The sequence below is a fragment of the Buteo buteo genome, chromosome 9, assembly GCF_964188355.1.
Source record: "Buteo buteo chromosome 9, bButBut1.hap1.1, whole genome shotgun sequence".
NCBI classification, from domain to species: Eukaryota; Metazoa; Chordata; class Aves; order Accipitriformes; family Accipitridae; genus Buteo; species Buteo buteo.
The window spans coordinates 26,228,213-26,372,391 of NC_134179.1; the positions used below are offsets into that span (position 1 = coordinate 26,228,213).

Below are 144,179 nucleotides of genomic sequence, written 5' to 3' on the forward strand. Positions count from 1 at the left end.
TCTAAACAAAATCCTTTCCCCGCCTCCCTACCAAATGACATCCTACTCTTCTTTTCCCTTTCCACTTCCCTCTCATGTGGCATTTGCAAATGTGCATTAAGAAGCAATGCAGTTTAGGAGACACTCCTATTTGCAAATCTTTGTTTGTCTGTTCCTGCCCCTTTTTCCCCATTTAAAAAGAGTGATTCGGCTGCTTTTTCTCTTCCTCTTCTTAGTACACATGCTGCAGCTCAATTAAGAAACTGTCTAATGGAGCTTTCTATTAATGGGGATCCACTCTGAAGTTTTCATTTCATCAGGAGAGGTGCAGGATGGTTAGTGCATAGTAGTTATTTTATGCAAAACACAAGTTATGCATCTCAATTAATTAACTTTTATTTTCCTGCAGCAGTACTGTAAATGCCTGCTAGGCATTTTTTCCTTTGTAAATGCCCTCACCTACTTCGAGCCTAATTGCATTAGCATAGAAAAAAGGAAACAAAATAAATCAAACCTGAACTCATATGTTACATCGTGTCTCTAGATGTAAATACTATTCCAGTAGACAGTGGCATAGATGTCATGAAAATTAGGGAAGATGCAAAGTCAAGTTGGTATTAAAGGCTTAAATAAGCAAAGTCAAGGACACTATTCTTCTCTGACAGCTTGTTAACTAGAAAAAAACAGCAGAAAGTTGCTGTTGCCCCACAACGCTCAGGGCTGACACGAAGCACACACCCATCAGTACTAAGGGACATGAGAAGCAGCATCACTACAGCAGAAAGCAAATTTCAGCAGCTCTACTGTATTAGCACTTCTTCCCTGTGAAATGCAGATTTCAGCCACTCCGCACTAGCTTTTCTTCTGTCTAATGGGGGAGACAGATATTTTTGCCATACTAGCCAGATTTCTTCCACCTACAGTAAAACCTGCAGTCATCACCTGGCTGAGAAATGAAGCCACTGTTCTTACAATATATTCTTTGCCTGAGTGTTGCAATGAAAAGCTTCTGGAAGTCAGTCTGCCACGCTCAGGCAGCAAGGGATCTGCTCAGGGAAGCAGTCCCAGCTCTCCCGGCTGAAACACCCCCTTCCAGCTTCCCAGTCCCCAAAGTACCCTCATCCAGGATCTTAAGGCGGGTGTGCTTATTTGTCCAGAAATACTTTGTTTGAGGGAAAGGCAGATGTAATCAGACCCACATGTTCTAGCACAACTCCAAAAGCCCCCCCCAAAAAAAACAGAAACTGGGAGCGTGCAGTAAAAATATTACACTGGCAATGCCAGATACGGAAGCAGCTCAGCAAGTTACAACAGAGGCACAATTATCCCCTGGTTTAGGCCCCAGTGCAATAGAGAGGTATACAGAGGAAACGGCATTTTTTTCTGCCTGCAAACCCACATCAGGCCATTTTAAGCTGTAGGTTGGGAGGCATCCTAATAGCCACATTGCCTTGGCCAGGCAAGGTTAAATTAAGGTGCTCTCTTCCCTCCGGAGGGCCAGGGGAAGACCATTTTACTATTGTCCGGGTGTGGTTCTGCATAGGACGCCCTGCATGAAGGTTTCCACGCTCGCCATCCGACCAGCAAGGCCAGCGGCACAGGGAGGGGGAGCTGCCCAGTGCCAGGCAAGGCTGCGGGCTCTGCAGCCTGCAGAGAGCCGAGAGAAAGCAAACTGAAGAGGGGACCTGCGGCCCGCTGGCTCTCTTACTTTGGCTGTAAAATAACTTTCGAAAACCAAGACACCAACGCCCTGGCTTCTCGGTGCCGTGGCGCTAGAAGAGATCGCTCTGAAGCGGCCTAGACCCGTACTTCTTGGCTGGTCGAAGCCCCGAAACAGCACGGGTGCTGGTTCTGCAGGCGAAGCTCCGTCCCGGCCAGCAGCTGCTCCGCAGCAGCGGGGGGCGGGCGGCTCGTGGCGCCGGCACCCGCCGCCCCCGGGCCCGCCGGAGGGCTCCCGGCTTACCATAGTCCATGAGGGAAAGGCAGCTCCAGTTGAGGTCCTCCTCGCCCCGCGTGCAGCTCTCCCATAACGACGCTTGCTGCACGTAGGGCTCCGACTCCGACTCCAGCCAGCCCCTGCCCGCCAGGGCGATGATGCCCATGATGATGGCCAGGCCCAGCAGCAGGGGCAGGAGCCACCTGCACCTCCAGCAGGCGAGGCCGCACACCACCATCCTGCCCGGCCGGCGGCAGAAGCGGCGGCCACCGAGCGAGAGAGAGAGAGAGCGAGCGGAGAGAGCCCGAGCGCCGCGGGCGGGGTACGGCGGGGACGCTCCGCCGGGACGGGAGACGGCGTGCGTGTCGGTCCGAGCGGGCTCTTAAGGCGCCGGGGGAGGAGGGAGTCCCACCCACATTCCTCTGACTAAGCCTGGCGGCGGCCCCGACCGGTGGGGCCGGCGGAGAGGAGGGAGAGCAGAGCAGAGCAGAGCAGAGCAGAGCAGAGCAGAGCAGAGCAGAGCAGAGCAGAGCAGAGGAGCAGAGCAGGGGAGGGAGCGCCGGGCCGGGCCGGGCCGGGCCGGGCCGCGCTCCCGGCTCTGCCCCCGCTCCCGGCTCTGCCCCCGCTCCCCGCCAGCCCCGCGAACCCCCGTCAGCCCCGCGAACCCCCGTCCCCGCACTCGTCCTCCCCGGACTCAGGCGTGCGCTTAACCCCTCGGGGCTGCCACCCTCCCGCGTCCGGACCCGCTCCCCCGTCGCGGCCCCGCCGCCGCAAAACGTAACCCCGGCAAAAACTTTGGGCTCGCCCTGGGTGTCCCGAGCCCTGCCCTCCTCCCGGGTGTTGAAGCTCATCTTTCTGTTCGCTAGCTAGACGGACCGGCAGAACCCAGCGTTGATAATACTAATGACTTTAGCCACTTCAGGTACCAAAAGCTTGCAATAAGTTGCTTTGCAGTTGAAATGGTCAGCTGCTTGCCCTGTTTTTGGACAATTTTAATGTAAACGAGGAGAAGAAAGGTGTTATATGAGGATGGGAATGCCACATTATTCACAAGGAAGCCATTCCTTTTCTGGTGCCAATCTCAGCATTAAACAAATACATGTTTCCTAATGGCCACCAACGAGCGTGTGATTGCAGTTATGCTCTGGCTTCCAACCAGGCTGCGCCAGCCGCAGTCCAGCAGTGGTACTCAGGACCCATACGCCCCAATCTTTCCCCCTCCCGTGCCTGGAAATGCACCCCCAAGATGACCAAAACGAAGGCTTCCCCATCACATGGCATGAATGAACACCTAAAATTTTGGTCATGGGAGAAACACTTCTCCACAATCAGACCTACACACATCCCATCACATCATCCCATTGGCCAGCACCAGTGCAAACTGTCATCATGTGAGCAGACGCGTGCCTGTCACAGGATAGGGGTGCATGCGTTTTGGGCACGTAACTCACGCGTTTGGTCGAGTCTTGGAGCAGCTTCAAGGCCTCAGCAAAGAGGTCAGTAGGAGGACAGACCTTTGAGGTCTGAAGGGCTGAAAGAGAACAGCGGGTGGGGGGGATTACATGGGTTTCATGGAGGATAGGGGTCTATGAGTTCTTATTGGACTCTATCAAATGGGATTTTGTCACAGCCATGTCAAACATGATCAAACTGTGCCCAATGTCAATTCCTCAAAAGATACTCAGGGAAGGTGTCTTGTGAGGAGGGGTGGTCAACGTCATTTGAGTACCGATTGCTGGCAAATGCTAGTGGATGGATTGTGATGCTAAATCAGAACAATAAAATGATAGCACCATAGGCAAGTTGCAAAAATCTCCAGCAGGTTACCTCAAACCACAGAGTTTCGCCAGCCCTCTCAACACCCTCCTCAAAGCTCCCACCAGAAAATTCTAGAAAGATGCTATATGTATCTAGAAAGTATGTACTTGTATATACTTGTTAATACAATAAGTGAAAAAAAGGGATTGTGAGAAGTATTAATTCTGTCAATAATAATTAATGTATACAATTTATATTAAAAAGTAGCTTTAAAAGCTTATTTGCATATTCTTTGCATAGCATGTGGCTTTTCAAAGAGTGCAAAAGAAAAGCTATAGCTATGACATATTGTAACATTTCCTGAAAACTGAAAAAAAGGGTATTTTTAAGTTGGTGCTTTTAAGAATTTCCATTTTTGAATACTGTTGAGGGACTACTTGCCATTTAACCGTCTCAAAGACTTTTACTGGCAAGTGCATATTGACTGGCAAAATAATGAAGGGCTGGTTTTAAGATCTAATGTAGCTTTAAATCACCTATCTGGAAAAATTAATGGCCTGCATATTCCTGCATAGTAAGTTGTATTGTGACAATGTATCAATTTACTGTTTAATTATACACACACACACACACATGCATATACTTTTACACACAAATACTTCTTATTCATAAGTCCTCTTCCACTCCTCAGTTCTTTCTACTGTTTCCTTACAATATCAATTCAAATCTTATCTACATTTGTATTATTCTTGAAGCCTTGATTGCCACAACTTTGTCCTCAAATCCAACCAAATCATGAGTACCACAGTACAACCAAAATAATCTTCCTCCTTTACTCCTGATGGTCATTCCCACTGTTCAGATTTCCTTCCAAATTCATAATAAAATAGAGCTGTAAATAAATTTTGCCCGAGCTACTTGCAAGCATAATTCATCAACACGCATTTTTTGCATAGAGGAGAAGTAAGGGCAGAACTGGGCACCGTGGTCATCTCTTTTTGTCACTATAGCAGAATTTTTTTTGTGCAGTGCCAAGAGGTGATTTTCCAGCAGTCTCACTGTCAGCACTCAAGTCACCTCAGAAGGAGATGCAGGTGGTATTTTCTTCAGCAGAAAAAGTGAGAGCTGTTGGAAGAGGAGGAAGGTTAAATTCAATCCATTTGCAAGAAACAGAGTAGGAATGGACTTCTCAGGGAAATGCTCGCTTCGTTACAGAAGCTAGAGTTTTCCCCCAGTTCAGACAGGTGTGTAGAGGTGGCTGCCATTTTTAGTAGTTGCATTAACTGGTTTCCCAAGGCTGTGCCTGCACCTGGAGTGCCTCAGTGCCCGGATGCTGCGGTGGCTGGGGGGGGGCATGACAAAAAGCACCAAGGGCAGCCTCCAAGCCCATCTCTGGCATTAGTGGCTTTCGTGGCCTACCCTGCTGCTCCTGGTGACCCCATGAAGAGAGAATTGTCATCTTCTCCTTTCTTTTTAAGCATCTGGCTTTTAAACAAGCGGGAAACCTAGCTGAAGTTAAAAGATAATATACCAAAGAATTCATTCTGTGTGACTGAGGACCTACAACATGGTCAATGAAGTTACCTGCCTTCAGTCCCTATGTTGCTTGGATTTAGTAGTGAGGAAATCTAGCAAACCAATAAACCAGTGCCTCCTGCAGCAAAATAGGCAGCTCTAGCAGCATATGTAGTTTTTCTCACCTCCAGGCTGTGTAGCCCTCATCTTCAGAGACCAGATGGTAGGAGTCAGCTCTGTGGGGTGGCAACGACACATGCATGAAAAACACGTAGTGCTATGATCATGAGGAAAAGATGCCTTAATACAGAACAAAATAAACTGGAGGTTTGCTTTACTAAACTATCAAAAATGTCTGAATCTATCTGGGCATTCTGGACCAAGCTGCTCTGTCAAAAGTATGTTATCTTTGTCTACGAACACAACTATGAGTTCTGTAGTAATCATGAAAATCTAGACCCTTTTCCCAAATTTTTGTTTTACCATGGAAAAAAGGAATCATAAGCTTCTTTCACCACTACTATCCTTACCTTTAATTATTTATTATGTAAATAATCACATAATTTCATAATCTTTGGGGCTCTATAGCAATGATTTTTCTCTGCAGCGTAACAAAGGATATGCCCCTCGAGTAGAAGGTGCTTTACATGGAGTAAATCATTTACCACTGCTGGCAATCATTCACCCAGCTATCGGAGAAAACCAAGCGGTGCTGAGTGAAGGTCAGGGATCAGCTCCAGCCCAGACGGCACGGCTGGGCTCTCACAGGGACAGCTTTGAAATGGGTCGGTGGGAATCTGCAGGCTGGTTCCCAAGATTGCATCTGGGCGGGGGGACATGGGGGATAACACCGTGCCAAGGGCAGCCCTCTGCCCTGCAGTGGGCAGCCATGGGGCAAGGCAGGGGGGTCTCCTCAGGGCTGGGGTACCTTTCCTTTTTCCATTTTACCTGAATATGTTTTTCTAGCCTGTTTACCTCTTAGCTAAAACGATTAGGAAAAAAGCAATGTCCGCAGACTGAATACCATTGTAAATCCAATTATTTTATAATTCATGGGTGTTGTCCTTCAGCAGCGTCTTATGCTCACTTTCCTCCACGTCCAAGTGCCCTAATTCTACTTAATCTCTCTTCAGGCATCACTGTCATAATACCTAATTAGCATCACCAAAACAAGGTAGTCATTCAACCCATAAAACCGGATAGGGATGGGAGGTACTTGGTGTAACCCACAACAACTGCTCCAGCAGTATTTCCAGATCAAACTTCCATTTCCTCACATGTGCTGAAAAGCTGCCATTATCTGAATTTAAAAGAAAGCAGTTTTTTCTGACTAGCCTTTGTCAGTAGCCCTTGGTTGAATTCAGCTTACTTTAGAGACTCATCTGGGGATGGCACAGCTGAAATAAGCTGGCTCTGTGCACTTGATGTGCTGTTGAGGCCGCTTCAAAAGCCTTGTGAAAATACTAGGACATCGGCGTGGCCCGCAGAGGTGTGACTAACCCTTTCTCATTCCAGCAACAGACACTTTATGTGCCTCCATCGGCCTGAGATGACCTAAAATCTTAGAAATAAAAGGATGATAAAGAGCCCTACTCCTTCTGTGCACGCTGTGCCTATGATTGCCATACAGATAGTCGTAAAGATGCGTGCAAGCTCACTAACTCCAGTTTTCTACACTTAGGTTGTGCAGAGGCCTCTCCATTGCCCTGAGTCGCACTGGATGAGATCCCATCTCTATTAAAGGAGATGGCAGAGTCTCTGCTGGCTGGGATTTTCCCCCAGACCTCTCTAGAGGCCTCACGCTCACTTAGATCATGCCTACACAATATCCAGGGTCTTCAGACTATCAGGGTCTATGGACTTGATGCTGCAACTTTTCTTCCTGTACCTCACTCTCATATCTGCATTTTCAAAATGTAAAAAAGGAAAACTTCAAATAAAGAACTGTGTCATCCTCAACCTCCATATTAATTTTGGTTTTGTCCATAAGTCCTTTTCCAAAGCTGCAAAGTGATCATCTTCGTGTGTGATGTTAAAGAGTTGTAACAACATGCTAGCAATTGCCTAGCTAACGCTGAAATTATTCCTGCAGGAATGGGAGCTTGGTGCAGCATGTGAACATTATTTCCTAGAGTTGCTAATATTTCTTTTCTGAACCACCCCTCCAAGAAAACCCCGGGTATTGTGTATACTTAAGCACGAGGGTCTGGAGGTTTTCACTGGTTTTTGGCTCTGATTTCTTTTAACATAAACTTCTATTGACTCAGAAGTACAGGGAGGACTCACTAATTCTTGCAGAGCGGCGTGCTTGTATTTATGCTGAATTGTGTATTCACATCAAATAAGTTGAGAGAAGATGTGTTTTGGAAAGTATCATATTTGTGCAACATCAGATATGAAGCTGGAAATGCAATGACTGTAACTCTGCCCTGCAGGGCTACTGTCAGTTTTCCACACCATTCCGAGTAGTACAGGCATCGGATTTGAAACTCTGCTTGAGACCGGAGATTTCTGCTATGATTACACTATTTTTGAAAGACCGCGATGCATATATACTCACTTCCATGTTTGCTGCTTACACAGCAGGTAGCGCGGCGGGATGGGGGTCCACAGGGCAGGTTTTGGGGTGCAGCGGCGGGGGGGGGGGGGCGCAAGCCCTCACCGCCGGGGGCGGGAAGCCCTGCCGAGCGGCTGGGGGGGTCACCTGGGCGGGCTGGGGGGCCACCTGCCAAAACCCCCTTCCTGCAAAGGGGCTTTCCGTGTCCCGGGACCCTCAGCCTGGCCCTGCGGAGCCTCCTCGGCGGCTTGGCCAGGCCGGGCAGGGCCCTCTCATGGGCGCAAAGTCAGCTTATTCCTGCTCCCGTAGCAACGAGACATTTTGGTGCTTCACTGCCCTGAAACCGCAGGCCAGGAACCCCAAGTGGAATTCCTCTCACTCGGCTCTTTTAGACTGAGGGTGAAGTGAAAAGAAATGTCTGGTTGTCTCCCCGCTGATGATGGAGAGTCAGCCCGTCTGTGAGGTTAGCTCCCATCCACCCTCCCGCACCACAGAGGTGCGCAAGGTAGAGCCTACTGCCTTTGTGCCTCCAGTGGGAGTTCAGTACTGCCTTCCATTTGTGGATACGACTTCGTTTAGGGAGCTGGAAGCTGCTGTCCTGCTGTCCGTTCTTAGCACTGAGGGGTTTTTTTTATATATATATATATATATGTTTCACTCAATATTTTTGAAGAAAGAGTCCAATCTAGAAAGACTTTTTCATTCAAATGTCTTGAGGAAAAGATATTTGGCTTGACAGATTTACAGAAGCTTTCCTTTCCACCGATATTTGCATTTGCTTGCATTAATCTGTATTTCCTGCCTCAGTTCCTCCTTCCCCTCTGTAAAGCCATGCACATCTTAAACCTGCCCACACAGAACTGTAAAGACCTTTGTTGTTCTTTCCAGCCTCAGCACAGGCAGCTCTTCTAAAATGACGTCTTGGTTCCCAGCAGCAGCATCACGAGCTTTTGGGATAAATCTAATCTCCATGTGCACATCCAGAAGCAGGCAGGGTACATTTCATTGCACAGCTCCACATTAAAGACCCTGTTTAGCTTTTATAAATGACTCGCCCAATAGCTCAGTCCACCAAGGCCTGATTTCTAAGAGACTGTCTGGTCTTTAAGCACATGCTCGAATGAGGGATCATAACACCAAATTAGCAGCATCTGTGGACATGACACTGGATTCATGCAGCATGCACGAACGTCAATACTTTGAGTCATTATTTTCAGGGGCAAATGGGGGGTGCTGCTTTTTACACAATCTCTCCCAAGCCTTGTTACAGCAGGAGCTGCCTCTGTGTTCCTCCCTGGCAATGACCCACTTTGCTCTATTATTATGAAAAGCAATAGTCATAAATAGTTATAATGCTGAGTCTTCTCTCCCATAGTGCTGGACAGATAGGAGAAATTTTCATCTATTTGTCCTGCTGCAAAAGACTCACCTTCTTCAAATCAGCTTGATCACACTTACAGGGTTAACTTCCCCTTGCAGAAACAGTACCGCACCTCTAATTTTAAAAGCATGTCTTTCTTGAGCACCTTGCTGTGATAGACAGAGCTGAGTGCACAAGATGAAAGAGGACTTTGCAGAAGATAGTGTCTGTAAATGCCTAAAAGAAATGGGAGAAAAAGTAATTTTAAAACTACACACACAGGCAGAGTTAACACAACCATGCAGGACCAAAAGTAAGTGTTGGGAGCAGTAGGAAAGGGCTGGGAGATGGGGGAGGGACAACAGGGAAACACTGTGCTTGGGGGGAGAGGTTTCCATTTTGGTAAGGGTGCTGCAGGGAAGTGTTGCTTCAGCTCATGAAGTGTGACAGTATCTACCCATTTGTCTCAAGTGTTGGTGAGCTTGTTCTGTAAATACCTTTGTGCTTTACAGTAGTAAACACTGAGATGGAAGCATTGGATTTGTGTAGAAAAGAGTGTTGATGAGGGATTTAGTTTAAATGCTGTCACCGATAACAAGTAAGCACTGAAGATATGTGCTTACACAGAAAGAGAGGAATGGTAGGCAGGGGAAAAATATCCTCATCTTTTTGCTCCTCTCTTTCTAGTTTACACATCATACAGTAGATAGTGATTAAATTGAAATATAACCTGTGGTATAGTGTGATCAGTTGGAAAAGTGAGACCACGAGAGACTTCAATTGATCACACAATAACAGATGGGGTAATAAAACCTGGGACAATAAGGAATATTTGCGGAACAAATGAAAGATCAACTTCCCTTCTGTTGCAAAGGCAAGAAAATAGGCAAGTGTTGAAGAACAATCTAAAAGGCAAATTGATGAGGGAAAGAACATATGGCAAAGATGGAAACTGTTAAATACACACAGAGGAAAATGTATGTTTTTAAACAGTCTTTACAGCATGCCTATTCCTAGCCTTTGCATGCTTTTTTTTTTGCCACCATTTGTGAAGAAACAATTCCTTGGATCTCTGTAGTACAAAGCATGAAGGAACTAGGTCCAAAATATAGGTTCAGCAAAATTTTAAAGAAAAGCACAATAGGCAGAGGAAAGAGAAAATGAGGCTTTATCACAGCTGATCTGAATAAAAATGCTACCAAGACCTTCTTTCCCACACATACTGTTGTAAAGGCAATTACGCCATGTTTACAAAGTGAATGCAATTAGAAACGAGATGGGCATCGGCTCTGTCTAGGGAATCGCTGTACTTTTCAGTGCAGTATCCAAACATTGCCCAGTTTATTCCATCCTCCATTCCACTGGGAAAAGAAGAAACACAATAAACATGGGAAGCATCCATAAACCACTGAAATACTGGAATCTCTTGCAACTACTCAGAGTCTGTCGGCACAGTCTGCTGCAGGGCTAGAGTAGCCCAGTGGGTGAGATGAGGTGCCCGTGCAGAGATCCAGCCTACAAGGGCAGCTCCAGACACAGCCAGAGCTTGCTCGGTCTCTGTGGGACATTCAGGACCTCACACATCTGGCACCTCAGCAGCCCCAAATGGTCTTCAGCTTCTGGCCCAGGCCAATGTGAGGAGGAGAGGTACCCAGATCAGCGCTCACTGCCATCCCCAGTTTGGAGCGTTCAGAGCAGCGTGAATGCTGCCAGTCGTTCTCATCCAGCAGTGACCGCTCCAGGGCTCGTCTGTAAGAAGTTCACAGCAGACTCAGCACCGAGCAGCCCAGCTCCTAGCATGGGCAGGAAGGCTACCTTTAAGCATGTGCTGGAACTGCAGATTTCAGTGAGAACACCAGGCCCTCTTGTTCCCTCACTCTGTGCCCAGCTCTTAGCTAGGAAGGTCCCACAGAGTTCACTGGGACTGTGCTGTATTTAAAAGAAAGACCTGCCAGCTATCTGCCAGTTGCAGGGGGGACAGAGGGTAACAGGTCTGTGGTTCACACATGGACACTGCCCACTCGTGTAGTGGGATAAGCAGCAGAGATGTATAAACCCTCCCTGGGCATAGCTGGATCTAGCCTTATGCAATTCTTTGCAAGATCAAAAGCACAGTTGAACAGAATTGAGGTCAAAACCCTGGACTTACAAGTAATGTGCTTTTTTCCTACATTTCTGTTTGTTCTAAACAAGTAGTTATTTTTCTTTATGCTACATTTCCTCTTTCTTATGGTAGTATGAAAAAGACAAATATAAGAAAATGAAAAGGAGAAGTCCCTACCTATCCCAACCTACAGCCCCATTTGAATAAATCATAGTGAATCTTGTCATTCATGGTAATATGAGACCGACAACATGGAGACAACAGCAACACTGATGCTTATCACCTGGGCTACGCTGCAGAGCAGTGAGCTGTATTCTCAGCAGAGCTTTTTCTGGGTTATGACTCATGCAGAGCACTGTTTTTCTGCTCCTCTCCCACCTACTCTGACAAACAAGAGAGTTACAGGTAAATAAATAAATAACCAGCTATTATTGTCAACTAGAATTTAATATACTGCTGCACCTCCTGCATGCAGGTACATCTGGATCCTGAATCCAACACCACACTTGTGCAATCACCTGTGCCTTGCCCCCTTCTACTCTGAAGCCTCAGTTGAAGCTGTCCTGTTTCAGGCCACCTTCTCATTTAGTCATTTACCTGTAGCAGTAGGCCAGTGAAGAAGGGAGATTTCTGAGGACTCTACAGCCAGGGAAGAGTAGGTGGAGAGGCTGAGAGGAAGAGATGAAAAGGCCAGAGGATGCAAGCAGTAGGGTAATGCAGAAGCAAGTCTGGGCAGTAGGTGAGAGCTTGCTGACAGCAGCTCTGTCACTCTGTTTAAGATTTTTCCAATGATGTAGGTAGGGTTTGGGGTGGTAAAGGTTTCACTTTTCTCTTTTTTAAGGATGAGTTTGTCTATGTGTCTCAGCACAGTTGAAGGTAACCAGATGGAAGTTACAAGAGTGAGCCAGTGTTTTTCTGATGTTGGTGGAGAGTCCTGTTCACCTTACCCACAGTAGCAAAGTCGGGTCTACAGAGATTTCAGAAGCTGAACTTGTGTGCCCAGTAATCTTGTACAATCTGGTTAACTTTGATGAAGTAAATTAACATAGGAGGCATCCACACATCTGGATGGGAGAGGATATGAGTCTGCTTTGTCTACGCTGCATTTGATCTTTTTGACGGCTTAACGAAGGGGCAAAATCTTGACATAATCATAAACTCCTGACTACCTGAAAGGAGGGACTGCCTTTATAAAGCTCACCAAAAAAAAACCAACCTCAGTGTCTGTTTCATATAGCTAGGCACAACCAGAATTTAAACGATAATATTAACACAAGTGTTCATGTAGGACACATTAGCATACAATCAGGATGCACAGCCAAGTGACTTAATCTTCTATGAAGATACTTTTATTGGGAGCCTGTTAAAAAGCTGCTATAAAATTGTTCTTTTGGCTGAACTGGCATAAGCACCTCAAAACATAGCAACAGATTTCCAGTTTCTTCAGTGTTAGGCTTTTGGGCTCATCTTTCTGAAACACTTAGTGGTTTCCTCTCCTCCAGTCATTTTCTGTTATATCTTTTTTTTTTTGGGTGGGGGGGGAAGGGGAGATAATTTTTGGTGTGCTAGTACTGCAACAGTGAACCTCTTCCCTCAGGCTGGTTTTATTTTGTGGACATCTGAAGCATTTGGGATCAGATTACATACTGGCAAGTAGGACAATGGCATTGCTATAATGAGCTGGAGGCTAATTTATAGGCTTTGCAGATGTGAATGCATTAGCATGCAAATCATGAGCAGCCCCTGCCTATAAATAAAAGAACTTACCTTGCCAAGAGATGGCTGTCCCAAAAATATAATGAGTATTATAAATTATAGGCAGGTGTCAGATTTCAGCTTCCTTTGTATTCTTGTTTGTGCTTCTCTAAGGGAGCATTTAAAGATAAAATGTGTAATACAATGCATGGCACAGGCAGTTATGATCTTTGCTGTCCAGTGCTATTATTACTTTCTGCCAACTGCCACTCCTTCATCTGTTAGAAAAAGAGCTATTCAGACTTGTCAGCAACTTTGAATATGTTACTACATGGTAGTACTCTGAAAAGGAAGGATGAACTGTGGTGAATGCACTGAACCGTGGCTCAGGAGTTTCCTGTTCACAGCTCTGCCTCAGACATAGCTCTTCCTCAGACTTTGTGTGTGGCCTTCAGCAAATCATTTAAGCAGTCCATGCCATCATTTCTTTAGCTAAGAAATAAGCAAAATTAAAGTTTGTTTCACCTGTGTTTTCTGTTTAGATAGTGTTTTGGGATAAAGCCTGTCTTTACTGTCTATATATGTTGGCACTGGCTGGACACTCCTGACAGCAGAAATAACAGCAGAAATAGCTTTTGAAGTTACAACTTCAGAAGATTTTTAGGAATTAGCTCAAATCCTATGGGAGCAAAAATCTAAGGGTTTTTTTCCTTTGGAACTTGATGAGAAGAAGTTAATGAGACTGCACTTACTGATGTGATTGGCTTTATCAAGCCATGAACACGTGCAGGGCTGACATTTTTATGACTTTGCCAGCTTCCTGCCACTGCCCACTTCCCCAAAACACCTTTTAGTGACAGAAGAGCAGAAGCAGCAAAACTGAGGAACTCCTACAAATTTCCTCAAAACACATTGCCTTGTGGAGGAGAGAAGCCCAAAGTACCACCTTCCTCCCCTAAAGCAGAAGCTCTACAGTGAGCTCAGGGAGAACCTCAGAACTGTTAACTTTTGCTGCTCATAGAGCTATGTGTTTCTTCCTAAAGTAATATTTTTTTGCAGTTCATTCCAGTGGAAGAAAAATCCTCCTGAAAGTGAAATAGGCCTGCTGGATAGAAGGCTCACTGACAGCTTTGCTTATTTTATGGACATGTTACATCAGGCTAAGCCTTTGCCATCTGCTCTGCCCCCGATTGTAAATGGAAAAAAACCTCCAACCAAACAAAAAGAACAAATTACAAGAGCATCAAGGAGATAAAAGTGATTTAACTGCCTGTATATGCTCCGCCAACAATGCAGCTTGCACTGAAGATGTTCTTTCTCATGATTCAGACACAAATCATGAGGAAAACAGTTCACACACGACACAGTAAATTTCCTGCTAAGCTGGATTTTTCTTGAACCAAACCTGACTCCACAAGAGGGTTCAACTGTACTTATATGAAATTATGTGAGCTTTATGTAAAGACTGTCCTTAAATATTTTTATATTGTTTGCAGTTCAGGCAGTAAGGCACAGTGGGGTATGAATTATTTAAGGAATAATGCCCATATTGGAGGAATGCATGAGGCAATAAATGGCTTTTGTAGGTAACTGAACACCACAGCAAGGCTGTGAGATATCTGTGAAGCACACAAGGCATTCATTGAAAATATGTCCCAGTGTAATGTTCAACAAGGAAAAAGTTAAACAAACACAAATGTGAAGATTGTGATTTTCTGGCCATGTGAGAATTTGGGAAGATTAGTTTGCTAGAGAACAACCATCAGAAAGCATTGAGGTGAATAGATTAATGGGACAAATAATTAGGAGGAGGAAAAAAGTTATGAGATTGAGCACATGCAGGTGTCAATAAAGATGCATCATCTGTGGGAAGCTTACACTTTGCACTCAGTGATACATCCTCGCATCAGCATGCAGCTTGTTATATGGTATTCTTGCTGCATTGTTAAGCACAAAGACAAAACACATGAACCATCCATACAACATATCATAAATCACCTTAAATGCCCATTTAAGGGTTTTCCCTTAAGAAATGAAATTATAATCTAATGTGTTGTATTCATCTGTGGACTGCAAATTCCTGTAGAATCGGATTCATTGTGAGCATAATGGGGAAAGATCATTAATGAAAAGATTAACAAGCAGTATATCTATTCCTTGAATTTCTCTTTAGGTTAATTAAGTTAATAAAATTTAATTAGCATCCAGACATTGGATCTTCTCTTCAGTTTATGAAACTAGCGACTCTAAATTGTGGTATATATGTATAAGCTTCAGCATAAAAAAATGCAGGCCTACCTCTTCTGCTGGTATAACTCTACTGGATCATCTTCTGTGCCATTGAAGGACCTGTGTCAGCTCACAGTCTTGCAAATACCTACAGTGTCTAACCTCTACAGTAACCGCCTTTGAGAATGAAGGCAGAGAATACAGGAATTGCTGCTGCCTTCCTCAGAGGGTAGAGTGCATGCACATACACTGAAGCATCTGGCAACTGCATCAAATATATGAGGTATGTTAACTTGTGTTATTGGGAAGGACCGTGGTAGCTACAGGACTTGCTTCCACTTCTGAGAAGAAATCCTATAACAGTGATTGACCTTGCTGCAGGAAGGTGTGTCTTCATTCAGTGGCCAATAACAGTAAATTAGTTTACAACATTTTACACAAGGCTGATGGAAACAAATGGAACTTCAGAGCTTAATGAAAAAAACAAAAAGAGACAACAATTTATATTTCATGTACTTTGTATTTATATATCCTTAGACAACAAGACTAAATCCTCTTATTCTGTTATCTACATCACTTTTCGTTAATGAGTCAATTGTGCTCTGTTCTTCTGCACCATAAAGATCAGCTTACCCTTGACATGGGCAACTATTGGACTAATTTGTTGCCAAATGAAGAATTTATTCAAGTTAGACTCTTGGTATTTAAGAAGATAATGTTTTCATCTTCCACACTGATCAGAAAAGGCACAGTAAATTAAATTAACAGTATTCTCATTACTAATGACATGTGACTGCATGAAATAAATATTGTATCTGTAATATATATGTCATTTATAAAGTTGGCTGGCATTATAGGTGAGCCTACCTTAAGGTTACCTGGCAAAAGCCACAGTACAATCTCATTTTCACTCACTTTGCCAAATACTAACTGGGGCTGAAATCTTCCATCTGGATGGGAGCAGGGGTGATTGCTTTGCATTTCAATCAGATTAGTTTCACTATCTATAGACAAAAGAGAGAAGATAATGTTTTGGCAATGTTAATACAATCTGATAACCTTTCTTTGAGAAGACATACTGTCCCTGTTTGTTGTCATGAAGAATTAAAACAAAATATGTGAGTGGCTTATGTATCAGGGTTATGCTTTTTGCTGCCTTGTCAAAAACTTGTCCAAATCTGTCCAAATTTCAGAAAAACAGTTTGCACATGTTCAGTAAGGTCCCTAGTTTTTATCAGCTAAAATCTCCATAGAGATTTTTTATGGTCATACACTAATACTCTACACTGTAAGGGACTAAACACAGGCTTTCCTGTACTTGTAGACCTGCACACCTGTAGGCGGTCGTTGGCGTGTGATGCAGGAGCTGAGAGCAACCAGACTTGCTTATCTTGTACTATAACAGTGTCCATGTAACCCAGCAGTGCCCAACCTAGACATAAATTGGTTACTTGTGTCCTAAACAGAGAACACTGCAGTAACACATAGCTCAATCCAAGTTACTCTAACTTAATCCAGGCTAGAACTGTCCCACATACAGGAATATGCCATCTAACTCTAAAGATCTATGAAGGGATAGATTTTAGGTTTTTTGAAGAAAAAAGCAATAGACAGAAGGACTTACGACATTGGCAAGGGGCAAGGCAGGCTGATACTTCTACAAGGCAGACTAGCCTGGCAAAAACTATGGGACAGAAAGGCAATTAGAACAGCTGAAAGCACCTGCAGAAAGAGAGGAGGTGTGATGGAAGGGCAGAACTGGGCAGAGTGAACAAGGAGGCTGGGACCATGAAGAGGCATGAAGCTGGATGAGCATTTAACCCTAACACTAAGGCCCTAACCCTAACTCTAACCCTAACCCTAACACTAACCCTAACCCCTAAACCTAACCCTAACCCTAAGGCCCAAACCATAACCGTAACCCTAAGGCTAAGGCCCTAACCATAACCCCAAACTGTAACCATAACCCTACCCGTAACACTAACCCACTAACCCTAACCCTAACCCTCACCCCTAACCCCTAACCCTAACCCTAAGGCACTAACCCTAATCCTAAATCTAAACCCATAACCCTAAACCTAAGCCTAACCCGAATCCTAACCCCAAGGTGCTAAACCTAACCCTAGACCCTAACCATACCCCCTAACCCTAAAACTAAACCCTTAATCCTAAACCTAGCCCTAACCATAACGCTAACTGCTAAACCAAAACTTAAACCTAACCCTAACCCTAACCCTAAACTTAAGGCCCTAACACTAATGCTAAACCTAACCCTAACCCTAACCCTAACCCCCTAACCCTAACCCTAAATTAAGGCCCTAACCCTAATCCTAAATGATAACCCTAACCCTAAGGCCCTAACCCTAAACCCTAACCCTAACCCTAAGGACCTAACCCTAACTGTAACCCTAAGCGTAAGGGCCTAACCCTAACCATAACCCTAAACCCTAACCCTAACCCTAACCCTAACCCTAACCTTAACCCTATCCCTAAACCTAAACCTAACCCTAACCCTAATCCCTAACCCTAACCCTATCCCTAACCCTAACCTCCTAACCCTAACCCTAACCCTAACCCTAAGGCAATAACCCTAACCCTATCCCTAACCCTAACCCCTAACCCCATAACCCTAAACCTAATGCCTAACACTAACCCTAACCCTAAGGCACTAACACTAACCCTAACGCTAAGGACCTAACCCTAACCCCTAACCCTAAGGCCCTAAGCCCTAACACTAACACTAACACCTACCCTAACCCTAACCCTAACCCTAACGATAAACCTAAGCCTAACCCTAAACCTAACCCTAACCCTAACCCCAAACACTAACCTTAAACCTACGACTAACACTATGACCCTAACCCTAACCCTAACCTTAAGACCCTAACCCTAATCCTAAACTTAACCTAACCCGTAACCTTAACCCTAACCCCTTAACAATGACCCTAACCCTAACACTAATCCTAACCCTAACCCTAAACATAATCATAAGGCGTTAACCCGAACCCTAATCCTAACCCTAACCCTACCCACTAATCCTAACCCTAACCCCTTAATCCTTACCCTAGCCCTAACTGTAACCCTAAAACTAACCGCTAACCCTAAAGTTAACCCTAACCCTAATCCTAACTCTACTCCTAACCCCCTAACCCTAACCCTGACCCTAACCGCTAAAATTAACCCTAACCCCTTAACACTAACCCTAACCCCTAACCCCTAACCCTAACTCTAACCCTAAGCCCCTAACCCTAACCCTAAGGCACTAACACTAACGCCTAACCCTAACCCTAACCCCCTAACCCTAACAGTAAACCTAAAACTAAATCCTAACACTAACTCTAACTCTAACCCTAACCCTAAGGAACTAACCCTAACCCTAACACTAACCCTAACCTTAACCCTATGGCACTAACCCTAAAGCCCTAACCACAACCCTAACCCTAAAGCCAAACATAACTCCCAACCCTATCCATAACACTAACCCTAAACCCTAACCCTAAAACTAGCCCTAACCGTAACCCAAAGCCTAACCCTATCCCCTAACCCTAACCCTAGCCCTAACCGTAACCCTAACCCTAACCACAAACCCTAAACTTAACCCTAACCACTAATGGCTAACTGGAACCCTAAGCGTAACCCTAACCCTAACCCCCTAACCCTAAGCGCTAACCCTAACCCCCTAACCCCTAACCCTAAAACTAACCCAAACACCCAAACCCTAACCCTAACCACCTAACCATAATCCTAAACCTAACCACCGAACCCTAACCCTAACCCTAACCCTAAGGCACTAACACTAACCCTAACCCCTAACACTAAGGCTAACCCTAACCCCCTAAGCCTAACACTAAAACTAACCCTAAACCATAACACTAGCCCTAACCCTAACTCTAACCCCCTAACCCTAATCCTAACCCTAACCACTAAACCTTAACCGTAACCCTAACCCAAAGGCATTAACCCTCACCCTAACCCTAAGGCCCTAACACCTAACCCTAACCATAACCCCTACCGTAAACCTAACCCTAAGCCTAAGCCTAAGCCTAAGCCTAACCCTAAACCTAACCCTAAACCTGACCCCTAACACTAACCCTAACCCTACCACTAACCCTAAGGCGCTAAACCTAACCCCCTAACCCCTTAACCCTAACCCTAATACTAAGGCACTAACACTAACCCTAAACTTAACCCTAACCCCTTAACTCTAACCCTAACACTAACCCTAACCCTAACCCCCTAACCCTAACCCTAACACTAAACCTAACCCTAACCCTAAAACTAAACCTAACCCCCTAACCCTAACCCAAAACCTAACCACCGAACCTTAGGCCTAAACCTACACCTAACCCTAACCCTAACCATAAGGCACTAACCCTAACCCTACCCCCTAACCCTAACCTTAACCCCTTAAACCTTACCCTAGAGCTAACTGTAACCCTAACACTAACCGCTAACCCTAAACTTAACCCTAACCCTAACCCCCTAACCCTAATCCCTAACCTTAACCCTAACACCTTAACACTAACCCTAACCCTAACCCTGAACCTAACACTAACCCAAACCCTAACCCCTAACCCTAACCCTAACCACCAAACCCTAACCCTAACCCTAACACTAAACCAAACCCTAACCCCTAACCCTAACGCTAACCCCCTAACCCTAATCCTAACCCTAACTACCTAACCCTAACCCTAAGGCACTAACCCTAACCCTAACCCTAAGCACCTAACCCGTAACCCTAAGGCCCTAACCCCTACCCTAAACCTAAACCTAAGCCTAACCCTAACCCTGACCCCTAACACTAACCCTGACCCTACCACTAACCCTAAGGCCCTAACCCTAACCCCCTAACCCTAACCCTAAGGCCTTAACCCTAACACCCTAACCCTAACCCTGAACCTAAGCCTAAGCCTAAGCCTAACCCCTAACCCTAACCTCTAACCCTAACCACAATGCACAGCCTGCACCTTGATGTTCTTGTAATAGCTGTGCTTTTGTGTGTACATTCTAACTAAATATGAGAATATATGAAAGAGAATAGCAAAGATAGATGAAAAAGAAAAGAGGATAGAGTCATCACCTCTTGTAAACTAGCTGTCAGGAAATCATAGCAATATTAATTCAGAGCATCTTCAATTCAAGCTAAATGTCAAATGTTATTGTACATTTCTGAACATTCATTGGTGTTTAAATTTTACACAGAAGAACTTCTGTGTTAAGATCTAATGTCTTTTTGTAAAATATGCCATATACACAAAATTATTCTGAGAAATTAAGTACCTGAAAAAGCAAAAGATACCTTATCCTCCAATAAAAGAACAACCCTCTTCAGTCCAGTGATCTGGCTTGTTATTATTCCTATCTCCCTATTCTTTACAGGCCCAGAAGAAAAAAACATTGGGCAAACAAGTGCAGCTACTGTGCAGCAACCTAAGCTCTTACAAATCAAAGGAGGGAGAGAGCACATTGCAAAATTAAAAGACTATAGTAGAAAAGCCCCTCTGTTTTCTTATCAGTTAGACCTCAAATCAGACAGTTCTGCTGGTTGCAGCTGTGGCAATGAAACATGAGGGAAAAGAGTTGCATAGATCCAATCATGTACCACTGAAATCAGTGAGGCTTACAGTAGTACTGAAAGCAAGATTGCTGCTAGGTACGTTTAAGATGAAGCCAATGAAATAAGTTCACACTATATCCCTATAAATAGTCATTGTTCTTTAAAGGACCATCATTTTAATAATCTCCCAAACATTTTCATCTTTTTTTCTTTCTGCTTACCCTATAGTATACTGTAGATAGCAAGGAATCAAATAGTTTGACTACTAAAAACCAGATGAATCTATAGCCTTGGTTATTAGATCCCTTTTTCTCCAAGGTTTTTCATTTAAAGGCTGAGTATATATGATCTGGAAGCTACTGAAATCCAAACGCAGAACTCTGCAATGCCATTCTTTGAAATCCCCTTTCAAAATACATGTTGGGAAACGCTGCATCTTTATGCTAGATTTTCCATGTAATGTAAGAGTAATTTCTAAAAGCCTTAAAAAAGATACATTGGGATAATGGTGCTCTCCCTCAAGCCTACAAGGCTGTGTGCTTGTGTGACTATTGCTGTAGTAAAGGCTTTTGTGTAGTTCAATATCCACTTAGCATTGGATTTTCAGATCATGACTTAGAGGCAATTACTGTCTGCCCTTAGCAAGTTGAAAGCTGAATGCTATATTCCCTCTGATTATGTCTCCAGAAAGTACATGTCAATAACATTCTGAGCATTGGTTTCACATTGATTAATACTAGTAGTGATATATAAAAGGGCATCACTCAATGTGCAAGTTCATCGGTCAGTTTATAGCAAACTGCTCTCTTGAAGAACATTCCAACAAAGCCTCCAAGCATGTGACTATACCACAGGTCTACTCACAGGTCAACTTTCCTGTTAACTTGCAAATTAAGTGTCAAATTCAGGAACTCGGTCCTGTGCGCAGTCAGATGGCAGAGAGAGATGTAGAAGTAATTTATAGTTTCCTAATTCATGTTGGAAATATTGAACATGCTCTACCTTTGACATGATGAGAAATTGTGTCTGCAGGGACAAGAGCATATGGGGAATAACGGCTCCTTACACCCCTTGGAAGAGCTTTTAGAGTCCAGGGCTTACCTTCCTTGAAATAAGTTCCCACTTATTATTGTGAAGAAAAAAGCATACTAAATAGGAACCAAACTGTGTTCTGGAGCTAACTTGCTCTCTTAATTCAGAACATTTTATCTTTTAAATCTTCTAAGTTGGTCTTTCAAGTTGGCAAAATAAGCACCATTGACTAACAGAGTCAAACCACATCTCAGAGAGTTTGGGAGCAGCATGGAGAAGAAAAGGGAGAAATTTTCACATTTAGTGTTTATATGTGCATGTTGTATGAATGCATAAAAAGAAGGCTCTGACTTGAATTTTGCCACTATTGCATTGCAAAACTGACAACATTCCCCTGAAAACAGGGCATTAATTTCAGATTAACCTATCTGTGGCAGAACAGAATCTGCAAATTGGTGCTATTAAATAAACTTCTATTTAACCTGTCCGTTTGTGCTTCTCTTTACTTTGCACTATACTTAACAAATTTAGGGATTTGTCATAGAGGAGCCATACGTTAAAACTTGAAATAGTAGCATGAAAATCTATTTATTTATTTCAAAAAGAGCATATTAGGTTGAAAACTTAGACAATTTCAGCTTTTCTAAGAGAATTTCTAGTACTTCAACCCATTTATTTATATGCTTAACACTAAACAGGGTATGCAAATCACAAGCCATTTGCTGGCCAGCAGAGATGTATTTAGTTAGGTCTTGCTGACCTTTCTTGACTTTGCATCACAAGCATCTGACAGCTGTAGATGCCATGATGTCCTTGTTTCCTCATAATGAGAGACATCGTTTTCTCAGTCAAAGGCCACAACAGATTTCGAAGCCATTTATGGACCCAAATATGTATAATGCATTTGTAACTTTGAGTGACCTACTTTTCAAACAGCTGTATGACAAGTTACCAGTTCAGTTCTTTCTAGACAGCTTCAGAAAGTTTGGGTTTGCGCATTTTGCATATGCTAAATATATGATGGCCGGATGGTACAATCGTGACTTTTGTATTCAGCCCTTGAATGTACTGCTGTTACACTTTTAAGTTCTCTTTCCATAGATTAAGATATAGGAATCCTCTGGATTACAGGGAGAAAAGTGGGACACAAGGAGTCCTCCGAAGTTTAGCTTTCTAGTCAGCTTAGAACTCTTAATTAAGCTGTCCTGGTTTTGGTTGGGATAGAGTTAATTTTCTTTCTAGTAGCTAGTATAGTGTTATGTTTTGGGTTCAGTATGAGAACAATGTTGATAACACGCTGATGTTTTCAGTTGTTGCTAAGTAGTGTTTAGACTAACCCCAGAATGCTGGCTGGGGTTAAACCATGACAGTAGCTTAACTCCACAGTTACTTGTGATTTCCTTTCCCCTTGAAGCCTTTTCAGTAGAGTCTGATGGAAGAAAGAGAGCTTTTATAGTTCAAATCTTCATGTTGCCTTTTCCCATGTATTCACTCTTCTTCCCAAACTCTTGTATTTCAGGGTAGAGCAGAACTGGAATTGGTGCAGAGAAGGGCAATCAGTATGACCAAAGATCATATAAGGAGAATGATTAAATAGAATAGTCCATGGTAGACTGGAATAAAAACAGCTGAGGGAGGACACGCTCAATGCATAAGGAATCATGAGTGGTGGGGAGAAAATAGGGAATGCTTATGCAGTGTTTCTCACAGTACAAAAAGTAGGTAGCATCAAAAACCTAATCAAAAAGAAGCTAAAACAGTACAAAAAAGTGTTTTGTTTTGTTTGTGTGCAACTCAGCTGTGGAACTTGCTGCCATAGGATGGTTGTGAAGGTCAAAAGCATACAAAGGTTCAAAAAGAATTAGATACACTCACAGAAGAAAAATCTGTCAGGTATTACTGAATACTTAAGGATAAAACCACTGTCTCAGGAAGTACCTAGTCTGCAAATTAATAGAAACTGGGGGAGTTTACCAGAGGAAGGGGCACTATACTCTTTCTGCCCGTTCTTTAAGAATCCCCAACTAACTTCTGTCAGAAATAAGCTACTGGGTTAAAAGGACCTTGATCTGACCCAGAATACCTGTTCCACATTCCTGGTACCCTCTTCAATTGCCTTTGCAATTCTGCAGGGAGATGAGAAGATTATGGTAGATTGAAAGCAGTTAAGGGGATTTTTGCTTTTCATCTGTCTTTGCAGAAAGTGCGTCTCAGCAAAGCCAAAGAGTCTTGTCTCCTATTTCTATCCTGGCATGGATCTCAAGACTTTACTTTCGCTTCAACTGTTCTTTACAGAATAAATGATGTAAGGTTATGTTGAACAGACGGGGCTGAATATATGCTAGCTTTATTCACAGCTCCCACTCCAGAGGGCTTTTCTCCCTAACTCTGTAATCCCTGCACTCAGCAGCACCCATCGTCATTGTGCTTTGCAGTGCTTTGCCTTTGTTCAGCAAGGTCGTGCAGGGGAGGCTGCAGAAAGGAGCACCTGCTCAGGAACGACTTCACTGAGCACTCTGCTAGCCTCTGGTAACTCACTGTGTAATCAGGCTAAAAATGACAGATGCCACCCTATCATCAATGATGTGGTTACAGTCTAGACAACCAAAACTGAAAACAAACCCTGACAAGGGCCTTGCTTGTCCGTCTTGTTGCCCTCTGGGAGAGGGAAGGAAGGGCACCTTCCTCTGGTATCAGGTGTCAAAAAGGTGCTGGTGAGCCCATGTCTCAGCTATAGCCCCCTTCACGTCAAGTTTTTTGAGCAATTTGTCCTACATAAGGGTAGTCACATGTTGTCCTGGTTTAGGCTGGGTTAGAGTTAATTTTCTTTCTAGTAGCTGGTATAGTGTTATGTTTTGGGTTCAGCATGAGAAGAATGTTGATAACACACTGATGTTTTCAGTTGTTGCTAAGTAGAGGTTAGACTAAGTCAAGGATTTTTCAGCTTCTGATGCCCAGCCCGCGAGAAGGCCGGAGGGGCACAAGAAGTTGGGAGGGGACACAGCCAGGACACCTGACCCAAACTGGCCAAAGGGATATTCCATACCATGTGATGTCATGACCAGTATATAAACTGGGGGGAGTTGGCCTGGGTGGATCGCTGCTCAGGAACTAACTGGGCATTGGTCAGCGAGTGGTAAGCAATTGCATTGTGCATCACTTGTTTTGTATATTCCAATCCTTTTATTATTGCTATTGTCATTTTAATATTGTTATTATTATCATTATTAGTTTCTTTCTTTCTGTTCTATTAATCTGTTCTTATCCCAACCCACAAGTTTTACCTTTTTCCTTCCAATTCCCTCCCCCATCCCACTGGGTGTGGGGGTGTAGTGAGTGAGTGAGTGGCTGCATGGCGCTTAGCTGCTGGCTGGGGTTAAACCCTGACACATGTACAGACCTTCCTGAGGAAAACCAAGCCCAAGCTTCTTTTGCAAGTCTGGTCAGTCCAGCCATGGGGGTGCTTCTGGGAAAAGAGTAGTTTTGAAAAATCTGGCTAAGCACCATTTTTGAACCATGGAACCAGGTGTTTTTCCTGTCATTAGAAGGTATTCCTTAGTATTTTGTAATTTATCTTGAAGTTCTCAGGGACACAGCCCACCTCTTTGCTCCACACTGTCCAGCATCTGCAGCATACAATGAGATCTTAACCAAGCATATTGTTAAAATGGCCAAAGCACAGGTAATACATGAGTGATAATGACTAAAAGCAAATACATGGGATTATCTCACAGTCGAACATGCCTTTGTCTCATACTTTTCCACTGTACATTTGGTTCTTTTTTAGGATCTCAAAGACTAGAGTGACAGGGCAAGTGTGCACATGGGCAATATAGCTATATGCTATGGGAAGAGATTTAAACTAGCACCACATTGCCTTCCTTAGCTACTGGGAGGAGCAGAGCCATAGTAACATGGAGATCTCTGAAGGCAAGAATATGCTGCTCCTTAACTCTGCTTACTAGCCTAGACAGAGAATTGTACTAATACAACTCTATTACTTTGGGTATCTTGAGTAGCTTGGCTTTGATTACCCACTTCACGGCTGCGTTCAGAGCTGTGGATATATCCTGGGATATAATCTGCATTCACGTAATGCAAAAGGTCAGTAGCACTGCCAGGTAAGAGTCACAAAAGCACGCTGCATATCTGCCACTGCATCTTATATAACCACTGCATCCTGCAGATACCAGATCTGCATAGGATCCTTCTCACTTCCAGCTGGAAAAGGCTTGAGCTGTGCAGGGGATCATCAGAGCTGAGTCCTAGGTAGCCTCTACCAGCTTAGAAGGCTGCTGGCTTTCAAAAGCCAGGACATGGCAAGGACTTATGAGCTGTAAGCGTGACCATAGAAAGCTTAGTTTCCTCTTCGTGGCAGAAGATAGGAGGTTTCTTCACCATAACCCCTACTCTGTACCTGGACTTCCAGATCTTCTGACATTCTAGGCCACTTGCCTTGCAGGGGAGCTCAAAGTGTATGATTAAATGCGACCTCCTCCCTGCGCAAAGCGCATTCAGTGACTGACTTCCAGCAGGACATGGTTACTGTGTATTATGTGCTTACTACAGACAACAGAGACAAGAATTGATGGACTCTTCTTCATTTGGAGATGGAGGGCCTCACATGAAAAGTGTCAGCAAGCTGACTCATGGTACTCTGACATACATTTGCTGAGGAAGATTCATCATGGCTTACTTGTTTTTCCATCTGCATAATCTTACAGGAAGACCTTAAGATGCTCTAGAGAGCCTGAATATGACCTTTGTTTCTCTCACTCTGCTGACATAAGTACTGGGAAAAAGTGTTTAGCAGCACAGAATCCATTTTGCTTGAAGACATTGGACAGCAAGTGAAACACAAATAAATGCAAATCTTGATTCAGTGACATCAGCATCTATGAAAACACTGTAGCTCTGATGAAGATTTCAGCTGCAAAGGGCTTCCTGTAGAGACCACAGAGAAATTAACTAGTGAGTTGATGATGCATATAGCTAGAAAATAATCTAAAATTAAAAATTAATTCAGTTTCATCAGTGGCTTCCTGAAAATAAGCAATTAATTATTTACTATGAATAGATATATATTCATCTTTTAGCATTCCACAGGTCCACATGATCTCTGGTACATTGTTTCTACATTAAAAATACCTCAAACACCATCACACTCCTTCTTGTTGTCTTCCTCCCCAGGAAAAAGAAATCAAAGACTTGAATAGACAGAAACTGACCCCCCTGCTCATTTCCACTAAGCACATCACAGAATTAAGAGGAAGCACGTAGGTGGGGAACAATTCATCATCACTTCATTTTGAGCCTTGACTTAACAGCATCATCATTCACTGACAACCCTGGCCACTAGCTATTACCAGTTTTTCATTCCAAGGAAGGTGACAGAGCATGGTCAGAGATAAGAAACTTTGGGAAACTACTTCCAGTTTCTTAGAGGTTGGTGTATGCCCTGGAATATGGAGATTAATGGTCTTTCTGTTAGAGCTTTTTTTTTTTTCCCCTTAATCCTTAGTATTGTAGCTCTAGGCATTCCCTATCCATCTCCAGACCTTTCTGGCATTCTAAATCCTTTTCTTCAGACACGAGTTTTACACTCTGGCCTTAAAATGCAACTATGGATTATGCATTCATTATACTTCCAAACACAAGCAGAATCAGCCCTTGTAAGCATTTGGAAAAAGGACAGCCTTTGAAAGCCCAATATCCTATGGGAAATGCTATGGCTGATTCACCAGGTGCCAATATTCTGTCTGGTAATTCGCAAGTGGCACACTTCCAATTAGCGGTAGGAGACATAACCACTAATACTGCCAGCTGCTACCTGGACTGCCTTTCTTATCTGTCATCTTTTTCTTTTCCTAGCCTGTTTGTCCTCTTGTATCTTTTGAGAGAGATTCTGCAACAAGACAAGGGCTTTAAAACACTCAATTAACATTAACTGATGCAGTCACAAAAAGGGCAAGCAGCATATCCTAGAGATAAGGCAGGGAGACAACAGAAGGTGGCAGGAGTTTTGCTGGGTAGAAGCATTCGGTCCGAGCTAGCGGAGTGGCTCTTCTCTTGTCCCAGGGGGCTGGCTTGTTTGGGGGGACACAGCGGTGTGTGTTCTTCTGAAGGCACAGGTGAGTATGTTGAGTCGTGACCTTCTGCACCCGCCAGCTGGGGAGAAAGGTGTAGGTCCTGCAGGGCTCGCAGCCATTTCTTTGATGCCACCGATTCGAGAGGGTGACCAGCGCCTGCACACGCGTTGGCATGCAGGCCTCGTTCCCCGCGTCCCTCCCCGCGTGGCTCCGCAGGACGCTGCGGGGGAGAGGGGCTGCCCTGCGGCAGGGCTGCAGGGAGAGGCGGGCCGGGCTGGCGGAGCTGGGGAGCAGCAATCCAGCCCTGCAGGCCCAGGCCGCGCTCAGCAGCGGGGCGGGGGAGAGGCGCTGGCCGGGCGGGCCCAGGAGCGGGCCCCCGCCTCGGCCCCGCAAAGCCCAGGCAGCGTCTCCCCACCCCGGACGCGGGCGCGCCGCCCGACCCCGCGAGTCCACCGGCTGGAACCGCTGAGCCTAAACCGCCGGCGGACACCAAGCCCGCCCCTCCCGCTTTCTAGGGGCAGGCAGGGGCTGCCGGCGTCCCCCGCCCGGCGGCCGGGCCGCCGGTCGCCATGGCAGCCGGCCAGGCCGCAGCCCGCCCGCCGCCTGCCCGCGCCGTGTTCCTCCCGCGGGGGCGGCCGCGGTCGCCGCCGTCGCCGCAGGGTTCAGGTCCGGCGGCGCCGTCCCCCGCTCCGCTCCCCGGGCCCTCCGCGGCCGGTGGCAGCCGCCGCCGCCGCCTCCTCCTCTCCTCCCGGCGGCGGGAAGGGACTCCCCGCGCTCCCGGGGAGGGGGGAGGTCGCCGCCGCCGCCGCCGGGCTGCGCCCGCGACGGGCAGAGCCAAGCCCGGCCCCTGCCCGGCTGCGCCACCGGGGCCTGCCCGGGGTGGGAGAGAAGGAGGAGGAGGAGGAGGAGGGACTCCGCCGCGGCAACAACTGACGTGTCCCCGCCATGGAGCTCGGCGTGATTCATCAGCGGCGGCGGGGCGGCAGCGGGGCGCCGCGCACCGTCCCCGCGTAGGCACGGCCGCGGCGGGGGCAGCCCCGGCACCGCTCTGCCGCCCGCACCGCCCTCCTCCTCTTCCTCCTCCTCCTCCTCCTCCTCCTCCTCCTCCTCCTCGCCGCCTGCTTCTCTGCCCCCGCGGCTACGCCAGGATCCCGGGGGAGGCAAGATGGAAGAAATCCTGCGAAAGCTGCAGAAGGAGGCGTCGGGGAGCAAGCACAGGGCCATCAAGGAGAGCTGCACCTGGGCTATCGGTGAGGGGCGGGGGGCGCGGGCAGCGGCGCCAGGCTGACCCCGCCGCGGGGGAGCGGAGCGGAGCGGGGCACGGCGCGGCCCTGGCTGTAGGAGCCTCCGATGGAGAGGTTTTGTAACGGCGGGGGCAGGGAGGCCCCAACAAACTTGTTCGGCGCTGGCCGCCGAGCCTCTGGCGGGTGCGGAGGGACCGGAGCGCCTCGGGCGGTTCAAAATGCCCGGGAGCTCCGCGCTGCTGGAAGGGGCTGTGGCACCTGCTGGCGGTCCCGGAGAGCATCCGCATCCCTCGTCGTCGTCCCCCCCGCCACCTGGCTCTGCTTCGTGGGTCTTGCGAGGCAGATACGGGTCTCGGTAGCTGTCGGTTTCTGTGTATGTGGAGGGGAAGGGGGGTGTGTGTCTTTTCTCTAAAAGCTCCCCCCACCCCCTCCCCCTTCCTAAATCATCGTAAAAAACCCCTCCGGTACAGTTTTCACTGCTGGCTTATGTTCGGGATCTATTTTAAAAGCTGGATTTTTTTTTTTTTTACTGGATTCCATGAGCTCTTTTATCCTTGCTGTATAATGGAAATAACGTTCAATAGAATGAGTTCTTCTTTTAAGGGAATATGAGCTTAGGTACATTTCAGCATCCACCCATTTTCAGAGACTGGCTGTGACTTGAAGTGCTTTTGACACTAACTACCTGGAACACTAGTCAGCAAGACCCTTAACTTACATCAGCATATCTGTGATACTTATAATTGCTTTAAATTTTTATTTTTCATCCATGCATAGCTACCACAATATGTGGTGGTTCATACCTGTTGCTATCTTATTACTGGCCTTTCAGCTTGATGTTCCATGGGTTACTTTGTTAATTGTGTGTTAGCCTTGCACAGCAGCCATGCTAATATCCTCTATACTGTTCCAGTTTTAGTATATGTGCTGCTGAAGTGCTGGTATGTGAGAGGGAGCTCACTGAGGAAAAGAGGGTACTCGACGCCTTCTCATTGGGCACCCAGTGTCCTGACAAATTGATGCAAAGCTGTGGTGACTTGGAGCAGCAGTGATTGTTGTTCTGTCAGCTGGAGTAGGCGTAAACTTTAGGATCGTTGGTTCAGAGGCTGTAGCCAGATGTATTACTATGGTTGAACTCAAAAGTTTCTTTTAAAAGCCCTATTGTTTCTTTTGGTTATACAGAAACCTTGGATTCTCCTGATGCTGCTATCAAGATACCTCCATATCAGCTAAGGTAAGAACATTTAATGATGAATCTTGTGGAGCTGTGAGTATTTGTAAAATGGAAGTAAAAATTTGAATTAAAAGAGAAGTAGACAGAGGAGGGGGTTGAATCTGTGTGATTTTTTTTTTAGTTTGTAGATGTAGATATCTAGGCTGGTAGTAGTGGATAATTTGCTGATGGGCCGTTGGCCTCTAACCATGAGTGAAATGCAAGGAAAGGTGTTAAAATGGGCATGTGTATGTATAATGGTGAGACTTGGTTAGAAAGGAGGGCTGTCTTATGGTCTAAAGAGTTTTCCTTCTAAATTACAGCCTTCAATATAAGTGATGATGCTTATCAGTCTTCTCAGTGTGTTTGTTTTCTTTTAAATCTAGATCAGTTTTTGTTTACTGAAAATAAATATTCTAGAAACTGAAAGGTTATATCATCATATAGCTAGGACACTGGGTAGGAACTAAAATAATATAGTTTCTATGCCTATTTCCTTTAGCCTGCTAGATTATCTCAAGTAAGCCTTCTCTCTTCTTCCTGTCTCCATTTGTACATCTATAAAATGGGGGAGCTGGCACTGCCCTCATTTGTAGAGCTATTTAAGATCTCATGTTGGAAATCTGATTGCTATGGAGAAAGTAAATAGGCAAAATTATTCACTGTCCCTTCTTGACAGAACCATTAGGAAGCATCAAAAGAAACTAACAAGTGCACTATTCAAAACAGGAGGACACTGTTTCACACAGCTTGTAGCTGAGATGTAAAATGCTTAGGCTTGCCTTATTAGAGAATGCAATGGATGCTAAAAGTTTGCATGGGTTCAGAAAGCACCTCAACAAACCATGGAAGAAATTGTTTTGAAGCCTGTCAGACACAAAGGTACCCCTTCTGATTCAGAACTACTTTAGTCAGAGATGATTGAGTTTATTTGTAGCGGTGCTGCTATAAATTTGGCCTGTGCTGTAGTCCTAGATACCCGCTATGAGCTGCTGACAGAGGTGACGCTTTTTTATCTCCACATTACTCTCCTGGGAATATTTTTATCACCTCATTACTCCCCACTGCTCTTTTCAGATATGCTCAGTGCAGCTTTGTGCAAGGAAAATTAGGGATTGAAGAGCTAGTTATTCCAGAGCAGTCACCAAACAGGGAAGAAATAAGAGCAGTTCTTTTGCTGCTCTAAAACCCTGTCAGCTGCAGTCCACAAGGGGCCTCACATCAATGGGGAATGGATGTAGCACAGGTCTGATGTGACCAGTGCCAGACACATGCATTTCCAACACAGGTTGGGCAGCTGAGAACAGCTGGATAAGTAATTCCCAGTAGCTCCGTTAGAATTAGATTATGTTTACTTGGCACTGTGGTTGGAGAAAACTTGGCTCTTTTATCTTCCCATTTATCACCCTTTGTCTTTAATGCAGTGAATGGTCTCTCTGTTTTCAAGTACTATTCTCATTCCCTGTGAATTAGTTAGCTGTTACTACATTTCTTCTTTTTTCACTTGCCTACTGCCTTTTTACAGATACGCCTGCCTTTTTCTCTTCTTCCTCCAATGTTCTTAATGTTGCATTTGTTTAGTTGTTTGGTTTTTTTCCACTGTAAATCCTAATCTTTTTAAATAAAGCTAATACCTTCACAGGTGTAGCTATGATGAAGTAAGCTCTTAACGTTAGACTTGTCAGTAACAATACAGTAAATATTACTGTACTCTGAGCTTACTCTTCATTCTCTGCTAACAAGCTACTGCCAGGCTCCAGATCAGTACATTGGGCTACATCTTGGGCTGGAGATCACCAGCATGATGTGCAAATTAGATAAAAGTTCATCTTTGCTTGTAACTTGTTAAAGAACAGCACTGTGATGGCTTTGTTCCTGACACTGTAAAAGAATAGACTTGAAAATAGAGCAAGGCAATGACCAGAAATACAGCAAAGATAGGTGCAGAATGGAGACATCCCGACCATGCCCCTTTCCTGTTTTCATCTTTATCAGGTGCAGATTGTATCACCTGCTGTACCACAGATCAGTCCCTGGCTGCTCATCTGCTTTGAATCTGCCATTCACCTTTTCTGCTATAATATTTTTGAGTGTAGTAGCAGAGCCTGGTGATATGTTCTGGAATATTCCATCATACTAGAGTTAGAGTGAAGATACATATAATCTTTCCACCAAGTAACCCTAGTCCAGAACTCAGATCTGAGATCCATAGCGGCAACATACTGAAAGTGTTAAAGGTAGTGTGGCAAATAGTTCAGGAGAAAAATATGTATTTGTGAGGTCTCTTAAAAAAACAGCAGCCGAGTGAGTATTTTGAGTACTGCATGTGCAGGGAGGACGTTCCAGTTTGTTTAGTAGGAAAATTTGGTGTGCCCTTAGAATATACTGGATACAAGGAAGGGACATCAGCACTTCTCTACAGTATTTTTGGGGAAGTTCATGATGTAGAGCACAACTATACGGCATAAGAATGGGAGACAGAGATTCATGAGCTTCCACATCCAGTTGAGATAGATGGTGGCTCGGTTTCAGAAATAGCAAATCTAGTAAGTACCCCGATCAGTATTGTTTCTGTTTCTCTGCAGAGCAGCGTCTGGCTTCCACTAGTCAGTTGTGCTAGTGTTACGGCCATTTAACAGGTTGTCCATGCCCTTAAGTTCTTTTCCTTCTGGAACTGAAGAATGAAGTCTGCTCATGAGAATGAGAACGTGTAAACTGTATACTCCCTTTTTTTTGACTTATAAAATAAAAGGCCATTTGCTGCTTTTGACACCACAGTTCTAGATGAGTAGAGGATCTTCATAATGTTTTCTTTTAAAATGGTAGTCCTAGTGTGAGAATGGGGAGGACAAGATATCTCTTTGCATTTCCTTGAGATTATGACTAGTTGAGTTCAAGGGGGTTTTCACATGTATTATATCAGCTACATACTTATCTCCATGATACTCTTGGGGTAGATTAACTTCCATGTTCTGGCTTGTTCCTGACCTATCCATAGCTTCCTCTCTTGTGTTGGGCCTCTGTTAACTGGGCAGGCCACATTATAGTTCCCTGAAGTCTGTGCAATTAGTTAGGGGATTCAGCTGTAGCACTTGTATGGGAGCTGTGACCAGCACTTGTCTGGTAGCAGTTTAGATAGCACGTCTGCTATGTTTGGGAGCACCTGGGGTACTTTTGCCCCAAGGGAGTGCAGTAGACTGGACATTCATCCTGGAATGTTATTCTTCAATTAGTTTGACAGAGATCTTTTGGGTGTATCTACAGGGAGCTAAATGATACTTTTGCTGTTCAGCTTCCTTTGATGTTAATTGGACTTTGAATCCAAATCCCAGTTAATGACCTTGCATATTAATTCTAGTGAGGGGCATTATTTAAATGTGTCACTTCGTAAAGAAATACAAATCTCCAATGAATACAGTTTCCCACAGAGTCCTTTCAGCTCTGCCTTGAGATAGGAATATGTGCGTGCTCTTTCAGGACTTTAACTTTTGATCAGAGTATTCAGCAAGGGTATCAAATAGTGAATATTAAAGTGGACCAGGATGGAAATGACCTTAAGTCAGTTCAAGTCTTTGCCGTAGACATCCTGTGACTTCTTGAGAAGGGAGAGTCACGTAACCCACTGGTAACTAGTCTGTTGTTGCCTGCCTAATACAATGGTGTTTGTCTCTGATGAACAGGTGTTGTGAAGATTGGATATATACTAAGTGCTTAAGGAGGTTGGATGAATGACTTATAAATAATGAATTAGATGAAAGGAATGGATGTGCTGGTGTTTTAATTGGTGAACTGATCACATGGAAAGTAGCTTAAGAGACATTAATGTTGTCTGCCAGCAAATAACTGTTCGCCACTAAGTTGGGCTGCATTCACTTCAGTATTTTCAAGCTGACAAATTCTGCCCTAAGGCCAACAACCTACACTGAACAAGTCTCTCTTCTTGGCTAATTCCTGGCCAGTTTCTCCACTGTGATTTTAGAGGCTGAAATATGATCCATAAAAAGTAACTGCACAGACACAAGAAAATGAGCCTTGAAAAAGAATGTTTGATCGGAGCAGTTTAATACTCGTGAGGACTATCTACATACCAGAGAATAAAATAAGAGACTAGACAGCACTTGCCAGTCACATACCACTTTGAAAAAACTTGAGTTTGCCAGAGTTTCTTGGAATGCTTTATGTAATTAAGTTATGCCTTATAGGCTATGTAAAACTTAATGGCTTTCTGTCAGCACGGACTTGGTGCTGCAAAGAGGAGGTTGGTTGGGACTTCTGAGGAAGGCTATGGCTTGGTGGGTAGTTCAGGTGTTGTGGTTTGGTGTTGCTGTCCTCCCTGGAACCTGGAGTCTTATATACAGAAATTCTTACCATGTCCCTGCCATTCTTCATTAGGAATTTTTTTTATTATCCTAAAGAGATGTTTCTCATAGTTCTAAGACATTTCCTGTAATTTCCAGGTCTTACTACTATCCTGTCATTACTTTTCTTCTGACCAGAACAATGGCAAAATTTATTTTTTTTCCCCTTTTGTCAGTGTAGTAGAAGCATCACTACCGACTTGAGTTTGAGCTGTTCTGTGGAGCTTGTGTGGCTGTTGTCTCTTTACTTCCAGATAGATGTGGCTGAGTGCAAAAGAAGATGCATAGGCAAGAGTCTCAATAGTATAAATTGCTGTTCATGCTAGTTTAAAGTTTTCCCTGTGGACTTCAAAGTAATGGCCATGAGACCTGTTGATGAGTGTGGCGCTCTGGCATAGTAACTGATGTAATTTGCATTCTTTCAAAGAAGAACCAGAAAGGCTCTTCAGCATATCTGTATACTGCACGTCTCTGTACCTAAAAGTTGCACAAAGTAATTGAAATCGAATGGGGATACAGGCTCAAACCTTCAGGGCACCAATTCCGAGTGCCTAATTGGAGAGATACAGGTTCTGGCTTTCAGGGGTGCTGAGCATTTCCAAGTCCTGTTTGTGTTGGTAGCAGTTCCTATGTTCATTACTGCAAAAGCTTGCACCCCTCTGGTATTTCATATTGGCCTTTCAAAAATGGCCAGTATTTCTGGAGACTACAACTGGAAGGTCAGAAGTCAGTGGTAAGCAGGGTCCTCTTTAATAACCAGCTTATGTCCAGTTCTGTCTCTCCTGTTTGTGTCCCAGTCCTATTCATCTTGGTGCTACTTTTTGAGTGCAATTTGTGAACTTCGGGAAGCCAGTGCAATGAAGAGCAGTCAGGAATGGAAGTAAGCCTTAAAATTAGCTGAACTCTGAAATATCTATCCTCCTTGCATTTTTTTTTTCTATAGTCATGGGAATTTGGGGATGAAATGGGTAGTTCTACTCTGTCATTTATTTTTGTGTCTCTAGCTTTGCATCTGACATACTTCTTGAAGTAGCTGCAGCTTACAAACTCTTAAATAAAACAACATGCTCACTCATTTTAGCTTACATGTGCTCAACAAATAATAAAAGCGGTAAGTGTGGTGTGATCATCACCAAACATCCAATGCTGTAGAGACTTCCAATGCACTTAGCTTTGCAGATAATTCATCCACTTAAAGAATCTTGAGGCTTGGGATACGTTTTGGCTTCTCCATTGTGAAGAAATATTTGTGATTTCATCATTTCATTCTTCTCCTGTCAACTTTTGTTCATAATTTCTGTTTGTTTCTTTCTACTGGGAGAGAGTGGTTAGGGAAGCTGATATATATAGCAGATCCCCTGACCAGAAGAAAGGAGAGGGGAAGGAGGAATGACTGTCACAGGTTTTTTTTGGGGGGTGCTTTTAGCATATCTCTTTCTATTTTACTCTTTCTCATTTTTAAAACACTTTGCTTCCTGCTCTTGCTGCCACAACCACCTGGCATTAAGTGCTCCTGTTCTTTCCTCCTGAACATGACTGCTGGATATGTGACTCATGCTGCTCAACCATTACATGGTCGCTATCTGGCATTCAGCAAGTGGATGATGAGTTCCCTGGCAGACACGTGGCCAAGAAGAGATTCTAGTGGCAGTGTGGATTGCTGAGCTGCATCGCTTGTGTTGTCAGTTTACAGGCTGGGTCCAGGCTTTGGGGCACATTTATGTAGCCCATTTGGTGTTTTGAATGGTGTATATATGCTCTGGTCTTGATTTAAAATGTTGTATTCCTAGTTTTAATGTTGAGGGGTGAGTGAGGAGAGGAGATTCTTGTTTAGAAAGGCGGTGTGGCACTGTCTGATATGGTATTTGAATCAATCTGCACGTTTAATCTGGGATATGTAACTGGCCTTATTTCTTGTCTGGTGGGCAGGTACAGCATCTGTTCTGGGACCCCAAAAGACAGCAGTGTTGGAGAGGAAAGGGCTGTATAGGGTCAGTTTCCATCATGCATGTCTGAACTCTTGCTGTCAAGACAAGATTCCAAAAGTGTTGGAAGGCCTCTAGATCTAGGAGTCCCTAAAAACCTGTCAGCCAGGGTTATGGCTCTTGAAGGTATCAAAGAAGGTTTGGTATTATCATGGGAAAAGGTGCATGGTTTCTGAAAGATTATTTCTGTTGCTCTTATGTGTGGGTTTGTGTTGGTTGTTTTTGTTGTTTGTTTGTTTTAAAGGGCAGTGCTTGCTGTTTCTGAAACTAACTTTCTGCCCTTCCCATTGTTTTTTGTAGTAGTGAACCTTAATATTCACCACTGCTTTGGGTCTTTGTTTCTTTTATGGATTCTTCTGAAAGGTCATTCTAGATCTGTGACAAAAGCCCACAGTGTACTGGTTTGGGCTGGGCTAGAGTTGATTTTCTTTATAGGAGCTGGTAGGGTGGGAGTGCAGAGCAGCTGGATGGGGCTGAGCTGCCTATTGGGCTTAACCCCCAACATTCAGATACTGTGGGATGTACATAATTCATTCAGTACAGGAATAGCACCAATAAAAGATGAGAACACTCATAGTTTTGAGTGTTTGTCTAACTTCTAACAACAAATGCAACTGAAATACTGCCCTAAGGGTCTAAGGATGGTAATGGGATAGCAGTGTGTGTGTTTGTTTTAAACATCTGATCACTTTTAGTGATTGCAAAGGAGAAGAATGTGAGAACATCAGGACGCTGTTGATAATTGCCTTAGAGAATGAAATACGGTTGGGGGGACGGGAGAACTAGGGGATGGAAGAAGAGAAGTGGCACTGAACCTGAGAGGACTGTTTTCCTACTAAATGAGGCTTGACTCTTCTGTGGTCTTTGTGTGATGCTGTCTGTGCAAGTCATGACTTTTCTTAGTTTTGAAAATGAAGGGGTGAACGGGAATAATAAAAGTCTTTTCTCACAGTTCTTTTATTTACATTCCATGAAAAGTACAAAGCAGCAGGAAATATACTACCTTTGGTTTCCTTGAATGTTTGTTTGCTTAAGAAATTGACTATGCTAAGGTGCAATGAGTATAAAATAACATAATGCATTGCAAATGTGGGGATATTTTTAACAACTATCCCTTAGGTCTGTCAAGATTTAGTATTGCACTGCTGTGAAAGTTGAATGGAATTGCAGATTGCAGCATTAACCTTCAAAGTGTAACTAGTAATGACCAGAAATATAGCTCATCCTCCCATTTTTTCATCAGACTTTTGTAACTAACTCTACGCCATCCAGCTGTAATGGAGAAAATAAGGTCGTTTGCAAGATGTCTGTGCTGTAGCACCTCTGTGTCTCTTTTCTGTTCCCTCAGTCCTACCCAGTCCTAGCATTGTAAAACTTCTCCTGATAGAATTTTAATTCTCATAAAATGCTTTATTTTTTGCTTTCATTGTACTGAAATTTTGAAATAAAAATGTTTTCACTGGAAAAATCCTTAGCTTCCCTTCCAGGCTCACCAAATACAGGGAAGAGAGGTTTCATGGAATAGCTTGATAAGCTTTCAAAATTGCAGGCTGAGCAAGCCCAGTGTGTGCTCTACCTAAGGCCAGGAGGTATACACTAAGCATGGATGCTCTGCTCTTCACCTCATCTTCATGCTGTACTTCAAGTGATAAACAATAAAATCATCTAAAGGATACAGATTGCTTTATAATGAAGACCTTATGAGGTTTACGTATGTCATCAAATTCCTTAAGATCAGAATTAGTGACTGTCATACTTTGTGCATGAAGGGCAAAAATCTACTGGGGTGGATGTTCCAGGGAGAGTGATGATAACATATCACAGAGAGATTACAATACAGCTTTGGAGACCGGAAGCATCCTGATTATTATTTTGGCCTTGTCCACTTTAATATTGTGTAGAATCTTTTGTTGTATCTCTTTTTCTCCTCTCAAGCAAAGGTACATCACATGCTTGTTTTTTGTTTTGTTCTGTTCTGTTTTGGTTTCATCTTGACAACAGTGTCAGGCTCCTATCTAGGAACTTTGTGTTTGTGTTGAAATCAAGATGTTATTAGCAAGTATAGCAAGGAAGCAAATGACCTTAGAAATGCTCTCCAGCTGAGTGACTGTGCTGAGCTATTTAATTATGATTGTATGAATTCTGTGGTCTCGGCTGCATTAGGCTAGATGGAAGATTAAATTGTTCATGTTTGCCTTTCCCATGAGTAGAGCTATGCTTCTGCTGTTATGGAAAATCCATTTCTCTTGGAAAGTATGTAAATAACAAAAATTAGAAATGCCACTGTGTCACTTTTTAATACCAAGCAGTACTAAATTGAAATCTCATTCAACATTCCAGGTTGAAAAATTGTTAAACTTCTAGCTAACAAACTGTATGAAGTTATATTTAGGCATTATTCCTCACTTCTTTTTCCCTGTGTCATTAAGCATCCTCTGCTAAGCAACTCATACGCTTCCCTCCAGGGGCAGGTTCATTTAAGTGTTGGGTGAAATGGTTACTTTGTGTCTTGGTTTGAAAAGCAAAAGGATTGAAGGGAAGAGGGAATACATGAAGCAAAGTGGAAGAAAAAAATGAAATACTGAGCTGGAGGAGAGACCCAGAGGGAACTCCAAGAGAGAGCTGATGTCAGCAGCTGAGGTGAGAGAGGATCAGATACGGAAGGAAAAGGAAAGTTAAACTTCAAGTCAGTCAAGAAGCCTTTCCATTGTAACTGAATAAAAATGAAGAGTTTTGTACTGTGTGGGAGAAAAAGAATGAGTTTTTTTTAAAAAAGAAGCTGCAAGTGGTAAGGAAGAAAAATGAAAATGCTTTCAGCCAGAAATTATAAAGTTATTGGTAAAGGTGGAACCTCAACTGGTTATGTGATAGTCAAATCTCTTGACATGGGAAACATGCACACAAGTGTCTCTACACTTGTGAGTAACTGGAGTAAAATCCAGGCCCTGCTGAAGCAAGTCAGAATTTCTATCAACTTAGTATGAGAGCAGTCTCTCAACTAGTTTTCTTCAGGACCTGGAAGCTGCAACACTGACTGCCTGTTCATTCTTATGTAGCACTGTAACACCACAGTTGTCTAACAGTGCATGATTGTCTTATAGTGGTATAGCATCATAAAGATAATTTATTGTTGTTTTCTTTTTTCTTGGAAAGGAGGGTTCTAACTGGAAGGCTTCAGATTTTGTCTTCTGTCCTATTGCTTGAAAAGGTGTCTAAGTACAGTCAACAAACTTGTATTTGCATAGAGATACAAATTTTAGTGCTGGAGGGGTCTGTTGTAGTCATCTGGTCTGACTTTCTGCATTATGGAGGCATGAGAGCTTGCCCTGTATTTATACACTGAAAACTCCACACTTCGTCTGAGCTGGACTGTAATACTCTTTGTAAGTAGGACAGTCATATTTCTGCTGTAGATAAAACTGATCATTTCTCTAGAATGTGAGCAAGGACTTAAAATCTTCTTTCTTCTTGAAGAGCTGTTGCTTGAAAAAAGATTTATTTATTTCCTGTTCCTGCTCCAGGTTTTCAGTACTTCCATTATGAACCATGAAGTTGTTGTTGGTGTTCTATCATCATTCTCTAAGCTAGCACAGGAAAAGAAGAGTTATGGATATTTCTACTTTTATATGTACATGTGTTCATATATATACTGCTGGAATTTGTTTTACACAAATTAAGTTGTCCCCTTTTGTGTAGGGACAGTATTTGCTTCTGTTTGGTTTATTTAAGGGTAACAGCTGGAAGTACCTCCAGAATTTCGAGAATTTATCTTTACCATTTATTTTCTACGGTGGGCCAACTTTTCTGCTTGAGTAAGTGAGGCTAATGGAGTTACAGGCTGTGATACTTTGTTCATTAAGCAGCCAAGGCTGAGAACCTCAACTGTCAGTGTTACTCTGACTGAAAAATGTCAGACTCTGGCTATGACTGTTATCCTGCCTAACAAACAGCATATCAGAAAATGGCAACAGCCGTGAATCAAATTCTTATCTGTTCTTTGACTGAGCTATGAATTATGCTATGGAATGCAAATTACATGCTGATAAGGCCCTGAGGTTCTGAATTTTGCTTCTCCTATGTAATTTTCAGGGGGAAGGTAATACAGAGAGATGTCTTATTTTTAATCTTTATTTTTAATGCCATTTTTGAAAATTAATGTGGTTATCACCATTTGCATGAAGGGAAATAACTCTTACGGTGGTGACAAATACTTCATTTATACTGCCCCCTTCCCTAAGTCAGTATGGTGGAGGTGAAGGTAGGCCATGAGACTGTGTTCCAGGCACTAACCAGAAGTTAAGACTGGGCCATTTCCTATCTGCATTACAGTTTTCATCATGAGAGTGAATTAATGAGCCATTATTCTCTTCTCTTCTCACTGAAGGCTTTTTCCACTACAATGAGGATAGAAAGATTTTTATGATCTCTCTGCTTACAATAGTGATCTGTCTTGCTCTGACCTTTTTGGCAGTCTGTTTTGACTGACCTGTCTTAGCATCCCTTGTGACAGACCTGCAGGGAAAGAGGTAGGTTGATGAGCCACAGCAGACTCAGACAACTAGAAAGGTCATTGTAACCCAGTGTGCTGAATATAAAGGCTATTTACATTCTCGTGACTCATTCTGCAGTTTGAGAAGCTGACAGTCGTGGAGCTGGGGTAGCTCAGGAAGGACAGCCTGTGCTCCTGGAGATACTGGTCCTGGATTACGCACATGGCTCTGTCTCTGACCTTTCTGCTTGACCCTGGGCAGGTCGCTTGGGATTCGGTCCAGATACCATGGAGGTCTAGTGGCAAAACTGCGGGTAGCCTCAGTAGGAACAGGACTGAGCCTTTGTCCTTGGCACCCTCTGCTTACTCTGTTTTGCACATAACAAGGTCCCCACTTACCAAATGCTGTTTTCTCTAATGGAGTGCCCGTTAGTGCAAATGGCTAATGGCTTCTAGTGACCTTAGACTATATATTATATATATTTTATTTTATTTTTTTAATTGGTCTTCTGGGTCAGGACAGGAGGGTGCTTGGCAGTCTTTGTTTTGAAGGGAGGGGACTGCCATCACATTATACTCATTTGTTCAGTGTTTATGCATTATACCAGATTTAAATAGAAACATTGTGATTAGGAAAGCTGTTTCATGTCTCTGCAATTACTTTCTGTGCTGTAAAATCATTCTTCCAGACTGTTGTTCTGTAGTGGCTCTCACCATGTCCTTTGCACAGGTGACCTTAGACAACAGCAGCAGGTAAAGAGTGATCCCTGTCTTCTCTTCTGCTCAGGGAAAGAACACTACAGCCAGGATCTGTTATTACTGCCTCTCTCTTCTCCCCCCCCCCCCCCTTTTCTTTTTGGGGGCGTGTGTGTTTGTTTTGTTTTGTTTTTTTAACCTGAGCTGTCTTTTGACAGCACTGCTGGGTGGACATATCCTGAAGCTTTTGGTAGCTTCCCCTTCTCCAGTGCTCCCTTCCTTTCATGCCCCCCTCGGTGTTGTACTGGACTCGTCTCATTCAGGGTTAAGTTGGTATTTCTGCTTAAAACTGTTATGTGTATCTATGTCCACACCTGCATGCATCTGCATGGAAACTTAGGAGTTCCAGTGTGAAACTAATTTCTGTACATAAATGGGAAACATTCTTAAATGTGTTTTGAAGTATACTGATGTGCACTAGTTTATTCTGAGAACTTCACGTGTGTAAAACGTCTTGCATGTGTAGCACTGCAAAACCTGAATGAATTGTCACTTGACAGTATAGAACTGCAGACAGTGGAGTAAGCAATGAGATCCCGTGGTGTAGGACCACTCAAAACAGGGTAGAATTATAAAAGGACTGTAAGGAATAAGAGGAAACCTCAATCACTTTCTTCATTGCACTCTGAGACCAAATTCTGGTCTGCATTATCTCTTGTGCAGCGTAATGGAACTTAGTTCTTAAGTGGTAGACCTTAGTAGGGACTGACTGTGTTAATTTACATCACTCTCTCCCATTCTGCTTGAGGATTATCTGCTGTGTCCTTCTGTGTTCTCATACTAGCAGATGATGCATTTAAATGACAGGTTGAACTGAAGTGTGGAAGATGCTTAAGCTAATCCAACATTGTGAGGTATCTCTGCAGGTGTTTTATAGCTGTAGCATGGAAATGCTAAAGATTTAATTGACTGAATGTGTAACAAGAACAGGAAATGACACAATGGCAGTTCATTTTCTCCAAGAATACAGTGGGAACACAGGCTGCAGCAACCTTAATTAGATTTTCAGCTAAACATTTTTTAGCAAGGATGGGAAGTTCAGCTAATTGAATCTGTTCTCATTTCCATCCTCCTGTTCGTCATTTTGTGCTCTTCATTTTGGGAGATATCTCAAGAAACAGCTCATTGTTCTCTGCGTATGTGATGACAGATGGTAGGCAACATGCTGATGTGCAGGGTAGCTACACACAAGCCAGAAGAGCTCCCACCTGTCTTCATTATAATGAAACTGAACTGGATCCACTCCAGTGACTTATGACTGCCTTCCTTTTCCCCTCTCCTCCCAGTTTCCAGCCACTTTAATATGAGAATAAGTTTGTTGTGTGTTAATAATGCCCCAAATGCTTATATGCTGTGGCAGTGAACTGTAGAAAGTCTAAAAGAAATGTGGTGTTCTGCCCTGAAAAGGTGCAGGCCTAAATAATCATCAGTTTGTAGCATTCCTGCAGTTAGTACTATATACTAGTGTGATTTTTTTTTTTTTTTTTTTTTTTTTCCCTCCACCTTTTTTTTCCTGTGTGTGTCTGGCTGATTGAGTACCAGTTAATGCACAGGTATCTTGTTTTGGCACCTGTTGATCTACTAATTTCAAATGTGAGTTCTCCCCCCGAGGGTGACAGTGAAAACTTCTTTTAAAAGAAAGAGGATGTCAAAGTCACAATGTGAAAGTTAGCACTTAAAGGTGCTTTGTGGGTTAGAGATGTATTGCTGTGGCACCTCTCTAAACTAGAAAGTCCTGTCACATTTTACCTGCATGCTGCATATGTTCCCAGGTCCAGGCAAAGCTGATGGTAGATACATAGGCGGTAGCCAGGTCTGTACTGGCTGGAGGATTACTGTCTGAACCTTGGAGTAAATGTTTTGGCAGTTTCTGTAGATCTGGATGATATGACACTCTGAGGGAATATTTCCTAGGTGTTCTGTAGTTCAAGCTGTTTTGGATGCTAAACTCACCAGTTTTAAGAGTCCTTCTAGTTAAATTGATTCTAGAAACACTCAAGAAAGGACCTTCTGAGAAAATTGGGCTTTCTGCCTGCCTGTTTCTCAGAATATCTTAAATGAAGCAAATGGTTAGCTTTTAGTTAGAAACTTATTTTAAGATACACATGTAGTCTGCTTCACGTTCTTTAGAAATCTGCATAATTCATGGTTTTTTGAAAAAGCTTCTTGTGGTGTTATGCCAAATGACCTTTTACAAATTCCCATAACCTGGGAAGAAGGTACAAATATGAAAAGATCTGCAGATTCCCAAGAGGTCTTTGCCAAGTACAGAAGCTTGCTAGATTGCTTAACTGAGCCATGCTTGTGACTCTCAAGTCTTTAATTTATCATTAAAGGAAGGGGTTGCATTCAAAGAGCAAATAGCAGATTTGTGCCCCTTAGGGTAGTTTGTGATTTGTGCTTTTTTGGGAAAGGTGGAGAGAAAGGAATACCAGCTGAACACACCCAAAGTAGAGTAGACTTTTCAAAGTGGACATTCAGTCCCCTCTGCAAGCAGGATCCACTGAAGGAGTTACAAGCTGGGATCCCCAAAGCTGAGATGGCCAGTGTTTAGTAATCTCCATTTAAGTTTTTTAAAAAGCAAGTTCAGGTTGTAGACTGCCAGTGTCAGAGGGAGGTTTGTAGGTTATGGGCAAACTGTGGCAAAGCATGACTTTAGGTAGCTTTGACAATATATCTGAAACTCTGGTAATCACTGTTGCTCAAACCTAGGGCTTCTCCTTAGTTATGAAGGGAGGATTTGCAAGAGGAGCAGAATATGCATGCTAGTCTACTGCATATGTTTCATTCATGTCAGAACTTGAACCTTTAGAATTGTAGGGGAGTTAGTCAATACTTTTATTTTTATATACTTTTGAGCAAATAAACTATTTATCATTGGGTCAACTGAAACTAAGTGAATTCAGGTCAAAGGCAGCTCACAGGAGCAAGAGAGGGAAAACTCTTAATTTTGGTATTTTTAGAAATTAAACATCTTTGACTCTGCTTTGAAAAGACAGGGGTTTTGGGTGTGTGTTTGAATGCATTAGAACTTGACAAAGAAGAACACTCCAAATGGAACAAGTCAGTGCTTTTTGGTTTCCAGTTGGGTAAGAAAAGACTCAGGTATTTGTTTTCTGTTCCTTTTTACCTTGCACATGTTTGTCTCTATGAGAGGAAGTTAGTGTAATTCCAAAAGGGCTCCTTCGGGTGCAATGTAGACAGTTGGAGAACTAAGACTCTTAAGATCTGGCACAACATGTTTTGCCATAAGCAAGTATGTCTACACAAATGCAAAACCAGACTCTGTAGGTACAGGTAAGTGCCTCATCATATGTGACCTAATGAAGTGTTGCAAACCTTCAGGGAGCCTGCAGTTGGACATGGGCTGAGTATCTCTGATCAGGAATGAGTTTCCTGATAACTAGCAGGATTTACTTAAAGGGCTTGTGGTTACTAGGTGTTCATTAGATGCTGCAGCCCTTCTCTGATAAGGAGTAAAGAGAGAAGTCACAGCTCCAGGCACTGTTTGGTTTGGTCACCAAATAAAAAAAAAAAAATCAGTATCCGAGCACTGAGTCAAAAGCATCTAAAATACTATCCTAATTAGTGATTTATTTTAATATTAAAAAAAGTGGTGTTATTCTGTAATCAAAGTACAGCTTAGTCATAGTTCTAGCACATGCTAATTCAGGTGTAAACGAAACTCGTTGGTGTACATTTGCTTTTGTCTACACCAGTTATAGTTGGAGGGAGCTAACATGACAGGGCACACTGTACTGTGGAGGAGTCCACAGACCAAAACTTGACTAACAGAAAGTGGATTATGAAACCACTTTTCTGGCAACTTGAATATTAAACAGAAGGTAAGTGACTGAAGTGTAATGCTTATCATGCTGAGTTGAAGGACCACTAGTGATCTGTGAATCCCATCTTTATGCTTTTCACATTCATGCATGCACACAGAGGGCTAACAGTTGGGAAGTATTTTGTGAAATTTCAATTAAAAGGCCATTCTTAACAGTATGTGAAAAAATATGCCAGCTTTCTTTAGAGAGTAAAAGTGCTTCACAGAGTTGTGAAATGCTCCTTGATTACTGTATGCAAGTGTTATCTTACTGAAAGTGATACAACCCTTCTGGAACGTTACTCCTTTGAATACCAATTTTGGTTCCATTGTTCCCTCTCACTTTTTATTTTTTTTAATTTTCCTCAGGGAGAAGTGTCTCCTTCCTCTCCAACTGGCTCTGGAATCGAAGAGCATGAAGCTGGCCCAACAGGCTCTAGCAGGGATGCAGGTATGCCTTTAGAGTGGGTGTGTGTTAGTAGGCAGTGGATGCCAAGGAAATCTATGCTTTTCTTTTGAAAAATACTACAGAAAAAGTGTCTGTCCTTGGGTGGACTTAAAAATAATGTTCATGTTTCTGTAATAGTGTTCAGAAGTTAGGATGCAAGTAAAGGCTGGTGATTCTGTAGAAGCTAAAAATGTTCTGCAGATAGGTGGGAGTTCCCAGCTTTAAATGTTGAAATGGAGATATACTCTTTCTTGTGTATCCCTGGGCTACTTTTACTAAGCCTTGCCACTGCTAAGCATCTTAGAAAGTAAACTGAGTCAAGCCTTGCTTTTTTCTTTGATTAGAAGAGAGGACTGCAGTGCTTGAAAGATAGAGAGGTTAATAAAGGATCTGGGAGCTGCATTCTCTATGTATGGGCACTTTCACTTGTACACTGAAAACAGTAGGAGTAGCATCTGATTTGGAAGTTTATGAAATTGCAAAAGAAAACAACAGAGTAGCACAAGCAACAAAAAGACTCTCTTGGGTTTGACAGTATAAAAACTAAAGCAGTTTACCCTTCTTTTAATTGGACAAATGAGTACATATCAGTAAATACTTATCACTAGGGGGATGCTAGTTGTGGAAAAGGCTCACACACTGCTGGGGCGTAAAATGCATGCCACCATTTTCCGAAAAGAAATTTCTCCCTCAAAGGCCAAGCCTGAAGTTGTTTTGGGAGTATAAGGATGTAAGTGGATAATTCAAATTCACTTAATTCAGTATGTGAGGTGTCAGGCATTTGGTCAGAGAGAGCCCAATATTGGGGCACAACATGGAGGCTCTGGCTAAGGAAAAAAGGTACTTTCTGAAGGGTTCCTGTAACTATTGGGCTCTGTCAGAAGACACGTATCACCTTCTTGCAGCGTAGTACTCTGGTCCCACTCTGAGATCCTGTGCCCTGTGTTTCAGATATATGAGAGGTGGCAGGGGGGTTGCTTTTAAAGTGAAAGCAGCAGTAGACAGTGGGACTTGAACATACGTCTGCTCTTCTACTGGTGCAGGTATGCCAGTTAGAAGAACACTGTAGAGTGATGATCAACCAAGAATAGTGGAGGAATTATGAATGGCCCACTCTCCAGTGTATTATAACTTCCTTGGGAACACTCAGTGAAGATAAATTTTATCTTTTTACTCTTCTAACTTGCTGCACGTACACTTGAGTTCTGCAAGAAATGGAATTGCAAAGTTGCAGATTTGCAGCCTGCTATGTTAAATAAGAGTGTTACCTCCTATCTAGAAGCCTAAAAAGGTAATCCAGGCAACAATACAGTCCTTCATCTGCATTTATAATATGTGAAATTTTATGAAGGACAAAAAGGAAACCACACAACTGGTGCTATGGAAGTAGGTTAAAAAATAGGAAAAAGTAAAAAATGAGATGAAGTACAACTTGAATTTACTAAAAGTAGGTCACAGGATCGCATGATGGTGGAGGTTAGCAGGTACCTCTGGAAGTCGTCTGGTCCAACCCCGCTACTCAGGTAGGGTCACCTATAGCAGGTTGCCCAGGACCATGTCCAGATGGCTTTTGAATATCTCCAGGGATGGAGACTCCACAACCTCCCTTGGCAGCCTGTGCCAGTGCTCAGTCACCCTCACAGTAAAGTGTTCCTGATGTTCAGAGAAAACCTCCTGTGTTTCAGTTTGTGCCCATTGCTTCTTGTCCTGTCACTGGGCAATGCCGAAAAGAGCCTGGCTCTGTTCACTTTGCACCCTCCCTTCAAGTACTTATGTACATTGATGAGATCCCCCCCTAAGTGTTCTCTTCTCCAGGCTTAACAGTCCCAGCTCTGTCAGCCTTTCCGCTGAGAGATGCTCCAGTCCCTTCATCATCTTAGTGGCCCTTCCCTGGATTCTCTCCAGTAACTCCATATCTCTCATACCAAACTAAACATTCTCCTTTATATAGAAAAACATATTTTCCTTGTACATTGAGTTAAATCTCATCAGGCTGTACAGTGCTAAAACACTTGATACACTACTATGCGGGAAATCCTTTAAAACGTTGTTGCGGGTTAACCCTGGCCGGCAGCTCAGCTCTACCCAGCCACTCAGTCCCTCTCAGTGGGATGCAGGAGAGAATCAGAAGGGTAAAAATGAAAAAACTCATGGGCTAAGACAAAGCTTAATAGGGAAGGCAAAGCTGCGTGCGCAAGCAAAAGAATATAAGGAATTCATTCACTACTTCGCATTGGCAGGCAGGTGTTTAGCCATCTCCAGGAAAGCAGGGCACCATCATGTGTAATGGTTACTTCGGAAGACAAATGCCTTAACTCTAAATGTCCCCGTCCTTCCCCTTCTTCCTTCTTTCCCCAGCTTTTGTTGCTGAGCACGGTGTCATATGGTATGGGATATCCCTTTGGTCAGTTGGGGTAAGCCATCCCAGCTTTCTCCCCTGCCAATCTCTTGTGCACCCCTAGCCTACTTGCTGGGGGGCCAGTGTAAGAAATGGAAGGCCTTGATGCTGTGTAAGCTCTGCTCAGCAATAGCCAAAACATGAGTGTGTTATCAATGCTGTTTTGGTCACAAATCCAAAATACAGCACCCTATGAGCTCCTATGAAGAAAGTTAACTGTGTCCCAGCCAAAACCAGTACAAGTGTACAAAATAAGAAGTAGGAATGAACCAGTGAAATGTGCTACAGAGCTGAAGCTGGGAAGGAACATCAGTACAGAAGCAGAATGTACAGGGTGAAGTGGGCTGCTCAATGTCTGCACTGGGACAGAGCAAGGTTGTGTTCCTGGGAACTAAGACAAGGTAGTTTTGCTCTGTCATGGGAGGTTCTAAGAAGACTGGAGCTGGGAGAAGACTTGAGTGGGTACATCTATTGCAGGATGCCTGCCACTAATAAGAGGCACCCATGAGGGTGGTTATAGACTAAATGGAAGAAGCATTTCTAGCAGAACTCTGAGGAAATAGTGCCACTGGCAATGTTGGGAGGTACTGGCTCAAATACTGGCTTTTTCCAGGCAAAGGAAATCTGTTCAGTCTAAAACATTCAGTCTGAAGTTCAGTCAATTTGTATTGAAGTACTCCTATATATGCTTGTGGTCCTCATGCCAGTCACTTGCTAACAGTACTCTGCCTTCTGAGGACTTGCTTGCATCCATTATTAGTCAGCTTCTGAATGACACAAAACACATCTTGTCAGTGATCAGAAGTGCCACCTCCACAGTGCTTGTGCTCTGTGCCTTATTGGAGTGAGTGGGATGATGGCTGACTCTGTCTCCTGCTGTGCAGGGTATCCGATAGCACTAGTTTGAGGCCAGGATACTAGCCTGAGTTGTTGGTGGGGGGGTGGGGTGTTGGTGCTGTTTTTTGGGTTGGGGTGATGTGAGGGTTCCACCCTCTCCCTGCTTCTAAAACCTTGATAGGTGTTGCTGAGGGCATTACTTGGAGTGGTTTATGATCTCTTGCATCAATTACTGATGTCTGCTTTCTTCTGGACACTGGAGAAGTGGGGTGGGGAGAGAAGATACTGGAATGGCACCTGATTCAAAAGGTATTAACTGTCCCCTCATTGTGGCACAGATCTTCCAGTTTTGCTGTATTTTCATATTTTATATTATTGGATCAATTTGAAATTTGTACATAGAAAACCTAGTCATCGTAGTACCAAACTAAAAGGTTTAGGTGTAGTAGTTTACAGCAGAATTGGGCAGAGGCAGTTTTGTCTCAACCTGTACATAACCGTTTTCTCTCTGCAGAAGCTGCTGTCTGATGAGAGGTTTGTATCCGTGGAAACAGACTCAGATGAGAAACAGTTGCTTAATCAGATGCTGAATGCTGTCAAAGTGACTCCTTCGCTCAATGAAGACCTGCAGGTTGAAGTGATGAAGGTTAGTGTTTCACACACGTCAGTGCTTGCAACGGAGGCTGCATGACTGAATGCTGGGGTTAGCAAACAAATTAGCTGTTGCCTTGGAAATCTTGACCTTAAGACAGTATTTGATTCCCTCCTTCCTGCTGGCAGATGTCAGTTGTTTTCCTTTCTACTTGGTTTGTGTTGCCCTGGGTTAAATAGGAGATAGTTTATATTAAGAGTCAGTGCACTGGTGGTCCCAGTTGTAGCAACCTGAAACAGGACAATCAGTTCACTCCATGGAAGTTCACAGATAAAAATGATTTGTAGATTTGGAAGTTTGTGTTTGATATTAAGCATTAGTGCTCGTGACATGGGCTGTGCAGGTTTGTAATTTTGAATTGTGTGTGCATAGGTGCTTTCTAGTTTGTTAGCTATATGTTGTCTTTGTAAAATGCTAATGATGGAACATGATTTGTTTAGGCACCAAAATGTTCCTGGGCTAGTGCATAAGGGAAATTATTGTTTTGTCTACTCAGTGAAAACTTCCATTTCTAGAAATGCTTTAGCATTCTCCTGTGTGTGTAAGGAGGCTCAGCTGCCGGGAAGTGCTATCAAATTTCCTTGCCCTGTCACTGTGTTGGTTGTATGACTTGCCAGTACTGCCATAAAAAAGTGACTTCTAATACCTGTATTATTTGTGTGAAGCAACATGGTAGTGGATAGTTCTCAGATGTTTGGGTGTAAACTTTGTACTACAGGGTTTGTTGTGCTATAGCTGATCATTGGTCGAAACTATTTTGGAACAAACCTGGTGGTCTTTTTTGCATGTTCACTATACCTAGTAGTACTGATTGGTATATTTGCATCTAGTACTTGACTGTCCTTTACTTCTAAGTGCATGGATTAGGTATTGTATTTCTTACATGTGACATCCTTGTTCTAATGCATGTATGTTATCCACTCTGAAACTGCTCTGTACTAGCTGTACTCTTTGCCACTGATAATGACTACCTGGGTGCAATATGTAGTCAGTGTCAGAACGTGCAGGAGGGTAAGCCTAGCAACAGAAAAAAGGGAGGAGTATTTGTGTGTACTGTTACCTGTTTTATGGGAGCAGGCTTCTGCCCACATACAGGCTTAACTGGTGACATCCAGGTCTGCATTCCTAACCCAGAATGCCTCTTTCCTGCCTCTTTTGTCTTTGCAATGGGAAGGAAGAAGAGTTAAGTAACACTACTGAACCAGCAGGGCTCTCTTGGTATGCAGTAATTTTCTGCAAGTCACTTTTCTACCTTCTTGGGTGTTGCAGATTCAGAATCTGCATGCGCACTGTTTCTTTGAAAGCTGTAACATGCATCTGTGATGCATTGTCCCCAACTGAGAAGAATGTGAGCACTGTATTTTACTACAGTTATGAGTGAATGTCTTCTCACGTAGTCTTGATACATGAGAAGCAAAAAAAACCCAACCCCAGAACACCAAACCACATAAAACCCAAGCCAAAACCTAAGATTTTATGTATGTACACTTAAAAAAAAAAAAAAAAAAAAAAAAAGATGTTCAGTCCCAGTTTAAGCACAAAAGAGAAAGGGGAACATCGTCTTCGTTCATTCCACTGAGTGAAATTTTGATGCACAAATCCTTTTCTGGCTAAAAGCACAGCAAAATGCATGTATGGTAAAATTCAGGCTACATCTTTACATCCTGAGAACAAAGCAAAACTTCTATTTTGATTTAAATATTTCAATAGACTAGAGGACCAAAGCATGCTGTAATCAGGGCAGTTAAAACTCAGAGGGATTAAATCTGTGCCTTGCTTAAAAGTCAAATCAAGTAGAGATCTTTTTACATTGTAACTTGAAGGTTACAGATGCCATTGCAACACTTGAAAACGTTGTAGCTAACCCAGGCCTGACTGAATGGCTAAAGCCTTCAGGGGTTTTTCAAGCAGCTGGTCTCAGCAATGTGTTTACATCCCTGGATCTGCTAAAATGTGTCCTCAAGGCAGCATATGATTGTACATTAGACTGTGTTATATCATCCAGAGGAGATTAAATACATCTTTATCCAGTGCAGATATTAGACGTTCCTGAGAGTGAGCAGGTTTGCATGAAACTGGGTCAGCAGTGATACTGGACTGGTTCTTTGTGACTTGCTGCACAGTTGCACTAGTCTCGCAGGTATTAAGAATGCAACCATCAAAGATTACACAAAAGCTTTTAGTCATGTAAAACAGATGTCAAAATAGAGGTGCAGGAGTACAGACTTCACTGTAAGTTGCAGGCATGTAAACTCCTAAATCACTTAAATGTGTTTGATTTGTTTTGTTTAAATCCTATCCAGCATATCTCCTGTTGTTCCCAATAAGTGTACACCAGAAATTCACACTTCACATATTATCCAAAACAAATGTTTTGAATATTTATTTTGATGTTTGTTGTCATCCACCTGTATTGCAGATGCAAGTGTGAAGGGATTTGATTAGCTGAGAAGAGCATTCTGTAAAGCTTTTTATGCTCAGGTGCCTGCAAGTTGGAGTTGGCACTGAAAGGAAGAACACAGGAGAGTGTCATAAGTGCAGTTTATGCAAGTGCCTTGCTTGATATGCCTTTGGAACCTGTCAATATTATTGTGAAGGGACAGCATTAGACAGGAATGGAGTAGAGTAACTGTAATGGTTGCTGTAAAAAAAATGGAGAGGAGTGCTAGCTGGACCTCTTCTGGCACTGAATAAAACCAAGCAGTTGGGGCCACTATTATAAAAGTGGAACAGCACTCACTAATTTATGGCTGGGTACCAAATCCTCCTTATTTTTAAGGGTGGTTGTTGTGGCATGCTCTACAGATTCCCAGGTTGGACCAGCATAAAAACAGCATGCTGACAGTGTTCAGACTTAAGGGCCAGGGCTGGGGACTGTGCTGGAGCGCATCCTCGCAGCCGGGGAAGATTTATACTGCCCAAATGCAGCTGTAAAGATGAACTCAAAGCCTTCCTCTCTCACAATACCTCTCTCCTCTGTGCTAGGTGAGGTACCTCTTATCCTTTTCATAAACTTTGATTTAAAGTGGAATTTTACTTGTTGTAATAAGCAAATATTAAACTAAACTCCAGGCTAGGGATTGCTGCCAGTATCTCTAGTTCTTCTGAATAGTTGTGGATTACACCTTTCTCTTAGATGTTTCATGTAGAGCGATTATGTGGGGAAATTCCTCCCTTGAGTTTCCAGAGTAGACTCTGAAGTCCTTGTTTATCTTTTTGCAGGACACCCTTTTTATTACTAAGCACTGGGTAATTCTTATGTCAACAGCAGTTTCGTGACCAAAAGGCAGTGGACTTTTCAGTGAGGAAGGGGAAAAGACTGTGGTTTCTCTGTGACCTGAATGGGCACCTATAACAAACACTGGTGTACTAACATTTGATTTCCCACATAGTAGAGCAAGCTGTCTGCGGTGTATAAATTTTGCATTCAGTCTTGCATGTTATTTAACTGCTGAGCCTAGTATTTCTTTAGAATATCTCAATGATTGTGCTGTCTGTTTATTCTCTGTACCTCTGATACATTTTATGACAGAGGTTTATTAGTATTTTCACACTGGGGACAGAACTGAGGTTATTTAGGTACTTTAAATCATATTAAAAGATACTGAGAAACCAGGTAATCCAGAAAGTGTGACTAGAGGGAGAAGTGTATCTGACACAAGGCCACTTTAGCATTCACCTTTGCTGTTGCCATGATACTTTGCTATCACACTGAAAAGCCTTCTAATACATATATTATCACTTTGTGGTTTTCCTATGCTCAGTTGGCTGTATCAAGGAAATGGAAAATCACACAATCATATAGTGCCTTAATTGTCAATCTTCTTGTAATACACCAATAGCTTAATTGCCATTTCAAATGAAATAATCTAAATATTTTTACTTGTATATTTTCTTTACAATGTTCATGTGAGTTGGGAAGGAAGAGCTATATTGATCACTAATCAAATTCAGTGCTTTATCAGTGAGGCACCAAAGTGACTCACTGCTCTATTTATACAGTTGCAGATGCATAGAAAAAATAGGGGGGCAGTAATTCAACACTTACCTTAGATGAACACAGTCATGCAATATGGCTCGCCCAGAAGTGGGAAGAATTTTGCTGTGTGACATGGGGCCATGTTATAACTGAATGAAATGCAAGGGTGTATCTCATGTTGAGGAGTAGGGACATTTTGTTGACATTAAGCACTAGACTAACAAGCAAATAGATAATCTGCAGCAGAAAGGGGACATGTTCTGGATTGAAGATGAGTATCAGGGGTTTGGGTTTGGTTGTGGAGTAGGGGGATCCTGCTTTTTCTTTTTTCTTTTTTCTTGGTTTGATGCTTTTAAATTCTGGCTTCAGATGTTTTTAAAATGGCTGAAATACTTCTGCTTCATGCAATTAGACCTTTGCTTGCAGGAACACATATAGTATTAACAAAAGCACTATCAGATATGGTCATATCAGCAGTGGAAAAGGAAGCTAATCTGTAGCTGAGCCTCTGGATTGAGGTCCCTTCCAGCCTCAATGATTTTTTTTTTTTTCTTTCTGTCTTTGATTTTTTGCTAATTTTTCATCTGTAACCTTGACCCTAAAATCCAGTTCCTCCAGGAAAGGCTCCTGGAAGAACTGGAATTCAGCTTTGAACATAACAGTGGTGTCAAAGCAGGTGAAACCAAATACAAAGGAAGTGGGTAGGGTGGAAAGAATCCAAAACAGCAAGATTAGTTTGTTTTGGTTTTGTTCTGTTTTGTTTTGGTTTTTTCCTTTCTTCTCACTAATGTTATGGTGACTTTCATTTATAAGTTGACAACCTTCTTAATAATATAGTACCTCTCTATCTAACTGTGATAACATTATTCTCAAATTTAAAAAAAAGGGGGGGGTGTTAATGAATAATTGCAAATTACTAGATGAGTCCTCACTCAGAAGTAAGCTCTCCAGATAAACTGGATACACTGTAGTGTAATGGGTACTGACAGTAAACAAGTTGTTTTTAAAAGGCATGATTCATCATTTAAAATTTCCCTTTTTACTGCCCTCTTTTGTTTTCTTCAGTCACAGATAAAGCAGTCATGTAATCCAGTGCATGTCAGTTCAGTCTGTGCCCAGATTTCCCAAGAAATTTACAGCTAGCAAGACATAAATTTTCAAGCAAGAATGAGAATAATTACCTTTTATGAAGGAAACTCAGTTTTCTGATTTGATATCTTTTTAAATATTTGGTCTTTATTTCACTATTCTAATTAATGGTGCTATGATATGCTGGACATGTTACGAATATGTATTTTGTTTCTGTCAGTCGAGCTTCCAAGCTTTGTTTCTTATTACCTCTGAGAAGACTTCACACAGTATTTATGGCTACTATACTTGTGTTTTTTGAAATAGACTTGAGCAGTTTCTGGAACTAAAAAATAGTCTTCCAAAGTGGCTTGAGAGAAAGAAGACTTCTAATTCCTATTGTCCATGGTGAACAGCTATTTCATTTAGGAAAGATTAGTTTATTCCCAGTGACTCCAATTTGCATTTGTTAGTGGATTAGGTGTACTGCTTGCTGATGGGCAAAATTTTTATCGTTTTCTTCTGTAGGCTTTCAGTGAGGAGTCAGCCAGAATTCTTTTTAATCTGTGAATGAGGTTTAATGAACCCTTGCGAAATCTGCTGTGTGAAGGCAATCTTTTCTCTTTGTCTCTTCATCTCTTCACTGATCCATTAATACAGCATTTGGGAACTCTCCAGTAATAATACTAGCCAGCTCTTTTTGTGATTTTGGTTCTCATTTTGGATATATTCAGAACTGAACTCTGAATTAGATTTTTGTGGTAAAACTTAGCTTGTGTAAGGACAGGCAGAATGGAACAAATAGCTCTGCCTCTGAAACGCTGTCTTTAGATTGGGTATTTGTAAATGTTCTTTTCAAGATTGCTACCATAATGGTTTAAAGATGCAAAGTGATTCTTCAAGTACTAAGAGCCATCTCCTAGTCTTTATTAATTTTTTTTCTGTAATAACTGATTTAATTGATAGGTCCCCAGTTACGGTGTCAAATTAGTCAAATTGAGAAGGTCACTATTGAAGACCTACAAAGAGTAGTAGAAAGTTTGGGGACAAATTTTTCTTTGTTCTTAGTTTTTTAACAATCATAGTTCATCTGTTTTAGGTTCTACATAATCATGTTGTTATAGGTTCAGGGAGATAGTCCTGATCTAATGCACATACTGGATTAAGCTGGATTGTGCTTGAGCAACTGAACAAAACTTATTGCTAACTTTTCCAAAAAACTTGGCAGGAACTTTGACACCATTGAACAGGAAGCCTAACTTTTTTCTTTTTCTGAGACGTGGAGGGTTTGATGGAGAGCTAGTTATTTTTTTTTCTTTGGCCCTCCATGACAGATGACAAATTATATTATGTATTTGAAAAGTAGTTCTAAACTGTTTGATCCAAAATGTTGGCAGAACACAACTGTAAAATCCCAGCCGCCATGGATGATTATATACTGCACCTTTTTCTTGAATACCAGTAAATGAGCTGATCACTGTAATATATACTCACAAATATGTATATATAGCTTCTCGTTGTTTCAAGATTAAAGTTTATGAAATGTATCTTTCCATATACAACTTTGTTATGCTTAATAGAATATAATTTGCAACTGTTCCGCTTTGTCTCGAACTGTAAAGTTAAATGGCGGAGGAAGCTGGACTGAAACAACTTGGATTTAAAGGTATATGTAAACTATGTTATTCCCTGTGCTGCCTCTTTGAGGCAAGGCATGTGTAATAGTTTTGTATAAGAGTAAAAAGAGTGATTTCACTGCCTATTAAAAATAAGAATTCATTGGTGCAACAGTAAAATTGTAACTGGTAAATGGAGATGGAGAAGAGAGACTGCCATTATCAGGGTGAGAATCAGCAACCCAATTGCTGATACTTGCTGTTAATCTACATATTTTAATTAATATATCATTTTGGAATAAGAGAATTTTTTTCCCCTGAATATATTTTAGGCACTGCATTATTGCAAACATTTTTCAACATCACTTGCAATATAAATTGAAGTCCAGTCTCTTTCTGAAGGATTACGTTTCAAATAAAGTGAAAAATAAAACCATTATCCAACTTTATTTGCATGCTTTAATCCAGAACTGGTTTAAAATTTATATTAATAAAAAAAAGTTAATGAAATGCTCAAAATTCGTAGAAGAAAGTTTCACCTGAATGTGTTCATTAATGCTTGTAGCAGTGGTCCCTGATGTGAGCTGTCTTAAGCAATAACTGATTTTTGTCCAGTCCATAATTCAGAGATGTGTTAGCAGTCTGCAGTGTTAAAGAGGGGAGTCTGTAAAGACTTGCACAATGTCATGCAAATAAGATTCTTTTCTAAGATCAGTCCTGCCCAGGAATGCTAGCTAGAGTTCTTAGCACTTCCTCTGCTTAGCCTTTTCATAAGTTAAATTGTTGTAATGTAGGCCAACTACAAATCCAGACTCTCTTGGGTTTACTTTTCTCTCTTTTTTTTTTTCTTTTTTTTTTCCTGGTTACTTTTTAAAGTCATTTTATTTGTGTGCTTAGTTATAACTAATCAGGTTAATTCCAGTGGATTGAGTGACCTACCTTGCATGTTTTAAGATAAGCTCATTCTTGCCCAAGTTAATTAGAACTATGGTAAATGCCTAGCACTAATAATTAAGATTGTGATTAAAGAACTCCCCTGGTTCTTAGGTGCCTGGCCATTGTAGCAGAAATGGCAGTCTTGAATTAAATACCTGAGCTTTCTCCTTAATGGGTACAAAAGAATGAGAATGGTAATGGCCTGAGTATGGCCAAATGGATACTGGATGGGAGCTGCCTAAACCAGTCAGTAGTGAATGCAATATCTCAAAATTCCAGCCTCTTTCCAGGGTGTGTGGCTCTTCCTCAGTACCTTTCTGTGCTTGAATTCATAGCCCTGAACCAACCTCTGTGGGTCTGGGCAGCTGTCTAGCTTTAAAAATCTAAGCAGAGGGTTTGTTCTGTCTCTTAAAAGGTTTGCAGGATTGAAAAGTAGGCTTAGTTTCTTGCCTGGAGTAATTCTACTGGAAAAATTTTAGCTTTGTCAGTGCTCCCTCAGCTGTGAGGTTATGAAGGTGTTTTCGGACAGAGAATGGTTTTTTTCTGTCATGTTGGAACTGCCCCGCTTGGTGTGAGACAATCATGGGAAGGGTAAGGGGGCAGGATTCCTGTCTTCTGTCCTCAGTGGTCATTCCTGCTGCAATCATGGATGCATGGGTGGATGACAGAAGGGTTTCTTATGCCAGGTTAACTCAGCAGTGGGTTTCTTCCCAGGTTTCCTGATGAATGACTGGTCTGTGAGGAGGAAAAAAAAAATAAAATTTACCTGTGATACCTTGTGATCAAATGTTGTCTTACAGTATACATGCTCAGGAGTAGAGTTAATAGTGCACATATTTTGCTGTTTATTTAGGGTTTTTTGTTATTTTGGAGTGCTTGTGACTGGCATTCTTTTTTGCAACAGTCAGATTTTGCAGAAATGAAGAAACATAAGCAGTGTTGGAGTTTTATCACTGAGCTGTTCTGTGCTGTGCAGCATATGGAAGCAGTGAGTCATTGGGTCATACCTGTAGGTTTTCCAGTGCCAATGTGGAAAGAAGAAAGTCCCTATCTCTGGAAAGTGTATTTTAACACCTGTCTAGTGTGGAAGTACAAGTTCTTACAGACTTTCTTTAGTCTTAGACACATACCAAGAACCTGAAGATTGCTTAACCATGAAGAAAGTAAATTGGAAAGACGTTGTATGATCACAAAATCAAATACAGAAACCCTTTAACTTTCATATATTGCCATTTAATCTTTTCCCTGCTGCCAGACATTATTGCTTACTGGAGGTGACAGTGCCAAGTTCTGCCAGCCAACTTGGCATGGAAGGGTCACTTGCTATAGCTTTTACACACAATTATACACATACTCCAGATGTGCCACAGATGATACACACCCAGCTTAGACCTTCTCTGCTTATGAGCTTCCCATGATGATGGCTGCTGCCATCATAGCTGTTAATACCATTTGGTCCTGGGGACAGCTGAGGAGAGAACTTGTTTCCCAATAAGCTGTTCTGACATTGCCAGCCAGCTCCTGGGGGTCCTCTTCCCTAGAGCTCCTCATGTATCTCTTGTGAGGGAGGAAAAAGATATGGAAGCTTCATGTGGTGTACTGGTAGATGTTGCAACCACAAAACCAGCTTATCTGGCTTTTTAGTATCTCTTTCCTGGATGCAGGTCAGGAGATGGTCTGGGATAGGGTGAAATCCTCTGGCAGGCCGGACAGCCTGTGGGACGCTACTTCTTAGGTTGTCTCCAGGCTATCATCTTGCCAATTAATCTAGTGACTTGAAACAGTAATTTTAAGTTAGCTGTTGTAAAGTACGTTGCTACACAGAAAGTTCCCTTGATGTAGTTTTGGTGGAACTTTGCATGCATCTGAGGGTAAGGGAGTTATCTTCCCTCTCCCCTGTCCAAAAAATTCCCTCGTTGTCAAGAATAAGTGTAAGAATTTTCCATCCAGGGGATATACTGGTTCTTTTTTCCTTGACAGCTCTTGGGTTTACTTACACCCATGCATTGACATCCTTTCTGAGCATTCTGGTAGTGGATGCATGTAACTTCATTTTTATTTGAGAACTCTTTAAACTTTTTGTTGGTATTTTTCAGTTTTGGTATTTGTCCTTTTTCAGTTTTGTTTTACTCGGATATATGTCTTCTAATTCATAAAGTAATGCAGTGTACCTAAATAGGCTGTAACCTGTGAAGGGGAAAATGCCATCCTAGCAGTGCTAGTCAGCCTTTTTTTTAATCTCCTTTGCCTTTAAGTGTTATAATTCTAAAGATAAAAACCTCTGTCAGAGCCATTAAGAAAACCTGTTAAATATCTATTAAGCGATTTCTTTAGTTTCCCTTCTACAACTGTACTACATAAGCAGAAGTTTCACTTGGTTTCATACCACCATAAATGGTGTTAAGTGGTACTTCTGTTTTAGTCTAGTGAACTAATGGGCATTGTCTTCTGGGAGCATTCAGCACATCACACATAATGTGTGAGGTTCTTCTATACCAGATACAGTCCTTTAGTTTGAAGCCCTGGTGTATTCATAATGCTGAGCACCAGTTGCTGCTGTGATAGCAAGGCGTTTTGTGGGTTTACTGATTCACGGGAGACACTGTCTCCTTTCCTTCCATAATTAAAATGTGCTGTTTTGTACAGTGATACGTGGTGACACAATGTACATGAGTTTATTAATGCACTTTGTTTCTCTTGCCTTTGTTTTCCTTCAAGGCCAAAGAGTGTGACATGAGCAGGTTACTAGTTATTCTGCCAAATAGGAGGACACCTCTTGTCCAAACTATTTTGTAGAAATGCTCGACGACTGCCTTCGATGTCAGATTACTGAATGAGATAAATGGTTGTTCTGCCTTGCCTTCTGGCTGGGTTTTTCCTCCTGGGGGGAGAATTTAAGAATCATTCAAGCATACATTGCATCCAAATTTACAAACCTGCAAGTAAAGTAAGTCAGGAAAGGTTTCCTTTACGAATCACACAAAGGGATTAGAGGTGGCTGCGAAATTCAGCACTCTAAGGACTAAAGTGTCTACGTGCATCCCAACTAGGAGAAAAACGAATGTTCAGAGGATTTTGCCAATGGGACTTTGAGTGCTGGAATAGAAAGGATAGCAGTAGTGTATGGATGTTGGTGGACTTGGCACTTAAATGCAGTGAAGTGCTGAAGCATCCTCAGGTGATGACAAATTACAGTTGCTTTAAAGTTTTGTACCTTTTCCCTCTTTCTCCATCTTGGGGATACTACTTGCTTTCTTACACAGCTCCTTTATTTGATGTGACTCCACCATAAGGTCTTCAATGTGAGAATTACCTTTTACTACAAATATGTGCTAAGCACTTGGGGAACTTGGGTAGCCACACTTAGCAGTCTTACAATCTAAAAATGTTCCCTCTTTTTGCCCTCTTCAAGACACCTCTCTTAAAATATGGGATGACATTGTAATGTCAGTTTAATTACATTGCTGTTTGAATCCCATACATTGTGTCAGTTGACCTTCATTATATCATCAGAATCACCTTTTTTTTTGTTTGTTTCTACTTATTGTGAAAACCTTCTATGCATGCGCTCTTATACTACAGTTGGTACCCTGGGAATCCAGGGAGTAGGAATTGTATTTCTTGTTCCATGACAGTCAGAGCTTCAACAGTAATTAAAATGAATACTTTCATTATGGATAACCCATTTATGGAAATGTGATCTTATCCAGGCGTTTACAAGATAATGCAAGCCAATTAAAACACCCTGGAGGTTGTGTGACTTTGCAACTATCTCTACAGTCATGTAAATTCCTTCTTTAAACAAAAAAAAAAAAAGGAAAAAAAAAAGTGTGTTTTAGAGTCCATACTAATCAAGATCTCATCACAGTAACACACAGTAAAAGCTGATTTTCAATTTTGTTTTGTACTGAAGATGTTACTAGGAGTTGCTCTGCAGTTCTGCTTCCACTACCAGTGGTTGCAAAACCAAAATGTCATTGCCCAAGAAAACGTATCTTTCTTTTCTTTAATTTTTTTAAATGCAGACTGCTTTAATTAGTGTCATGAGTAGTTAGCAGCCTATGGGATATACTGTCTTGGAGACTCAGTATTTTTAGTGGATCTGAATGACTAGGTTTGGTTTTGTTTGGTTGGTTTTAATCCCATTTTTCTTCCAGTAATCTAAGAGAGAAGCCTGCTGTCTTCCTGTTTGTTCCACGTAAATGGGAAGACATGCAAGTTGAGTGTCTGGAGCATCGCCAAGACTGTAAATGAGCCCTGCAGCAGCGCTGATGGAAATCATAGCCGAGAGCAGTCTTGTGTATTGATCAGAGACCATCCTTCAGATCTCACAAATGATTTGTGAGGGAAGATGGTAGCAAGTGGAGTAAGCCAAGAATATACTGGCTGATAATTTGTAATGCTTCTGTCATTTGATCACATCAGATCATATGCCCTTTCTCTAGCTAGGAGGTTCCCAGATCTCATTTTATACAAAGAGTAGCAGTCAAAACTTAGCAGTCTTTTTGCTGAAATTCCCTGTTGCTTCATAGGAAGGTTTTCATCATCACTTCCTTACTGCACTTAGATATCTGACTTTTCTGTCATTCACCTGTTACAAGCAGGTTATTGGCACTTGTGACAGAAAGGGTTAGGCATGTAACTTTTGTGCTAACTTTTCACAGTTCAGCTCTATAAAGGTAGGAAATAAAAAAAAAAAAAGAAAAAAAAAAAGGAGGGAGAGGCAGAAGAGATTTTGAAGAGCAAGGTCCTATAAGAATGCCAAAACTGGTGTGTACTTCCATGTATTGTAGTATATGGCTTCCAGGTTTTGATCTGTGGAAAGCATTAGGTATTAACAAACTGTACCAAGCCAAGATGAGCACACAATTATATGAAGGAAACAAGGTTTTACAAGTAGGGAAAATCAGGACATGCAAACCACTGAAGAAGATTAGTCATGGGCCTAATTGTCCCTCTTGGCTCTTAGCATAATAAGAAGAGATTTGTCAGTGGGAGGTGACAGTTGTCTGTCTCTGGGTTTATGAACTGTGCGCTATACCTGTGTTTTACACAGCAGTGTCTGGAGAGTACAAATCACAGTTTTTCCTTAAATACTGAATATATTTTTTAGCCAGCTGCTGAGCTCTCACAACTATTAGAAATGTCAATAAAATTTCAGAGTTGTTAACATCTGAGAAAGTGAGGCACAACAGCTGGCTGCGAGGCTGGCCAATAGTTTAGAATTCACTTAGTGCCAAACAAAACTGTTCAGTTTTGAAGTTTTAAATTTTGTAGGTATGGACTGAGGAGCACATGGAAATAACAGCCCTTATAACTTACGTACTTATTAACCAAATGAGATTATTGAGGGTTTTTATAACTGATCATTTACTTTTCAGCTATTCTGTAGGATTTGCTCTGTGGACAGGAAAAAAGGTATCACTGGTACTTGTCCATGTGCCAGCAAATGCAATGGATTGCAGAGAAATTTGCAGAGCTCATATCAAGAAATACAAAGTACAGCATTCTTAATCATTTGTAATTAGAATTAGATTTCCCTCTCTGGCAAGTTCAGGTGCTCTATAGCTTGTATCTCTCCTCGTAATACTGAGGTAGGTTGTGTAACACATAAGATGAGAACATCCACTTTGCCCATTTCACGGAAAAGGGGAACTATGAAGAAGAAACTTGGCTCAGAAACTTTGCTTTGCTCTGAAAGTAAATGCTAAATATCTGAAAAAGAGATTATGGTCCAGGACTATTGTACTTCAGAAGAGTAGCATGTCCTTTTCTGTTCTTACTACCTCTAGTATTTATCCACATTACTCAGCTTTTGTATGAAGGACTGAGTAAGAGTCAAGGCAAAATAACATATATAGGCAAATGTAAAATTGCCATTACATAATGGTTTTCTTGGAACACTTTTAATAGTAAAACCATCTCCTGTAAGAATAGGATTGAGCTCCTGACTCGTATCTTATTTACAAAACAAAGAAGCAAACAACAAAAGGCCCCCCAACTTTGGACTAAGGTGTGACATCCTGTAGTGAAATACAGTTTTTCTGCTGAGAAAAACATTTGTAAAGGTGCAGTGCATTTCAGTGCATAGAAACTTTTCAGTCTGACTCTCAAAATGGAAAGAAGGTTATTTATGTCCTTCTCCAGGAAAACGGGACACTCATCCATGGACAGGCTCTTCTGTCTGTACCTGTAAGAGCAAGTAGCTAATGCTCCAAGCTGCTCTTGTACAGAGAATTCAAATTCTCGTACAGTTATTAAATGCCTGCTTTCCAGTAATGGATTTTTTTCCCCCACCCTGGTGCAACATAACTACAGAGAGGAGTATTCTCCCAAGCAGAGATTCAGCAGTAATTATGGGTGTTCAGTGGCTCCAGCATGCTAAACGATGCTATATTAGAGTCGTCTGCCTCTCTTAACTGGCAGATCAGCATTTTTTTTGTTCTTTATGAAGGCTCTGAGATGCTTCTAGAGATCATCACTACCTAGAGAGAAGATACAGCTTGCACCTGAGAGGTGGTCTAGTTTCCTGCTTCAGGTTGTTACATTATAAATTTTTGCTGTTCCACCATAAGGTGGAAACTGTATGACACAAGAAAAGGTCAGAAAAATATGCTTTACAGGAACCAGAGGGCAATAACCTTTCCAAACATGCATCCCTTTGCCTCCTTTTTGTGTTTAACTTGCAATCTCTGATCAGACACACTGTGACAAAGTTGTTTGTTTTGCATTCTAGGCTAAGGAGATTACCCCAGGGTATTGTGCATTAGTAGCTGTCACAGAACCTACTCATAAAATAAAAACGTAGTACCACTGAAAAGCATGTAATAAATAAAAGAAATGGTTAATAGCCAGTAATGCTAACTTATCTGATGCCCTGAATTTCCTTGTGAAGCAGAGAACAGTAGTTCTTAGGGGCTGAGAAGTTGTAGGAACCAATACGTTAGTGTTAATATGATTGATATTTGCTGGTACACTTATCCCAAGAAACTCATACTATTTCAGATCAAGCCAAGCATAAATTCTGGCACTGAGTGAATTTTATGCTTTGAAGGAGAGAGGGCAGTAGCTCAAACTATTTCAGTCTTCTGCAGGGCAGGATGGATTGGAAAGGAAGATGAGGAGTAAGGGATGACATCTCCAGACACTAAAGGCATCACACCACAGCATCTCTCACCATGTTGCCCCACTTGCCTGCCATGCTATCCCTGGTAGATCACCTCACATCACATTCCCACTCCCCTTCTCTTCAAAGTAAGGTGTTGGACAGGGCTTATTCCTCCTTTAGTTCAAGACAGGACAAGCCTTCCCTCATGAATTGGGGCTTATGAATTGTTTTTTAGCTGCTCATTATCAAAGGACTATAATACACTTACTGGAAATATCCTAGGCTGGGAAATCCTCATGTCAAGCAGTAATTAACATCTTGTTTCACGTAATACATACGTATCTATGTCACCTAAGTAATAACTTGTATTGTAAGCATTTTTTTTCCTTCCTCTTTTGTTATACTGATAGAAATGAATGGAAGGACTGATTATAAATCATGCAAAGCTTGTGGTTAAAATATGCATGGAATCTGGATATCAAGTCCGAGGCCAGAGTTAATCACTGGGTTGTCCTTCCTTCCATGGTCAGATGTAGGAGACAGCGTTAAATAATCCATTGGGCTGTACCTCTGGGAGCAACAGTGGCAGCTTCTCGGGAGGAAGCAACTTGGGTGTGCCATCCCCTTTATCCCAGTAACACGTGGTGCTAAGAAGCTTCTGATGTCTGCTCTAAAAATGGAAGGAGCTGTGGCTAAAAGCACATGGGTGGGGAAGGGATGCAGTAATGGATGCAACTTAATTTTTTTCCTTCCTCCCTCTTTTGATTCAAGGTCTTGCTCTGTATAACATATACCTCCACATTTGAGCTGAATGGGAGTTCAGTGTTGAAGATTGCTGAGGTAAGTGCCTCTGTCGTACCATTGCTTGTGTCACTTAATGTTTCCCCGCTACCTGGAGTGTGTCTGCCATACGTACCCTGAAACTGAACTAGTCCAAATCACAGTCACCATCTTAAGGACTGGTATTACCTTATGTCTAGTGTGAAGAAGTAGTTGCAAGTTGGGCAGGCTTGATGGGCTTGCATGGGAAGGCACTTTTGGAAACTGACAATTGTGTATTACAGTGCTGCACATTTATTACTTCTCTTATTTACTTTACTTTGCCTTTTGCAATAGAAAAATGTCCTTGAGTTCTTTATAAAACAGCACTGTACTGGTTCCTTACCTGGTGCAAGAGTAAAACTAATGAGAGTTTCCTCAAGAGAGGTGTGTAGGCCACAAAGTGCCATGTTAGCACAAGTGCCACAATGTGCTTTGTTAGCCTTGTGTGTATCATTTTCTTAATACATTGAAGTAAAAGATTTAATACTTCTCTAGATATATGGTGTAGTTCTGGTGCTGTTAGTCACTCTTCTCCCTTTATTCCATTAGATTTTAGTCTGAATTAAACTGTAAAGGAGCTTTGGCTGTAGAATAACATACCTGCAGGTCTATTAAGTGAGCCTTTGTAGATAGGTGATATTTTTAGTACAGAGTGTAGCAAGACATGGGGTTGTTTGTTTAGGTTAGAGAGGATGCACGGGAACACTTAATCCTCCTGCACAGCACACACTGTTTTGTGCAGAACATATTATAAAATTATATTGTTAACATGGTATGGGGAGAGCTAATGTCCATGGAGCAATGTAAAGATTATATAGAAGTCCTACACTCCAAGTGTATGTAGACATTTAGAGAAGTGTTCCTGCTCAGGTTCTGGTATTTTGGTGGGGGCGGGGGTGGTAGTAGTGTAAAAAAGAAAAATGGCCTGTGAAAATAGTTCACTTTACCTGGAAGTTACAGTATTTCCTAAGTTTAGGAATAAAATTGACCTTGCATTGTCCTATTGGAAGCTGAGAATGGGGTTGTAGGGATAACATGGAACCAAAGAAAAGAGCTGCCAGTTTGTAAAAAATGGGCTTTAAAAGGCAGGGGTATAACATAAACAGTTTGTGTATATAACATATACAGGATAAAAAAAAAGTAGTAATCGTTCCAGATGTCCTGCACAGCTTAGACTTTGGTTTCTCTTGTGCTATGTGAGAACATAAGGTATGGCTATTTTTGGAGGTCTTTGTAAGCCCCACCTGTAGCAGCAGCAAGGATGAACTGAGTTGGTATTTAGAGCAAACCACAACTTTTTAAGTTTTACTAAACCCTCTTTACATTGGTGTCCCAAAATGAAGAAAATACAGACAGTTTCCCCTGCTGCAGTTTTTCTCAGGAGACTTTCTAACATGCAAGACAAAAGCTGATGAATTCAGCTTATTACATCTCTTTGCTGTAGGTAAAGAGCTCTAGCTTGTACAAAATACTTGCTGGGAAAAGCATTTTATGGCTCTAATCCCTTCAGATTTCAATCTTTAAGAGCACTGCCTAAGACTGGGGGGAAATAGTCAATCATCATACTCTGTGTGCTATAAGCTACATCAGAAATCATATTTTCTTTTCTCTGTAAATTTGGATTACAACAGGGCTGTTACTAATTTAAAACATTCTAAAAAATGGCAGCTTTCTTTCATAGGTTAAACTCTGCTGTTGTTGGTAGTTGCACTTCACTTTCAGTCCTAAAAGGCTAGCCTGGCTCTTAAAAACCTTTGCTAGTGTGGTGGTACAAATCAGCACAATGATAGTTTGTCCTTTTTCTGTTAAAATGAACAGGAGCTCTGATGCAGGCTGAGATGTGCCAGCAAAGCAAACAAAACTTTAATTTCATTCCGGGAATTGGAACAAGCTGTGATACAGAGCATGCATGTTTGTGTTTGGAGGTGCAGCTATTTTCCCCACAATCCTTGAGAAAATACTGCCTTAGTGAATGCCTAGGTCTTTCTAATTAGTAAGTCCCACCAGGCACATACATGCTTCCTCAGGTTCCTCCTGGCCAGGTTTTAGGTAAGGCAAAGACTTTAACAGCTGGAATCAGTATGCCTTTGTATCTGAATTCTGCGTTTTATAAGTAGTAGGACAGAAAATTATTTCTGGGTTCAGTAGTTGTGTAGCCTCAGCATTTATTGTTCTGACGTGCTCTAAGGGAAAAGTGACAGAGGAGCTTTCTGTTCCAGTGCCCCTACTATTTGACATTTCTTTCCTAGTCAGTCCCTTAGTTTTCCTAGCCTGCCCTCTGTAGCAAAGTGGAGCCACTGCAGAATTGGAAAGGTGCTGCCTGCATTACTGATAGAACTCTCTGAGGACTCTCTCTGACAAACAAGGCTACAGTCTGGCCATTTTGCACTGTCTGATCATTCTCAATTCATGTGTACAAAATAACGTCACCCCAAATCTTTCTGAATATTATCAACTTCAAATTAAGAAAGCATCCAACATGAAAAGTACTATATTTTGTGGCTAAAGGATTAATAGTATTGAAAACAGACTAAGTCTTCCTCTGTGCACCTTCCCATGCTTGCCTACACCTCTGCAAGAAAATTTAGTTCATGCTGTTGCTTGTTTTTATGTGTGCATTTGTTACTCCCATCTACCTTTTGGAGGTTTGTTTTGTTTTACTCTGTTATGTTTCATTGGCTAACCCTTCTGTGTTTTGCTCTTAGTTGTGTTTTGCATGCCATAGAGCTGGAAGTCCCCGAATGCATGAAATGATCAAAAAGTCCATTGCACACCTCCTTGGGGCCCTGAGCTCTCGCGTTTTTACTGGTGCTTCTTCATCAATGGCTTTTCAAAAGGTACCTTGCCCAGCCATTTTAGAACACAGGCCTTCCATAACATCAGAGCTCAAATGGACAGTAGTGTTGCTCATTAGCTGGCATGGGGAGGGGAGAGAAGAAGGAGGTATCAACCATGCTCTTTCCAGAAAGTCAGCCTACCTCTAAGAATGGTATTTCATCAATTAATTCGAGTACTCTAGAAAAAGACTTACAGCTCAAGAGAATGATCTCAGCAGCACTGGAATGGTTTGGCCTCTGTGAAGGGCTGTACATGGTTAACAGGCTTTAGGGTTTTTCATTCACTGGAGTTCAGGTGATAGTTGAATGATGGGCAGAGTTGGTCCAGGCCTTCTTTTAATTTACAAGGCCGTCTGTCACTGACTGATTGATCTTAAGCTAAATAAAATCCCTTATTTATTTGGGGGGATCTTGGAATATTGAAAAAAGACAACAAGAATGAGGTATGCTGTCAATTCAGTTGCTTATATCCTGCAAATGCGTACAACTGGAACCTGTTCTAGTATACTGCCAAAGGAGATAATCGGTCACAGTTTGTCATTTGCATAGTGTTTCTAGCATGAGATAACGAGTGATGTACATACACTTGAAAAGCTCTTGAATGCTATCTCTCAGTGTAGTTGGAAAATAAGGTAAAAGCCAAAATTAAGTACCTTCCATGTGTGATGTTTTAGATCACTCACTTAAGATATAGTTTGTATCCAGGAAACTCAGTCATGTTTTCTTGTGCTTGTGGCTTTATTGAAACGCTGAGATGTGAGGTCGCCCAAAGCGAGGAGGTCAGAAGAGTTTTGGGAACATACCTATATTGTTTTCCACTCTACTCTAAGAAATGCAGAAATGTGCCAGCAACACGTTCACCTTAAATTCGAGCCCACAGCCTTTCTTTCTTAGTCAATGGAATAGCTTGGTTTCATTTCAGCAGGAGTTAGAAACAACCAAGAGTCTTGTCCGTGTGTCCGTGTCTGGGTTAGGTTATGTAATCAGATCTCTTTAATTTTTCCCTCTTAAAAACTCATCCTCGTTGGAGTACTATAAAAATGGCTTTACATCATATAATATCCTTCTTATTCAAAAACATACATCAGATGCATTTATGTGTACTCCTCATGCATATCATTTATATTATATATTTATGTATTTTAATTTTTTTTTTCCATAGCTAGTTTAATCTATATTCATGGTTCTTCTCACTAGCTGTATATCTGAATGATGGCAGAATAAAAGACTGAAAAGTATGTCAACAGTCTTTTCTTTTTTTTTTTTATGGTTATTGTTAATGATAAAGCTCAGTGTAGGCCAAAGGACCAAAACTGCTTCTTCGGATCACAGTCTGAGAAGATTGTATTGTACAGTTCTGTTGCAAACCCACTCGGCTCTATCAAGACTCTTATCCACTTAGTAGTTACCGTGCAGTAGTTACAGTGGTTACTACAGTTAAAGAAGCTCTTACAGAGACCAACACCTCCCACAGAAAATCTGATCAAGGAAAGAAACTGCATTTTGCAGTGTGCTGTCCCCAGGATCCTAGCTGCTTTATGCTTTGGCAAATATTGGTCTAACATCATCTGGGGCAAAAGTCAAGCACAACTCTGGTCACAGCACAGTGTCAAAAAACTGCCAGCAGCTCGGCATGGAGCTGGGAACTGGATGATCCATCAGTGTTCTTCCATTGCTACCTTGGCTCCCATGGGATCTCTGAGCTGAGGAGCCCTTGGCTTGATTGCCAGTTATTAAGAGGCAATCATTTGTGTTATTTATGGTAAAGTGCTGTTGTATTTTATGCATTAGGAAAGGCCTTCAAAGGCTTTCAGATGTGCTGCAGTATGTAATAATTAATTATAGAAAAAGTGGCAAATACCTATACAACAGAAGCAACAACCTTAAAGAATTGGAGGGTGATTACATTGCAGATACAGACTTGCAGAGTGATAGTTACAAATAAGTACCTAGAAACGATTATTCGAAGCAGCATTTAGTGAATTATCTACAGAGCAAGGCAAGTGACAAAATCACTTGGATTTGACAGAAGGAGACTTTGCGAATTTTGCCCTACCATTCCTGCAGTTGTGAGACTGATGAATTGTATGCTGCTTGCTGCTTACTCAGTTTTCCATATTGCTGAAAACTGATAATGTGCTAATAAAGCAATATGAAATAGTAAGGAAGGCTGACTATCTGCATGCGAGAGACTTTGGTATCCTCCTAAAATGTGTTACTGGTAAGTCACAGTTCATATATATATACTGCTATCTTGTTTCCTCATCAGGTTTGCATTGAGACATATATATCTAGCTGTCACCAGCGGAGCATTAACACCGCTGTGCGGGCAACCCTCAGCCAAATGTTGAGTGACTTGACTTTACAGTTACGACAAAAGCAAGAAAACATGGTGAGCCTTCTGGCATCAACAAATGGTTCCATGTCCATGGCTGCGTACCTTTTTGTTTCTCTGAATGCAGTGTGTTGTACTGGCTTGTTGTGCCTTATGGCTTTTATTTGACACTTCCGCGATTAATCCTGTTTAAAAGCTTTTTTTTTGGCTCTGACTCTGTGCCTGCCTTAGAGCAGTCTATCAGAAATGCAGTTCTCACATTGTCAGCTCTACTTGGCTGATTTTTTTTTTTTTTCTCCTTCCATTAAACAAAAGAGGCTTTGTTCTGATGTCAGGCTGCCTTGGTCTTTTCCTTTTCCATTCTTTATTTTGTTTGCTTGTTTTCCTAAGGTTCATTGAAATCCTTTTGCCAAAAGTTTTTGCATGACAAATATTTACATAAACAAAACAAATTCTCAGCTAAGGAAAGTGTAATTGAGGTTTTTCTTCTACTTTTTTTATAGAAGATAATTCAAGCTCATTAAATTCTTTGCTTGGTTGTTAGCAAAAAAATAAATTCCATTTTTTGCATTATTAAAATCCATGAGAGCTGTTTGAATGAAATCCCAGCACATTGTCAGCAAAACTGTAAATGTTCTGGGTACATATGAAATTACATTGGCTTCTTACATTCATTCATGCTCCTTTGTATGTTATATTATCAAAAAAGTACTATTTGTAAATGTCAGTTTCTATTTATTAGGAAATTTTAAGGACTGTAGTTATACAGATTATTTTCCTTACATCTGTTTTGGGTTAAGATGATCACTTCTATTTTTTATTAGTAAACTAGATTACTTTTATCCTAATGAGCAACTGCAGAACAGAATTAATCCATTTACTTAAACTTATCTTCTGTCTGTGCTAAGTAGGTTCATTTTACTAACCAAAACGTTTACACAAAAACAAAACAAAACAAAACAACCAAAATAAACTAACAAGCAAAAACCAGTAGTTTTGAAATTTCAGTTTGGGTCTGAAAGCTGAATTTCGTAAGTTCTGTTCTTAGCTGAGGAGCAGGCAAAAGCATATGAGAGCTGCATTTAGTTCCTGTCAGTTTGTTGCTGATGCTTGAGAGAAGTATTTGGCTTGGCCCCTTCGTGCACCGATAGGAAGAATCCTATACTGCAGCTGAACCAAATGATGTAAGAGGTTGTTTCCATTTCCTGACTGCCATTAATTGTGTTGGCACTGTAACATTAACGATGACAATGTGATAAACTCTCTAATACTCAATTAATTTTGATTTCGAAGTACTTTTTGAAATCTAGATTATGCTTTCCTCTCAGTAATTTTCAATGCAGCTTACATGCCTAGTTATTACTGAGTTGGTTTAGGTGTAGGAAATCCCTTAAGGACTTACAAATCCTAGTTCAGCTCAATGAGATGTGAGTTCCTTAAATCTAAATGACTTGTTAAAACAGATCTTAACGAATTTTTGAAAACATTTTGCAAAAGTTTCACTTAAAAAAAACATAACAAACCAAAAACTCAAAACAGATAGAGGACACGGATTTGTTAAGAAAGCTCTACTGTTGAAGTATTGCTTTTACAGCGTTTTTCTGCCCCTTGTACCAATTACACCACCTTTGCCTTTCCTCTACAGACAATTGAAAATCACGATGCCTTGCAGAAATTCAAGAGTCAAGGTAATTACAACACTTTTTTAGTGACTCCTTCCAATCCAGCTTTTTTATTCTTCACTTTCCTTTCATCAGCACAGTACTGTTTGTTGTCACAGGAATTGCATCTTCAGGATTTCTTACCTTCTCCATTGCTTGATGCTCTCTGTGTTAGCTGTGGTAAGAACCGAGATAGCCCTGTTAGCTCCTGATATTTTCAGTTGTGTCTTCATTTGGACCATGGTAACAGCATTGCACTCAACATAGTAATAAATGATTATTTCAAGGTGCTAACTTCTGTAATTAAGAAGTTTCAGTGCTCTGGAGAAAGTTTTAGTAGGTGCCTTTACTTCCTAAATTGAAACAGATTCATGGAGCAGGACGTGGAATCTAGAAATGATTGTTATTATATCTCAGGCCAGAGATGTGGTTTATATAATGGCAGCTTTTGACAGCACATCACTAGCGAAGGTCTGTTCGCGCTTGCCAAATAATTATTTTACAAGAGAAATTTTTTTACTCCCGTTCTGGCTTAACTTCCAACATCTTCCCTGATAGGTAAAAACAATCTCTGCTTTTGACCTTCTCACTGGATTTCTGCAGGAGAACTTGTGTGGATAGAGGCTAAAATCTTTGAAGTGCGCAAACATCAGACAACAGAAGCCGTGTAGCAAAGAAACTGTGGGGAGAGATACAGAAATTTTAGCTGCTATGTACAAGTACTGGAGCCAGTCCTTTTTTATTATTTATTTGCATACTTATTTTATTATCTGAATTGGATTTCAGCTAAGCTGTAAATACGTGTAAGCAATCAATGCTCTCTCCAGATTTAATACTACTGCTTTTTCATTGTGTGGAGATCACTTTCCAATCTAGGACTTTTCCTATTACATCTTCTCTATGAATTTTGGCAGCCCTGCTCATTGTTTAGAAGCTTTGACCAGCTCTGAAAGTCCATGCAGTGAATTAAGGTTGTAATCCAGCTGTACATATGTAATGCCTCTGATCTTTGTCCTTTTTGGAGGTACTTCAACTGAATCTCTTTGTGATGATGTTGTATCTGTCCTCACTGTGCTCTGTGAGAAGCTCCAGGCTGTCATAAAGTGAGTTATTTCAGTTTATAATTGGAATTTATTACCTGGAGATTGAGAGTTTCACTGATATGTGTGATTTTATTGTTGTAGTTCTGGAATTGTGAAGCAAAACTGTGCTTAAATGAAGTGTTTATTAGAGGAAGTATTGTTCATGATGCATTAATTTAATCCTCACTTGAGATGAGAAACTAATTTGCCTTCTTTGTGCACTGTTAAGCTTTAAAGAGCTTCCAGTAAATCTAATCTATAAGTAAGTTCCACACAGCAGCAAAATACTTGTCAAAGGAGAAGTTTTCTTTTCTGTCCTGAAAGCAACCATTGTAGAGAGGACGACAATTACAAGAGACATGGAAAAACCTAACAGAAACAATATATGGAATGAATTAACACATATTTCTTAGAAAGGCAGCATTTATCCAATTGAAATGATTTGCATTACCAAAGCATTCCTTAAATTTAGGAATACCATAGACTCTACCTACTTGGAAATGTGTAAGCCTAACTTTTAAAATGCATTATTATGGGCGGTAATAGGGTATTACACGGCGTTAAAATACTAGAGTCTCCTGTTGGCCAGTACTGTAAGAGTAGATACTTACTGATGAGTTAAAAATTACTTCTTGTGGCATTCTAGCATAGCTCGACTAATGGTCTATAAAGAAATGAGCCAAAAAAAGCCTTAAGTGTTAAAGAGGTGACAAGCCAACTAAAAGCAATGCAAACATTATACAGCACTTATTTAAAAATAGAAATACAGCAACCTAGAAATTATTTGGAATTTTTAAGGAAAAACAAGTTCTTACTTGACAACATTGTTTCTGTATCAGTAAAGTAAGATTTAACTTGCTACTACTGCCAGTTGCAAATCACCTGAGTGGTAGTGAAAAAGCCACTCTGAAACTATTTTGAATGTAGCATAATGTTGTCTCTTTGGTTCGCCTATATGTCTCTGAAAGTAGCCTGTGGTGAGCTCGGGGAAATGGGAGATACACAAAACAAGTATGCGTTGGTACTTCCTTTTATATGCTTTACCATTTTCAGGAAACCTATGGCTTAGGAACTTCCCAGAGCTGAAGACAGCTCAGACATCTTTGTGTTCAGTTCTTCTATAGACTTTCCTCCCATGAGTGTCTCTAATTACACCAAGATCTGCAAGGGAAGAGTGCCTTACTTAGCATTACTTAATCAGTGTCAGCATTTGGGAAAACAGAAGCATGTCTCTGAATCATCTAAAGGAACATTGGTGGGTTTTTTTAGTTTTATGCATAGTTACAGGACAATAAGAAGACATCTTCAAAAGTGCGTATCTAACAATAGCAAGTGGCAAAACCAGCTGAAAGATTAATTCTTTGTATCAAATTTTGCCCACATGTGAAGCTATAAACAGCTTTCATCTCTTAAGTATTGTCCACCATATGATAATCACTTTGAATTACTGGTTATGAAATATCAAAACTAAACTACCTGACAGGATCTCTCAATCACTGAAAGTCTTTAAAAAAAATATCTGCAATTCCAGCTCCCTATAAAACTGTACTGAATTATAACAGATTGAGGCATGCTGTAGACAAAGTACAGTAAGAAATTCAGAGGACTTAAAAATACTGAGCCGTGATTTACTTCATGCTTGTAACTATGTACCTAGACTGTTAGGATCTCTAATTATGAGCAAAGCATAGTAAAGGATTCTGATTGAATGTGAGGAAAAGAAATTCAGTTAGGATGGCTTGTTAAAGAGCTAACTCCATACATGAAAAGCCTTTATTTCTTTCAAGGCCAATTTTGGTATCTCCTTCAAAACACTTGGTTGGCAGCAGCTTAACTTTATAACCTCCAGGTCAGTGAAGTGAGGTTTTAGTATGTTATACTGCCTATTCTAATTTCTTAGTCTGAAGATTACTTTAATTCCTCCTTCTAAATTTCAAGCTTATTAGAATTTGGTTTTGAGGGAGGCACAGTTATGAGTGATGAGGAAGGGTTCAGGGAGGTGAAACTTTTTCTCAGGACCACTGGTGACTTTGGTGACTCCGGAATTTGTGGCAGCAGTGATATGAACACGCCAGCTATGCTGAGGTGTGCAGGAGTGCGATATTCATTTCTTACCTGCAGGAAAACAATTTGATAGTAAGAGGCATCAAAGAAATCAAGGTGGCAGGGATGATGCCCTGTGCGTGCCCATGCAAGTGTCAGCTGCAAGATGTTGATCTGCATTAAGACACGTTGTAAGAAAAGCTGTTGGGAAGGAAGGCAACTATACCTGGAATGTGTGCATCTTTCCAGATAGGTGTGGACTGTTGTGAGGAAAAGGCTATCACCTCTAAAATATATAGCCAGCTGGCAGTTTTAAACTCTCCGTAGCACAGAGTTAAAAGTCTAGCTTCGAGTCTCGGGATTCGCTGTTTTCTGAATGGCATGAGAAACAGGTACTGTTCTACTTGGATGAAAATTCATCTATGTGAACAAAAGGAATTCAGGCAGTGACAGAAGAGTAGACATTTCCCATTCCTTAATTTTAGTTAAGATAAATCTGTTCTTTACAGCTTCCTTTACTACCATCATACATCAGAAAATACATTCTTCCAGCTCTCATCTCAGACCAAAAAAGAATGATTAAATCCTAGTTGTTTTAGGAGTGAAAACCAGAATGTGAGTGCAATTGGTATGGGCAGCTCCTTTCATAAGGCAGACCTCAGCCTTGCTTGTCTCTTGAATTCTGTAGCTAATTCTTAGAGTAGGTACAAGCTCACTGTATGTTACAAGTGTATCAGTTCCAGGTCTCCACAGGATCTTTCACATTCTTTCTCAGGAAGCTCCCTTTGTGTTTATGGTTTTGACAAAGTAACTGGCAAGGCCCTGAAAGGTAACCATGTCATCATGCGACTTTCTGCCTATAGACATTGACTTTTGACCATTGTGGCTGTCACCAAGAAAAGAGGGGGAAAAAAAATAACCAGAAGAGAGCAGCCTAAATGCCCTTCAGATTGCCTGAAGAAACTACGCAGTAGTCCAAAATCTTCTGGTTGTCTCCTTTTTCTCTGTTTAAGCATTCCTTACTCCTCAAGTTTTTAGATTGAATTTTAATAACTATTTCTGTTTTCTTCTTCATCTTTTTTCACATAAATCTTTTTTTTAAAGTAGTAGATCACTGCATGTGATCAGTACAAAATAAACAGGATGATAAAGCTGATCACACCATTGTAAATCCATAGGAAGAAGCAAAATAAATGACTGCTGTAAATTGTGGTATAATTTTCAAGTGAACTAACATAGTTATTTTAGAAAATTAAGTAATTTTTGTTTTAATGAGACATGAATGGCATCTTTTCTCCTTACTAGTGACAATCGGCAACTGCAGCTTCTTTACTTGGAGTGCATCCTCTCCATGTTAAACAGCTCCTCTCCCAGCATGCACCAGCACAAAGGATTCACTGATCTAATATGGTGAGTACATCAGTTTGTAAGTATAAAAGGTCCTTCTCCCCCCAGCCATGCAAACAAACCTGTAATAAATCTCCAGATGTGAGCAGAGCTTACTGTTAACCCACTATCAGGTCATTCTGTGCTTCATATAAGATTGGTTAGGACCTCATACTCAGCTAATACATTAAATCCCTGTACTGACTTATCACTGTAATGAAGTCTAATGTATTTAGCCAGAACAGAAAATCTCTTATGCTTTCTGCAATAGTTTGGATTCATGTGTGGCATTAAACACGCAAATATTTTGCTTCCTGTAGGAGGGTGCTGTAGAGATTCTTACTGGTCTGATGCAGTAGTACAGGAAGATAAGCAAAATTAACATCAGATGATGTGCTGGTGACCAGAAATACTTATGACCTGCATTGTATAAGGGCTGAGGCTAAATGTTCTTCACAGTGGTTCCATTTTATCCAGCAATCCTCTTTTTAATACGCTTCACCAGAAAGGCTTGACATTTTTAGTGTTCATATCTACATCTAAATTGTTTGATACTGTCACCTCGGAGCACCTGAAATAATCTTTTTCCCTCTTTTTGTTTGCAGTAGTGCTTTTTTTTATAGCATATGGACAATTGAGTCATAGTAATAAAGCAAGAATGTAACTAATATGCAGTTCCTTGCAGTCCATGCCCATCCTGTGAATGTGTTAAGATATATGTGACTGTTAATGGAAAATGCATTTCTTGTGCTTTTACCCTGTAATTTTTGAAATGGAAGTGTTTGACTTGGACCCAATTCTAAGGATGCAACATGTAGAGGCCCCCATAACTTCCCTTGCTGTCCCAAGAAAATCAGTGGCAGCTGGACTGGGAGGTCTTCAGGTTGATAACACTTGGCAGTGCTGCACAGGGACCCTGTGCTGAGGCCTCTGGGAGCTCTAACGTAAAAGCAGAATTCTCTCTTTGATGGCAAACCCATTTCAGAAGTTTCTGCCCTTAAATTTCACTCAGCCCTTTGTTTATGCTTATGTGACTGACAGCAGGGACATCCTGTAAGCAAGGTCACTGAAATTATTTCAGTTAAAAGAAAACACTTCCTGTTTTATTTTAAATTTACATCATTTTGATGATCCAGTTTGCGCTTCAAATCTACAGGTGTTTATATTCATAACTATGTATCATGAGGGCAAGTCATCGGGGCAGGACTTCTTAACCTGCATTGTTGCCAAGGAATATGCATCCTCCGGCAACACGCTTAAGATGAAGTCGGGAGAGGGGAAAACAACACTAGGAAGACATGAAACAGTTTAAACTGCAAACATAATTCTGAATATATAGCAGTATAAGTACACAGTAATTCATTAGCTGTCTAGTGAAGTTGTGAACCAAACCGATAGCTGTCTTCTGTTCTTTAAGGAGCGGTTGCCTACGTGCACACAACTTTCTCTCTGGCTGGTACTTTGTAGTCAGTTGTCAACAGAAGATAAAGAAGGGAGCAGACAGAGAAGATTTAGCTCTGTGTACTTTTGACAGTGTTCTCCATAGTTTGATACAGAAACACTTTGATGGGACTCAGATGTGTGGGGAATATGTTGCTGTTGCAACTTGTGATTATGCCCGCTTTGAGGCAGGCACATTTCTTAAGCAGTGAATTTATATGTTTTGAAGTGTACCTGATTGGAGAAAGAGATGGAATAAGCAGACTCAAAGTCATTACCTGATGTCTGATTAAAAGCTGTTTTTCTTTCTGTGACTTCAGAAAGCTGAGCTGTTTTAGCAAGCACGTTAAGAGAAGCAATGAAAGTTTGGGACTGTGTAAGAATCTTGAGAAAATAAGATGTACTTACCTATGAGGGAGGATGTGTTACTTTTTGTGCTGAATCATTACTTGTCATTGGGTGCTTGCTCTAGGCAGTAGCTTGAACCTCTGAGGCATGTGGGTGAAAATGAGGTTTGGGACTGCGTTCTCATGCAGCACTTGGCTTTTTAAATTAGGGTCTGGCAGACTGAAGTAAAATGTCAAGTGCATGAGTGCAAAGCTGAAATAACAGCTAATGGAGCAAAGTGCTGAGTTGGTTTTGGCTCTGGTTCCACAGAAGAGTGATCTGCTAGTGTGGAATCACTTAACTTGAGTGTTCACGCAGAAAGACAGTTGAAGGAAGGATGGTGTTTTTAGTGTGTAGTGGCATTTAAGAAGTTACAATGCACACTTTGAGTTACTGAAGAGGGCTTTAATTATGTTCTCAAAAGCCAGCAAAACAGAGGCTCACAGCTAAGGGTACTTACTAAAATACATGCATGTGCAGTTCAGTGATGGAACATCAGGTCTTCTAGTTAACCTAGATTGTTTTTTTGTTTGGTTGGGTTTTTTTAAAGCTCCCAAGTTGGACTGAAGACGAAACACTTAACAGTATAAAACGAGGATTTTTGCCTTGCAATAGGTTGCAACCAATGAAGGAGGCAGGTATGCTATCCTGTAAAGGACAGCACTGTGCAGCAACATGAACTTGCAAAATCAATACCATGTTTATAAAGCATCCAAAAGTATTTCCATATGTACTAGCATGCTGATGCTTGGGAGATGGAAAAAGCCTGGCCTAATTTGTTATTCTATCTAACCACTGCTGTTGACTGATCATTAAAACAAGAGTGTGCATATCATTTAACTATGGGCTATTTTCAATCTGTTCCTGTGAGATTATTTTTTTCCAGTTACCATCTGCTGCTTTTCTCTTTCTCAGGAAGCAACTGTGTCCAGCCCTAGTGGTAATCCTGGGAAATCCAATCCATGACAAAACTATCACCTCTGCCCACAGCAACATTTGCCTTGAGGCTGATTCACCTTCCTCAGGGATCTCTGATCATGGCCGGGGTTCAGGTTGTTCCTCCACAGCACCTGCCCTTAGCGGGCCTGTTGCACGGACCATATATTATATTGCAGCAGAACTGGTTCGACTGGTGGGGTCAGTGGAATCCATGAAGCCTGTGCTGCAGTCTCTCTATCACCGGATATTGCTTTACCCACCACCTCAGCACCGAGTAGAAGCCATCAAAATTATGAAAGAGGTAAGATAATCACATGTGCAAATCCAGGCACGTAAAGGAAAATGTTCATTTAACAGTAAATGTTGCCGATATGTGCCTACCAGTCCATTCCGTACCTTAGCACTAGGGATGCTGAAATCGCCCTTTCTGAGCACAGCTGTTACATCAAAGTGACTCTGACAAATATTTTTAGTTTTACAAAGTCGTAATAGCTATATTTGTCTCCATAACGCAAGCTGCTATGGCAACTCCGTCGGTGTTCATGCTGTGGTACTGCACAGAGCAGATCTTATCACTGAGTCATGACTGCTCTTTTGGGTGAGATACAGTATAGTGATCCAGTTCTCAACTTCTTTGGCATCTTTCCGCACTCTCTGCTCTTGCTAGAAGGAGACATTCATCCTCACAGTGTAGTATTACAGGCATTAAGGTGAATATATGCTTTGATTACATGCCAGGTTTTTGAAATACAGTTTCCTTGAGCTTTATTAGAATAGCCACAAGGAAGCTGCCAATGTCTTAAGTGGCCATGTCAAGACCAGTCTGTTCTGGCCTCTTGCCCAGTGCCTCTGATAGCACTAGAACTGGAGCATTGTGAGACTTCTTTGAGCAGCAGCTGAAATCATGGGCTTTTCCATTTTACATGTGTGGCTTTCTTCTCCTGTTGTGGAACACAAGGCAACTTATGTAATTTCTAGCAACGGTGGTCTGTCTTAGAGGATTTTTGTTCTAGCTTGTGCATACCTAGGCTGTTTTGTGTCTGAAGATCTCTGCTAACACCACACAGCCACCCATTGGGTTGTTGTCTGAACTGGCAGTCACCCTGGCACTTGTCTTACTCTAATTTTAAACAGTAGCAAGATGACAACTGAAGTTTTAGGAAAAGCTCAGTCTAACGTTGTTTCCTGTAGGACATATCTGTAGCCTTTTTCTGCTTATTAGTATGGGCTTGCTTGTAAAACCGTCTCCTTGTATTTCCTGGTGGGCATTAACAGGATGCCACCCAGCAGGTTGAGTCAGAAGGAATCACTTTGCTTATCTTTGCATGACTGTCATTTTGTAACTGGGTGACTGAAGAAAAAGGCTCCCTTTGGAATATAATATAATGCAAGATACTTACTCTATATTTAGGCATAATGATTGTCTTGTGTGCAGTATCAGTTGAAACATATTCAATCAAAAATGTAAAACACTGGAGAACGTTCTGTATGTGATTCTTGTTCAATATTCTGCTCTTCTCTATCTGCTTTTCTGCCTTTAAAAAGAGGAAAGGTAGCTTTAATAAGTAGAAAATCAGTGTGCTCTGTTCATTTGCTGTGAGAAATTACAGTACAGCTAACTTGGTTTCCAGGGCTTGATAGAACTATGACATTTATTGTTTTTAAATAATGCTTAGATAATCCTTTAGTAACTTTGGTTTCCTTTCCTTTCAGGTACTTGGCAGTCCTCGGCATCTTTGTGATTTGGCAGGGCCCTGCTCTTCTGAGTCAGAATCCAGGAAGAGGTCTATTTCTAAAAGGAAGTCGCATCTGGATCTTCTCAAACTGTACGCTTTGTTTCCTCCTTTAGCCTCTTCTCTCTTTAAACCTGTGCACACTGGACACTTAAACAGTTGTACCTTCATGGCCTGGTTTCAGCTGAGATAGAGTTAATTTTCTTTCTAGTAGCTGGTATAGTGTTATGTTTGGGATTTAATATGAGAAGAACGTTGGTAACACAGTGATGTTTTCAGTTGTTGCTAAGTAGTGTTTAGACTAAGTCAAGGATTTTTCAGCTTCTCATGCCCAGCCAGCAAGAAGGCTGGAGGGGCACAAGAAGTTGGGAGGGGACACAGCCAGGACAGCTGACCCAAACTGGCCAAAGGGATATTCCATACCATGTGATGTCATGACCATTATATAAACTGGGGGGAGTTGGCTGGGGTGGGGCCGGGGGCAGATCGCTGCTTGGGAACTAACTGAGTATCAGTAGGCGAGTGGTAAGCAATTGCATTGTGCATCACTTGTTTTGTATATTCCAATTCTTTTATCATTATTATTACTACTATTATTATTGTTGTTATTTTCTTCTTTTCTGTCCTATTAAACTGTCTTTATCTCAACCCACAAGTTTTACTTTTTTCCCTGATTCTCCCCCACATCCCACTTGGGGGGGGGGGTGGGGGGGGGGAAGTGAGCGAGTGGCTGCATGGTGCTTAGCTGCTGGCTCAGGTTAAACCATGACACTTCAGAAGCACAGCCAAATATGAGCCAGGGTATCTCCCTAGTTAAATAAGCTGTGAAAATGGAAGAGGGGTAAAAGCTCTTACAGGTTTGTTGTCAGTCTGGGCCTGTTTGTAAAGGCATAGATAACTACCTTGTGGAGTTTGCCAAAATACCCAAATATGTTGGTTTACACCTGGAAATTCTTGGCTTTGGGTCCCTAACCTTGCAATGAAATAACTGTGTGCTTATTGAGAGGTACATTTCCAAGATGAAGTCAAAGGAGGTAATTGAAAATTTAAACGTTGCCAGATTGATCAAGAAGGATTCTTAGTTTTTACAAAGATCATATCTTGAGGAGAAGATAATTTTCAGGACACAGATGGCTTTAAAATTAGCTTCAGTTGGGTGTTGATGTTTTTTTACAGTGTAAGTGCTTGTCTGTAAGGGAAAACATGCTCTGTGCGTTGGTACAAATGCAGGGTAACTGTGTTGCTGGTTGGCACTCCCTTTACAGAATGGCCATGTCCACATGGGAGACTTAGTAATTTGTTCTAATACTAGTGTTGTCTTTCTCAGGAGTAGTTTTACAGGATAATTTCACTTCTTTTTTTCCTGGTTATGGGGGAATAGTGTTGGATTATAGTGACCTGTACTCACTATATGTGCTGCATCACTTAAATAAACTCTGTTTTAATTGTAGTATCATGGACGGGATGACAGAAGCATGCATCAAAGGTGGTATTGAAGCATGTTATGCTTCAGTGTCCTGTGTCTTTGCCCTGCTTGGAGCATTAGATGAGCTGAGCCAAGGGAGGGGTCTTAGTGAAGAGCAGACCCAGCTGCTGCTCCGACGCTTAGAAGAATTGAAGGATGGGACTGAGACGAGCAGGGACTCCATGGAGATCAATGATGCTGACTTCAGGTGGCAGAGACGCATCCTGTCCTCAGAAAATCCTGCCTGGGAATCAGGAAACGAGAAGAGTCCTGATATCAGCATTAGCGTTACCACAGACACTGGTCAGACCACTTTAGAAGGGGATATGGGACAGACAACTCCAGAGGATAATCCAGAAAGTCAAAAAAACTCACTGCCATCTCCAGCTGGACACGAAAGCAAAGAGATTCATTATAGAGAACCGGAGTCAGAAATCATCGACCAGCCAGATGTTGTTCAGAGAAGCCACACCATAGTCTATCCAGATATAACTAACTTCTTATCAGTTGATTGTAAGACCCGGTCTTATGGATCCAGATACAGTGAAAGTAATTTCAGCATAGATGACCAGGACCTTTCTAGGACTGAGTTTGATTCATGCGATCAGTATTCCATGGCAGCAGAGAAGGACTCAGGCAGGTCAGATGTCTCAGACATAGGCTCTGACAATTGCTCCCTGGCTGATGAGGAGCAGACACCACGGGATTGTCCAGGTCACAGGTCCTTACGTACTGCTGCTCTCTCTCTGAAACTGCTGAAGAACCAAGAAGCAGACCAGCACAGTGCTCGGCTGTTTATTCAGTCACTTGAAGCTCTTCTTCCTCGGCTTATAGCTCTTCCCAGCATAGAGGAGGTGGATGGAGCACTGCAGAGCTTCTCTTCAACATTCTGCTCAGGTTTGCAAGCAAGTATTTACTGTCTAACCAGCATGCACACTGTGACAGCACTGTACACAGATTCTCTTGTAGGATTTCATCTTCAGAGAACATATCCCGAATAAGGAAGTTTGTGCTTTACAGAGCACATTCCTCCACAGCAGCACGCTTCATTTAGGGCAAAGCGAATAGAATATGCAAGCACTGATTCAAAGGGAGGTCAGTGCGTCGACTCTTAACAGGCTCTGGATTATGTCCTCAGTCAATAGAGAAATCGAATTTTCTGTAGTAAGATACCTCTTCACAGGTTTGTGGAGATCTGTTGAGAAGATTTGCACCTGCTGCCATTAAAGAGAGGTTGGGGTTGCCCCTTGGCATTAAAAGGGTGTGGGGAGGACCATCACCTGTTTTGAAAGAGATTTGAGTAGCTTAGTACATCACTGCACTACTATTAGTAATACCAGCCTTGTGAAGAAGGTGATAAAAATTCTACAGCAGTAAACTCCTGAAAGGATAAGAAAAGAGGAGTGACTCTCTTCTTCTTCACTCTTTTGTTTTTCTTAATACTGCTATCTATCATGACAGGAAATGCAAAGCTCAAAGCCTAGACCAAGTTAAAAATAGTTAAAGATCTTACCTTTTAAGAGAATAAATGCCTGCAGTTCTTTCAGAGTTAGAACCTTTGGGATCTTCATTTGGTCAATCAAACAAAAAAATGCCATGCAAAGGCTAGTTTGTCCTGTTGGTAGTATATTTAAAATGTGTGTAAATATATATATTTTTAGAAGGGTTTCTTTTTCCTGACAGTGGCCAAAGTGGAAATGTTTGTTAAAATATATTTCTCTGTTTCACTTAATTCACCACAATTGCCTTTCCTATTGCTCTTCTCCTCATCATTGCTTCATTCATTTGTGCTCTCACACACATTAAACTCATACAGAGTCAGAAGGATGCCTCCCATCATCATACAGCATAATTTAGATATGAAGCTGGGTGAATAAGCTGATACTCCTGATATCCTGTTTAAATGCGGCCCAAATAAGCCCTAACTCAGGAATGTGGTAGATGACATTCTTAAGAAACATTGGCCATGTTATACCACAGAAAGGAGATATCTTAAAGGAGACATTAATATTAATTACATTCCTAATTGAGGTGCTCAGAAGCATCCTTTCTGTCACAAGGGATTTCTTTTTCCTGAAAAAGAGTGATCCTGAGGTTATGACAAAAGACCAGGACTAGAACTCTAGCTCAAACTTCTGTGCACCTGTTCCCTCGTGCATGAATGAGTATACTGCCTCTTTTCCCTTTTGTCTATCAAGTCCCTTTAGAACATTTTAAAGCATTGGAAGAGGTAGACCTAGCAGACTTCTAGATTTTAAGGCTAAATGCGGCTTTTGTTGTCATTCAGTATGACTACTACAGTGAGAAAGATGGAAGAATATCACTCAATTTCTGCATTAAGTCCATAATTTCTCTTAAAACCATACCTAATCTTGGACTTAGACTGTTGAGAAAGACCTTTCACTTTCCTAAGAAAGCCACCCCCATGGCTAAATCTGTACTTAAAAATGTACACCATGTTTCCAGTCTGATTTGGTGAAGTAATCTTAGAAGATGCCACTCAGTAAGGAATCATGGAAAAATAATTAACAGGTTACTGTATTAAAATAGCTTGGAAGAGGTATCCTGATGTTTTCGTAGAGCTGTGGCTGTTAAAGGGTTGTAGTTTCATGCTCTCACAAGATCTATGCAGTTCATGTTTCAGTTGGACACCTGGAATGAGATTCAATGCAGCTGAAACACTCCCTTAACTTGTACCTCAGATCTTAAGCAAAGTCCGTCAGTCCTCCTGAGGTGATGACTTGTGTTCCTGTGTACATGAGAGAGGCATGAGTTTGAAGACCTGTAGAGAGAGACAGATTTACTAAAGCTGAAACACGTCTGGGGGTAGGAACTTGCCCTGGAGAGCTTCTAAGACACCAGTCTGATCTGCTTCTATAGGCAACATTTGAGTCCTTATTTCAGGACTCCTTCGTTAGCACAAACAATTCAAGGCACAAATTAATTGGTGATGTTAGAGGAACTGGTCCTAGTCATTGTATGTACAACATCTATTCACGTGTAATTCCTGAAGAATACGTTAGGAAATTTGAGTATTGGTTAAGATTCAAGGTGAGAAAAGAGACAGGTGCAGTTCTGAGACCAGCCAGTACAGAAGCAGGTTTTTTGTGTTTTCTGAGAGACCTTATATTTAACTGCGTTCTTTCATTTTTCAATTTTTCTTAAACTTTGGGGGAAAAATACATTAGCTACAATTTTAATAGTCTTTCCTACAAGCTAGGTCCTTAACTAGTATTGTAATATTATTATGTTTTCATAGGATTCAAAAGCAATGAATGGAGGAGAACTTTGAGGCACTGGCATGGGAGTGTAAGCATGGAAAAAGTGAAGTCAGCTAAGCAGAGTTATAGTGAAATTAAGATTTGGAAGTCACTTGGTTAAAAGTGTTCCTAATCTACAGTTTTCATCTTTCCTCAGAAAGTTCTTCTTTGTTGCTAGATAAAACCAGTGCCAAAAAATTCCTTAGTGACACTGGAGTGTGATGTCTCTTTCAAAAAGTACCAAATTATCTAAAAATTCTCAACATTATCTTGACTTGCACAAAACATCAAGTCTGCACTTTTTCAGGACCTCCTTCTACCTGGCCAATTAAAATGAACTTGTATCTGTTAAGAAAGTGTGCTAACGTCATTGTTTATTATAGCTGGCAGATTTTTATAATTAAAGTTGATGATCAGTATTCTCTTAGTTCGGACATAACTATTCTCAAGAACTGCAGTGTCAAGGCATTAATTCTAAAAATTGTGTGCCATTGTGTGAATAATTATATCAAACATTTATAGCACCTCTTTTCAGTTTCGACTCCATAGCTTTTAGCGGCAAGGTTTTTATGTTGGTAAGCATCATTGCAAGTTTACACATCAGCTAATCTTCTGCTTTTGAGATCTCAACATCTCTCAAATGCAGTTGTTTATTTTACCATATTTTAGAGGAAATTAGGGACCATATTTTTCTGAAACACTTTTGGGTGCTCAAATACATACCCACTATGTAGTAGCCACTTTTATGTGCAGTTATACACCTTCCTTTTTAATGGTAGTCTCGTATAGGAGATTGCACAGTTTTTAAAATATTTTAACGCAAAATAAAGTGGGCTTTTTTTTTCTTTTACATGCCTCTCTGCCTTGAGGTTTTTATTACTCTAGCAGATTCTAGTCCCTGAGGTACATATTTAAGAGAGATAAGGCATCAAATCAATATATTCTAGCTACATCAATATCATGATCCTCCATCCAAAAAAGCATTAAGATGCATCTTTGCCTTCAGTGATAAAGAAGTCACTGGAGCTACTCACAGGCTACTTTCAAGCATGTGGTTGCAGTTTTGCTACTAGGTAAAGATTCTCTGTTAAAGTTGACCACGAGAAATCTACCTCAAGCACGTGCCAACCTGTGCGGGTATGGTTTGTGGCCAGCCCTATCACCCCTCTTCCACAAAGGTTGCTCCCTTGAACAGCTATTCATTTTTTAGACCCACCCTGGAACAGTTACTCTCTTTCTAAATCCGCCCTCAAACAGTTACTCACCTTATCCACGCCCCCAAAGTGACGACAGTGGAAAGTCCGAGAAGGCAGCAGCACAGAGCTTTCAAACCCTCACGAGGCAAGAAAAACATTTGCTTCTTTTCTGTGTGTGGATTTTAATTTTTTTATTTATATGTTAATGGTTTGTTGTATTTTGTCTAAGAAGAGGTATGAGCTTTATGGTGGGAGGAATATATTCACAGTAAACCACTGCAGCAGTTAACAAATGACACAGCTTTGCTTCATCATGTAACTAACCTTGGAAGCTGTTTTCTTGTTTCATTTCAAACGTTCCTCTAGGATAAAGCTTACTCCTTAATCTTCCCTAATTGACGTTATATGAATGGATTTCACAGTTGATGTGAAAACCATGAAATATTGTGGGTCATGGTGGGAGGTCTAATATTTCTGGTTTTTTCATGGCTCAAACTACACTTCATGGGGATTCAATTAGGTATTGCTCATACTTGATTTATATGTTTCTACCAGTAGGTCAGTTAACTCAGGGGAAAATGTATGTGCCGTCCGTCCTACCTGGGAAGAGGGTTGTGCCACTGGGCATGGTTGTAGGTTGTCGTTTCATACAAATAGTGTTTTCAGGAGTACTGAGAGCTTACAGGTGGCTTATGGGTCTGACAGGGCTGCAAGTCCTCAGCTACCTAGAAAGCAGGTCTTTTATGAATTAAACAGGGCTTGGAGTTGTAATGAGTTCCAGCCAGCTTGGCCCCAGATTTGTCCACATAACTCTAGGCCAGGGAGAGAATGATGATTACAGCCTGATCCTGCAAGGTGCCGAGCACTCCAGTCCCCATCCAACAACTCACTTAGCCAGGACAGGTTTACTGGAGGGTTAAAAGGGTTGTCACTCTCATTAACACCATTTGGTGCAGTATATGCTCAGTTAAGTACGAAGGCTTTGCCTCTGCCTCTTCCCACCTCACCTTTCCAGTTAGCATTGCAGATGTATCCTGCCCTTTGCTTTGCACCTGGCAGTCATCCCAATGAATGCTGGTGCTCCTTGTGTATTTCAAATTTAGCATGTTGCTTTGCTGGACTGTGACTGGAGTGTTCAGTTTGCCTTGCAGCACTGCATTCTAGATGGACTACTTACTTTTCTATTCCCTACTCTAGCACATTTAGTAGAGTAATTTCTACTGATGATTCATTAACTATTCTAGCAATCTGTTGCTGCTGAAATGCTAGGGTTAGTTTCTGATTTTTTTTTTCCAGGCAAAATCTGTGTAAAATGTGAGAGCTCACATGGTGTTTTTGTTAGGTATGATGCACTCACCAGGATTTGAGGGAAACCTAAATTTCAGCTTCCAGACTCTGATGAATGCAGACAGTCTCTACATGGTCTCACATTACACTCTGCTGCTCAACCTAAAATTGGCCAACTCGGATTACTACAGGAAGAAGCCTACCCCAGCCCCTGTGTTGCTGGTGAGTTGGGGAATATGGGAGAACTGTTAAAAAAAGAAGATTTGTTTCGCTACCTTTCACATAAAACAGCCCACACGTAAAGCCTTCAGGCTGCTTGCTAAGTAGAGAAATAATAATTGCAAATGAAGCGTTCTCCAAGCTGCTTATGAATCTTGCATGATAAATGTCATGCATCTGAATTACACAGCTTCTCTGTAATTTGGGGGGGAATGAATGCTGCTTACTGATTATCATTAAAGTAGCAGTCATTCTGATGGATACTCTATCTTCAGAAGAGATCTTCATTAGCATCATGTGATAACAGCAAGTATTGTTCACGCACATTATCAAGGGACATACCTTCATCTTGCAACTACTTTTGAGCATAACAACAAATTCTTGCTTAATACTTGATTTGTATTTATGCAGATGAGAAGATTGAGTGAAAAATAATTAGGTTTTAGTCATATGAACTGATGAGTGACATTCCTCAGGGGTTGGTATTGGGACTGGCACTTTTTAACATCTTTGTCAGCAACATGGACAGCGGGACTGAGTGCACCCTCAGCAAGTTTGCCTACAACACCAAGCTGTGTGGTGCGGTCAACACGCTGGAGGGATGGGATGCCATCCAGAGGGACCTTGACAGGTGTGAGAGGTGGGCCCGTGTGAACCTCGTGAAGTTCAACAAGGCCAAGTGCAAGGTCCTGCACATGGGTCGGGGCAATCCTAAGCACAAATACAGGCTGGGTGATGAGTGGATTGAGAGCAGCCCTGAGGAGAAGGACTTGGGGGTGTTAGTGGATGAAAGACTGAATATGAACCAGCAATGTGCGCTTGCAGCCCAGAAAGCCAACCATATCCTGGGCTGCATCAAGAGAAGTGTGGCCAGCAGGTTGAGGGAGGTGATTCTCTCCCTCTACTCTGCTCTCGTGAGACCCCACCTGCAGTACTGTGGTCAGCTCTGGAGCCCCCAGCATAAGAAGGACATGGTCCCATTGGAGCAAGTCCAGAGGAGGGCCATGAAGATGATCAGAGGGCTGGAGCACCTTTCCTGTGAAGAGTTGGGGTTGTTCAGCCTGGAGAAGAGAAGGCGCTGGGGACACCTTACAGCAGCCTTCCAGTACCTAAAGGGGGCCTACAAGAAAGCTGGAGAGGGACTTTTTACAAGGGCATGTAGTGATGGGACAAGGGGTAATGGCTTTAAACTGCAGGAGGGTAGATTTAGATTAAATGTAAGGAAGCTCTTTACTGTGAGGGTGGTGAGGCACTGGAAGAGGTTGCCCAGAGAAGTTGTGGATGCCCCATCCCTGAAAGTGTTCAAGGCCACGTTGGATGCGGCTTTGAGCGAGCTGGTGTAGTGGAAGGTGGCCCTGCCCATGGCAGGGGGGTTGTCACTAGATGATTTTTAAGGTCCCTTCCAACCCAAACCATTCTATGATTCTATGATTTTTGTGGCACCTGGGATTCCTTAGATTCATGGGCTTTTTAAAAAATGTTTTGAAGGCTGCAAGAGTTATAAAATATGAATCTATGTTTTTTGACTAAGTTGCCCAAGAGAAGTTGTTTCAGAGTTTTCCTAAAAACAAAAAAATCAGTGATATATGGAACCAAAAAATGAAAAAAAAAAATTCTGTCAAAATGTACCATTATTGCTGAGCTTCCCATGTAAGAGAATTTATATTCCAGAAGATGTCAGAAACAAGTGGGTTTTAACATCATTGTCAGTTCTGGTATGTTCTTCAGCACCTGTGAGAGCAAATCTGTGAAGCTTCTCTAGGGGGAGCACTGTGCACAACAGGCCTGAGCATGACCTAAGTATTGTTGAAAATAGTTCAGATATCTAAGTGGACCCCCGTTCATCTGTGGTGACTGTTCAATGCAGAAGGGCCCCATTGCTGGACAGGCAGCATTAGGTGCCACAACTTCTTTTTGTTGGATTTGAGACCCCTACCTCGTGGAAATAGTGAGAGATCAGCATGTCCCATTGTCACTGTGCAAGAACTGTCATTATGATTTGCATCTTGCATGAACTGCAATAAGAGAAGGGAAAGCTCCTTATTCATGCCATTCTCTGCTATAGAGATACACTGTGATCCTCTGTTAATTCTTATTTTTGCATAACTTCATTTCTACTGCTGCATTCCCTTATGCTTAGGAGTAGATTTAGGGGCTGAAGTTCATGCTGTAGGGCTTACTTTTGTCTTACATCTGGCTTTTATGGTTCTCTGCAGAAGGAGTTCATGAAGCAGGTCCAGTCCAGTGGGGTGTTGATGGTATTTTCCCAGGCCTGGGTTGAAGAACTGTACCACCAAGTACTAGAAAGGAACATGCTGGGGGAAGCTGGATACTGGGGAAGCCCTGAAGAGCACAGCCTTCCACTTATCACCATGCTGACTGGTCAGTACTACGTTACAGTGACAAGGCTAACTTCCAAACACATGTCTAAAACAAGCTACAATAACGCACTGCTTCATTGCATTACATACAGAACAGCATGTCATCATGCAACACATGGTGTTTCACAAAATAACCAGTAGAGAAGGAATCAGACTTAACGTGGCAGGTACTTAAGTGTTTATTTTGGATCAGACAGAAAGCTTTTGAAGCATGGGATTAAAGACAAACTGTCCCTGGGAGACAGGGAGAGTAGGTTTGTTCATTGAACCAAAACATCTCTTAATTCTGTCAGCTTCAGTTCTGGTAGACTTGGTACCTGTTAATGATAAGTGGTAAGGCTGCTGCTTGCTTGATGTCATAGCAAAGCCATTTCAGTGTGCCTGTGGTGCAGTACAAATATAAACGGTGGCGTCTGATCCTGGAAGCTGTCCACAGATTGGACTCCCCTTGGTTCAGATTTGTGCTATGCCAGGGATATGCCAAATGGCACTAGAGAGAAGCTGAAAATCTGGAGCACCTCTAACAAATGCTTAAAACCAATCTTTAGCTTCATTTGAGGGAAAAAATCAAATTGTATCAGCTGAAAGGCAGCAGGATGTCTATGTATTCATATAAAATGCACTGTCTGCTTGAATGTGTATACTGTATGATTACAAAGAGGTAAATTAAAACAGTGTATGCAGGGAGAACACTGGCTTCAGCTGAGCCATTAACTGGTAATCAAAGGGCACTGCTCTGAAAGTTTTTTGCTGATTGTATTGAGCTCAGTGTTGCTTTTAGCTATTGAGATGGGAAGAAAACACTTTGGAAAAACAATAACTGTGAAGTATGGGGAGAAGAGACAGACACCCAGGGGCTGCTAGAAAGGAGATCAACCTGACATCCCTAACATTAAACTCTCTGTGAGAAGCTGGTCTTTTGTTGTGTTGGAGAAAGAGTTGTATTTCTTTTGTTGAGATTGAACCTACATAGGTCTACTAAAAATTGCATTTTAGGACATAGGATCCCAGTGCAACTTCAGGACTCAGACTGAGGTCTGGGAACATCTAGATACAGAATTTAGCAAGTTTTGAAAGGTTATATACTAAGAATTGTGGAGATTTAAGGGTGTGCGAAGTTCTGAACTATAAGAAATACCATGAAATCTTTGCTGAGAGTTCTGCTGACTGTGTAACTTTGTCGGGGGGGGGGGGGGGGCTGTTGAGTGGGATATTTCCTCTCTTCAAGAAAATGTTGGTTATACTGGGCAAAGCCTAAGACGTCACGGCTCATGTTTATGGCAAGGCTTCAGAAGAGAGCAACTAAAAAGCATATCTGAAAAGTCAGGAGTGCTAGTACTTATTTGAACAAAGAGCCAGTAGGAGATCCTTTCCTTATACCATCTGTGTGTCGAATAGTAATCTGTTGTTTTTTAATGTTCTGGCAGACATTGATGGCCTGGGAAGCAGTGCAATTGGTGGCCAATTGATGGCATCTGCTTCAGCTCAATCTCCTCTTTCCCAAAACCGGAAGACAGATGATTCTGTTGTTGCAGGTATTAAGACTGTATTATAAGCACAAGTGTATTTACCAGCAGTGGGTTGTTATATACAATAAGAATATTCAGATAAATTGTGTTTTAGAACAACAATTTAAGGGTTGAGAGAAGTATGTCAGTACATCCTAGACATGAATTGGTAGTCCAGCATACAGAGGACGAATATGACTTGGTCTTTTACTACTGATGATAAAGCTGCTGTTGTGTCATTTTCCAGTAGTAGTAGTAATGCATTTCTCACTCCAGGAGTTGCTTTTGCCCGATACCTTTTAATCGGCTGTTGGAAGAACTTGATTGACACTTTGTCCACACCACTGACTGGCCGCATGGCAGGCAGCTCCAAGGGGCTCGCCTTCATCTTGGGAGCAGAAGGAGCCAAAGAGCAGAACCAAAAGGAGAAGGACTCCATCTGTGTGAGCCTGGATGGACTGAGGAGGGCAGCCCGGCTGAGCTGTGCCCTAGGTACTGCTGCATGCAGAATGTCATGGCAGACTCATAAAATAGGATGGCAACTTTCTTTGAAGGAATTTGGGAGAGAGAAAAGCAGCATCCTATTCCAGTCTTGGATAGGCACATGGACTGTAGGACTCCCCATAGAGTCCCCATAGAGCGCACCTGCCCTACAGCATAGACCAGCTGACTTCCCTTGACACAACCTGTTGTTGAGATTGCATGGGATTGGGGAGGAGATGCTGGTTAAACAGTAATTAATGTTGTTGCTTTACAGGAGTTGCTGCTAACTGTGCATCTGCTCTTGCCCAAATGGCTGCTGCCTCCTGTGTCCAAGAAGAGAAAGAAGAAAAAGAAATCCAAGAGCCCAGTGATACTATAGCTCAAGGTAACTATGTGATTAAATTACCTACCTTATCTCACATTGCCTGCAAACATGCAACTGGAAAGTACTTTGCTACACACAGAAGAAGGACAAGAGGGGAATGCCACTACTGTGCACCATGCACTTGTAGGCATGTGGGATGTATGTCTGGAGGCTTCAGTACATGTCCTGCTGTCCTAGATTCTTAACATTATGTCACACTAATTGTATATTACATGGGACTGAAATCAGTGGAACAGAAAAGGCAATAGTGTTATTGAAATGTGCACCTTTTAAGCCTTGTGATACTAGTACAACCAGAGGGCATCGGAGAAAAATTTTTTTTTGTTTTAAGGTGTTGGGTGGTAATATAAACTGAGCGTGCGTCCCTCTCCCTGTCTTGTGTATACATCCTTGGTTGTCTTTTGTCATCATCAGATATTTAAAACTGTTTCTGAATCATGTTAAATGAAGCAGGAATAAAAAACCCATATATTTATAACATGTAAAAAGTTGTGCAGTTCTATACCACTACTTCAAACCCAGTGGAAGTCAGTAAAGTCAATTGTTGTCTCCAATGGCTGTTTGGAGAAGCACATAAAATGTGTCTGATGACATCTGATTTCTAATGGCAAGAAGCCTATAACAAAACAGAGTGTTGCACAAATGACCCTGCTTGGCACTTAAATTTGGTGTCTTGGTAGAGGAAACAAAACTGAATAGCCCTGAGCACAAACGAGCTTTTGACCACTCTGCTAGATATGACTGAAGCAAGTTGGCCAGGCCACGCCGAAGCAAAGAGGAGGCAGTAGCGGTGGCCAGAGGCCAACAGATCTGTTCTATGAAAGCTTGCAAAGCTTCAAAATTTGTTTCTATTCCAATGCAGCATGAAAACTAAGCTTTTCAGAGATTCTCAGGAAAAAAAACGAGGTCTGAATGCTTGTAGCTCAGATCAGGATTAGTTTTGCTTTGACAAGAGTATCCGTTAACAAAAGGTCTATGGTGAAACTTTTGTATGGAAATAGATATGAAATCTGCAGACTCTTTTTTTTTTTCCATAGCAAAGGAGATTTTGGTAAAAATAAATAAACATCCAGCCAGCCAGCTCCAAAGAGAAACGTAATGTCACTGGCAATCTGCATCTGTTCTGTGGGCAACAAGATGTGAATCTGGGGGTGGAGGGTGTCAATCTGGCATTGATTTTTTTTTTTTTTTCATGTATATAAGATCAGTCAAAAGAGATTTCAATTTTAAAACTGCCTTATGTTTATTAGGAAGAAATGGGTTTCTCTGATTTGTTTTTTGTCTAAAATCCACATTCTTTTATAGCTTTCAGACTCCATACCCTTGCTGCCACCCTATGTACAAACCAGTGTTTGTTTAAAAGCTGAAGAAGCTAATGGGTTTTTTTATTTTTTTATGCTGCAGTGAAGCAGAAAGTGGAGCAGAAACTGGAGCAGATGGGGAAAGTGCAGGGAGTTTGCCTGCATACTGCTCATGTTTTGTGTATGGATGCAGTCCTTAACGTGGGCCTGGAGATGGGAAGCCACAATCAGGACTGTTGGCCTCATGTGTTCAGGTACTCACCAGTTTTCCCAAAACCCCCACAGTTTATACCATGTTGCCTGAAAATAACGGACTGAGGAAAAGGACTTTATGTGCTCTGGGAGTGTTCTGTATAAAGTGTCAGAGTGAATTAACTGCCAGTATCTGTAAGAGAAAAGACAGTGCTGTTTTCCACCACTATTCAGAGGTGAAATCAATGCTTAGAAAGTTCAAAGTTACCAGAAGACTGTGACAGACCCAGGAACTTCTCACTTCAGGCAGACCCAGGGCTTTTCAGGCACCTCCGCTAAACTATTTGCTATCTAGGCACACGGGAGACCAAAGGATGTAAGACGACAGGTTATCTGTGTGTGGAGAGTTAGAGATTGTCTGTTTACAGTTTTAGGAAAATGTCCTGTGCATCATCTCTGGTTCAGATGTAGAAATTGGTGCCTGCGAATTGGCAGTGGGTTTCAATGTAAGCTGACTGCTCACAGTGATGGGGCTGTGAGGCAGCCAAGAGCTGTACTTGCACTATCCTTCTGAGTCACCTCTGGAGTACAGACCCAAGCGTTTCTTCAGTGAGCCTGGTGATTAGGGGTGGGAGGAGTTGTTGTTTGGGGTTTTTTTTTTTTCATCTTTTTCCTTCTCCTGTTTGTTCTCAGGGTGTGTGAGTACATCAGCACACTGGAGCACACCCACTTCAGTGATGGTGCCTCCCAGCCTTCCCTTACCATCACCCAGTCACAGCAGGCACCTGGAGGGCTGCATCCAGACTCTGAGCCTGGGGAGTCTCCCCAGGCACTGACCCCTGAGCAGGAGACCACCCTCAGCAGCAATCCTGTCATTCAGCCGGTTTCTATCCAGGAACTCATCAAGGAGAGCAGTAAGGGCAGAGCTTTTGACTTCCGTGGAGGCAGCCTGCTGTGTGGGAACAGTGCTGCCAAGGCTGTTCTCACGCTCTCCACACAAGCTGACAGGTAAAAGCAGCGCTGTCAGGAGCCAGAATCCTTGTTCTCAAAACAGGACCAAAATTGACCTTTTTGTGGTTCAGTGGGGCCCTGTATTTGTCTATTGCAGCCACTTGCTTCAGTTGAGTTTCATAAGAGAGCTGCATGTGCATCACAACCAGCACTTCCTAAACGACCTGGTTTTCTGCATCTCTGCAGTACCTGCCTTGCAGGTACTGGGCTGAGTATGTCTGTGCAACAGCAAATATGCCAAGTAAATCAAGTGCATCCTGAGAGTGGTGGATTTATTGCTTGCGTGTAAATTAATCTGTTGTGTTCATTAAAGCAGACAAAATAAATGGGTGTCTTGTCCTGACAGGAAGGGACTGAGTGACAGGACCAGTGTCAGTTAGAAAGCAGCTGCTTCTGCCAGGACTGTGTGGACAGCTTGTCAGCCTGCCCCAGCATGTCCAGAGGAGGAAGGGCCACCAAGCATGGTCACAGAACGGCTAGGTTAAATGTCCCTACAACACATTGCAGACTTACATATCACAGACTTTTTCACTATTTCTGCTATTCTTTTGGCAGTCCAGGCTGGAGTTGAAAATTTCCTGAGTTTGCATGCTTCTAATAACCTTTTTTCTCCAGCTGACATTTTACATTCTTGATCTCTGCCCGTAGGAGGGTGTTATTTATAAATTCAGAGAAAAAAGTAATGCATACTGACACTGCTTCTAGGAGTTTGACTCTGTGCATGGGAAGTACCTTTTATTTAGGAAGCTCACAATACAACTTGGTTCCAAGGATTAGAGAATAGAGGTACTGTAATTTTAACAATGCAAGTCGGATTTCTGCACTTGTACTTCAGTGTGGATGTTATTAGGACTCAATCCCTGGTTTCCTAGGACTATAGAAAGTTTTTCATGAAAAGCAATGTCAGAAAATCATATTTGTGTCAACTTGTGGCTGCACCATGTGAAATTTCACTGTAATCTCTGTGGAACCCACCTCCTATGTAAGCATGTTTACTGGCTTAAGGGTACAGATTTTAACTCTTAAACCTTAAGAGCTCATTGAAAATCACAACTCTTGTTTATATTCCAAAATAGCAATTCAGGTGCAGCAAGATCTGAGGTCTGTTTTAGGTCTAAGACTTGAATTAATTTGTTCTTCATGTAAGGGACTGTAACTTCAAATGGAGCAAACTGGTGTAACTCTCAAGTCAGTGAAGCTATGATGGTCTATGTTGTGAGGACTGGGCATATTCTCACTGTTTTTTTGGTTACTGGTTCATGAACTGCTTATAGGATTAAGATACAGTAATGGGGGAGCATCGATTCCTTGAAAAAGTGACTTTTTGTTTTAGTACTGGAGTTGAATCTTGGAAGGGTTCTGGCTGGTCCTACAGCACCCTACTTTCCACCCTTTAATTAATAAAGCTTCTGGATCAAAGTCTTTCTGTATAAATGAAAAAGCCCTCAATAACCCAGTGTGTCACCAAAGGCAACACATAGCAGCCATGTACAGATAAGCGTTTTCCTCTTACATACACATTTAAGTCTGTATCTCATGAATTTCTCAATTAGATTCTGTTCTTTTACTCACAGGCTCTTTGAAGATGCTGCTGACAAGTTAAACTTGATGGCATTGGCAGGCTTCCTTTACCAGCTCAAGAAGGCTTCTCAGGCCCAGCTTTTCCATTCAGTCACAGATACAGTTGATTACTCCCTAGCAATGCCAGGTAAATCGCCTGAAGATCCCTTACAGAGTTCTGTGTTTCATATACAACTGTACTGCTTACAGGACTTGCTTTGTACTCTTACAGTTTTAATTTTTCCAATTGAAATTTCAAGGTATAAATAAAACACAGTGTTTAGTCTAAGATCTTTCTGTAGGAGCAATTCAAAGTCTTTAGAAAAGGTTGAGTGCTTTTTTTGGAGAGGGACCACATCCACACCTGCTATGAAACACATCAGAGGACATTCATTTGGTTCTTGGACTTTGGGGGTGTTAATTATCCACAGATATTTAATCACAGCTCCATTTTGGATCCTGATCCAGTAAGGAAACTTGGGTGAACATAGACCTAAGACAGTGTATTTAGGTTAGACACTTGACAGTGGGATAACCTTAGAAGTGTTCAGAAAACGGGTGATGGCAAACAAAGCATACAACCAGAGAATGTTAAACAAAGCAGTGGGATTTGTCCTGCTTGCTCTTCCCCAGAAGAGTTCAGCGTATACCTTACACTACAAAGCCTGTAAATTGTCTCAAATAGAGCATAAGTATTGGACCCACAGGACGATATTTCACTTAAAGTTGTACTGTGTCTTTAGAAGTTACATTAGTCATACAGGTTTAGTTCTGTCCTGTAGCAGATGTGGATTTTATCTGGTATATGTCTCCAATTTAGTTGGTTTTGCCTCTCCCTGAAGTGCTACTTGTCATTTTCTCAATGTGACACTTACAGTTGTTCGTTTTTTGCTCTTGCTTGTCTCCAGGCCTCTACATTCATCACTTTATTTTTAATAAAGTGATCCTTTTATCATCTCTGTAGTAGTCAATCAACAGTAATTAGTAATAATGAAATGAAAATTAAGATAGAGCAATTAATTGCTTTTTTTTTAGTATTAAAAGTGGTATGTCCCCGATTACATCTTTCGTTAGAGATAAAAGCAGCAGCATATTTTAAATGAGAGACTGAAGTGGCTTTCCAAATGTTGTAAGAGCAATGGAAGATTAATCCCTTTCAATAGGAAATAACAAGTATTACTGGCTGGGGAACAGAAAAGTATTTTCTTACATTCATAACCTTTGCTTGATAAAAAATACAAAAGGACAAACCAAAACTAAATAATTTGCAGTTTATATTCTTTCCTGTAGATGTCACCAAAGGTTTTTGAAACTACTATTTTGGGTCTTAATATCAATTAACTGCTTGCTTAACTTTTCTACACTACTTCTCCAAGCCCTTGTCTTTTAAAATGTTTGCAAAAAAATAATCACTTAAATCAAAATAAAGTGTGTTTAATAAGTTGTTCTTAAAACTTGGGTCCATCTCCTGTTCTTTTACCTACACAAGCATAGGCTGTGTTTTACATTGATTTTTTTTTTCTTTTTTTTTCTTTCCACCATCCTCCCTGCCCACCCACCCCCAACTTAATACTAATAATTTCTAACCTGATTTAAATTCCGATTTAGACATCTAGAGATGGAGGAGCTGCTGTGTTGCTTAGCTTCCATTTATTTTCTTATACTTTCTTGTAGGTGAAGTAAAATCTACCCAGGACAGGAGAAGTGCACTTCACTTGTTCCGACTTGGTGATGCCATGCTCAGAATTGTAAGGAGTAAATCTCGCCCATTGCTCCACCTTATGCGCTGCTGGAGCCTGGTGGCACCTCACCTTGTAGAGGTAGGAGTGGGAGAGAAAATGGGAATGTGTGCAAGAGATGGCAAAGCTGAAAAAGCTGGGGAAAGCTTGATAGCTCTTAAAATGCATAGCAACCCTCAACATTGTCAAATATGGTTACAATCCTGTTGGGGTACTGTATATACTGTGTCATATATTGTGATATTGCCACTGAGGAGTGTACTTTTAAATGACTGAAATGGGCAGGTCCAGGGACAGTGTGTTGGATTTTTGCACTACAATACTTCCTGTGTGGCTGTGGTGAAAAAACTGAAACCACCCTAAGAGGTTACAAGTAACTCCTCTGTCTACCTGTTTTCCCAGTCAAGGTCTGCATCCTTGCAAGTCTTCCCATAAAAGGATGCAGGCTTTCTTTTCCCACAAAAAGCCAGTTCAACTGGGAAGATGGTGACATTTTTCCCTTTCATCCTCCTCCCTTGTGAACCCTGGTCAGTGGCATGCCAGTAGCAGCCACATAATGCATTTCAGTCATAACGAATGACCTTTCCTCAGCCAAACTTTCAGTCTTATCTGGTGAAATGCTGGTGTCTTGACTTCTCAGAGCTTTTTGATTTGTATCATTGGTGTGAATAAATGTGCAGTACTTCCTTTCTTTCTGTTGGTGAGGTATGTGGTGTCATCTGCCCAGGTCTATAGGGAGCATGCTTCTCTGGAGTTTAAGATGAGCTGTTCAGTAAATTGCCATAGCATTTCATTTCATTGACTCAAGATAATGTGTGGACTATCTTACAGCAGAGTTCAGACATTGGGGAGTCTCAGTGGAACCCCACTAAGTGAAGTAGAAATAGCGGAGAATAGTTTTGTTGTATGCTTTAGCAGCCTTTTATCTTGAAAAATAGTGCCTCACTTGCCTTTGGATGCCAGCCTGAGATCACTTTAAATACTTCTCATGTTTTGAACACCCCAAGCCAGTTTAAACTCAAGTACGTTCCATGTTTTTAGAATGCAGGGCTGGTCAGTCTTTTTGGTTGACTTCAGTGCAGATGAGGGCATTACTGGGAAGGAACAACATCAGGGAAAGGACAGAATTTAGCATAACCTGCACAGTTGCTCAAAACAGAGCAACTCTTATATCCAGATTCACTGGTGTTTAATTTTTTAATAGCTCTTCCAAAAGGGATGAGAACCTTCTCACTTGAAGTTCTGTAAATAGCCAAATAAAAAGTGACATTTGGTCATGCATAGATAGATATGGTGAATATATGCAGAAACTACCTTTTTGAAGGGAAAAATGGTCACACGGTAGAAACAAAAGACAACATTTCACATGAGTTCTGTTCTGTGGGGTTTATTATTTAATTTATTTATTTTTAACTCTGTGCTTTTTGAATTGTCAGCAAACCTTCATGCATCTGTGGGACTTCAAGCAGCTCAGAGTCTCAGTCATCTTTTTCCATGGCAGTACTCTCCCATTTTCCTCACATTTTCCTCAGCGGGGTCCCTAGTCACATTAATGGTGAAGCCGTTTTTAGGGTTCAGCAACATGAAGTGCTTACCTTCCTTAAAAGTGTCTCACTAAAATCAAATTTTTTGCTTGGACAAACCCTAATACTCCCCCTTTCCCTGCAGGCTGCCTGTCATAAGGAGAGACACGTGTCTCGGAAGGCTGTCTCCTTCATCCATGACATCCTCACTGAAGTGCTGACGGACTGGAATGAGCCTTCTCATTTTCACTTTAATGAGGCGCTTTTCCGCCCCTTTGAGCGTATCATGCAGCTAGAGCTGTGTGATGAGGATGTCCAAGACCAGGCAAGTCAGCCCTGATTTGGGTGTCTGTATCTGGCCTACCATGCCCAAAAGAAGAATGGTCTCCAGAGTGCACTTGGTCCACTTGAGAGTGTTTCCCAAATTCCCTTCAAATGGTGCCCCCTAATTATCTTTGAGGCATCAGGAGGGCTCTGCCGACCCAATCCAGCATTGTGGTAGAGCACAGAGACAGAACACCTGGCTTTAAAGCAATTAAATAAAACTTCTATTATCTAAAAAAAAAAATAAAATTCATCTGGACTGACTTAGTGAAATCTAGGAATGTGTTTAAAGCCATCGTCATTCCTTCTAAAGGTTCATCTGTGTATCAGGGTGGGGTTTTTTTCGTTTATTCTTTTAACCTCTCCTACACTGTCTGCAGGTGGTCACCTCTATAGGAGAGTTGGTGGAAATGTGTTCTACCCAGATCCAGTCAGGATGGAGACCCCTGTTCAGTGCCCTGGAAACAGTGCACAGCAGCAGCAAGTCAGAGGTTAAAGAGTACCTTGTAGGAGAATACTCTATGGGTAAGGACTTACTGCACTGACTGTTTTATGTGTGCTTTTGTTGCCCTGTCTTATTCCCTGGGGACACAATAACTAACTCAATATGTTTAAATGCCCTACCTGAACAGTGGCACTTAGCAGTGGCACTGCAATACTCCAGGACTGTACTGAAGTATCTGGTTTATTAATTGGGGAGGGAGGGAAAGCAGAGGTATTGTTCTGACTTTTTATCCTCTAGATTCTGGCAGATGAGTAGAATGAGAGAAATACTTCAAACCTACTTGAATATTTTTGAGAAAAACAGTAGTGCAGGAGTACTGAGCTTGGCTGGGCCCTTGTCACTGTCCTGCTAGAGAAAGGAAGGCATACTCTATACAACCACCACGTCTCATGTGGACTGTCTTTCTTACTGTGTGAAACCCATTGCTCTTATACATCAGGGTATTTTAGTGATAATCTAGGCAAGTGCTTGTCCAGGCACTTAATCACAAGGCTTCAAATAGCTAGCACTATTACAAACCATGTTTGCTGTAAGAATGATTTTGCGTCCCTCCCAGACATGTTTGTTTGTATGGAAACTGGGTAATATGGGAAAATCACTTTAATCTGTTCTTTTGCCCCATTAGAAGGTATTTTTAAATGTTACAAGTCACGTGTAAGGAACACAGTTTTCCTCCTAAATTTTGTCTTTCAGATCTGTTATGATCAATGACAAAATGTAAGTATATGCAGCTTTTGAAGACTGATAATCTACTTAGGAAAAGCAAGGCTATTTTGTTGCTGTATAGCCTGAATAGTTTTCTGCGTGACTGCTGTCATCTTGGCAGTTATCAAGAACTAAACCAGAAACCTCCACCAAACAGAAGTGTTAGCTACTGAGCTGTGTCCAAGAGCTCAAACCTGCTTTTACCATTTGGGAAGAGATAAGCTGATATTTTTCATGAATAAGGCAAAGGAGGGAGTCTGTATTACTTCTTGTGAAGGGCTACACAAGTTGCTTCAGGAGCAAGAGAAGGTTTTACTTCTAAGATCGTTTCTGTGTCTGCCCAGAATAGAAGAGATTCTGCAGATTCAGTTAAATTGTTGAAAAACTGTTGAAAAATCACCTTTATGGGGGATGGGGAAGAGTTCTCATCTTGTTATTTCCACAGGGAAATGCCAGGCTCCAGTGTTTGATGTCTTTGAAGCATTTCTAAACACAGACAGCATCCAGGTCTTTGCCAATGCCGCCACCAGTTATATTATGTGCCTTATGAAGTTTGTCAAAGGACTGGGTAAATATTTTTATTTTCCTTTTATCCTATTAAGTCATGATATGTCAAACTTGATGCTGCAGAAGAGGAGAATTCAGTTATGTAATACATAGTAAGGTAGGGAAGAGAGAGGCAGTGAAGAAATTAAGTCCAGAATGCTTTAATAAAATAAAATCAAGACCAAGGGATTATTTCAGAAACATTTTTAATGCTATCAATTCTTCAAGTTGTTATAGCAGCAAAGATGCATCTCACTGTTAAATGTCTGCTTCATTTGATCTTAATTTGCATCAGGACTTGCTTATATTCATTTAAATAATTAAAAAAAAAAAACCAACCCCAAAAACCTGAATATTGCAGAAATAGCCTGGCATTGTACAGTGACAGCATGGATTGTCTGCCACAGAACAGGGTATATTTTACATTCAGCAGCCAAAGCTACGCGGCTTCTTTTCTACCCTTGCCCACCACAGCAGCATTAGTTTGGCATATGCATGCTGAAAACCTGCTGAACCTTCACTGAGATCATGAGCATTGCAACTAACAACACTCTGTCCCCATGACTAGGTTTTTTTTGTTGCGTTACTGAGGGCAGCGGAGACCAGGCGTGTCAAGTCAAGGTGACACTGCAGAGTAATTGTTGTGCTTCACCAAACTGCATAACAAAGGCAAATGGTGTTGGGTCATTCTGCCCCCATGTTCGTGTTTCCTGGCTTGCTTTGATCATTAGAATTTGACACTTTTCATTGAACTGTGGCAATGATTGGTTTTTTTTCCCCTTACATAAATTGCGAAACCTGTGATGAGGAGTAAAATGGGGCGCTTTTTTTTGTATGTATATTAATTCACAAAGGTATCTAGGTCTGTAAGCAACTCTGATTTAAATGAAGCACCTAACTGGAGCAGATGTAATCTTTAATGTTACTCTTGTCTTATTAAGCTATTTCACCATTGATTTCAATGGAGGCAGAATTCAGCTTGTGATGACAGACCGGAATTGTAATTATTACTGCAAAAGAGAAACAAACTTGCATGTCCAGAACCAGTAGAGGGAACTCGTGTTCCTTCTGGAGAACTTAAAAGCCTGTCTTGTATTTCTTTAGGTTTTTTACTTTCATGAGATAAGTTTGTCACCTTTATGGTTACATGTCAAAAAGCAAGATCTTTTTTTGTATTAAAGGTAGTAGGACTATGGGATACTACAATACTGAGCAATAGTGAATGTACTACCATTTATGTGCATTTTAACATAGAACTGAGGGATTCAAACTTCACTGGTTGACTTGGCTGATCTCAATAGTAGACAAGACTTTAAAATACATTATGGAGGGAATAGTTCAGGGTATAGAAAAGCAAATAAATGTAGCGAAAGGAGAATAAAGTAGGATTTAATAAAAGGATTTAATATTTATCTTGTGGTTTTTATGCTAGGAATAGCTTTTAAGGCAATAAAAAGTTAATGTATATAGGCATTTAGTAAAGCTTAAGATTTGGCACTGAATGGGAAGTATTTGACTAAATGGAAAAATGGTTATGAGCCAAGTATTCTAGGGTGGGCAGAACATTGGCTGAGAGTGGAGGAAAACAGACTGTACAGACAGGGAAAACATTGGAGTGAATGGAGTTACTCAGGGAGGAGCTATGCAACAGGATGCCTTGGAACTGATCTGCTTATTTAATACACTCAGTGAAGCTGACCTAGAAGTAGGAGTCTGCTGATGCCACAGTGTTAGTAATACCTGTGATATTGAGACACTAGAGCCTGAGGATGTCATGCATTTGAAACTGTGAGACCTTGACACCTGAATTAGACAGCAGAAGGAAATATCGTAGCACAAAATATAAAATGGTGTGTTTAAGGAGTAAATGAACTAAAAGGAAGAACTTGTGGTAGAGTTTTCCAGGGCACTGGGGTGCAAATGAATAGAAAAAAATGTGTATATTAACTGAGCAAAGGGTGAATATGAGTAAGTAATTAATTCATACACCCATGGAAAAAAATGGAGTGGAGTCAATGTGACAAGTGACTATAAGGTATGATCGTAAGAATTCCTAAAGGCTCTACTAAAAAGTTATTAAATAGGCATGTATTTATTAAAGCATTTATTCATATGAAAGTCCATGTATAAACTATGACCAACATTACTGTATTGTTTGTATGAGAATCATCTGGTTGTCGTCTAATAAGATCAAACAAAGGATGTTTCTTGGATTCTATTCAGACATTAGGGCACAACTGAATGAAAAAGGAAAACTAATGCTGTGTTTTTTCTTTTCTTCTGTCCTTCCCAATGCTGCCTTTCCTATCCCCAGGGGAAGTAGATTGTAAGGAGATGGGTGACTGTATGCCAGGATCAGGTTCTGCATCTACAGACTTGTGCCTTCCCGCGCTTGATTACCTCAGGAGATGTTCTCAGGTATGATGAACAATCTTATACAGGTACTAACCTCGCCTAGGAAATGGTTCTAACCTCCAGGCTTTGCATCGATGGTTTGCATGTACACGACAGAATCTGTGGTAAGCCTGATGGTAATAACCCGCACTGCCAGATGGAGAGTGGCAATCTGAAGGAATCTCATGCCTTCTAGGCCAGCTAACAGTGGGAATACTGAGGAGATAAAAACACTCAGACCCAAGGAGCATGTGGGAAAATGTGAATTTTCAAAACCTGGTAGTAACATATTCAAAGCTACATTCATTCTTATTTAAACAGTAGTGGGAATGAAGAAGAAAAAAAAACAAAAACCTGAGAATTCTCAGATCTTAAGAAGAGCAACAGGTTACACCCTCTAAAATGCAGCAGCAGCAGCAGCTTATCTGTACCATGAAAACATATCTGAAACTCAGGGCAAATCTCTAACAATTAGAATGTTGGCATGTTTCCTGCGATCTCCTTGCACACAGCATAGATTATTATCCAGAGTTATTACGACATTTTTTTTGTCTGATTTTCTAATGTTGTTTGTATTTCTGTAGTACCTGCAAGTCTTTTTGTTGGACCCAGGCCATGTTTTTTCTGGGTAAATACAAATGCGTAACAAAGGATAATTACCATAGCTGAAAGGACTTAATATCTAAATTCAGAGATAATGGGTGGATTCAGTACACAGACTGAGAGGAGAAGGAGAGAATAAGGCAGCTCAGAATAATAAACAGCAGACATATCAAACTGTACTTGCTATCTTGTTCACCTAAAAAAATTTAGGGAATATGTACATGTATATCTAATGTGTGTTCTATCTGTACAATATGTGCATCACATCACTCTTCCTCATCCTTACAAACCCCACTCCACAATGAGGCAAAAATATTTTCTCCTCTTTAAAAGAAGCAGCCATTTTTATCTTGTTATACTTTTTAACTTGCCAGTAGAAGAAGAACAGGAATGACTAGAAAGAAATCCTGTCTGTATGTTTTAAATACATGGTTTACTTTAGAAAGGCCTGGTGAAATACTGGTAGCATCCCAGCTATAGCACAATTCTGCAAAATTTGTATTTGTTGTGTAATGGACAATTCAGGCAATCAATCTCTGAAGTAAACCTGTACAGGTCCTTTTATTGGTATTTACTTAGTCCTTCAGAGCTCAAAAATACTCTGTGTACAGCTAATGGAGCTTCTTAGGTCATTGGTGCAATCAGTAAGTACTAACATTTGTCTTTCACAAATGAGGAGGGAGCATACTCCCTTCCCCAAAATGTGTTATTTAAATTGCTTTTCTCCTTCTCTTTCTCACCTCGACTCCTTGTCAATGAACAGAAGACTTCTGGCCTCTAGCTGTGTTTTTCATTTACACTATTGCTGGATGAACAGAACAGATGCTGTCATTATGCTGCTTTCATAGCTTTTATTTCATTTTACATACCTGTGTTGTATGTGATAGCTTTTACAAACTTTCACATATATATTCACCTTTTCTTCTCTTTTTTTTTTTTTCTCTCTTTGTCTCCTCCCCACCCTCAAGTTGTTAGCTAAAATCTATAAAATGCCCTTGAAACCCATCTTCCTCAGTGGCCGGCTGGTTAACTTGCCCCGAAGAGTGCAGGAACAGTCAGCCAGCAGTGAGGATGGTATTGAGTGCGTCCTTTCTGACTTTGATGACGACACTGGTAAGTGCATTGAAAGCAGTAAATGTGGAATTAATCAACTGCTTCTTCCACGTGTCACTGTAAATTTTGCCAATTGCTGAAAGCAAAAAGGAGGGGAAAAACTTCATAGTTTATTGTCTCCCTGTTGTCTACGCACACATGTGCGCACACAGAGCTTGGAAGTTCAGGTCATGTCACCTTCTTTATGTGAAAAGATACAGCTCATATATGAGAAAAATACAACCCCTCTCAAGACAAGATAATATTTTATTTAATAATATTTTAATTATCCTGATATTCATAATACAACCAGTATGCATTTCTGAGACCTAACAAAAAAATACTTTCTAGACCTGAAGTAAAGGAGTGAAAATGTCACCATATATACTGCCCCATGGAAGTGGTGTGAATAAATAAATGATCAACCCAGTTACTAAGTAATGATTTCACTGTTTTTAACTTGATTCTTAGGAAGACTCTTGCAGTCAGCAAACTCGGTGTATCTTAAACAAAGTTCCCTTGCAGCCTTTTTTATTGGTTTTGGAACATAATTAGCCAGCAATCGTCATGCAGACACAGACTACATCAGCATGGCTACCAGTGGCAGAGAAGATGGGCTTATTAGTGAACCAAAGTAAAATCCATTTTAGCCTAATAAACCCATAGCCTTTTAAGGAGACTTAGCTCAGGAATAACACTATACATTGCAGGAGCATTATGAATGTAATACACAAGATCCTTCTAGTCGTTCATAATGTCATGGGGAACTAGTAAGTACTTAAGTAATCTGTAAAGAATTAAAGGGCAGCTATTCCTAACCATCTTCAAAATTCTACTGAAAACTAGTTGTATCCCATAATCTTTCAGGGGTGCATGTTTGCTAATGTAGATATGAACTCAGAGTACTACCTGTGTCCTAACTGCTGTTCTGGTAGTTGTCCAGCTCTGTCGTATCCACATTTAATACTCTTCTATCTGTGACCTCTTAACATCTAAAGATGACATGTGTGGCAGCCTGGTGATACTTCATGAGACTTTATTACTGTTCAAATCTGGGTACCAAATAGAGCCAGTTAAGTTATGGCTAGTCACCTTAGGATCATTACCTAAAACCATAACCTAAAAGAGTATAATCCATTCTGGGCAGCATTTGCAATGGTAGTGAGATGTGTAAAATGTCCCATTAAAAAAAAACACACCTAAGGTTAAAGAGACTGGACTAGTGGGAGTAGTAAACTAAGAAAGAAGACCAGAACAAGATGTATGTGGAGGAGGAAGGATGGGACAAAACATACGCTTAATAAAAAGGGAAGGAAAAGGAGACCATCATTTTAAAAATTGCTATTGCCCACAATCATTACATGGCAATAGTGAACATGCAAGAACCCATGATCTTTAAGTTAATTAATTTCTTAGCCTCTATCACTTTCTGAAGGCAAGTTCCACCTGTGGTCAGTGCAGTATCTTACTCATGGCTTTTAATCTTTGTTTTGTTACTTGTAGGCCTTATCAATGTCTGGATTATTCTGCTGGAAGAATTAACAACGGCTATATCCAACTGTCCCCGTCAGCACCAGCCTCCTACTTTGGATCTGCTCTTTGAATTGCTGAGGGACATTGCCAAGACACCTGGTAATGAAAGGGCTTGATAAAATGTGAGCTAGTAGAGCCCTGACCCAAACTTCCTAGAATCCTAAACCACTTCTGTAAAATGTGTTACTCATGCTAGAGCTGTACAGAGATATTCTCAAGTAGAAAGGGATTTTCTTAGAGCATGCTCTGTTGTTCCAGTTAGTGCATTGTTCTATGTTGACAAAAGACATCTGGTAAGAGTATGTTCAACATACTCTTACATTTATTGCACTAATAAAGAGGTGCAGTACTCTATCAATGTTGTAGCCACAGAAAATGTTTGCCTGGTGTCCAGGAAATGGAAAAAGAAAATTACATAGTCCTGTAGACCTGCTGGGAAAGACAGCAGGTAAACAGTCAGCTTAAATGTTCATATACTACCTCACAACTAGAGCCAAAACTGCTTGCCCCGCTCATCCCACAAAAAAAGTTTCAGAACCTGCTTTCTTTCGCATCACCCCTGGCCTCAAGCTTCGAACAACTTAGCAAATTTACTGTGCATGTAGGCTTTGTAAGCAAAAATATACAACCATCACTGTGTTTATTTTAAGGACCAGGATTTGGCATTTATGCAGTTGTACATCTTCTTCTTCCCACGATGTCTCTTTGGCTCCATCGCAGCCATGGTGACCATTCTTACTGGGATGTGGCATCTGCTAATTTCAAGCATGCCATTGGCCTTTCCTGTGAACTCGTAGTGGAGCACATTCAAAATTTCATACACTCAGGTATGTCATTGTACTGTCACATCTACTGACAGTCACCAGTGGCATGTTACTGAATAGCTACTTGGGGAGATAGTTTCATGGCTTTTTGGTTGCTCAAGCATAAAATAAGCAGAGGAGGGGTGAAAACTTCTTTCTGTCTGGGTTTTTTTTCTTCCTTTATAGGGTTTAGAATTATGGAAAAAATTAACTTGTAAGGAACCTACGGAAGTTATTTAGTCCAGCCTCCTGCTCAGAGCAGGGCTATCTTCAATATTAAATCATCACAGTCTATATTATACTTTCCAAAAGAAGACACTAAGACGTTGTTCATAAAGAACTATAATACCAGAAACAGGATCTAACAGAATTTCTCCAGTACCACTTAAGTCCAGACATTTTATATAGTTAACATCAAAAGGATTGTTCTTATTTCAGTTTGATATGATGCATGTTTCAAAATTGAACTCTAGTGATAGCTGCATAAAAAGAATTTGGTTTTGCAAAGTCTCTGATTAGCAGTAAGTGTAGCAAGACTGTTTAATTATAATGAAAAGGCAATGATGTTAAAACCAGTCTGTGTCTTTTCCTTATAGATATTGGTTATGAAAATATGATCAATACTATGCTGAAAGATCTTTTCAAGTTGCTGGTAGCCTGTGTGGCAGAACCAACAGAAATTATTTCCAGAGTTGGCTGCTCTTGTATCAGGTAACACAGTCTGTTCACTCTGTTAGCATATTCAAAAAAAGATGTCTTTATATCTTTGAAGAACTTGTGGACTGATTAGGTTGGGTAACATATCAAAAGAAGTCCACAATATATCTATCTTGTTTTATTTAAAGAATGAATTTTAGACTTACTAACCTTTTCTTGCTTTTTTTGATCTGCTTCAGAACCTGTGATTTTAGGCATTACTATGTGTATGATTCCCATAAAAAGCACTTGTACATTACTTATGTGCAGTTAGTCAATAATCCTTAGGAAAAATAATGAAGGGTCTTTCTGTTGGAATTCACAGGTCTTTAGAGGTAATTAATGCCTTTTACAGTCTTCGGGTTATTACAGTCATAATCAAAATAAGCACTGCATTAGAGAGTTACACAGTGTATGGTGCTTGTCCTGGCAAGATGCCTACTTAAAGAGGAAAAACAAAGTGGGGAAAAAAAAGTCAAAACTACAGTGTAATTACAAAAATAGGTCAGGGTAACAACCGAGGAGATTGGATATCATTAGCTAGCTACTGAGTAGGCCTTTTATTCTGTTTTCAACCTTCTCCCATTACAAATAAGAATTAGCTAGTTCATTCTTGAACATGGTAACATTTTCCTGTGTCCTTGCAGGTATGTGTTAGTGACAGCAGGGCCTGTTTTTACTGAAGAGATGTGGAGGCTTGCATGTTGTGCCTTGCAGGATGCATTCTCTGCCACTCTGGAGCCAGTAAAGGTAAACTGCCTTTTTTGCTGACAGTCAAAATGTAATCACAGTAGTTATAGACTCGCTAACTTTTGACAGGTTGCTTTTTCTTTTTTAGAAAAGTTTTTGGGTACAGAGCCAGGAAAGGAAGCGTAAGGATTATGTGGTAGCTTCTTTGTCAATTTACAATGAAAGGTGTTGTATGAACAATGGAGATTGAAATCAGTTTTTCTAAACATGTACAGACAACACTAGTTGCTAACAGTCCAGACTTATTTTAAATTGCCCTGCCAGTATGAAATTAGAAGAGTTAAATAGGTGAAAACTTACCTTTTGATCCATTTCTTTCTCTGGATTGGCTAAAAATAGACCGAAGACAAAGTCACTTACTTGATCCTGTAGCTCCATGCTCCATATAGATTATGTCTCAACTCATTATCTTTCTTGTAACAGAAAGTCCTGTTAAGTCATCACAGGCCAGAGTACTTAAGAAGTTGTAATATCTTTGCATCAGAGACATCAAATGCTAAGTAGCATGTGACCGGCAGACGGTAATGTGACAGATCACTCTGAATCTTGTATTACACACAAACAGGCTGGACAACGCTACAGTCACTGACTTCATTTAACACACAGTAAAAGCCTGATGTTGTGTCTCTCCATAGAACCTGTTGGGCTATTTCCACAGTGGTTCTGAAAGCTTTAGTGGAGATGCCTGTGAAGTGAAGGTGGCAGCCCCCTCCCTCTCGCCAAGTGCTGAAGCTGAATATTGGAGAATCAGAGCCATGGCACAACAGGTACTGACCGATGTTTCAGGGGAAGTCAGAGAACCTTTTAAACCTGGGGCTTTTCTTTATGAAAGTACATCTTTACCACCACCTTCCTCACAAACCCTATGGGCAAAGACTTCCTCATCACCAGACTAACATTTATTTGTCTAACACTAGTACTGAGAAAAAGTAATAAAACCTAGAAAAAAAACCCAAACTTAAAACTGTCCCCCTGTAAGTAGGAATTGGGAATGCCTAAGGTGGAGGAGGATGCATAGGTACCTGAGGAGAACTGACGATGACCCTGTTGTGTAATGTAGCTTTAAAAACTGCAACCCTAGCATACATCAGTGGAAATGTTTCTAATAGAAAAGGGAAATAGTAGTGTCACTATGAATCCTCATCTAGAATGTCATATACGTTTCTGATTACTCTGTTAAAGAATGATAAATTCAAAGGACAAAAAATGCACTAGAACTGAGACTGTGATATGAAACTAGAAAAAACAGATTTGTTCAACTTATCAAAGCAGAGTTTGAAGAGGAATGCAGTTTTTTTCTCTATAAATACCTGGGTATAGATTGCAGAGAAGAAAAAGAGTTACGGAGAACTAGAGTGTAACACTGACATTTAACCAACTATTTAAAACTCACCGCTAATTCCTAATCAGCAGAGCAAGCTTGGAGACAACCTTCTTGGGGTCCTTTTGACTACAATAGAGCTTTGTTCATTTTATGAAACTGGTTATATGAAACAAGTTCCTTGAAATACAGCAGACTGAACTTAATGACCTGCAGGGTACCATAAAACTGTAAATACCATATGACAGTTTCAGCATGGGAAAGCAGCTGGATTAAAAAAGCAAACAGATGTTTGGTGTCAATTTCTGACTTGATTAATCATACCCTGATGCTGCTTGAAAATCTGAGACATACAGACTAAGATTTGTGATCACAAATAATGTGGCAGTGGCAGACTTTGAATAGAAAAAAATGTTTTAAATTAAGTTTTAAAGACACAGAACTCAAAAAGCAGGGAATGTGGCATTTATACTTTTCTTGTAGACACTGTCAGTGGCACTCCCTGTGTCCTTCTCAGTGGGGATTTGACACAACTACTAAGCTACAGCAAATAAGGGTTGTTTCTCCATTTCCCACCCAAAGAATTGCAAGTTAGGTGTCTCTTGTATCTTCATGGCTAAAAATAATGCTTCCAACAACCAGCCTTTCTAGATACAACAGGCTGACTGTGCAAACAGGTCCTTGTCTCAACTATACATGATATTTTCTGATAGCAGTATGCAGACAGCAGAAAGTTTGTTTTGGCGTTTGGTATTATGTCTTACACAAGTTCAAAGAAAAAGATGTCTGTCCTTTGCCCTGTGCTCTTCTGGGTGGCTGGAGGTAGCCTATGGCTCTGAGGCTGTTTTACCAATGCAGCATGCTCCAGGGAAGGTCTTCCTGGGGGGATACTTTGCATTCTCTCCATCACTGTAAAATAAGTCATCATAACAGATCTCTAAAAATGCAGGAAATCCTATTCTCGGGCTCCCCAAGGACCCAGAGCAAGTGCTAAACTGATTGGTTTATGTAACTTGTTGTTTTCTAGGTCTTCATGCTGGAGACTCAGTGCTCCCCAAAGACCCCTAGCAACAAGGAAGGGTTTGAACATGCCCAGTCATGCGTGCTCATCATTGACCTGCCACCAGATAAGAAACCAAATGGGCATACCCAGAGAAGGTAAAATATCTTCTCAGGAAAATACTGTGTCATGAAAAGCAAGATAAAAAATATTGTCAGGCTGGCAGAGAAGTGAACCGAGGCTGGCAAACCATGCCTCTTCATAGGTCTCATCAAAAAAATGAAATACACCAATCAAATAAAAATTAGGTTTTGTGACATAGGAGACAATGGGTTACTACTATCTGCTCTCCAAATGTTCCCATGATCATACACTGGTGAGCAGGCATGTGCAAGAGCTGTTACAGTTACAGAGAAGCCTGCGTCAGGGTCTATAATGTGGGCCTTAGAAAGCTAAATAAGGAAAATGTTTCTGATAGATAGTAAAAATTGGTAGGTTACAAATACCTGAAGGACACATAAGGTCACACAAAGCCTTCAAGCAGAGGAAACACAGATTAAATTAAGAAAAGAATTCTCATAGGAAATACTAGGAAAATCTTTCCAATATTGAGATTCTTTTCTTTAACACGTAGAGTTAAAAATATCAGTTTGAAGAAAGGTTTGGAAGTACCATTATGTTTGTAATGATACTTACCAAATGAAATAATGTCTGCTTCGCTAATGGTCTTTTAAATTCAGTATTACTGGATTAAGAAGGTAGAAAAAGTTAATGGATGAACTGGAGCGGTATAAATTGAACAGACCACATCCAAAGCTGCAAAACTGTCAACATATTGATCTAGGGAACATTGGTTTTGCTTGGCACATTTTTTTTTGTGGAAGTCCTTCTATATGTTACCACCTCAGAAACTCATACATTTGCATGACAATCTGATCCTGTCAAAGAATATTTCTTTTTGCTTGCACTTAGTTAGTTGTTTAAACAACTGCTGTAACATCAATAGGGCCTAAAGTTAGAATTCTGCATTCACGGTTTGTGTTTGTATTGCAAGGTATGTAATACATGGCATGAAATTTTACTAGATACAAAACCTGCTTCTGTACCACTTCAGGCATTCTCATTCAAAACTAAATTATTGCTTGCAACAAGGAGCCAGATTGTGATGGTCCTTTGGATGAACTGGAAGAAAGACCATGCAAGATGTCTTTGTTCTTATACACCTGTACAGAAGCTTCCCCCAAGAGCAGGTGTTCTGTTGCCTCACCTTCAGAGAACAGGGCCCTGCTCAGAGACGAAGAAAGGTTGAGATCACAATCTAAACCCTTCCTTTGTGGTGGGAAAATATCTGCTTTATCCAAAGGTTTGCAGATCATTCTTCTTGTTACAATGAATGCAAAGCAAAAGACTGGAGTACTCCCCTCTCATGGCATGTAAGGCCATGCAATCTAACAGGCTGTGTTTGTAAAGGTAGCATGGGCCTTGCAATAAATACAAACTCTGAATGCTCTCACACTGTGCTTTGTCTAAACAACTGCAAAAAGTGTATATGCCGATAGGCAAATGTTACCCCAGCAATGCTTATTTTTCACCAAAACAGGGCTCAAAAGTTGACTGTGCCACTGTTTTTCATATTATTTGCTACAGCAGTGCAGTTATTTGCCAGTCTTGCATGCTAGTAGTAACTGTGGCCTTTCAAAAGTTTTACTTTAACCTTAGTGGGGTTTCTCTTCTCCCTTTTTGCTTTTGTTTCCTTAATGCTGCATCGTTTCACAGGAAGCTGGGGTAAGGGAGCTTTTCTTCTTCCTAAACAGTAATAATATATTTTAGTTTGAAACTTTGGGCAGAATAAGAAAATACTATCCTTAACCAGCTTTGTCACTGTGTGTTTTCACCTGTAGTTCTGTACTAGTTTCTTTTGGAACTGAGCAGTACTTTAAACTGGCCTTGTAAATTGCCTTTTTGGCTATTACAAGGCAAGCAGATCTCCTTCATTCTGATCCTGCTTTTGGAACAGGATTAGTCTCTTGAAATCAATGCAAGCACTCATTTAACTTTATACATGCTCTTAAGAGCTTTTCTGAGTCAGAGCCTCTAATGATTTTTACAGCAGAAAACTACTTCCCCATAAAGAGCTCCAGTGTATGTATTAATCATCAAGGTTTTAGCACTGTCAAATAATAAGACTACTAAATTTTACTGATGTATCAGCACTGACAGCTGTGTCACGGTAAGCAAACTGACATAGGTAAATTAACCCAAGCAGCACAGTTTTGTCTGACCTTTTTTTTTTTTTTTTTTTTAGAAAATGTTGCATTCTCAAAAACAAGTTTTGATATGATTTCTCAAAAAACATTAGACTTTTTGTTTTGCTACTTTGAAAAAACTTTTGAAAGTTGTTTAATGAAAGTAGAATAATTTTTGCAACAAAAAAAATTAAAAGTCTACAACTAAACATCTCATGTTACATGAAGATTTACTTTGACTTAGACCTAAAACTTCAGTATTGCAAGCAAACTGAAAAATCTCTTACTCATGTGATAGCGGTGCTAATTAAAATGCAACCCATCATAGTTCCGTAAATCAAAACAAGTATTACTATGTGTACCAGAGCATCAGCTCTATTTAAAACATTGCCATTGTAATCTTATGCAAAGACCTTTTTTTTTAAATGCCTTAAGATAAGTTTCACAGTTTATAACTTTAAATCCATGAGATACCAAACAACAATCCTGTCCACCCTTTCTTCCTAGCCTCCCTTGCTTGTAAGCCTCTCAGTGTTATTTACTGGTGAATGACCTGAAAACTTTGGTTGGAGTAATTTGCCATTCCTGGGTTTCCTGTGCAAATCAAAAATCAGTGACATCTAGAACAACTCACAGCATCTCTCTAACAGGAGCACAGTGAGACACAGGGTTAGGTATAGATAATTCCATGCTAGGCTCTCAGAGTTCAAGTTGAAGCCTTAAGAGCAAACAGTGAAATGTGCCTTCAGCAAGACTTAAGCTTCTTTGCATGCTCCATTGCACTGCTGATGTTTCTGTAGATGTTTTTTTATTGATTGGTTGGTTGGCTCTTTGTGTTTTATTTTTAAGAAGTACTCTGGCATTAGTGGAAATGGAAACCAAGTAGTAAACTAGTTTTGGCCTCAATTTTTCATGGCAAAATTAAGGATTGCTGAAATGCTGGTGGAGGTATTTTAAGGATACTTCAACTTAGGCAAAGTTCAGCAACAAAAATAGAAAATATAGTCAGGGACCAATGGCAGAAGCGATACATAACTTGTGTGTTGTTAAATTCCTCAGTTATAGCAGGCTGTAATATTGAGAGTACTTGCAGCTGTCATGAAATTGAAACACAGAATATTTAATCCCTCAGTGTTAGAAGAACTCTGGAGAAAATGACAAAAATAACAACAGAGCTTTGTTTTAATACCACCTCTGCACAAGTGGACAGTTATTTTTCTTAATCAATGTAAGTGTCTTCCCTTCTAGAAAAGTATTTGAAAGAGTAGCTGAAAGACCATTCCAGACAACTTTGTCTTCCTCCACTTTTTTGTAACAAGGCTGTGAAAATTTGGCCTTTCATTTGCATCTTTTATGTTAGATTCTAAAATACAAAGTATTCCTGTACTTCTAGTAAAAGCACAATGCACCATTTTTTAATATTTTTTTTTTTCCCCCTCACATGCTTGGTTTACCAAGTATTCCTTTCAGGACAATTGTGGTGAGCTTGCTGTCCCACCAAGTACTGCTCCAGAATTTATATGACATCTTATTGGAAGAATTTGTGAAAGGCCCTTCTAACTTGGAGGAGAAAATGACAATACAAGTACCAGAAAACAAGTTGGCTGGTTTTCTCAGGTACATCTCCATGCAAAACCTGGCTGTCATCTTTGACTTACTGCTGGACTCCTATAGAACAGCCAGAGAGTTTGACACCAGACCTGGGTTGAAGTGTTTGCTGAAAAAAGTGTCTGGCATTAGTGGAGCTGCCAACTTGTATCGCCAGTCAGCCATGAGCTTCAACATCTACTTCCATGCTTTGGTTTGTGCAATCCTGACAAACCAGGAGAACATCACTGCAGAGCAAGTGAAAAAGATACTCTTTGAAGATGATGAGAGAAGCACAGACTCATCACAGCAGTGTTCTTCAGAAGATGAAGACATTTTTGAAGAAACTGCCCAGGTCAGTCCCCCACGAGGGAAGGAGAAGAGACAGTGGAGGGCTCGGATACCATCTCTGAGCGTACAGCCTGTCAGCAATGCAGACTGGGGATGGCTAATCAAGCGGCTTCATAAGCTCTGTATGGAACTGTGCAACAACTATATCCAGATGCATCTGGACCTGGAGAATAATGTAGAGGAGCCTCCAGTGTTCAAAGGTGACCCTTTCTTCATTTTACCATCCTTTCACTCAGAAACCTCCACCCCATCAACCGGAGGGCAATCTGGGAAGGACACACCATCCGAAGATGACCGGAGTCAAATCAGGGACCAACTGGGAGACAGCCTGACACCCCGAGGAGGGAGTGGAGAAATGTTGCTGCTACCCCCACCCCTAAGTCCTAAACCAGAGAAAAAAGAGCAAACCAGGAAAAAAGAATGGTGGGAGAGTGCTGGCAACAAGATCTACACCATAGCCACTGACAAAACTATCTCCAAGCTCATGACAGAATACAAGAAAAGAAAGCAGCAACAGGCCATGACATCCTTCACCAAAGAGGTCAAAGTGGAAAAGAAAGGGGAGCTCCTGGGTTCTAGAGGGCCAGACTCACCCATACTCCAGCGGCCACAACATCTTATAGATCAAGGTCAAATGAGGCATTCATTCAGTGCTGGTCCAGAGATCCTGAGACAAGAGAAGAGACCACGCTCAGGATCCACAGTCAGCTCCCTGAATATATCTGTCAGGGATGCAGAGGCCCAGATACAGGTAGGACATACTTGTAGAATGCTAATAATAATAGCAATAATTAAAAAGATACCTCTAAATATTTTTTTCCATTGCTTTGATGATTGTAATGATTATAATCTCTTCATTAAATGTCTTCATTACATAAAGAAGTTATCATGATGAGGACTGAATATTTCAGCAGCTGGCACCGATAAAAACCTGATTCTGTCCTATCAAAAGAAAAACAGTCTTCAGGGAAGTGTTGTTAGGCACATAATAGTACAGCTTTCAAGAGTGTTTCTGTGACTGGGGCCAAAGCTGCACTTAGTCCTAAGAACTAACAATCTACAATGAACTCATTGCTTACTGCTAAGGGCTCTAGCCCACTTAAGGCTTTTGAAACTGTCATGCTGCTTGACACAATGCTTTTGTACTTAAGAAGGTTTTTTTGTTAATTCCACAGCAGAAGGAGTGGTCTCTGTTCCTAAGCAGGAACTTGCTGCTTGCATATCCAAGTGAACAAATCAGTGAAAGCACCAAACTTGAAAGTCTTTGTTCACTGTAGGACAAAATAAAAGGTGATGAAGGGTGAGCACAATACCTGCAATACAAAGTCAAACAAGACTTACAGTACTGAATGTGAATTAGGAAGGCACAGTGAACATTAAATGAATATGCTGGCATTACTCAGTCCTCTTCATGAGGCTGCAACCACCAGATAAGTTATTTTCTGCCTCAACTGATGGGCTCATCTATTGAGAAAGGTCTTCTAAAGAGTCTTTTTTTTGTATCCCATTTGTTTGTAGGCATGGACGAACATGGTGCTGACAGTTCTCAACCAGATTCAGGCCCTGCCAGACCAAACTTTCACAGCCCTGCAGCCAGCAGTGTTCCCCTGTATCAGCCAACTGACTTGCCACGTGACAGATATCCGTGTCCGCCAGGCAGTACGGGAATGGCTGGGAAGAGTGGGACGAGTTTACGATATCATCATTTAAACCTAGCTGTGCTCTGTTGCAAAGAGGAGAAGAGATCCAAGGTATACAGCAAAGAAGTATTTGGGTTTCATTAATTGCCTATTTGTTGGTGATAATTTAAGAAACAATGAGCTTGTCAATGTATATCTCTATTCACTTGAGACTGTGTGTCCCTCACTCACACTAGCAAAGGAGGCAAAGCATGAGTGTGTCCAGGGGGGTCTGGAATGGCCCCAGAACCCAGAAACTGCTAGTAAATCGGGCTGGTACCTAAAGGGGTGATACATTTCAGTAGCCTTCATTTTAATTCAGATTTGCAACAGTGGAAGCAACAGTGCAGCAGAACTTCCACACTTGCAATTAGCTGTGACTGCAGCTGTTATCTGGATGTCAGGCCAGGCAAGTAAGCCTATGTAACTTTAAAAAAACAAACAAACAAAAAAAGTCAGGAAAAAGGTGGGGCTATAGGACAAGTGAAAAGGTGACATTTGTTTAGGCTAACTTTTTTCCCTTCTGAAATTAGCATGAGAGAGGAAAGCCAAATAAAGATTATTGTAGTAACTATATGCCTCACTCACTAGAGAATATGGAAATTTATTTTGCTCTGAGAAGAGCCTTTGAAGTCTGGTCACATTCAGTGTTGCTAATAAGTGACTATTAAAATATTCCAGGTCTAAAACTGGTAAACCAAGCACAGACTATTCATCCTTTCATTGCTCTTGTGGAGTATTGCTTAAAGAGAAATGGCACTATCAAGCTGCCCTCGACAATGCTACCCTGGCTGCCTCTTCAGCTATGCCTACAGCTGATCATTTTTCCACATGTCTAATTCCTCCTAAGGGCAACAGGGAAGTTTCATTTTCTGTTTCCTGTGAAGCTGGGGGGGAAGACACACCACAGAGCAAATACCAGCATGTGCCAGTATCTAGCATTCAACTAAACAGACTAGAGATAAAGTGTTCCAGTTTAAGAGTGTTCCAGTTTAAGCAACACTGCAGCTAAGTTAGCTTATGCTTCTACTGGAAATTTATGTTTGCTTATATAGAGCTGCTGTAGCCAGGAACACCCTTATCACCTTTGTTACTCTTAGCCTATCACTCCACACTGAGCTGAACCAAGAAGGAAAATAGTCTGAATGGAAGGTATCTTTCCTGTTTCTCTCCCATTTCTTGTCTGCTGCTGTAAATAGAAGGGGATAGATCCTCATGGAGGTACATCCCCCTCTGTGCAGCACTCCCCTAGGGACTATTACAATTTGCTGATGTTATTAAAGGAGAGGAAAAGGGGAAGGACTGATGTGTTGTCAAATACATACGTGATGTTCTTCACACTAGACACAGCAAAGGATTACCTTGCTGCACAAGTTATGTCACAGCCCCTGGGACATTCCATCTTGTACTCCCATGCTACATCATTTGTTGATTAGAAGTTGAAATAATTTGTTGAAAATAAGTTGATTTTAATCTTGGGTGGCCCCTTAATGATGTTCTCCCAAGGCTTTTAAAATGTGCACACCAACTAAATATACAGCTTCAGTCCCTGCTCCAAAGCATCCTCAAAATGGCATCCTTTTAGATCAGGCCTGGATTTTTGCACAACTACCTGCTTTTAGCATCTTAAACCTAGAAAAACAGAGGGAGCCAAAAGGCTCCACTGAACAGCCATCACCCAAGCTGATGTGTTTACAAAGAGTCTGCCACTATCCTCCTGCCTTTTCCCTCCATTGCCCACTTCTTCCCATTTGTCACTTCCTGGACTTGTGCAGGGAATATTTGTCCCATAACTTTCTGTAGTGTCAGTCACACTACTCCCTTTCTTTCAAAACTTCCCTTTGCTAAGTTGTTTCAAGGACATAAAAATTCCATAAAAACAACTCTTACTTACCACCTACCTTGACTTTATATAAATGAGTAATTTAACAATTTTGTCAATTGTCAATTTTCCCCAAAGAGTTTTAATACTTCCTTGGGGACAGGTAGGATTAGCCCTTGGTATATGGGAAAGTAGTAGCATGTTTGGTTTCTGTTGCCATGTCTTTCTTACACAACTTTAGGTAGAATAAAAAAGGGTGGCTATATTTTTCATTAAAGTTTTTATTGGGCATCTATACAGAACTGCTTTTAAAGCAGTACATTAATTAGGCAACAATAGAAATCAGAATAATAAACTGTATGCGAAACACCCAGCTCTGCTGTTTTTCATTATACGTGCATTGAATGGATGCAGATCCTTGCTGTACTAATCTAAAACTAAAGCAAATCCCTAAATTATGCTGGAGAAGTAAAATTGATAGCAGTACCAATGGAATCACTCAGGACTCCAGAAGAGGGCCTAGTGTCTAGGAAACGCTGTGGTTAGGTGTTGTGGTTGCAACACAAAATGCTTCTGTAAAACAGAAAGAAAAGCTCTAGGAGTGACAATACCACCACCCCCACTCAAGCCGGTGAACACAGCACAGCCTAGTGTTATTTGAGTAGCCACCATCTTGACCCAAAGTATAATTTCATTTCAACTTTTTACACTACAAATACCATCCTGGAAATGAGTAGGAGTAAATTTGCTGTATTGCTGTTGCCCTGTTTTAACTTTGCCCTCCAAATGATGCACTAAGTGCCCATTGTCACCCTCAGTGCCTCTGCTCATTAACACCCCTCCGTAAGAGGTCATGAGTAACTGAGTAATTCAAGAAATGTAATTTAAAAGGATGGGGGTGGGGGTGAAGGAATCTTAGAAGCAGCAGGCTTTACATAAGCAAAGTTTAGCATGTGCTGCTCTTCCTTTTCCTTGTATATAAAATGGTAAGCAGGTGAGGAGAGCAGCCCATGGCCACTTCAGGACCATTAATCTGATATGCAGAAGCTTTCTGATGCACGTCCAAAATATAAATAAATGAAAAATGGAGTTTGTTCATCAGCTTCTCAGCTATTTTTTTGCTAGTTTAGCCATAGACATCAGCAAGACCCAAAGAAGTACAACACTAAACACATGAAGTCACAAGTTCATAGACCTGTGCAGCCTGTTTCATGCATACTTTGGCTTAAGGCTGCCAGCGTGCTGCCTTCAGACCTCACAAAGCAAGCTTTTAGCCCAAAGGAGGAGTCTGCCAGAACAGTCACAGGAAAAGGGTACTGGCACCAGCTTGCCCTAAGCTGAGAAGGGGACTCCCCAACTCCGAACACCCCAGTCATGTCCAGCTGTACCACACTACAGCAGCTTCTCTGCTCTCCACTTGTGAAGTGGGGAAGCACCACAGTCAGTAGCACAAAGTAGCCCTTGTATCCACACATGTAAGTCTTTCTCATATAATCCATTCAAATCCTTATGTATAGCCCCATAACATAATGCATAAGCTAACAGCAGCATATTACCAGCTTTACTGTTGAATCAGAACATTTGAGCCTTGAAAAAAAGAGTGTGTATTATAACCAGAGCAAAAAGGAAGAGCAAGCTCAGGCTAATGACCACATTCTTCTCTTTTCTTGCACTTACTTTTTTTGTCACATAAATTTCTATAGGAGTTGGGTTTAATTTTTATCGAACTGGCCAGTACTTCTTATTTAACTGAACTAGTTAAAAAAAAAAAAAAAAAAAAAAAAAAAAGGGTGGTGGTTTGACACCCTTCTCAGGTACTAGAGCTGAACCTCTGCTGCCTTTGCCTAGTTCCCACTGCCCTCCTCAGGGCCACCACAGCAATCAGAGGCAACAACATCACATTTTAAAATCTTGCAGGCAGCCTGTAACATAGAAAGTTGCTGTTGGCCAGCATCAACTACCTTTACACACATGAAGCAGCTCATCACTGTACAAATATTTAAGGCTGAAAAAAGCAGCCTACTCATCAGGAAAGCGCTACAGTATAACAGGAGCAGGATTTGACCCAAGTTAATATGGTCTCAGGCCATTGCATATATTTGCGCTTTATTCTGTAGTGTGAATATATGCAGATACATGAGATAATAGATGTGTTTATGTATAGATTCCTGTAGCTCCAGTCACTGTCATACTCGGAGCATTCTGCATATTTACAGAGCAATATCCACATTAGTAGTATATTTATCATGCTCTTTTTGAATATTTGTGTCACATCAGTAATGGTTAATGCAGTTGTTCTGGTAACTTCCCCACAGCAGGGGAATGAACACTCATGTGAGAATAACTGACTTAATTTAGCATCTAGAAAGAATGAGTAGGGAAAGATTTACATAGACCCAGGCAAAACTTTCCTTGTAAAAGTCCCAGCACAGGCAACACAGCTTTTGCCTCATCACAGATAAAAAAAATTCATGTCCTCTGGACTACAGTTGGCTGATGTCAAGGCCAAGCAGAGTTTACACCTGTGACTTGTAAGGTGCTTTACCTTTCAATTTGAGCTGCAAGTTTTGTTTAAAACCTAAACCGTACTGTAAAATTCACTGACAAATCCTCACCTGCCAAAGATACAATCCCCACCTCTAAATACCTTGTGTTACCATATGTAATCTCTATCTGCACTTGATTTAGTAGCTCTCAGTGTTGGCATCTCCACTGAAGAGCTCGGTGCAGCACCAGTATGAAACCAAGTGCCAAATGAGTTCGCAAGTAGAGCGAGCCAGCTCCATGTGCTGCCTGCACTTTGTACTTCTCTTCACAGCTTAGGCCCACACTCAAAGTGCCTAAGCTGTTGAAATCAATGCGAGTTATGTACCTGGATATCTTTAATACTCAGGACTCGGTCCTTGACTCCTTCAATCCCTACATATAGTTTCACAAGTTCTCAGGAAAGGGGAAGTCCTGTTCAGTTCCTGATGTCACCCTCTCTGCTGCTGTCCTCTATACACCTCCTGCTTGAAAAATCCAGAACCAGCACATATTCCCATGCATCCCAGCACCACAACACTAGAACCTTCACTTCTGCACAAATCCAGTTTAACATGTAGAAGGCTGACCATAGCAAGCCAAAGTAATTTCTTTCTACCTAGTTCATCTGTGTAGAAGCCTATTCAGAAATGGAGCATGTGGTTTGGCTGTTTTCACCTTTAGCAATCCATTCTAGAAATGCCATTACTCAGTGACAAATTGTTTTTGATTCACAAAAAAAAAATAAAGTGCTTTCTTTCCTTGCCCTTGCTTTTGTGAGGGTGTGCTAAGATTATGCTTAAGCAATTTACCCATTACTCCAGTTCTAGTCATTTCTGGGAAGATCTATGTACAGTGCTAATCATGGCATATGACATGAAATACAGTTAGGGTTGGGGTTTTTTTCAATATCTAATCATTCCACAGTTGTTTCAAGAAATAAGGCAATACCATCAATTAAAAAAAAAAAAGTTTCTCTTCTTTTTTAGTGTAAAAGGACCAAGTTACCATAGCACAGAAGCACAAATAAATATTGGATTTTATGCAATGTGGATTAGATAATAGCATCCAGCAGCTAGAGATCCGTCGTCACTGAACCTCGCTATTTTGAGTAGAGCTTCTTTAGGGATATGACCGAAGGATCTCTTAGCAGCCCTCACCAGCAACACGCCTGGGACTCCAGGAAGTTGTACAGCTGCAAGGACGAAGTCAGAGCTCAACTTTCTGTTGTTTCCACTAGTCCCCCTCAGAACATACACTTTATATGTGACACTAACTGTATGATGTCATACTACATAAACAGCTTTGGCCAAACATGGAGTGCTGGCCATTTAAAAAGAAAAAAAAAAAAAAAGCACATGGCATAAGTATGCATCAGTCTTCTCACTTGGTGCTCAGAAGTCTCCAAGCTAAAAACTAAAAGCAGAGGGAAGAAGAAATGCCCTAATTCTATGTATATCAGTGGAGCTACACTGTATGATCCTGGATTAATGCAATAATGAGCTCACCTGTGGGACCAGATCCCTCAAATTCTCTTTATTTGTGGCAAATTCACAAGTTGAGGTTTGCATAGTCTCCACGGTCACATTGAATCAGGGACTGAGTTTATGGAAGGCATTTTTTGTTAAGAAACATGGCAACAGGATCTACTTCAGTCCTTCTACCCCAACATCCCACTTTTCCAAAGGTAGTTATGTACGTCCATAAATTTCATCTAAATACCTTGGAGCACCAGGGCCCTATTTCCTATCCATGCATTTAGTTCATCTGGGGTGAAGTGCCATGCTTCCACAAGAAGCAAGCTAAAACAAGAGAGCTGAGCTAGCGGAGAGGCACAGGTACACAGGTTCAAGCAAGGGACAAATATCACCTCCACAAGCAGGCTGTGGCTCCTGAGTCCCCTGCTCTGCAGAGGAAAGCAGGATTCAATACCAAAGGAAGAACAGCCAGGAAGGGCAGAGCATGGTGGTGACAGAGCCCTGTACTGCATGCTGTTTGCTGGAGCAGATGGGAGCAAGAGATTGAAAAGTATGCAATGACAGCAGCGAGCACCTTCATTCAGTTCCCCCCACTTTCTCTTCTCCCCCTGCCCTGCCATCCTTCACCTTTTTGTCATTATTTGTGAGACTGCAAACATACTTCCATGGGCCCTTCAACCAGAACTGAAAACTGAAAGCAAGCCAAAGGGAGTGGACCCTCCATTTTGCCAAAGAACTAAAACTTTCCTGTTCAAAAATTTAAAAAAAAAAAAAAATTAAAAAAAAAAAATCAGATTTTATTTCCATGATGATGGCTGCCATAGGAAGCATTTTACCACAAAACATGATTCCCAGGACTTCATCTCTCTAGCTGTATATTCAGGAGGAGCCACAAATACTTTTTAAGAGAGACTGTAAATTGCCTTGTCAAGCAAGTGCGTGCATTGGGTTTCCCTTCTACCGAGTTCACACCTAGCTGCAATTCCTTGGTCTCATTCATGTTTCCTCCCTCTCCTTTCTGCTGTTCTTTAGAAAAGCACCTCCCCATGTCCGCCACGTCCTGTTGTGCTGCTAGCTTTGTTTGGTCCTTGGGTGTCCAGTGGTCAGGCAGTCACTGTCAGCGGGCTTGCAAATTGTATTTTGTGTATATTTTATTCTGACTGAATTCTGAAATGGAAATATTTTAAAACAAAAATTATAAACTATTTATGTTGCTTGTGTTGTAGAATAAAGAAGCAAATCCAAAATAAATTATGCTTTGGTTTTGTCTAAAGAAAGTTATTTTACAGTTACTGATGAAGCAAAGGAGCAGAACTGAGAAAGGGCCTGAAATACTTGGTACGTACCAGCAGGGACTGCAGTTTTCACAGGTGACCTGGGGCATTTAGCCACTTTGAACTGCTGGGGGGGTTGGTGGGAGCTGAGATCTAAACACTTTAACAAATGCCCTACACCACTCCTAGCCAGAGTTTGGGCTTGCAGGGGTGGAGGAGGATGAAGCTACTGAGACAGCTAAAGGTGCAAGTAGACACTATGCAGAATTTTGAAGCATCTAAACATGTGAAGCATTTCTTCCTCCATTAAAATGATGAAAATACTTTTTGCTTTGATTTCATTAGAGATGGAATTTAAAATAAATAAATAAATAAAACCACACACAACAAAAAAACCACAAACGTGGCAGAAAAGGCACCTACTTTCAATCCCATAAATAACTTTGAAAACTGTCCTAAAAGGTAACCTTAGGGATTGAACTCTACAAATTCCATCACACACCGAAGTAACCACTTTACTGCCACTGAAATCCAGATGGTGCCTATCCCACCACCATCCCAGCCTCCAGCATTAAAGCCACTGCTTGTAAACACCGCCAGGGACAAGTAGCCAAGCAGCCATCACAGGACAGGGTCCCTTGGAGCGCTAGCTCACAGCCAAACTTTCATCGGGTTTTTAAGCTAAGCATTCCCCAACCACACTCAGTTTAGCTAGCACTGAAAAGGTGTTCCCATTCTACAAGTGCATGCAAACAGCACGGATACAGCAGTTTCATCCCTCTAAAAAGCTCGACAAGTGCTCTCCCCATCACCTAAATCCCTCTTGATTAAAGTTGGATCAATGATTGCTCCTGCTGGAGAAAAACCCTTAATTTAATGGAAATACTTAATGAAAACAGTAAACACATTCTTCACAGCAGCCACACATGCTTCCATATACAACCAAAATTTAGGTACAGAAGAAGAAAGGGTTGACCAATACCCCTGTCAAGAGAATTGTCATGGGCCTCCCTGAAAGCAGGAGCGTTTCAGCAACAAGACATAGCAGCATACAGTAACCTTTATGGTACATCTCTGTGCGCTCAGGGATGCTATCCGCAGCCCGAAGGCAAGCTTTCCACATAATGTCAAGAGTGAAAATGCAGCCAGCTTTCCCACCTGGCCCCACTGGGATCTCTGGGCATGGGCTCCCATGCACTGAAGCAACACAAGGTCTGGCCTTCAATGTCTGTTACACAACAGCCTCGTCAGCATGAAGGTTAAGAGCAGATTACAAAACGACAAAATGAGGTTGTGATGCTTTAATAATCTTACGGCACTTCTGGCAAAACACAGTGTGTTAAATCCCAACAGTTGGATCTAATTCCATTCCAGGAAACTACCTTCTGCTGCTCCACACATCTTGTTTAGATCCCATTAGAAAGATTTTCATTTCCTCATGAACAGCATTCGTTGATGTAAAACAGCAACTGGGTAAACACAGAAAGTACTGTTCCACTATTTCACTCACTCCTTACATGTACAAATTCCCAGCTGCCTTCTCACTGAACGGTGGGGTCAGACTAGCACAGCTTCTGCTGGCACTGGTGTGAGAGGAAGAGGTCCACACACGGTGGAAGTGGTGAACTTTCTTTGTAGTTATATAGAAGACACTTGGGCTTCTTCCTTTGTTGAGGAACAAAGTGTTAAGAACACTTGCCAAAGAAAATAGTTGTCAACAAATATTTTTTTAAAAAAAAAGATAAAAGAAAAAAAAATTTTTCAAAAAAGGGAATAAACAGCCACACTATTAAATCCCAAGCACTGTCTCCCCTTTCAGTCACTGAATTCATACACCAGATTCCAGAACAGGGTACGGGAAAGGCCTGTACTTTGGCATTGCTTTGTAGACAAAATTCAACAGATGGCTTTTGGTTTTGTTAATTGACCAGTGATGAAAACTTCCCATAGAAGTTGTTGACAAACATATTTATCAGAAGAAAGTCATCATGGTTCAGTTTTGAAAGGCTGACTTTTAGGTCCAGGAAGGTCAACTCCCTCCAGAGCCTACCACAGGTCAGACCCCCAGGAGGCTCAGAGGAGGAACACCACCCACCAAACCACACAAAACACGTTCTCTCAACAGCTTTGGTAAAACTCTTCCTTCCTCTGCCTTTGCAACAAGTGGCAAAGGTTGGTGCACGGACATCAGGTTACCCTAATCTCCCTCCATGACATACATTCATTTGTAGCAACTAGGATTTCAAAACCCATGTTTTTTCACACTGTACGTTTGCCACTGGCTACACTGTATTCATCTGTGGTCAACTAAATGTTAAAAGCTCCTCTACTACCAAGCCAGACATCTTTCCTAAATGTTATTTTTTTGACAGAGTGCCGAGAGTACCCAGTATTACCAGTACCCGTTTACAGATGGGATGAACAGCTGAGCAAGTCAAGAATTTGTCCTTGACCTCAAAAGGGCCCAAGGTATCTACACCACATGCTCTGGCCTCTTGCTTATCCCAGAGTTATAGACCTGTGGGATAATCTGGCAAGAGGAAGAGGGAAAAACAAACAAACAAACAAAAAAAACCCAGAACAACACAACACCAAAGACAATATATGGAAGGGATAATAGAAAGGTGAACTAGAGATACTAGCAGATACCTCAGGTACAAGACTAAAGAGAAGGGAAATGCACTTTGGATGCAACAGCTAATGCACAATAGAGTTGCATAGGAGACCACTGGCACATCCATACACCCAAACACTCAGAAAGCACCACCATGGTAACAACGGGACAGTATTTTCAGTAATCCTGCTGGAAGTAATCCTTGCTGTGTGTGCAATTTTCTGACTTCTGATAGAAAACCATGGTAGTAAATCTGGTTTAGCTGTTGTTGTTTTACAAGAGAATCATACCTTCATCTACACTGTATTTATTAGGAGATCTGTATCCATAAAGTAGAGACAAAACTTCTGGTTTGCCAGCTCTGAGGAAATATGCCCAAGCTGAATTATTTTTGTTTGCTGTGGTTAGTGTGACCACTTCTGAGATCTGTCATCATCCCCATTCCCTACCACAATCAAACAAAATTACTTAAGATTAAAATAATTTAGACTACTTTCCTGCGTGGCATTTATCAATTATTTACTATGTTTTTGAATGTTACATTACATTCCTGGCAGGCTGCTTTATACTTCAAATCAGTTTCTCCTTTGTGCCAGAGATTATGGTGAGAGGAACAGATCAAAATAAAACTGGATAAGATGCTATATTGAAATCTATCCCTATAAGTAAGTACACCCAGTAGGTCAGAAACGGACAAATCTTCAAGCTCAGGAAACAAGAATGTCAAACATAATGAGAAAGTGAAAAATGTTTTTGAAAATGTATTACAGTACTCATGTAAGGAGAGAAAGTTGACAAGGCTTTTGGTTGGTTTGAAAGGCTTACCTCCAAACGCAATTCATCTTCCCTTGAGAAAACAGGGGAATTGGTTTCTGTGTAGAATTGCAATGGTGGCACCGCAAGAGGAAGGCCCTGCTAAAAATGTTCTTTTAAAGTCCCAGCTGCAGGGATGGTCATCAGAGCAGATCTTACATCTCTCTTGCATACATTACCTTTCCTTTTAAAAGGATGCTAAATAATTGAATATGCCAGTGCAGACTCTTGTGACCAGCCCCAAGCCCAAGAGAATAAAGATTATTAGTTTGCAAAGCCAACCATGGAGGGGGGGAAAAAAAAAATAAGAAAAAAAAAATTGAAGGTTTAAATCTAGTTTGCTAATAATTTTTTCTTACAAGTTTTCAATCAAATCTCCTTTAGCATTTCAGGGAACAAGACCAGCAGGAGGGATGGAACAGAAGTGCAATGTAACAGCGTACCACGGAATTTTTTAGGCAGAGCTGTAGTGAGAGTAGGACAAGAAGGATGACCGCCACTAAGTGTCTGTCAGAGGTGGTGGGAGGCATATAGGGTAAGCTGTGCCATCCTAGACAACAGCACAGATCTGCAGTGATTGCTGAACTAAAACAGGATGAGAAAGAAGAGCCTGGGGCAGGACACAAGTGCCAAACTACATCGCTTCCAGCGTCTCTTTTAGAGCCTGAGCCATCAAACCAAGCCAGGCTGACTGGACAAGCATCTCTTTCAAGAAGGCATCATCCTGCACATGGCAAAAAGCAATGTTTGGAGCCAAATAAAGTAAAACAACAACAAAAACAAACCAACCAAACAAACAAACAAAAAAAACCCCAACAACCAACCAAAACCCTGAAGAGCAACATCAAAACACAAATACCTCTAACCAGTCAGGTCTAGTGCTGCCCTTACAACCTGGGCCCATTATAACTGCTCACCCATGCAGGTCCCATTGCCCCACAGCAGCCATCTGGTTCCTCCTGCCAAAACACACCAAGTCACTTGACCTTGAGAGTGTAAGGCTATGCCTGGAAATGGGATGAGAGGATCCCCACGTTGTAGCAGAAATCAAATCAAATAACTGCCTCAGCTGTTCTGTTCACAACTGATTCTGTTTGTACACCACTGCCCCAAGCAAAATCTAGTCATTCTTTAACAAGAAAATCCACATATAATCAGCCTGGACCCAAGCTTTCCTCACTGTACAACTCTGTTCCCATCGAGCAGCACTGGAGCTTCACACAGGACCAACATTTTGCACAGCAGCATCAACGCAGCCCATGCAGGCTGAACTGGAAGGCACCACGGGGCACCCTCTTCCCACTCACTATCCAGAAGGGGGTCACTGCAGTGGGTGTTTTTTCAGTACTCTCTCAAATAACAATAAAGCCCCCTGGATTTAGGGCATGACAGACTGTGCACATGAAAGAACTGTTCAGATCATCCATTCAACTTCCCTGAGCCCCAGAGCAGAATTTTCTTTGTGTTTTGCTACTGTTTTGGCCCTTCTACTTGCACAAGCCCCCTCCTCAATGTCAGCTTCCCACAGGAGACACTACCACGTAACTCCATACACCTCAATATCAGTGCATCATTCTCAGGCTGCAGCTTAAATTTGCTAGCTGAAAACCCAAACTGTTAGTTATAAAGCTGTCCACACTGAATAATGGTTCTCAGCAGTTCCACTGCCCAGATATTTCTAACATGTAGTTATTCCCCTCCAATCATTCACACATTCCTCGGACACCACGTTTCTTTCGCGATCGCCTGTTTTCAGTGCTACCCCCAGCTGCCTGGATAAGTATCTCATTTTAAGAAGCCACACTTAAAGCCTTTGCCTTTGTATCTGTGGTTTTCTGTTGAGGGTGTTGCATGGTGCCTTACCTTTTTTAATACCAAAGGCCTTTCATTTCCAATCTCATAGCATACTTTCCACTTGCATCATCTCTGTAAGCTCCCAACTCCCCAGCCCAAGGACACTGTGGTGGTGCCTTTACTGTGCTGTCTGAAGCACTCTTATCCTTATGGCCTTGCACTGGTCGAATCTGAAACATTTTTATATCCCTTATGTTGGAAAATATCTGCCTTTTGTGTTTAACTTACCTCTTTTTCCCCTCTGTGCCTCCTGACACGTGAGTTTCCAGTCTACAGCTCCATAATAAGAGCTCTTCAGCCTTCCCCTCACAGTTTTTAGTAGGTAACTTCAGCACCTACTAGGGTAACGGCTCTATTTATCCAGTAGACATTACCCAATAACACATATGAACAAAGCTTAGCAACCAATCAGCATGCAGCACATGCACTGCATCAAGTGTGATGGAATTAACGCTAACAGCATCATAGGCAAAAGCAACTAATGGGGAGTTTGAGCAGCTGCCAATAAAAACAATGCAGTCACACTCAGCAAAGGGTTATGGGGCACCTGCTGCACCAAGAGGACACCCCAAGGAGGAGGACACCTGCCTAGGACTCCCTCACTTCTCTTCCCACCTGACTGGGGGGGAGAAGTTATCCCTTTTCTCTGCCTCTTCAGGTAACTTTGCAGTCAATGTATGCCATCAGCTCTGCTAATAAAGCTTTGTGCATTTAAGGCTAGCTGACCTGTCTTTGTGCAACAAGGGTCATATCCTCGAATCTAGGCTTGACTGCAATTTTGCTGACAAGCTGAACCATTAACAAGTGCACTTGAGAAAATAAAGCTCTTGCCATGTCTGTAAATTTGAGGCCTTTTTTTATATACAATATTTTCTTAATGTATTTCATTTCTATAGCAATCTTTATTTTACAGGTTGCAGGAGGCTGCACATCTTCCCCATAAGTTGGAAGCAGAAATCTTTAGATTCACAACAGGAGATTCAGCTTCAGGATGTGAACTCTGAATTGCAACAGTACACAAAACGTGTTATTTCAAGCAAAGGGATGTTCCAGTTCACCTAAATTAAAACAGCACAAAATTGCCCAAAGCCTCTCAGCTGATGGTCTGCTAAATAATGCACACTTCAATTCAAGGAGTTTCATATGGATTCAGAAGTCCATGGACAGGAATAATTTTCTCCCTTGTCCTGAAGGGACAAAGGCCAAGGGCGTCCCTTGGCCTTCCCTTGACAACTGAGCACAACACTGAGCAAGTGTCTCCCGATTTACAGCCCCAGTTCTCATACAGATGCAGTCTGCAGCTTCAGGGAAGCCACCTAACCAGTGATAGGATGGGGTTAAGGAGAAGCAAGTAACCTGCCTGATCTGTGCTTGAGGCCAGTCAGCGAGAGCTGGGTAACCAGCTACTTCAGCTCATCCTCCAGTGTACTGCAGCTTTCTCCTTATGGTCTCTGCCTTGGCTCTCAGAGAGGCCACTCAAGGAACTGGCAGTGCCTAACCTTTTAACCCTGCTTCTACAGAGCCTGACAGTCCCTCCACTATTGTATCTTTGGTCCAGTTTGTCATACACCGCTCATCCTCATGCATACACAGGCAACTGCAACCCACTGCAAGCTTGTGCATGGCACCAGTTGGTTTAGATTATACAGGTATTTTCAACTCACTCATTCTTACTGCTATTGCTAAATATGTTTCAGGGCAGGAATGGATTTCAAAAGCTGTATTTCCTCAGGCTTTCAAATGTTTCAAGCATTTTAACAATGACGAATGAAGACTTACAGATTCATTGTTAATGACAGGAAAGGTATTAGGGCTTCTCTAAATCTGTAATTAGAGATGTTAACCTGTAAGATAATATGTTAATACCTACAGTTCTTCTGCTCTGGAGCTGCACCTGGCCTTAAAGTGATGACAAAGGACTAATAAGTAATTTGCATTTTTTCCAATCTGGTGAAGAACTGAGCTAGTTTTAGGAGCTAGAAGAGCTATTCCTTCTCCAACAGTGCTCTCTTGGCCACACTGATTCTACGCAAAAATATCAGAATGTCTAACTCCTTTGGCATCTAGGGTTGATAGATTTTTGGCAGCAAATGACATTATCAAATCAAGCTATGAAGATATGATCATGATTTTGTATAAAATTTAGTGTGTTAGCAACAAGTACTGACACAGAGACTGCTGTATTTAGATACAGTCTCAAGGGATTTGATACAGGGATTCACAATATTCCAGCACAAAATTGTATCATTTTGAACACAGAATTGCTAGATTGAAACTCAGTTATTACGGGTCAAGCACAAATTGCATGATCATTGACTGCACTTAGGTGGGCCAAGTTGGTTTAGTAGGATCACACAGTGGCCAGAATTAGATAGTGTTTTGTCAAACACTGTCATTAGCAATCTTGCCAAAGAAGTATAAAGCACTAAAGCCCTGCACAATACTGAAGGAAGATGCAACCACCTGAAAACACACAGGGGAAAAAAAATTCCAAATGCACTAAAAGATTATTGTAACAGCATTTTTTAAAAAGTAAGATTCAACCTGTGTGAATTATACATTAAAAAAAAAAAACAAAACCAAAATGCAAAAAAAAAACCCCCAAAAAACCAAAACACACCACCAAAAAAACCCCCCCAAAAACCACAACCAAAAAGCACAAAGGGAAGCTGCTGACCAAAAAGCAAGAACTTAGTATTCATGAAAGACATTTGGAGCTCCCGGACTATGGAAAAACAAATAAAATAAACCTGGATCCAAACCAATGCAAAAGAGGATGATTAACTTTTAATCCACACCCCAAATGAGAATATTTGAGAGAAAAGAGAATCTATCAAGTGAGGTCTCCCTTTTCTAATCTTTTTTTTCTGCAATGATGATACTAATAAAGATCATGCATATCAAGATATCTTTCATACCATGCAAGAAAGGTTGAAATTTTGGCAATCTAAGTTTTCTAGGTTTTTCCACTTACTGCATAAAGGCAGCACAAGACTCTGCAGATTGCTTGTGAGGTCCGTATCTAATGCCTAGCATTACACAAGGTCAACAATCAGGGTAAGCAACACCGAATACAATGAACAATACCATACTGTAAAAATAAATAGTGTTTGGTCAGATGCAGATAAATCTTAAAAGCCTACTTCTAAAAGCTCAGATTAAGGTTAGCCAGACATTCACATTTTCTTCTTAAAAGTTTATTTCCATATATTGGCACACATTACTAGAAGGAATCAGCAAAAAAAAAATAAAGTGTGGACAAAGGATACAAAAAACCTATGTGCCATTCTTTAATGTCAGTGGTAACACACACATCTGCTCTACTTCCTGAAGCCTTGTAAAAGGAGAGATACAGCCATCGTTGCAGATGCTACAAATATTATAATTTATAATGGTGCCCATAGTTGGTAGTTAAACGCAGGCAAATTTTACAGCTGTGTTAGACAATCTATTGAGTAGAGATCTCCCAGACATAGGAGATTATTTTTTATTATTATTATTTAAGGAAAAAAAGCAATAGTTCAGCCTTATTTTTAATGGTTTAACAAATTAGGTTACATTGCTGGTATTAGAATGGTATAAAGCTTTATTAAAAAAATGGAAAAGAGGACACATTTCATATTGCTACCAAATTAGTATTTTCTATAGGAAATCTCAATTAACATTTTTTTCAGGTGTATTTAAGGACTGACTATTTTTTACTTAAGGGGACTTCATTTATTTTGATGTACTGCAAGAAGTAAGCTTTTCCACAATATGGAATGAGCCCTCCTCCTCCTCCCAACATCTGCCTCTTCTTGTTCACAGTCATACACACGCAGACACCCCTTTAGAGCTGCCCTCTTCCCTCTCTCTCCCCATCTTCAGGCTGCCTGCTGCCATGGAGCTTTTGCCCCCTTCTTGAATATACCAGCAGCATCAGATATTTATCCCTAGTTAGTGCCTTTCCATTTCCTCACTCCCTTTGTCTGAAGCATTTCTGATCCTTTTTTTTCTTTTAGGAATATTGTCTTTATAAAGTAGCAAAACACCTAATCTCTCACTAAGCTTATGGCAATGCTCCTAGAAGCATATGCAGGCAAAAGCATATGTGGCCAGCTGGGCTCCTCAGAAATGCTTTGCTTCACCCCAAGGTGCTTAAATGTATGTGCAATTCCAGTCTTTAGCAACATTGGCAGTGTTCGGTTTATGGCTGGACTTGATGATCTTAAAGGTCTTTTCCAACCTAAATGATTCTATGATTATCTCATAATAGATGCCTGCAAACTGCTTACAACCACATTTTGGGAAAGAGGAAGGAGAGAGGGCCACTTACACTCCTATGAAGATCAGGTTCAATTAAATAGCTGCAGAAGCCAAAGGCTTACAACTCTGAGAAAGATCAAAAGAGAGGCCATCCACCTTCCTGATATCTAGCTAACCTTTGCTTCCTCTTGCTTATTACTGGTATAGGACAACCTGTAGATCATGCCCAGTTTCCAGTTCAAGTTCAGGATTCCCAAGCAGAACAGTGGTAATCCTGAATCACTCAAAAGTAAATTGAACTCAGCAACACATTCAGGAAAGTTATGGTGAAATGGTAGAAGTATCATTACACAAATTGAATGGCTTTTTCTATTCCTATACTTTGTGCATATGTAATTATTTTTTTTAAATTCTGGGGGTTTTTTTTGTCTAGATGATGTGCTACAAAGTTCAGTTTTAATTATTGATGAAAGTAACAGCCTTGAGTCAGCAAAAACAATCTTTTATGTACTTCCGAAAAGCAAAGGGTGCTCATTTGCAGGTGACAGCCTGAAAGGAAGAATCCCTCACAGAGAAGCAGAATCACTCAAGAACGTTTTTTCTTCAAGACCGAAGGCAAAGCGCGTGAAAAGCCATGCCATGGGCTTCAGGAGGCCACACAATCACCAGGAGGCTACAGCACCAGGATGAATTAGCCTGCATAAATGTTCAAGCAGCTGGAGTTCAGATACCAGGGTAACTGAACTGCCATGGCCGTCTTTACAGTGTATTCCTTAGGCCAGATAAATGCATTTTGCGTTAAGCTTTACTAAAGCAAAAAAAGTCCCCTTGTTTGATTCCAATTACACTGAATAGGAGTAATATAATGCAGAGGGAAACTGGCCAACAGCCCACTTAGCTATGACAGGTAAGACGATATACAGAGCTTAACATCTGTCCCATTGCAAGGAGTCAATGGCAAAATTTTGACTGTCTGTGATAGCAGAGAGTCAGAGCCCAGGATGGCAGTACAATTTTCACCAACACTAGCGCAAACAAAAGAGGGTTTGACAATGTCAGGAAGACAGAATAAATAAGACTGGCATATCTCAGCCTGAAAATAGAAAACACACCCAAATATTTAATTCCCACTTCCCTCAAAAAAAAAAAAAAAACCAAAAAACCCAAAACAAACAAACAAACAAAAAACCCACCAGCACCAAAAATCACAATCCAGCCTCCCTTTCCCCGAACCACAAACTAGCACTGAAATCAATTCCCCAACACTTTAATCACATGCACACGAGTTTAGGACAGTGAGGAAAAATGTGTCATGCTTTTCAAGGTTAGCTCCCTTCCCCCTTAAAAAAGTTTGTGTTTTCCAGCCTTTGCCCTCACTGTGGTCTCCTGGAGAGAGAAACATTCTTCAGAGGCAGGCTGACAGAGGTCACTGCACACCCAGGACCAAGGGGACATGAGGGATGTTGCCTGCCAGCGGCTGCAGGGCAGACGGGGCTCCCCAGGGCCGCAGGCACCCGGCTGCGCGAGGGACCTCACGACACGGCGAAGGGTGCTTCGGCCCCGGCAGCACAGCTCAGGGAAAGCTGGCCATCCCACCAAGTGCCCACGTTTCGCTGGCCGAGGCAAAAGGTGACAGCTCACTTTTGGACAGTGCTCTTATACAGCAGGTTGTTTGGTGTCCCAGCATCCCAAAAGGTTTGCAAAGCATTGACAAGATGGCTAAGCGATTACACAAGGCAAGGTGGGCTGAAGAAAAAAAAACAAAACAACAAAAAAAACCCCAACACCCAAACAAACAAACAAAACCCCAAAACCAAAAAAACCAACCACAAAACCCCCTACAAACAAACAAAAAAGAATTTCTGTAGTTTGGCTAAATAGGAACAAAATACCATACAGTGCATACTGGCAGACTTAAATAAGAGAAAACAAGAATGCAGGGTAAGGATGACTAACTGTAAATGAAGGGGGTTAAACCTAGATTGACAGAAATTGCAAAAAAATAGATAATAAAAAACCTAAAGCTCTAGACAGTATTGGCAGAGGGATGCTGGTCAGTCACCAGCAGTCTGCTGTGGCCACGGAGCTTTTCAAGCGTTGTTACACTCACAAAACTTTAAGGGATATTCTGCAGGAGGCAATCCTGTTCTGGCAGCAACCTGAGGTCTGCCACTGGCACTTTCTCTAAAGGTTTTGCTTTCAGCTACCCAGCTGTAGCATCGGGTCGATACCTCTGCTCCCACGGCCGCTGCTGCTCCTACGTCAAGGTACGTAAGCGTACACACATTTTGTAATCATCAGCGTGCACACATTTTGTGACTGGGTCTCCCTGTTACTGTTTCTACAGGCCATGAGTATGTGCAGCTTGTCCACAAATGTTGCTCTCCAGATACTGGTTTTCAGTGGGGCTATGCCAACTTGTATCTACCCTTTGAAGTGACAATGGTTTTGGTCAGATGAGGGGAGGAGAGTGCTCTTCAGAAGGTGCTTTGGTTTTGAAAAACTAATGTATTGATGCTTAACAAAAAAAGCAAAGCCAAAATCTCAATATTGTGAAAAATTTACCAAAAAAAGAGCAAATCACTATGAATTGCTTAATTACCAAAGTGAAAGAGAATGGACAGGAGCCAACACCACTCCTGCCTGAAGGACACAGAAGCACCTACCAGCTGGTTATAGGCAAAAGTCAGCATCTCCCTCCATTTCATCTGATGAATCTACACCTGACAACACAGTTCCGTTCACAGTGGTAACACCTCACCCATTATAATTCTTAGTTTTGTGTTATTCAGGTTAGCCCTCACACCCTCCCTCACAGCAGTGCAGTCGTTCAAGCAGGGAATGTTCACAACCACCTGTGGAAAGCAGCAAAACAAACTGGGGAAAGAAAGTAGCAAGGAATTTGAAAGGCATCTAGAGCACTGTGGATATTCTGTTCCCTACCAATATTAGTGGCAATACCACCTAGACTTAGACTGCTAGCCTCGAATATCTCAGCAAATCAGAAAGATGAATTATTTATGACAGTTTGAGCTTCATACTGAGGACAGCAGAGGTGCTTATTTTCTGCAGTGGCTTCCTCTGAAAGTCTCTCCCTGCTAGAACACTGGAAATTATATTAGCAACACTGCCTCAATTAAAAACATCATGTTGCCATTGTTTTACAAACCTTTACCAAACTTTAATCAATTTGGCAGTACCATTCCATGCCAACTATTTTCTCCAGATTATTTGACAGGCCAACTATGAGACTGAACCATTTCAAAAAAAACAAAGCAAGTGGGGGGGATGGGGGGGACTTTTGTCCATGTCAAGGTCTGAAGACCCCCAAAGGTCAACCTCCCCCATGCTTCAAAGTGGCAAGCCTGACATCTGGCCATAGGGCTTGGAATTAAGGATGTTCCTCCTCCCCCCAACTTCCACACTACAGCATGCCCAAACTATGCTGGTACTTATGAACTCTTTGTTCAGAAGGAGAAATAAGCATCATGTGTACCCCACAAAGCTGGTAGAAATCTGGAACAGATTTGCCATCACAAATCCAGTCTTAAGTGGTACTTTTCCAGTTCTGCACAAGAGCAGATCTTCTCTACAAAGGCAATATGTCAAACGGGCGTCTGACCACTGACAGTAGAAAGATGGTATCCCCATTACTCTCACTAATCTTCCTGCTGGGTCCACTGATTATATAAAAAGCCAGAGAGACAATCATTATCTTATATTCTAATTACCTGCATGACAAAGACCATCACATTTCCCCAAATTCCCATTTGGCCTCAGCTCTACAAAATTAAATCATTCTTAAACATTTTCCAGAGGTCAAGAATTCAAAGCATCACTTAGTAAATCAGGTCAGTGAGTCTTAAGAGCACACACCTTATTTTTTGGCTAAAATTCATCTAACTAGAATCCAAGGATGCCAAACAGGGTGTTTACACTGTAAGTAGGCATAATTTTTTACTTCTCCTCATTATTCATGACACAGTCCCAAAGCAAATTTACAGCAAGCTTTTAAAAATAGCATTAATAATCTTAGGGGCTGTATTAAGACCCTAATTAAGATAGTATATGAATGTTTCCTGCTTGCATGTGAGATGACAGATTTAAGCTACACAGTCACAAGACTCCTTAAGGAATTTATGTTCTTAACACCAGTTTGGGAAAGATGGTCATCACTCTTGCTTTCATACAAGGTGTCAAGGCATCAAGTCAGAAGTATTTCACTGCCTTGGTGTGACCTGTTAAGCCATATTTAGGCCCCGCTTCTCAGGGGACGCTGTAATTTGCAGCATAACTCCCCGGGCTCTGGCTGCAGCTGCAAGCGCTCGCCGCGTCTCAAAGTGCTGTCCAAGATGACAAGCGAGGCACCAAGGAAAGGACGAGTCTTCTCACAAGCGTGCAAGGGCTTTGCTAAGGTGACCTTTCTAGCTTCATGCGGGACCTCCTCAGCAGAAGCGAGAGCGGGTTCCAGGGTCCAGTTTCCAACGAACGATGCACCTGCTTCATCACCAAGACCAACCCCTCATTCAGTATTAGTGCTCCCTGCCCACTGCTCACCTGGCAACTTCGGTAACAAAATGGGACAGATTTATCAAACAACGTCCTCTCTTTCCCACAGCCCAGGTTCACCTGCAGGGTAAATCACTCCTGCACGCTGCAGCCGCAGGGATCACAGCCAGCCTTGGAACAGGCTCTTCCAGAGTCCTCTCATTAGAAACGTCGAGCACTGGCACTTCCGACTGCCGTTGTTGGAGCTGCGGGAGTTCAGCCTGCTGCCAATTAGGCCTGCAATTTTTTGGGAGCCATGAGCTCAGAAGAAGAGTTGATGAAAGGAAGTCCAAGCAAGAAATAAAAGGTTACAATTCTGGCCCCAATTTTGTATCATCAGTCCCAGACAACTTTTGTTTGAACAGGTTAGCCTTGAGAAACCATGCAAAATACACCACAGTTGAATGGGGCATTACCAACAGCTTCTCCCTCTGCTCACAGCAAGGCAGAAAAAGACACCTCCAACTTTTCAGTAGGAGTTAAACCTTGATTCAGCTTTCAACTTAGATTAAATATTCCTCCCTTCAGAAATTAACATACATCAGTGAGGGGGGAGGGGGGGGGTTGCTGGATAAACAGCACAAAGGCTTCTCACTGGAAACAATTGCCATTTAACAACATGTATCCTAGAAAGCTGTAAACAAGTCCTGACTTAACTGAACAGACAACTCATTATTACTGAAAGCAATCATATACTCTCAGTGACCAAAGCTTTCCTGGCAGAACTCTCTCTCTGGATTTATCATTAACATCTACATCCTAACGCTGCTAAATAATTCAGCACAGCATTTAGCTTTGTGTCCTTGCCTCTCTACCCAGAAACCACTCTCACTGTTTACTGTATGTTCCAGCAACAGGGAGGAAAAAACTGCCTGGATCGTGGTTCCTCCTCACACTGCGTAACTGAGGGGGAACCTTTGCTCTCGACATAGAAGCGCAGGTTTTATTTATTTTTATTTTGTTGGAAAAAGTGTTTATTAGATACCTAAATATAGAGCGTTATTTATCCACACGGAGTCATGACCATGTGGGCTCAGATTCACATGCAAATTCCCCTTTTAATAATCCTAATGCAGGGAGCGCTCCAATCAGAGCGCTATCAGTCCCGGCTCCCGGATACCTGATGCCAGCTTTGCTGGTAATGTAGGCCACCGAAGCAAATCCAGAGAGATTGAGTTGGAAGTGGGGAGAGGCTCTGAGATCTATTTGCTTGGCTTCCTGACGGCGGGGGGGGGGGGGCTAACTTCTTTTTTTCTTTTCCACTATAAACGGGATATCATTTAAGAGGGATCATTAACTGAGAGCAGCCCAGCTGGGTCAAGGCTGGGAGGCGGGGACACGGTTGCAAGCAGCAAAGCAAGGTGGAGGCACGAAGACAGAAGTCCAGGTTAATGAAAGCATGAGGTGGCTCTTGGGCAGCAGCTGGAGAAAATTTGGACACGCTGACAGGGGAAACTATGACTGGCTAAACAATGAACCGGGTGGGCCACTTCTGGAAACAGAGCTTCAGGTCTGTACCCTCCTGCTTGTCTCTGTGGCATGTCCTTTGACTTTGCATGTGCGTGTACATCTGTGTAATGCCTCAGTGTATAGCACAGAATAAATACCTGAGACGTATCAAAGCAGTACTGCTCAATTACGTAGAGTCAGAGCATTTATTTATTGCTGTTAAGTTGTTTTAAACACATTTGTGGGGAAAGAAAAACATTAGATGGAAAAATCTGGATGGAGCAGCAGGTAAAGAAGTTCATTTCTCTTAAGCATAAAGCATTCTGCTGTTCCTTGATTTCCTTTCTTTTAAATGCATGTTTATGCTTTGGATCTGGTCCCATGAAGCCTTTCTGCAGATGTTAAGAGTCAGTAGCAGGCAGCAATGAACTCCTGTTCCCTAAGCTGTGCGCTGATTACTTCTGCGAGAGAGGATCACATGCAGGCAAGTGGGGGGAGGGAAATAGCCCTCGGAGATGAAAACACAGCCTGCCTTTCTGGCTTTGTCTGGGAGACAGCAAAAGAAATAATAATTTAAGGTGCACGTATATCCCCAGTAAATGACCATCTGAGTCAAGTAGAATTAATAAATGAACTGGCCATGCTACTTAGCTGAGGTATCAAGTGTACCATTGTAAAATAAAAGGGGGTAGGGTCAAAATAGGAGAAAAAGTAGTTTTTAAACACCTCTACAATTTTAACAAAGTCTACCTCATCAGTAACATTGCCAGAGATAGAATGGCAAAGGCAATGTCTTCACACCTTGAGACTGGTTTTGTCTGACAGTGAGAAAAAACCAGCATCACCAGAGTCACATTCTAACAAGTATTTGAAAATTCAGTGTAAATCTAGGCTGACTTTAAAATTATGTGTCATAATTAATGTATACAAAAACTATTTGCCAGAGTTATATGTTTCTGCTTTTTACAAGCAACAATGAATCAACTTTAAGAAGTAGGATGGAGCTTGGAAAAGCACCTATTTGTGGATCACAACCTAATGACTTCAAAGCAGACTTCGTTCCAAATCCACTTAAAACATTTCAGAAGTATCAGTTTTCTGATTCAACTTCAAAAGATACTAGTGTAAATATGGCCTATATTAATACAAATAATTTTAATAAAGTTCTTAGTACCCTAATAAATCATTAACAGCACAATAAATCCTAGCACCAATTAAACAATCACTTCAATGGGAATTTAAGCAAGCCAAATAAACTTTCATTTTCCTATCCTTACACAAAAGCTTTCTTTAAACTCATGTTTAGCCTTATTAGGTCATTCCCTTCAAAGCCAGGTACTAGGCTTCTTTTGTTTAGACAGAGTTCAATTCTAAACCCATTCCATTACTCATCTTGGAAATGCCACACAACTCGGCTGCACTCTGCATTTCATTCCTTTACCAACAGGAATGAGTAAAAGCTCATCTAAACTGATATGGATCATGTAAACTGTAAACTGGCAACTGTACATGCTCAGCATGTTAAAAAAATTTGGCAGACATTACTAATGAAGGGCTTTACTACTTCTAGTCTGTGCTCAGTGTTTGGGAAAACTGACCCTCTGCTTCAGTCCCTACAAAGATATAAATGAAAGGAAGGGAATAAACATGAGCCTACAATGGCCAAACCATCCCACTAAAAGTCATTTCTGGGAAAAGAGAGGACTTTTTAGAAACATAATCCCTTTCACCCTCATGCCCTTTTCTGCCTTTCTCTTTATAAAGGATATTTTCCCTGTATTTATGGGTCTGTAACATATTTCATGCCGGAAGTCAGAGCCTTATTTTTGTCAATTACAAACCTGATAATAGCTGCTTGTGATGACACAGGCAGAGCACGCTGACCTCCAGTGAAGCAGCAGCATCAAAACCAAACCAGTCACGAAAACACTATCAAGTAATTCCCTCAGTCACTTTATATGCTTGGTTTGGAAACTTCCAGGTGTTAAACAGTAGAGGATTTTACTTTATATATGTTCTGCAGTTGGTTTATTTGCTTACACTTTCATTTCAATTGCTGAAGATTCAGTTTCATTTCTAGATCATTTTATTTTCCAGTTCTGGCAGCTATTTCTGATACCTATACACACTGGTTCCTTTTCTAGTTTCAGAGCTTCAGTTTTAGAAGTTAGTTTTAGTTCAGTTTAGAACTTTAGTTTTAGTTTAGAACTTCAGAGCAATTATTAATTTTTTTCTATGATGTGACTTTGTTTCATTTTATTAAAATTATTTCTATTTTTAGTATAATTTTTTTTTTATGGCTGTAAGATTTTCCAAGTCTTTATGTCAAGATCTTTGCAACATTCCTCAGTAGCCCCTTAGCCACTCGTCCCAGAAATGGGCACAAAATCACAACAGAAAAATGGAGACTAATACTGCTCAATTGTCTCCCAATACATTAGATATATATATGGATATACCTACAAGAAGTTAATCAGCTTTTTGAACTACATCTCAATGTAAAATCAGTCCATGTAAATGTTTGG

The 144,179-nt window shown here is 41.4% G+C and overlaps 3 protein-coding genes across 4 annotated transcripts in view; 2 read left to right on the forward strand and 1 right to left on the reverse strand.

Annotated features, from left to right (window-relative positions):
- Positions 1-2,449, reverse strand: part of LOC142034465 (p53 apoptosis effector related to PMP-22-like) — an 11,305-nt gene extending 8,856 nt beyond the window's left edge. The window contains exon 1 of the mRNA XM_075035815.1: positions 1,943-2,449. Coding sequence (XP_074891916.1) covers positions 1,943-2,153 — 211 coding nt within the window. The 5' untranslated portion in view covers positions 2,154-2,449. The remainder of the gene's footprint in view (positions 1-1,942) is intronic.
- Positions 2,450-28,732: 26,283 nt separating this feature from the next.
- Positions 28,733-121,004, forward strand: ARFGEF3 (ARFGEF family member 3). Of its 2 annotated transcripts, XM_075035816.1 has the most exons (35): positions 28,733-29,061; positions 30,238-30,289; positions 46,052-46,133; positions 49,880-50,011; positions 65,496-65,564; positions 68,252-68,383; positions 70,653-70,775; positions 72,364-72,406; positions 73,404-73,482; positions 76,810-76,914; positions 79,633-79,957; positions 81,370-81,482; positions 82,841-83,751; positions 88,653-88,819; positions 91,033-91,198; positions 92,625-92,732; positions 92,982-93,197; positions 93,463-93,573; positions 94,978-95,128; positions 95,760-96,074; positions 97,652-97,785; positions 99,312-99,457; positions 101,045-101,224; positions 101,604-101,748; positions 102,879-103,001; positions 105,294-105,397; positions 106,945-107,089; positions 108,572-108,700; positions 109,252-109,428; positions 110,001-110,115; positions 110,748-110,850; positions 111,486-111,617; positions 113,199-113,329; positions 116,876-118,106; positions 118,874-121,004. In XM_075035816.1, the coding sequence occupies exons 1-35, from the start codon at positions 28,977-28,979 to the stop codon at positions 119,063-119,065; spliced, it is 6,672 nt and encodes a 2,223-aa protein (XP_074891917.1). In that variant the 5' UTR covers positions 28,733-28,976; the 3' UTR covers positions 119,066-121,004. The 2 variants fall into 2 exon arrangements, with proteins under 2 accessions (XP_074891917.1, XP_074891918.1); XM_075035817.1 differs by lacking the exon at positions 68,252-68,383.
- Positions 121,005-141,244: 20,240 nt separating this feature from the next.
- Positions 141,245-144,179, forward strand: part of SMIM28 (small integral membrane protein 28) — an 8,348-nt gene continuing 5,413 nt past the window's right edge. Inside the window, exon 1 of the mRNA XM_075036797.1 lies at positions 141,245-141,715. Coding sequence (XP_074892898.1) covers positions 141,605-141,715 — 111 coding nt within the window. The 5' untranslated portion in view covers positions 141,245-141,604. The remainder of the gene's footprint in view (positions 141,716-144,179) is intronic.

Coding starts and splice junctions, on each gene's coding strand:
- ARFGEF3 (XM_075035816.1), top strand. CDS start 28,977: ATGGAAGAAATCCTGCGAAAGCTGCAGAAGGAGGCGTCGGGGAGCAAG. Junction 46,134..49,879: donor AGGCTCTAGCAGGGATGCAG/GTATGCCTTTAG, acceptor TTCTCTCTGCAG/AAGCTGCTGTCTGATGAGAG. Junction 108,701..109,251: donor GGACATTGCCAAGACACCTG/GTAATGAAAGGG, acceptor GTTTATTTTAAG/GACCAGGATTTGGCATTTAT.